At 42.7% G+C, this 121,505-nt stretch overlaps 2 protein-coding genes across 2 annotated transcripts in view; both read right to left on the bottom strand.

Annotated features, from left to right (window-relative positions):
* Positions 1-11,080: 11,080 nt before the first annotated feature.
* Positions 11,081-76,599, bottom strand: LOC115776625 (5-hydroxytryptamine receptor 3B-like). Its single transcript, XM_030724351.1, has 11 exons — positions 76,594-76,599; positions 75,889-75,991; positions 74,180-74,343; positions 44,898-44,942; positions 44,648-44,757; positions 17,815-17,984; positions 16,313-16,473; positions 11,956-12,166; positions 11,703-11,873; positions 11,523-11,611; positions 11,081-11,311 (listed from the first exon to the last, which is right to left on the bottom strand). The coding sequence occupies exons 1-11, from the start codon at positions 76,597-76,599 to the stop codon at positions 11,081-11,083; spliced, it is 1,461 nt and encodes a 486-aa protein (XP_030580211.1).
* A 31,025-nt stretch (positions 76,600-107,624) lies between these two features.
* LOC115776624 (polymeric immunoglobulin receptor-like) overlaps positions 107,625-121,505 on the bottom strand; it is a 100,743-nt gene continuing 86,862 nt past the window's right edge. The window contains exons 10-11 of the mRNA XM_030724350.1: positions 108,646-108,984; positions 107,625-107,776 (exon numbers count right to left, since the gene is read on the bottom strand). Of these exons, the coding sequence (XP_030580210.1) occupies positions 107,625-107,776; positions 108,646-108,984 (491 nt within the window). The remainder of the gene's footprint in view (positions 107,777-108,645; positions 108,985-121,505) is intronic.

The raw sequence follows: 121,505 nt of genomic DNA, 5'->3' as shown, positions 1-121,505 counted from the left end.
CAAATACATCTGAACACAAATCATGGATTCACATCTTTACTATCTGGATTCATCACAAATGCTCTAAAACATTGTATAGATTCTTGTAGCGCACACTAGTTGAACATGAATGACATTTTGTCTGTAGTCCATCCATTTTCTTCTGCTTATCGAGCTCGGTCAGCCGCCTGAGCAGAGAAATCCAGACCTCCTTCTCCCAAACCACCTCCTCCAGCTTATCCAGGAGAACACCAGGGTATAATCTCTCCAGTGTGTCCTGGGTTTGCCCCGGGGCCGCCTCCCTGTAGGATATGCATCAAACACCTCACCCAGGAGGCACCCAGGAGGTATCCTAATCAGATGCCCATACGACTTCAACTGGCTCCTGTGGACGTGGAGGAGTAGTGACTATACTCTGAGCCATTTCTGGATGGCTGCACTCCTCACCCTTCAGTGGAAGTTCATTTCTGCCACATGTATCTGCAGTCTTGGTTTTTTTGGTCACTGACCAGAGCTCACAACCATAGCTGCGGGTGGGAACACAGATTGACTGGTAAACTGACAGCTTCTCTTTTATCCTCAGCTCTCTCTTTACTACAATGAACTGGTACAGCTGCACTGCAGTTGCAGATCCAGTCCATCTGTCTATCTCCCGCTCCCTTCTCCCCTCACTCGTAAACAAGACCCAGAGATACTTAAACTCCTCGACTTGGGGCACCGACTTGTCCCTGTGGGGAGTGGGCACTCCACCCTTTTCTGACTGAGGACCATAGCCTCAGACTTAGAGGTGCTAATTCTCATACCTGCCACTTCACATTTATCTGTGAGCTGCTCCAGTGTAAGCTGGAGATCTGCATCATCTGCAAAAAGAAGAAATTCTGAAATGAGATTCTGAAGTTACCAAGGTGGAAGCCTTCTGCCACTTGGCTACACCTCCAAATTCTGTTAAAAAAAAATCTATGAACAGAATTGGTGTCAAAGGTCCAACACCTAAACAATAGTGAATACATTGAGAATGGCTGTCAGAGGCCCCAGTCTGTGAGATCATCAACTCCCATTTCCGGCAAAACTTCTGAGGCAGGTCTCCGGTGGGTGTTGGACACTACCAGAGCTGTCTTTTTAAAACAAGAAAAATACCAATTAAAGCCGCAATGAGTGTTTGAACTAGAGGAAGTTCCTTGTTCCACTAGGGGCCCTAGACTGACATTCAGTAATGTCATGTAGATGCCTTCAGGGGTGGGTCCTTATCACACTTGTGAAGTTTGAGGGCAGTCGGACAAAGTATATGACATGAGAGGTAATCAAAATGTCACGGCGAAGGATCGAAGCTCGCCATGGCGCCATGGCCACGCCCCTCTTCAATGTAACATTATGAAGTGCTTTAGTGGGAATGTTTGTGATCAATGCACAAAAGAGCTGAATAAAGTGTGCCATGCATAAATGTTAGGTTTTCCATTGAAAACCAATGCAGAATTGGGGGTGTGGTCACGGGGGTGGCGTGCAAAATGAGGCATGGGTCTGACTGCCTTTTTTGATCAGGGTGATGTGCAGAATGTGTAAACCAAATTTCATAATTGTAGGACTAATTAAAGTTTTTGAGCTCCATGTAAATTGTAGTTTGAGTATGTAGGGGGCGCTATTGCAGGAACTGCCATTGTTTGCCCATTTATGGATACAGGCGGTGTTTGTGACACTCTGCTTTCAGTGCAGACTGATGCTCTTCACCACAGAGCACACAGCAAACACGCTCTCACAGCATGAACACTATTGTTAGACAAACCAGGACACACTGCGGTGTCACATTCAGATACTGAGGTAGACTGGAAATAATGTTTATGTGTCATATAAAAATTGGCCTGGAGCCCTGGCTGGTTTCTCATCGCCTCGGGGGGTGTGCGGTTCTCTTTGGAATGAGTGGCCTCGGGCCTTCTTAGGTCTTCATGGGCTGCTGGTGGCCTGGGCTTCCTGGGGCTCTCTTTGCCTGCCTCTAGCTTCTGATGGGCGGAGCTGTGGCGTTCTGCCCTCATTGGTAAGTACATTTCATGACACAAACACATACACCCACATAACACAAAATGGTTGGTTTGTGTAACTATGCTTCTTCTTTTATTTTGTTTTCCCACACAATTTTTAATTTTGCAAATATTGTCAGTATCTTATGTTTAACAAGTGACGAACTATTTGGTTTACCTACTTGCACTCTTTCCTGTTTCTTTTTTCTATTTTTCTCTCTATTTTTTTTCTTCTTTTTTCTTCTTCCTCTTTCCTTTTCTCTTTTCTTTTTTCCTGAGCCTGTCATTTCTGGCACAATTTGTCACATAGCATGTTAAAAATAATACAAATAAAATAAAGGGTCACACAGTAACAAGGGGAGCCTATAAAGAACCTATAGAGCTCATCTTGAAATAGCAAATATGTTTGGCACAACAATGCATTCAGATCACAGTTGTGTTTGCAAGATCTGCCAGACATGACAGGCTTTAAAATAAATAAATAAATAAATATAAAATTGAACAGCTGTGGTGAAACAGCTGCAGCTGAAGTGTTTTTATCACAAACAGGATGCTGGACGACTGCAGAGCTGTTAGCTTCAGTTACACACAGACTCACAAACACACTCAGTGAACACAGTGTGAAACTTCACACATGCATGATCACAGCTGATCACAGTTACAAAAGTATGAACTTAAAAGTTGTGATTTTAGGTTTGAAGAAGTTCAGGAAAATGTTTGCTTCACTGTTGCAACATTTTTACACTTCTGATCATCCCTCATGAATAATCATAATGTGATGAGCATTTTTGGTTGAAACAATACGCAGCATATATTTTCCAAATTATGCTCATAATGCACTCTGTCCATAAATGTTCCCACCAAAGCTGAAACAAAGTTCTTCTCAGCATTAATTGTTCCACCCTGAACCCATCTCTGCTGATTGGCTCTTGATAATGATTTGGTGTTTTGACGACATAGTACGTGACTTGAGTGATGATGTCATCATCTCCAGCTACATCTTGATCTGCTGAAATGATCCAAAAAGAACAATAATAGATATTCAATATCTAAACAGAGATTACATTTAAGAAACTCAAACATGAAAGATCAGGAAGTCTCACCTTCAGGTTTCCTGAGAACACTCACCAGCAGAACCAGTAACACCAGTATAAATACACCACAGACTGATCCAACAGAGGAGATCACAGAGAGAAAAAATGTTGTAGGTGGAGGTGTGGATGTAGGTGGAGGTGTGGTGGTGGGTCTCTCTAAAATAAAGAAAACACAGTCATTAAGTTCTGGTCACATTGTGAATGTTGAAACCTGCAGAAACACAGACAGGTGAGTGTGTCACCTGTGACAGTGATCCAGCTGGATGGAGACTCTCCATGACCGCTGATGTCACACTTGTAGAGGCCTTCATCAGACCTGGAAACATGCTGGATGGTCATGTGACCTGCAGGCTGCTTCCTGATGAGGGAGCCATCTTTATAGAAAGCAGCTGGGAGGTTGGAGGGAGTGGTCTTTGTTTGACAGAGCAGAGTGACGTCATCTCCCTCCATCACAGGGAGGACAGGACTCTGCAGGATCACTGATCCACCTCAACACAGAGACAAACTACAGCATTTCATCCATTTACACACAGCTTCATCAACACTAACTCCACACACTCAGCTTACCAGAGACTGTGAGCTTAACCATGTTACTGATGGCACCCTCTCTGGACTCACACCAGTAAACTCCACTGTCCCATGGGAGGATGTAACTTAGGTTACAGGAAGAATTAGCTGGTTTTCCCCACTCAGCACACTGAGTCCTCTGTAGGTTGGTTGTGTTCCTCCTCAGAGTCCATCCAGCAGAGCTGTCGTCCTCCTCACAGCTCAGAGACACAAAGTCTAATTCAAAGAACTGAGAGCTGCTGGGACTCACAGTCAGACGAGCTGTGAGGGTTACAATGAAACATGAAGCCAAACAGGTCATATTAGTGAGCATTTATCAGGTTGAAGCTGTGACAGAAGAAGGTTACTGACCTTGGTTTGTTGTGCAGCTCAGCAGTGAGATCAGAACTAAAGAGAAATGACACTCAGGTTGGTTTGAGGTGAACACAAAGAACAACTCCACACAAACAGCTGACAGACCTACAAACTCGTCTCTCTCTGATAGATCTGCTCATTTTAGACTTGATGCAGCAAAAAGTTTGGACAACAGTCTCTCCTGTTAAGTGTCACTGTAAAGTCATGTGTCCTCTGTGCAGCTGTGTTCATGTAATCAGTGAATGATTTGAGCTTTTCACTGCCTGCTGTGTTTCCTGGACTCCTGAGCAAAGATAAAGAGTCAGTTCAGACCTGCAGTTGGTCCTCATGGTGTTTGAACTTGAATTCAGCCTGATTAGTTTTTCATGTCTTCTCCTCCATCATCAGTTATCAGGAGAGCAGACAGTCAAAGGTCAATAATTCAAACAAACACAGAGATTCTACTTACAGAGCAGACACAGCACAGATGTTTCCTTCATCGTCCTTCTCACTCATTTGAGCTTTTTTTCATTTCTCTCACTGACACCAAGTAAAGCCCCGCCCTCTTCCTCTGAGCACCAGCTTTACTATTGGTGCAGAGGTGTGTGTGTGTGTGTGTGTGCGGGGGGGGGGGGGTCTCTTTTTTCTTTGTTGCTACAAGTAAATAAGTTTAATAATAACTAAATTTATCTATGGATCACTGTTCACAGGTACAAATCACAAAGTGCTTTAGAATGTGCAAGTAAAATACAAGTATTACGTCACATAATCCATCCATCCTCTGGTGTCAGTGAGCTGTAGTTTGGTTCCTGATCAAATCCATTTCCATGTAGTGGACGTCCCCCTCAGTGAGAGAGGCAGATATGAGCTGAAACACAGGAATCAAACCAGGGACGCTGCTGTTATGGAGCTGAACTGGAACCATTCACACACTGAGGCCCTCTGAACACATTTTAATGACAGCTGTGCAGAGACACACTGATGACTGACTGGAACACTATGATTCACATTTTAGATTAACACCATCCTCCCACAGGCTTTAGATATGGACAATAGAGGGAGCTGCTGGACTGTCAGCAACATTATCAGTAACAGCCTGCACCAAAACAACTTTACTCATCTGGAATTCGGCCTCCTCTTCCTGGCCTTGAGACAGCTGGGAAGTTTCATTCTCCTTGGAGTTGTGTAAACAGATGCTCTTCCTCCATCTACCCCATCTCCTGTGACCTCTGTGGACTGGTATCCTAGCGACCTGGCTACTGATGAACATTATTCCACCTCTTGTCAAAAAGTGTTGAGTCGAGGACAGCCCAGTCATTGCATGATAACTAAAATCTTAACCTGCATGAGACCATCATGAAAAAGGGGGTTTTGTGCCCCTTGAGCAAAAAATGTTTTGAGTGGAGCTTACACTCTCTGATAATCATGAAAATGTAGAGATATTTTTGGGAAAACAGCTGATCTAATAAATATAAGCATTTTATTATGGGTTGGATTTAAAAACAGCTAACCAGCTGGAAGTACTGTGATAAATACTACATCAGTGCTAAAGCAAAAAAAACCTAGTATTGTACATTTATTATTTAACTTAATTTCTGAATCTGCCTTCAGCTGCAAGACTGATGCAATTCATACCAATACCTGGATAATTATTTATCTAGTTTTTTAACCTTTATATATACAAGTCGTCCCATTGAGACTCAGTGTCTCATTCGCCACAAAGACCTGTTTAATCATCCACAGCCTGTGGCTTGCTGAGCCTTGGCACCTGTGGGACATGGTTGAGGAGGGTGAGAGTCACCCCTCCCTATTGCTCCCTACCGCTTCCAGCTGCTTCTGCCGCCCCTGGGGTGTTGGGTGCCCGTGGGTCCCGGGGTTCATGGCCGGATGTTTTGGCGTGGCTCTTGGCCCCCTCCCTTGGCAGTTGTGGCCTGGGGGTGGCTCGGGCCTCTTTGGCGTGGGGGGGGTCTCTGCTGTGTGTCGGGTGGTTCTCGGGCCCCTGGGGCCTTGGGGCCGCATTCTCGGCTTGTGCGGGGGGTGCCGGCCTGCGGCGGGGTTGGCTGCTACCTGCCTCTGGCTCTCTGGACTCTTGCTGTTTGACTGGGGGGGGGGGGGGGGGGGGGGGGGGTCTTCTGAGGATCTAGTGGGCCGCGGTTTCCTGGGTCCTTCCCTGTTCGCCTCTGGATCACGGGGGGCGTGGTGTCAGTTTCTTGCCCCATTGGTGAGTATGTTCCATGACAGAGGCAGCAGGAGTTTGTGTGTGTGTGTGTATATGTATGTGCTTGTGTATAGATATGTGGATGTATGTATGTATGTATGTGTGTATATCATTCTTTGTTTATTGTTTTATCCCCTTTGTTTTGTTTTGTTTTGTTTTCTTCTTCTTTTTTTCCTTTCCTCTTTCTCACTCTTTTTTCCTGCCCTTTCCTTTCTACCTGTCAGGCCTGGTGTAAATGAATAAAATAAAATTCAAATAGAAACATTAACAAGAGTAGCCTACTGGAAAACTTACAGAGCTATTCTTGGAAAAGCAAATATGTTTGGTACACCAGAGCATTCGGATCATATTCCGATTGTGAAAACTGCCAGACATGACAGGCTTAAAAAAAAAAAAAATCATCCACAGCCTGCGATGGCGACCAAAAACAAAGAAATGTTGCTGGATTCATCATCCTGTCACATCTGCTTTGGCGTCAGTGACAGAAAACATGTTTCTAGTGTAATAATTAATAAAAATAAAATAAACCACTGATTATGTTGATTTAGTAAAAATCATGATGAAAGATAGTGTAAGTTTATTCATCCAAAACAAGAACGGATTAAGTGTGTGGAGCTGGATTTAAGTCAAACACAGGAGTGTTGGAGGAAACTACAGAAACGTCTCACTGAACAAAACGATCAATGAAATGAATGTGATAACTGCACAGCTGCACTCATCTTGTTAGTTCACTCTGCCTGTCTGTGCAGTTTAACCAAGCTTCCAGCAAAGGATTATAGAATATTAATTTGTGCCCTTTAAAGTCACAGCTTTTTTTATGAATCCAAAGAATAAAACAGTTTACAGTTAACAGGGCAAAGTAGCATCTATGTTTTTAGCTGATTGTTAGGGTGCACACGGGGTTGGAAATAATAATCTTAACCTGTGATGCTTCAAAACTTAACTGTTTCTTTGCTCGTTTTGAGACACCTCAGGACCACCCATCTGCTCCGGTCCTGCCGCCCCCACCAGGCTCCACCCCACTCACTGTCCAGGAGCATGAGGTACAGCGTGTGCTCCTGGCAGTGAACCCCAGGAAGGCTGTTGGACCAGACGGAGTACCTGGCAAGGTGATCAGAGCGTGTGCCCACCAGCTCACCCTGATTCTCACCAGGATCTTCAACCTCTCCCTGGCCCAAGCAGTCATCCCCCCCTGCCTAAAAACAGCCACAATCATCCCCGTGCCCAAAAGGTCATCTGTCACCAGCCTAAATGATTTCCGCCCTGTGGCCCTCACACCGGTAATCATGAAGTGCTTTGAGAGGCTGGTTCTCCAGCACATCAAGGACCCCCCCCCCCCCCCACACACACACACACACTAAAACACAAACACACACACACACACACACACACACTTTTGACACCCATCAGTTTGCATATCGTGCAAACAGATCCACAGAGGACGCCATCGCTGTAGCTCTCCACTCTGTGTTGAGCCACTTGGAGCAGCAGCCGAGCTACGCTCGCATGCTCTTTGTGGATTACAGCTCAGCGTTCAACACAATCATCCCGGATATTCTCACGACCAAATTGCACACCCTGGGCCTCCCCCCTCTCATATGTTCCTGGATCAAGGACTTCTTAACCAACCGGCCCCAGACTGTGAGACTTGGCCCCCATCTCTCCTCCACCCGTACACTGAGCACTGGCTCCCCACAGGGCTGTGTGCTGAGCCCCCTCCTGTACTGCCTCTACACCCATGACTGCAGTCCGGCCCACAATAACAACCTCATCGTCAAATTTGCTGACGACACCACAGTGGTCGGACTCATCTCAAGGGGAGATGAGGCAGCTTACAGAGAGGAGGTCTTGAAGTTGACAGCCTGGTGTTCAGAGAACAACCTGGTACTGAACACCATGAAAACCAAAGAGATCATCATCTACTTCAGGTAGCACAGGACTGACCCAGCTCCCCTCTACATCAACGGCGAGCGTGTGGAGAGGGTCCACACCTTCAGGTTTCTTGGTGTCCTCATCTCTGCTGATCTCTCTTGGTCAGATAACATCACAGCTGTTATCAAGAAGGCTCAGCAGCGACTTCACTTCCTGAGGGTCCTCAGGAAGAACAACTTGGACTCAAACCTGCTGCTGACCTTCTACCGCTCATCCATTGAGAGCCTGCTGACGTACTGTATCACAGTATGGTACGGCAGCTGCACTGAGGCAGACAGGGTCAGGCTTCAGAGGGTAGTCAAGACAGCACAAAGAATCGTTGGCTGCCCTCTCCCCTCCCTGATGGACATCTACACCTCCCGCTGCATCAGCAGAGCAGGAACATCATCAAGGACAGCTCACACCCTGGCTTTGACCTCTGACCTGCTGCCCTCTGGCAGGAGCTACAGGAGCATCAAAGCCAGAACAAACAGACTCCAGAACAGTTTCCTCTCCACAGCAATCACCACCCTGAACTCACACACTCACCCACTGTGACTGTGCAACACCCACATCTCTGTGCAATATTATATTATTCATACTGAACAATATCTAACATTCCTATATTGTGTAATATCCAATATTCACTCACCAAGTGCAATACTCACCATCTTCATTATTATATGTATACACTTGTTCTATTTTTTACAGTGTATATATTTTTATACATTCTCTTTTTTCTGTATTTTTAATACATTTTATTTTCTGTATATTTTATACCTACTGTTTTATTTTCTGTATATTTTTAGATCATATTAGATTATTATATTTTTATTTTAGAAAGTTTGACTTTCTATTGCATGGCACTGAACAGGAGTGGCCCTCCAATCTCATTGTACATCCTGTGTAATGAATATAAAGGCATTCTATTCTATTCTATGTAATGATATTTTATTACTATATTAATATAGCATGAGGTTCACTTAGAAAAATAGAAAGAGCTGCTTTTACTTCCTTACTTTGAGTACATTTCAGAGCCTGTACTTTTACACTTTTATTTGAGTAAAGAAGTTGACTCAGTACTTTAACTTCTACCAGGTTATATTTTAACACAAGTATTTGTATTTCTATTTCAGTAATGAATGTCTGCACTTTTGCCACCTTTGATAATAGTGAAACAGTCACTGAATTATGAGCTTTTTGAGGTTTTTAGGCTTAATAGAAAAGGACAGCTGTGAATCACCATCATAGTAATAGTAAGTAAGTACATTTTATTTATTTAGTGCTTTTCACAGACAGTAGTCACAAAGCACTGTACATGCAAAAACAACAACAGACAGTAATTAAACACTATAATATCTAAAAAACAATAATGTAAAGCTAAAATAATTAAACACCATAATATCTTTGAAGTATTCCTGATGAACAGTCAATCCCGTAGATTTCCACAGACGCTCTGATTTACGTCAGGAGCGCCGAAGGCCACGAGTTTGATTGTTTAACCAGGGTATGTAATAACTGACAGAGCAATGACTAGTTTTCAAAGGAGCAACCTGATGGAGAACGGTTAGGCAGTGTTCATTAAAAGAGTTAACAAGGAGCTCAACATTATCAGAATGAGCTGTAAAACTGAAAAGAGAAGAAAACTCAGATAAAACAGAATCATCAATAAAGCTTAATGCAAACTTGGGGAAAAGATTCTGTATTAAAAGAAACATTAAAAGAAATTGATTTATGGTCACTGAAGACAAAACAATAGCAAGAAAGACCACTGAAGGTGTCACATAGATGGCTCAAATGTTACATGTAGTATGTTAAATTTGGTCCAAGGTTTGACCCTAGACAAGCCCCTGTTGCAATTCTATTTCTCATCATGTAGGAGGGCACAGAAAATGGAAAGCTAACCTCCATGATCACTACCTTCACATGAGGAAGGGCACTTTACAATTCAGTGTGTTGGTTGTCCAATAATACACATAAGGACATACAAACAGAGAAGAAGAAAAACGTTTATTTTAGTGTTATAGTAGCATGCAGCTCTAAATGGCAATGACATGTAAATGAAGGATATACAGTACACACAAACTACATTTCTTTATATTCCCATGCATTTGCAGTTCATTGATCATTAAAAGACCTAAACTTTCAATACAATATACTCTGAATAATACACTGTAAACATTAACATTGTGTGCATTCCTTATCAAGTACATACAATAACTACTGAAACCTTTGTCATAATTAAGGAATATGTGATACGTGTATATTGGTGAGTAAAACATGCAATAACACTGCTCAAGGAATAGTTTGCTGAAACCGGTGTGAAAACACTCATGATTTGTTTTGACCCTTATGATATCACTGAAATGTAAAGCAAAACTTAATAAAACTGGGTTCTATTCCAGGAATCATGTTCAAACGCTTAGTTTAAAACTTAACTCTGAGCTGAATAACTTTGAGATTGGTGATGCTGAGGTTTGAGCTCGAGAAAGGCCGATCAGAGTGAGTTCAGTCAGCTGTAGGTATGCCAGCCCTGAGTTAAGCACAAGCATGAGAAAAAAAAGCCGTCATCAGTGGAGCTCCCACATCACGTTTTACTGTGATGACATGTTTTACCCTGGGAACTGGAAAATAATGAGAAGAGCGTCCAGGAATAGGAAGATGCATTAGTGTGGACTATGAAGCTTTTCTTTAAAAACAGCAGGGGAGAAACAGCAATAACCTCAGACAACTCTGTCATCATAGGTATAAAAGTTTTGAATTTTTTTATACTGTCTGTGGTCATTTACCCAACTTGGAATTTCATTAGAAGTTGGAATCCTAATTTCACATTTGATTTTTAAATCTAATTATTCAGCTGTAACCTGCCAAGGCCAAAATATGGGTGATAGAAACTGAAGCTAAAACTCTGGAAACGGAAGCTGATCAGAACAATTTACTGATGGACCTGTTTTTAAACTTTAGCCCTAATGGTCTTCAGCAAAGGTCCACAATGAAGCCATGACCGTTAAAAATACAATGATTGCTGTCAAATAACAAATGACAAAAATCTTGTTGATTTTTTTAACCATTGTGGTCCAGTAGCCGGGCTTCCTGCTGCTGCTGCTGAGCAGAGTCACTGTTTTCCGAGTCTCCCACAACTCATCTGAGACTTTCTCCAGAGCAGAGGACACTTCGGTCAGTTTACTGCTGCTATCCTGAAAAAGGATTCGCAGAAAGGTAATTAACAAGATTTTAGTGGGCCATATAAGGTTCACTGATTGCTGCTACATTGTTTCCACTTTGATTTAATACAAGTGTTTGCATTTGATATGCATGTTAAGATTGAGGATAATCTCTCTCATGCAAACACAATTCCTTTCGAAACAAAAAGAAAAAAAGAAAATCAACCTTAAAAGCGATTCCAACCTTTTGGGTCACAGATGACATACACACAGATGTTTCTTCATCAGCAGATACTTCACAGGAAGAGGCACAGGGATTACATCTCTTCATCTCTGGGATAAAGACACAAAGATGAGTGCAACAAAGCAGAAACTGCATACACAGGTGTCCACTTTGTGGAATGATTGCTATGATTAAGTTCACCTCTAAAACAGCTGTGGAAGTTGGGTCTGTCTCTAGAGTTCTCAGCCAAGCTCCGTTCTCCATCTGTCTCATCATCTTGGGCTGCAGAGTCTTTCTCAATCAGATGCATCACCAAAATCGTCTCCAGGAGGCTGAGCAGCATCAGAGCAAAAATCCCAACGCAGTAGCCAACTGAGGAGAGCAGGCAGCATTATTAATGTGGATGAATCACTATTGATTAAGTCACAATGTGCCATCAAATATGCTTCTTTACCTATTAGTGGAATACTGTCTGAAGAGCTGGGCAGAATATCATTGAGAAGAAGCTGCATCACTGTGACAGCGAGCAGGACAGTGACCTTGAAGCTGAGTTTCTCACCCCCACTGTCTGAGATCAGGAAGGAGGCCAAATCCAGAACCAAGAAAAATAGTATTGGAAGAATGAAATTGGCAAGGTAGTGGACAGACCTCCTCTTCATGTAAATCTGTGAAATGTTGTCCCAGGTGGTTAATTCTACTGTATGTGCAGCAGAGCCATATACTGCATCATTAAAACATCAAGCAAGGAAAAAAGCAACAGAAACAGATTTATGCTGAAAGAAGTAATGATGTGACTATGTATTCAAATACTACTAGGAAAGGAGTTTTATAACTTGTGGGTGGTGACAAATGTGCCAAACCATGGTGAATGGAATGAAAGGCTGTGAGCTACAGTTAGGTAGGTAGGATGTGAGAATTGATACAATTTCTGTAGTTTTGCCTCAGTATATCACCACAGTGCATTAAAGAAATTAAAAGATTCATTCCAGACTTTCAACTTTAAGTTTTTGTTGTTAATTTTACAAACATTTAGCATCAACCATTAGGAACTGCTGCCATTTATTGTGTATTCAGTTACTTTACTTCAGCACTAGGTGTTGCTGTAACTGTTCTCCTCACTGAGAAGAAGCACAGTAACCAAGTGGCATAGAGCTTATATCGGAGTTTGTTGTCTTTCTCTTTCTATGTGCCTGATTAATACATACACTGAACAGCATTTTATACACAGCCCCTGATCTTCAGATTCTCAAAAGTAAACAAGTGACTGACAAATAGTTCCTTGGTTATTTCATGGCAAAGTAAACAGTTGATTCCAAGTGTTGAACTTGTATTTGGTAGCTTGTCACTGGAACTCTCAATGAGGTTCAAAGAGATGTTGAAGGAAGTGAGCGAGGCCATCATTATGCTGAAAAATCTACATAAACCACAGACTGGAAAAACATTGGGGGGGCAAATCTATAATTTAGTTCATTCTTTAAAAAATAAATGCATTGGCCAACTCACCAACACCAAAAGGCTAGAAAGACCACAGAAAGCAGCTAAAATAAATGATTGCAAAGCTTTACAACATCTAACCAAGTCAAGAACTCTCTTGAGGTGGAAAGATTGAGGTTTTCAAAGTCAAGGGTTTACCAGAAGGTGCAAACCTCAGATTACACTGAGGAACAGGAAGACCAGATTAGACTAAGGTGTCATGTGTAAAAACCTCCACAGTCCTGGAAAAAAAAAAATCTTTGGACAGATGACCCCAAGATTAATTTGTAACAGAAGGATGGGAAGAGAAAAGTATGGAGACAAGAAAAGAGACAGAGCTTGTGATCGGACACATAATACCACATCATCTGGTTAGGGTTAGGGTTAGGGTACCCCTAACCCATGGTGGAGGAAATATTATGGCGTGGCTAAAATCCAGTCTGGTACTATACAAAGGAAAAGTTAAAAAAAAAAAAATGTGTCAGTGTCTAAAATATGTATTATGTAACTGTAGGCCAGAAAGAAAAGTATCAGTCTGTTTTATAACTTAAGATATTTAAACATTACAATACTCAACACTTTAGTCACTGTTTTTACATAGGTATGCTCTCAGACATAATTGTGGCTCCTTGAGTGTGTGGTTGCACAAGCTCTGCTGTATAATATTACATATGGCCACTCAGTTTTTTCTCTAATCATTTACAGTTTACATAGTATAAAATACATGCTTAGCCGCAAATGCACATTATACTGTGCTGGTGCATCTGCTATCACTCCCCCTTCTTCTCATCTCCTCAGTCTTTCTGTATGTGTGTGGTTTTATGTGGCCAGAATGCCAGGCTGTGTGTTACTGAGCATGTTTGTGCCTGTGTACCTCTGTTCATCTTTCTGTTGCAACAGGCTGATTGGTGAATTGAGTGTGTGAAAGTGCAATCACTGTTCTAAGCTATATATGTGTTGTTAATGGTGATTTCGGTGTCTGTGATACCAAAATTGTAGGAACACAGCAAAATTGTCCCAGGATGTGGTAGATAGCAGGACTCAGGAAAAGACTGGTTTACTGTTCATAAAACCTGAATACACAGAATCCTTTTCACCTCACATTAGCAAAGACAACTGATAATTAGCATTGGTTAACATTAAAGAAAACATCTGATTTCAGAACATAACATTACCCACTTTCAACAGTATACTGTGCATAAATAACACTGCATTGTCTTTAGTGCAGTAAGATGGCTGCACAGGCACCGCCAGATGATGAGGTGCACTAATCATTTTTTATATATATATATATATATATATATATATATATATATATAGATATATATATACACACACAGTACAAGTCAAAGTTTGGACACACCAAAGATTAATACCAAAGTCATCCATACTATGAAGAAATACACATGGAATTATTTAGTAAGCAAAAAAATGTTAAAATAAACCAAAAAATGTTTTATATTTTAGATTCTTCAAAGTAGGCACCTCTTGCTTAGATGACAACTTTACACATCTTCCCGTTTATCAGTTAGCTTTATGAGGTAGTCATCTGGAATGGCTTTCAGTTTACAGCTGTGCCTTGTCAGAAGTTAATTTCTTGCCCTCTTAATGTGTTTGAGACCATCAAATCTGTTGTGAAGAGGTAGAGCTGTATACAGTGAATATCCCTATTTTAGTAATGTTCAAATCCATATTATGGCAAGAACGACTCATCTAAGTAAAGAAAAATGACAGTTCATCATTACTTTAAAAATAAAGGTCTGTTGATCCAAAAACATTTCAAGAACAAGAGATGCAGTTGCAAAGACCATCAAACATTATGATGAACTGGTTCTCAATAGGACCACCCCAGGACAGGAAGACCAAGCGTTAGACCAAACATTACCAGCCTCAGAACAGCAAATTAACAGCACCCACCTAATGCTTCACAGACTTCAAGTAACACACGCATCTTACATCAACTGTTAGGAGAAGACTGCATGAATCTGGACTTGATGGTCAAACTGCTGCAATGAAGCCACTTTTAAGGACTAATGAAGAACAGAGGAAGAGAATGGTAATGGACTAGTTGTTATATAGTGCTTTTTCTACTCATTATGAGCACTCAAAGCACTTATACAACACATTTTTACATTTACCCATGCACTCCCATTCATACAAGCACTTCCATGTTTTACTAGCTAAGTGCTTTTTTTTAATTAACTAACATTCACACACATTCATACTCTGACAGACTTGGGGTTAAGTATCTTGCCCAAGGATACACTGGCATGTAGCCTGGAGTAGCCAGGAATCGAACCGCTGACCTTCCGATCAGTAGGTGACCTGCTCTACCTACTGAGCTACAGCCACCCCAATGTCTTGGGGCAAGGAACACAAGGAATGGACATTAGACCAGTGGAAATCTGTCCTTTGGTCTGAGTCCAAATTTGATGTTTTTGGTTCTGAAAAAGTATGGAGGAGGTGTGTGATGGTATGGGGGTGCTTTGCTGGTGTCACTGTTGGTGATCTATTCAAAATCCAAGGCACCCTTAACCAGCATGGCTACCACAGCTTTCTGCAGCGACATGCCATCCGTGTTGTGTCAGATGACCTGGCCTCCACGATCACCTTGGGATCTAAACCCAACTGAGATGGTTTGGGATGAGTTGGACCGCAGAGTGAAGGCAAAGCAGCTAACAAGTGCTCAGCACCTTTAGGAACTCCTTCAAGACTGTTGGAAAACCATTTCCAACAGTCTTGAGGCGACTGTTTGCTGTGATTTGGCGCTATATAAATAAAATTGAACTGAATTGGATTTCAGGTGATTACTTCATGAATCTGAATGAGAGATTGCCAAAAGTGAGCAAAGCTGTAATGAAAGCAAAAGGTGCCTACTTTGAAGAATTTAAACTGTAAGACATATTTTGGTTGTTTAACACTTGTAAGTTTACTACAGGATTCCTTATGTGTTCCTTCATAGTCTGGATGACTTCAGAATTAATTTACAATGTAGGACAAAATAAAAACATTGAATGAGAAGTTGTGTCCAAAAGTCTGACTGGTACTATATATACTCTAGATGATGCTCATTTTAATTAATACATACAATATTTATCTTATTAATAAATGTTCTTTTAAGTACATCATAGCTAATTCTCCATTGCAAACTTGGCAAAGCAAACATTGCCCTACAACTGACCTGAGCCTAACCATTGCAGCATGGGCCAGTACAATCATCATTTTTTGGAGGAAACTCACATTATCATGTCTTGACTTGGCACCGAGTGCTTATAGTAGACAAATACAGGCTAACAGAATGGTTTTCTTTTATGAGTTTTTGCTTACTAAATACTTACAGTGTAAATGACTCTAGTTTTGTTGGAGCCAAATTGACAGGCAGTATCAATTGTGATTGTCATGTTGATGTACACCCACTCGTACTGCGTATGCATCGAGCTATTAAACCACTCTTTCATTAAATCTTTGTCTTCGCTGGTCCTTAAGAATATATCTGAATCTGAAATAGAATATAAAAAGAAATGTGTTAAATGTGATCAGATCAACAAGGAATATTCTCTTCCAGACCCCCCCCCCCCCAAAAAAAACAAAAACAAAACAAAAACATAGTGAACACCTGGATTAACTAAGTAAATCAGCAAGAGCCTTCCATTGGATGGTGTCATATGTTCAACATGTATGTCCAAATGATGATGTCAGTTAACTACCTGGTTATATTGAATGATCAGGTCTTTCAATCAATAGATGGTTTTCCTCCCTCATAGTACAGACATGTTCCAAAATGATAATGCCAAGATTAACTGGGCTCAAATTGTGAAAAAAAAAAATTCTTATTTTAAATTATTATTAATTATTGTAGGGTCTTTACCCACAATACAAAGCACCTTGAGGAGACTGTTTGTTGTGATTTGGTGCTATATAAATAAAACTAAATAGAAAAAAATGGTTCAGGGAGCATGAGATCTTTGCAATGTGCTGGAAAAGACCTTTACTCTAGATCTGGGCACTGTAAGGCCAGCAGGCCACATCCAGCCCTTTGGTTGTCCTTGACAGGCCTATATGAGGTCAATGGAAAATTAGGAAACAAGTAAATATGTATATATCATGCTGTTTGACCCATTTCAGCCAAGAAAACAGTCGTTATTGAACTTAGAAACAGAGGATGGCTTATTGTTGCCATTCTCTCTGAATGGCTATTTTTGCATTGTATTATACACAGGTAACAGTGATAAAATTAACCATGTTATTTGCAGAAGAGATGCACTGCCTGGTGAAGACTTTCATAAGAAAGTTGCAGTTTCTTTTAAGCCAACTGAAGAGCAACTTTCTTGCCAGCACTGAAGATCTTGGTTCTCTTTGGATCTGTATAACAAATCCAGATACTGATCCTCTCAGTGATGATTACCTGTCCGCTGTTCTTTGCATTTCCACCTCAGATCTTGAACCTGAATTTACAGGTTCAAATCCAGAACAGACTAGATATCAGTTTTATTTATATAGTGCCAAACCACAACAAGCCACAAGGCACGTTGTGTGTTACTTTTTATTTCCTTTCCCTTTGGGGAAGGCTGCAAACAGGGAGGCGATGTAAAGGGGACAAAGGGAACACACACACACACACACACACACACAGACACACACACACACACACACACACACACACACACACACACACACACACACACACACACACACACACACTCAAAAAGTTGAAAAACTCAAAAAACACTGGGTCAAACCCAGGACCATGACACAGGCAGCATATACTGAGGTATCTAATATTGAGGTGTCTGCTTTTGAGAGCATAACACGCACTAAACAGAAGCTGTTATGGGCTCACCATCATGTAGGACAGACTTGAAGGTGAGGTTGCAGCTCTGGATGTCGAAAGGGAATTTGTAAACGTGCATCCTGCAGGTGCTTACCACCACCTGGTCATTCTTATAATAAACCCCGCCGTGTGAATTAATGAGGAGGTAAGGACTTGGTGCAGCTTTGTCTCTCTCTGTCCTGTATGAGAGCAAATGAAAACTGATTATCAAACTATGGCAAATAACTTACATTATGGCATAACTTACTATTTACTATTTTTGCAGTCATGTTTCATCTTTACTAAATAAAACCTGCTACTTCCATGGGTGCAGCAATACCACAGATAAAGCTAGTGTATTTATTGTGTTCATGTGGCATGTGTTGCAGTAGACAGAGCAAACAGTTTTGACTGTATTGTGTTATTTTATTATTGCTGTGGTGCACTGAATCATAATGAACTTTGTTGAATTATCTCCATATTTTTTAAAAGATGCTTGACCTGAATTTCTTTAAAAACAAGTATTAAATAAGTTTTTGGACATTTTATTTTTTTAGTGCACATCAAGACAAATATCCTGTTGCAACTATGACGACCTTTATTTTACAGTAAATTTGGTCATTGTGATAACTGCTCTGCCTGTATGGCAGTGGGTTATGGTTTCCTGACTGCCAGGAAATTATTTCCTAGGTGGCTCATTACAACCCCATGACTAACCATATGGAATATAACAAAACTCTTAAAGAATAGCATGATTTGTTTGCTGGATTTTGAGGGATATGTATAGAATTATAGAATTAGATTTTAATCACACAAGAAAAAAAAAACATCATCATGAGCATATAATTTCATTTTGCAGGCAAAGGTATTTACAAAGAAGTACTAGGGCCATATTGAGAAAAAAATTAAATCACGCATTCTGAGAATAAAGTCAAAATTTTGAGAAAAAAGTCGAAATGTGAAGATTAAGTTTCAAGTCAAACAACTGCCACGCTAGGGTTTAATCCTGGGATTCGGGATTCCTGGGAAATGCGATCAGAACCATTTCCTGTTTCCCGGGAAACGTTAAGACGGGAAACCGGGAAAAAGTCGCGCGCGTCGATTTGACTTTCAGAAAGAAAAGAAAGCTTCAGAATGTTAAATTTAAGGAAATATTGAGAGAAGGGTTCGTTTAATGCGAAAAGAATTACTCTTCATTTCAGGCACGTTCAGCCTCCGTTTAAGGCTTCAGCCTTCATCTCAGGCATTTTAATAGAGGATATTACACAGTTGTACTTTTTCCTCTTTAATTTGTTGAAATCGTAGGCAATGTGTTTAGCCTAAGGTATTTGTATTATATAATTTTTTTTTTTTTTTTTTCTTTTCGATTTTTGGCCACAGTGGCTTGTCCGTGACAGTGCAGAGACAGGAAATGGGGGAAAGATACAAGGGAAGACACGTGGGCAAATAGGCGACGGGCCGGGACGCGAACCCGCGCCGCCCACACCACAACGCGGCATATGTATGTGGTCGCCGGCTTTACCACTAAGCCACCCGGGCGCCCTGTATTATATAATTATATATTGTTATATTGTATTATATAGCCTATAAAATATGCCTGCCCCGAACAATAAATATCTGTTTAACTTCGAGTGTTTCTTTTCCTCGTTTGCAGCCGCTTATTAACAGTCATGAATTAGGATACGGGCCTAATGTGTGAAGAAAGTATCATGAAATAGATTACTTTAACATATTTCCCTTTTAAAATGGAGTTGAGTAAAATGTATATTTTTTAGGCTATAAGGATTGGCCAGTTTTTCAAAAGATGATTCACAACAAACCTACTTTAACCCTTAGACACAGCGTTATCAATTTGCTGTTGCCAGGATGGCAATGACCAAGTCGTAGTGCATTACTCAAGGCCCTGTGTTATGTCATATTATAGTGTAGTACGGTAGTTAACTTTTCAAAATTTCTTTTGATCATACTTTTCTGGTGCAGGCTTTTAACATAAATATAGTATTAAAAATAGTATTAAATATAGTATTGAATAATTTTTTGTTCATTTATTTTTTAGTGCACATCAAGACAAATATCCTGTTGCAACTATGATGACCTTTATTTTACAGTAAATTTGGTAATTGTGATAACTGCTCTGCCTGTATGGCAGTGGGTTATGGTTTCCTGACTGGCTCATTACAACCCCATGACTAACCATATGGAAGATAGCAAAACACTTAAATGATTTGTTTGATTTTGTTTGCTGGATTTTGAGGGATATGTGTAGAATTATAGAATTAGATTTTAATCACACAAGAAAAACATAATCATGAGCATATCATTTCATTTTGCAGGCAAAGGTATTAACAAAGGAGTATTAGGCCAACATTGAGAAAAAAATTTAAATATGCATTCTGAGAAAAAATTCAAAATGTGAAGATTAAGTTTAAGTCAAACAACTGCCAGGCCACATCTGTTATCCCTCCAGAATGTCTTGTATTATGAGTTAGTGAAACTATACTTTAGAATCAGTTACAGTAACAAGGAAATTATTTCCCTTTAATACAAAAACACGATGTAGTGATGAGACCATTAAAGAGATGGTGCAGAAGTTGCATCTGCTCAGTAGGAAAAAACAAACTGGTGAAGGTCAGATGCAAGGATATTGATGATTGCACCTTCATACAGTACAGAGGGGATATGTAGAATCACAAGACACAATAACACAGCTGATCAAGTTGTTTCATCAACCCAAAGCATTTTGTTGAGGGGTACAGCAGCCGTGACCATTTTTTGACTTGAATAGTGTTTCGGGTTTTCTCTCAAAATAGTATTGTTTTTTTTTTTTTTTTTTTTTTTTTTTTTTTTTTTTTTTTTTTTTTTTTTTTTTTTTTTTTTTTTTTTTAGCCTGTCATGTCTGGTAGATCTTGCAAGCAGAACTGTGATCTGAATGCGTTGTTGTGCCAAACATATTTGCTATTTCAAGATGAGCTCTATAGGTTCTTAATAGGCTCTTCTTGTTGTTGTTTTAACCCTTTATTTTATTTATCTGAGTTATTTTTCCACATACTATGTAACAGCCAGAGCTGACAGGCTGAAGAAGAGGAAAATAAAGAGAAGAAAAAGGGGAGAGAGAAAGGGAGCAAAAAAAAAAAGGGGAAAGAGCACAAGTCTATTAATCAGATACTTCATCACTTTAACATATAAAAAAAATACTATCAATACTTGCAAAAATAAATTTGTGTGTGAAAAACAAAACTAACAAAGCATGTTACGCACACCAACAATTTTGTTGAGTTGTGATTGAGTGGGCGTTTGTGTCTGTGTCATGTTTGTGTCTGTGTCATGGAACGTACTTACCAATGAGGGCAAAACGCTGCAGCTCCACCCATCAGAAGCCAGAGGCAGGTACGGAAAGCCCCAGGACCCAGGCCACCAGCAGCCCACCAAGGGCCAGGAAGACCCCCGGCCACTCAGTCCAAAGACAACCGCACACCTACCCCAGCAGACGGGAGAGGGTGGTCTCAGACGGAGCCCCCCCAGTCGAGGAGCGAGGGCTCCAGGGAACCCAAGGCGATGAGAAGCCAGCCCCCCCCCAGCGGCCAGCCCCCTGCACTGGCCGGCGGCAGGGCTCCCGGGCCCACGGCACCCAAGGACCGCCCGACCCTCCACAGAGCCCCCCCCACGCCGAAGAAGCCAACGCAGCCCCGCACCGCACCCCCAAGGGGGGCAGGCCAGCACCCACGCCAGAACACCCAGCCCCACCCAGGAACCCCGAGGCACCCCCATCCCAGGGGGGTAGGGGGGAGGAGGCAACCAGCAAGGAGCTGCCAGGAGGCAAGGCACAAGGCCCAGACCCAGGTCCAGCCATACATACAAACACACCCAGACACCCGTGTACACATTTATACACAGATACTCATACATGCCCATACATACTTACCCACACACAGATATGCCATACATACACATTCACTCACCCACCCATACTCACGGAGACGGTGACAAATACACAAAGACACACATTCATCCATAGCTACCCACCCTCTGAAGGCGGGGCAAGTGGAAACCACCCCAGGGCCAACAGCGACCCCAGGACGCCACCAGCCCGGTCCCCAAGGAACCACCCGACCCCTACCCCGGGCGAGACGCAAGAAATCGGGGTGTAAGATGGCCCATCCACCCCTCCTCCTCCCCAACTTGTAGGTCTATGTGTTAATGTTTGTGAGTGAATGAGGTGTATAGGGTGCAGTTAAAATTGAGGGGACAGTTATGCCACAAGCGCCAACTGTTGGTCGTCAGCGCTTGCCCACACTGCCCGCCCAAAACCCTCCATGTCTAAAGTGCAAATAAAATTTGGAGACAGACAGTGACGAGGATCCGAGTGGGGCCACCTCAGCGGCCCATCCTCATCAACCTCTGAGTAACATGCCTGCCCCAAAGGTCCTATGTGTATCAGGGTGTAAGTGTGTATGTGTTGTGAGTTATAATGACTAAAGTGCAATTAAAACGGAGAGGCAAGTGGTGGTGCAGCTCTCCACGTGGCCTCTCCATCCTACATCTGTGAGTGATGTGTATTCTGTGTGTGTGTGTGTGTGTGTGTTTGTGTATGGGGAGGGGGAGGGGGGGGGGGGGGGGGGCATATGACCAGGAAGAATCCTGGAAGAAGAGAGCCAGCTGGCCGCTGGCTCAATAGGCACCCCGACCTCCCACACCCCAGCACAGGGCAGGGGGAGGTGAGCCCGGGGCCGCGGTGACAGCATCCCGGAGCACTGCAGCACCCGAGGTTGGCGCCCTCACCCCCACCTGCAGAGGGCGGCCCGCTCCTCCTAGATGCCCATTCACTCACCAATAGACACAAACAGGCGACAGGACATACTGGCCTGGGCATGGAAATGCAGTGCCCAGTCCCCCCCCAACCACCCCACCGCGGCCCCATCCCCCACCCCACCCCCCTGCAATGCAGGCACCCCAGGGCCCAAAAGCGTAGACCGGACATCCCGACGTCAGGCCAACCCACCCCACCCGGCGGCGCGGCCGGGACAGCAGAGGCCCCCCCGCGCCAGGGGGGCCCACCGGGAGCCGGCGCGGCCCAGTGCCGGGGCCCCAGACCCCAGCCCCCAAGCCATACAGGGAAGACCAGCCAACCGACCGAGGGCCGGCACCACCCCCCCAAGCACCCCGCCCACACCCCAGGACCGAAGGCAGCACCATCCAAGCCCCCACCACCATCAACCAGGACAGGCACACAGACATCACCAGAAGGTCGCCCCAGGACCCAGCCCCAGGAGGCTACCAGCTACCAGGCCTCCGGAGTCCCCCCCACCCCCCCTACAAAGCACATCAGGAGCAGAGCCCGCAGCCCACCACCCCACTAAGTAATGGAGCTGAGCAGTGGGAACCAAAGAGAGTCAAATTCCTCCAATTTGTTTTTAGAAGAAGCAGACATTCTCTCTAAACTAACATGATCTACTAATAAATTTCTGTACTGAGTAATACATAGTTTATTTTTTGTCTTCCAGTTCATGAGGATCATCTTCTTAGCGATGCACAAGGCAGTAAGAACTATGTGTGATATATTTAACTCCATAATTAATTCACTGACATCACCTAAGATGCATAGTCTGGGGGAAGTTGGGATATGACAGCTAAACCATGTGGATAGATCTTCACAAATCCTCTGCCAAAATCTCTGAACTGGTACACAAGACCACAGAGCGTGTAGATGATTATCCTCTGAATTGCTTGTACAGTGGGTGCATATGTTTGAGTGTGTAAGGCCCATTTGGAACATCCTTTGTCCGTGTAGTATGTTCTATGGAGAATCTTATATTGTACAAGTTGTATTTGGGGTCTTTTAGTCATTTTGAAGATATTTAAACATATTTCTGTCCATAAATTTTGATCCAGGTTGACAGAAAGATCACGCTCCCATTTTGTAATTGGGAGGGAAACTGAATCATCAGTTTTTATTAATAATTTATATAATTTTGATAACAATTTTGGGGTACAGAGGTTAAGAAATTCTGTTACCCAAGTAGGCATTTCTAGATTCAATTGATTAAGGTTAAATCTTCCCTGTAGGACGGACTTAACTTGTTGATATTCCAGAAATCTACCGTTGTCAATTCTATATTTTGATATAAGTTCTTGGAACGTGATAAATTTCCATCTTGGATAATATGTTCTAAGTTATTTATACCCTTATCACGCCATAACGGAAAATTCAGCATTTTCTTTTTCTGACAAATATCTGGATTGTTCCAAATGGGTGTTAGTTTACAGGGGATGAGTGAAGACTTAGTTATTTTTAAAAATTCCCACCAGGCTGTCAGAGAGGTATTTATACTAAGGACTTTATAGCAGTTATGATGTTTAATACTGGAACTAATGAAAGGTAAATCTGAGATTTTTATTTTTCCACAAAACGCCTGTTCTAGATCCAGCCATGGGTTGTCTAATGAGTTGGATTTGATCCACTTTGAAATATACTGCAATCTACTGCTTAAGAAATAGTAATAAAAGTTTGGTAATTCTAGACCTCCACTGTGTTTTGGCTTTTGTAAAGTTTTTAAGCTTATTCTTGACGGTTTGTTTTTCCATAAAAATTTTGAGATGTTTGAATCTAGTGACTTGAAACCAAGGAATAGAAGGTTTATTAGGGATCAATGAAAATAGATAATTAATTTTTGGTAAAACCATCATTTTAATGGCAGCAACTCTCCCCATAAGTGATATAGGTAAACTGTTCCAACGTGTGAGATCATCCTCTATTGTTTTTAATAAGGGGATATGATTTAATCGTACCAAGTCTGAGAGCCTGGCGGAAAAATTTATGCCTAAATATCTAATATTTCCTGACTTTAGTGGGGTCCTAGAGGTTCTCTGGAAATTACAATTCAGAGGCAAAACTGTTGATTTACTCCAATTGATAGAGTAATCAGATATAGATGAGAACTTATCTATCAGTGTGATAGTCTTCAAAAGAGAGCCTTGTGAATCCCAAGGAAAAGTAATACATCATCAGCATAAAGGCTAAGTTTATGGTCCATATTTTCAGTTTGAATCCCTTTAATATTTACATTTTGACGGATTGCTGCTGCTAGCGGCTCAATGAAAATTACAAAAAGAGAGGGAGAGAGTGGGCAGCCCTGCCTAGTGCCCCTCTGCAGACTGAAACTTTGGGAAATGAGATCATTTGTCCTAACTCGCGCATTCGGAGAGCTGTGTAGTGTTCTGATCCAGTTTATAAAGGATGAACCGAATCCAAATTTTTGCAGAACTGCTAGTAAGAATTTCCAATTTACCCGATCAATGCCTTCTCTGCATCTAAAGACACGATTGTCGTCTCTAATTTGTTAATAGAACAATAGTCTATTATATTTATCAGTCGACGTGTATTATTGGCTGAGTGCCGACCCTTGATAAAGCCTGTTTGATCTGGATGTACAATAAATGGAGTAATACTTTCTAATCTTTTGGCAAGGGCTTTGCAAATTATTTTAAGATCTACATTAATGAGAGAGATTGGCCTGTAGCTGGATGGGAGTGTGGGGTCTTTGCCTGGTTTAAGAAGCAGGCTAATGTTAGCAGAGTTTAAGGTTGGAGATAAGATGTGGTCATTCTGAATCTGAGTTACCATTCTGAAAAAATGGGAGCTAGCTCAGACCAAAATTCTTTATAAAACTCGGCTGGAAAACCATCTGGGCCTGGGGCTTTATTATTTGGGAGATGCTGTAGGGCTTCACTAAGTTCAGACAATGAAAGAGGTAAATCCAGAGCTGCAGCCTGGCTGTCATTTAGTTTTGGTAGATTTATATTATTAAGAAATTCTTCAATTTCAGTATCAGATGGGTTAATCTGTGGTGAATATAAGGCTTCATAGAAGTCTCTGAAAGAGTTATTTATTTGTTGTGGGTCATGAGTAATAATACCAGTCGAGTCTTTAATAGAAAAAATAGCTGTTTTTTCTTTATTCAGTTTTAATTGCTTGGCCAGGAATTTTCCAGATTTATTTCCATGCTCAAAGTTTTCCAAACGCAGCCTCTGCAACATAAATTGTGTCCTTTTATCAATTATTTCATTTAGCTCCAGTTTCAGTTTCCTCAGGCTGATAATTGTATGTTCTTGTGGTGAAGCGGCATAAGGCAGTTTCTAAAGATTTAATTTTTTGTTCTAATTCTAACACAAGTGCTTTTTCTTTATTTTTCCTATGCGAGCAGTAAGATATTATTTTGCCCCGCATTACTGCCTTTCCTGCTTCCCAAAGAACACATGGTGATATTCCTGGAATATCATTATATTCTAAGTATGCTGACTACTCCTTTTTGAAATAATTAATAAAATCTTCTTCTTTAAGTAATGATGTATTAAATCTCCAGTTCCTGATTGGTGGTGTGACTCTTTTCTGTGTCAGAGACATAGACACCGGTGCATGATCGCTAATAGTGATAGGGTGAATCTGAGTGTCTGTGATATCCATCATTATGGAGCTGCTAACTAAAAAGTAATCTAAGCGGGAATGAGATTTGTGTACTGGTGAGAAATAAACTATAATCTCTCAGAGTAGGGTGATGTGAACGCCAAGCATCGCAAAGTACCAAAATCCTTCATGTACTGTTTAAGAATGTCTGCAGACTGCCAGTTCCTCTGACTCCTGCTGTACTGAGCCTGTCAATATCTGCATTAAGTACCAGGTTGAAGTCTCCTCCTATTACAAGTGGTGGTGTCAGAGTGATCTGAGAGTGAAGTGAACAAAGCATGAAGAAGGAGGGGTCATCAACATTTGGTCCATATATACTAGCAATACATAAATCTGTATTCTGTATAGATAAATTAAGTATTATAAATCTACCTTCAGGGTCTATTGTACTGTTGCTAATGTTAAAGTTTATCTTCTTGTTAATCAATATAGCTACACCTCTTTGTTTGGAGTTATAGCAGGCTGAGTACGTGTGAGGGAACTGTGGAGAGGAAAGAGTGAGCACAGATGTTTTGGACACATGTGTCTCCTGTAGAAAAACAACATCTGCTTTTAAGTCTTTTAACCGATTAAAAATTTTAGTCTCTTTTCCCTCGAACCAGCCCCGTGCACATTCCATGAGACAAATCTGAGTGTGCTCATATTTAAACTAACTGATGGACTGTTGTGTGCTCACTAAGGATGTGTGTGTGTGTGTACATATGTTCTGTATGTTGGCGTGTGCCCTTTATATTGATGTGTGCGTGTGTATGTGCGCTGTATGTTGGTGTGTGTGCATCTGCGCTGTATGTTAGTGTAGTAAACTGTAGCATTGTAAGTGACGTAAACATATTGCTGAGTGCAGAAAGAAAAAAGACGTGTAAAAAGTGAACTAAGTGACATAAGAATGAAATTAGATGAGGGGAAAACAAAACAGAACAAACAAACAAACAAACGATCACGGTACTATGCTGACTCGTCGGCGTTAATGGTACTACTTAGACAGATTTAGACTATTTAATGGTACTGTTTAGATAGTTGAAAAAAAAAACTCAGAAAAGAACGTTAATATGGACACAGATCACCTGATCGATCAGCTGAGCCATGGCGTGGTGTTTTTGTCTCGGTAAAGCTGTCCGTTTACATACAGTTTGTCCACGGCGATGACAGCCCGGGAGCCTTCCTGCATGAGCTTCTTCCGGATGGGGAATAGGGCCTTGCGTCGCTCCAGAATCTCCTTGGAAACTGGTCGTTGACGCTGAAGTCCGTCCCTCTCAGCTCCCGGCCGCGGCTCTTCACCAGCTCTTTTCTTTGAAGTGTTCGAATTTGGCCACGATCGGTCTGGGTCTGCGTGCTCCGGGTCGCTTCCCTCCCAGGCGGTGGACTCTATGGAAGGCGATGGTCTTCACGGCGTCCTCCGGGAGCTTCAGGTGAGTTTGGATAAATTCCTTCACTGTAGCCTCCGGGTCCTCCTCTGCCTTCTCCGGGATACCTGAAAACACAAGATTTTCTCTCATGCTGCGGGCCTGAAGCTCGATAATCGATTCTTTAATTTTCTTATTTTCTTCTGAGAGCCGGGTCGTTTCCTCGGTGAGGGAATTCACCGACTCTCTGAGGACAGCGTTTTCAGCAGCCAGTGTTTCCACCTGATGCTGGCTGAACTCGACTGACTCCCGCAGGGCCTGAAACTCCTTGTGAAGGATTTCAACCAGGGCCAAGCGGGCGTCAAAGCTGGACAATTTGTTATTAATGGACTCCAGAATGTCCACAATATTGGTGGTGGGTGGCGAAGTTGCCTCTGGGGAATCTTCTGGGCGGCTTCTTTTTGTGGACGGCGTTGCTTTGCTGGTGGAGGGAGTCGGCGTCTTGTCTGTTTTCCCCATGACGACTCGCTCAAAACACCCGTCGATGTACCGCAGCAAACTATCCAGGTCCTCTCCACCGTCCTCCAGATTGTTGAAAATAATTTAAGTTAGGCTAAGAAACTACCTATATTTTTTTTAGTTTAAGCCTGTCTAGTTATAAATTGGCGAGAAAAAAAAAGGCTAATCACGCAAATGTTTGCTGATAGAGTCACGCCGCCATTAACGATACTGCCGAGATTCACAAAGTCTCGCGTGACTACAGCATAGTCTCCGTCTCCCTCAAAATAGTATTTGGACTTTTTTCTTGAAAGTTTGACTTTATTCTTAAAATGCACAATTTTATTTTCCTCAATGTGGCCCTAATACTCCTTCGTAGGTATTCATTTCCACTCGCACAATTTAATTCCTCGTGTGTAAAGTCAACAACCCACCTGTGTAGAACTCAGCAACCATGCTCATGTAAGATAATTAAAAAGGTTCAGGTTAAACCCTACTGAATGGGACAATAGCAGCACCTACACTCTGAAATGTCACTGCGCTGACTAATAATGGCAAAGGATTATGGGTCAGAGTCCTCAGAGTAATGAAGGATTCATGTGGAGGTAACACATCTGTGAATGTTGTGGGCAAAACTTTTGTTACTGACTCTAACCAGACGTGGGAAGTAACAAAGTACAAATATTTTGTTACTGTACTTAAGTAGATTTTTCAGGTATCTGTACTTTCCTTGGGTATTTCAATTTCTGACGATTTTTTTTATTTTACTCCCTACATTTTTACACAAGTATCTGTACTTTCGACTTCTTACATTTTCAAAAACAGACTCGTTACTTTAGGTTCAACACATCTGAGAGAAGTCTTTATTTCCAGTCGCTGCACTGTCAATCAAATGGTCTGAGCTTAAAAGCAGAACAATAACACATAAGAGACAATCATACTGGAGTGTCCTCCATCACCGGGGCTTATTGCATACAAACAGGTTAAAGAGGTAAAACCATATAATTTATGTATCATTTATAGCGCTATAATCAGGACTAACACGAGGGCTGAACCAAATCCATAAGTTGTGCTTGGGGGACAAACAGCTTAGCTAGCACTGCTGAAGAAGAGCAAACATAAAGGGAGTAACATGTGGCAGGTAATTTTAAAGGCAATGTATTTGCAAACAGAAAAAGTGTTTGCAGTTTGTTACACAGTGTCTGCTAGCTAAAAGAAGAGCTGCTGTATTCAAAGGGAGAGAAAAGAAAGAGAGAGAAGGTCACTCAGAGGAGAAAGATGTAAGAAAAAGGACAAGAAGGAAGAAGAGAGGTTAGATTTAAAGGTAAGAAATGCCTGTAATGAGCTTGAAAGTGTAGCTAGCTAGCTTTGATGCAATGCCGATCAATTATTTAAAGAGCTGAGAAGACATCATACACAGGTCGCACTTACAGAGAAGCTATCATGCACGTAAACATGTCTTTTTTGTGAGCGGTGCAGCAGATTCACTCTTGTGTCTAATGAAGCTCGAAGCTCAATTCTGCTCACTTGAATCAACTGACTTCTGACAGTTTGAAGGGGAGAACCCAAAGGAACCCAGACTGGGAGCTGGTTCCACAGCAGAGGAGCCTGAAAGCTATTCTACTTTTAAATACCCCAGGTGTCGTGGTTCTGTGTGTTTACTACACTTTTGTGTAGTTTTGTTTTGTTTACTTTTCAAGTTGTGTTTCTTAGTTCATCTTATGGTTTAGTTTCTCAGGTTGTTGTTTGGGTGTTCTGTTTATTTAGTTATTTGTAGTTAGTTTTTATCTATGTACCACCAAGGTCACTTGGTGTTGGCTCTCACTGCGGTATTGTATCACTTCCTGTTTCGGAGCACAGTTGTGTTTGCTGTCTGTTAGCTGTTTAGCTCGATCTATCTGTATAACAACATATTTTAGTGTAATCTTCACCTACATTAAATAGCATACTCTTTGCTGAATCATCTGTATTCACATTATTCACTTTATTTCTTTTAGAAATTCGCTAGCTTAGCTCAGCTAGTAGCTTAGCCCTTAGCCGACTCACTACCAGCATGGCTTCTTCTCCTGTCTCTCCTGCACTTTCCTGCTCTGGGTGTCACATGTTTAGTTACTCTCGGCCTCCTTTAGCAGTAACGGTACTTGTAATAAATGTAGTCTGTTTGTAGCTCTGGAGGCCAGGCTTTCTGAACTGGAGACTTGGCTCCGCACTCTGGAAAATCCTACATCTAGCCAGGCCCCTGTAGCAGGTGCGGACCATGGTAGCTTAGCCGCCGTTAGCTCCCCCCAGCAGATCCCGAGCAGCAGGTAAAACAGGCCAGCTGGGTGACTGTGAGGAGGAAGCGTAGTCCTAAGCAGAAGCCCGGGTACACCACCAACCTGTTCACGTCTCTAACCGTTTTTTCTCCACTCGGCGACACACCCGCCGAGGAACAAACTCTGGTTACTGGCGACTCTGTTTTGAGAAACGTGAAGCTAGAGACACCGGCGACCATAGTCAAATGTCTTCCAGGGGCCAGAGCAGGCGACATTCATGGAAATCTGAACTGCTGGCTAAGGCTAATCGTAGATTTGGTAAGATTGTTATTCACGTCGGCAGTAATGACACCCGGTTAGCCAATTGGAGGTCACTAAAATTAATATTGACTCGGTGTTAACTTTGCAAAACAATGTCGAACTCTGTAGTTTTCTCTGGGCCCCTCCCCAATCAGACCAGGAGCGACATGTTTAGCTGCCTGTTCTCCCTGAATCGCTGGCTGTCTGAGTGGTGTCCAAAAAATGACGTGGGCTTCATAGATAATTGGCAAAGTTTCTGGGGAAAACCTGATCTTGTTAGGAGAGACGGCATCCATCCCACTTGGATGGAGCAGCTCTCATTCTAGAAATCTGGCCAAATTTATAACCTCCTAAAACCTGACTACCCAGGGTTGAGACCAGGAAGCAGAGTTGCAGTCTTACACGCCTCTCTGCAGCTTTCTCTCCTCCTGCCATCCCCCCAAAACCCCATCCCATAGAGTCGGTGCTTGCTCCCAGACCACCAAAAAACAAAGCTAAAATCAGCAAAAAGCTATTTAAGCATAAAAATTCAAAAACAATAAATAATATAGCTTCATCAACTGCACCAAAAAATAAAACAATTAAATGTGGATTATTAAACATTAGGTCTCTCTCTTCCAAGTCCCTATTAGTAAATGATTTAATAATTGATCAACATATTGATTTATTCTGCCTTACAGAAACCTGGTTACAGCAGGATGAATATGTTAGTTTAAATGAATCAACACCCCGAGTCACAGTAACTGTCAGAATGCTCGAAGCACAGGTCGAGGAGGAGGAGTAGCTGCAATCTTCAATTCCAGCTTACTAATTAATCACAGACCCAGACAAAGTTTTAATTCTTTTGAAAGCCTGACTCTTAGTCTTGTCCACCCTAATTGGGAAATTCAAAAACCTGTTTTATTGTTATTATCTATCATCCACCTGGTCCTTACTCAGAGTTGCTGTCTGATTCTCAGACTTTTATCTGATTATTGCTCAGTTCAGATAAAATCATTATAGTGGGTGATTTTAACATCCATGTAGATGCTGAGAATGACAGCCTCAGCACTGCATTTAATCTATTGTTAGATTCAATTGGCTTCTCTCAAATGTAAAGGAGCCCACCCACCACTTTAATCATACTCTGGATCTTGTCCTGACATATGGCATAGAAACTGAAGACTTAACAGTATTCCCTGAAAGCCCCCTCCTGTCTGATCATTTCTTAGTAACATTTACATTTACTTTAATGGATTACACAGCAGTGGGGAATAAGTTTTATTACAGTAGAAGTCTTTCTGAAAGTGCTGTAACTAAGTTTAAGGATCTAATTCCTTCATCATTATGCTCTTCAGTGCCAACACAGTGCAGAGCAGCTACCTAAACTCTGCTCCCAGTGAGGTCGATTATCTCGTCAATAGTTTTACATCCTCACTGCGTACGACTTTGGATACTGTGGCTCCTCTGAAAAGGAAAGCTTCAAATCAGAAGTGCCTGACTCCGTGGTATAATTCGCAACGCACAGCTAAAGCAGATAACCCGAAAGCTGGAGAGGGAATGGTGTCTCACTAAATTAGAAGATGCTCATTTAGCCTGGAAAAAGAGTTTGTTGCTCTATAAAAAGCCCTCCGTAGGAAGGAAGGAAGGAAGAGTAGGGAAGGAAGGAGCAAGGAGGGACTATGCTGTAGTCACGCGAGACTTTGTGAATCTCGGCAGTATCGTCAATGGCGGAGTGACTATCTGCAAACATTTGCGTGATTAGCCTTTTTTTTTTTTCGCGCCATTATAACTAGACAGGCTTAAAACTAAAAAAATATAGGTAGTTTCTTAGCCTAACTTAAAATTATTTTCAACAATCTGGAGGACGGTGAAGAGGACCTGGATAGTTTGCTGCGGTACATCGACGGGTGTTTTGAGCGAGTCGTCATGGGGAAACCGCAAGACGCCGACTCCCTCCACCAGCAAAGGAACTCCGTCTACAAAAAGAAGCCGCCCCCGAAGATTCCACAGAGGCAACTTCGCCACCCACCACCAATATTGTGGGCATTCTGGAGTCCATTAATAACAAATTGTCCAGCTTTGACGCCCCCTTGGCCCTGGTTGAAATCCTCCACAAGGAGTTTTCAGGCCCTGCGGGAGTCAGTCGAGTTCAGCCAGCATCAGGTGGAAACGACCCGGCTCTCAGAAGAAAATAAGAAAATTAAAGAATCGATTATCGAGCTTCAGGCCCGCAGCATGAGAGAAAATCTTGTGTTTTCAGGTATCCCGGAGAAGCAGAGAGGACCCGGAGGCTACAGTGAAGGAATTTATCCAAACTCACCTGAAGCTCCCGGAGGACGCCGTGAAGACCATCGCCTTCCATAGAGTCCACCGCCTGGGACGGAAGCGACCCGGAGCACGCAGACCCAGACCGATGCGTGGCAAATTTCGAACACTTCAAAGAAAGGAGCTGGTGAAGAGCCGCGGCCGGAGCTGAGAGGGACGGACTTCAGCGTCAACGACCAGTTTCCAAAGGAGATCCTGGAGCGACACAAGGTCCTGTTCCCCATCCGGAAGAAGTTCATGCAGGGAGGCTCCCGGGCTGTCATCGCCGTGGACAAACTGTATGTAAACGGACAGCTTTACCGAGACAAAAAACAACCACGCCATGGCTCTACTAATCGTTCAGGTGATCTGTGTCCATATTAACGTTCTTTCGGAGTTTTTTTCAACTATCTAAATAGTACCATTAAATAGTCTAAATAGTCTAAATCTGTCTAAGTAGTACCATTAACGCCGACGAGTCAGCTAGTGCCGTGATCGTTTGTTTGTTTTGTTTTTGTTCTGTTTTGTTTTCCCCTCATCTAATTTCATTCTTATGTCACTTAGGTCACTTTTTACACGTCTTTTTTTTTTCTGCACTCAGCAATATGTTTACGTCACTTACAATGCTACAGTTTACTACACTAACATACAGCGCAGATGCACACACACCAACATACAGCGCACATACACACGCACACATCAATATAAAGCGCACACGCCAACATACAGAACATATTACACACACACACATCTTTAGTGAGCACACACAGTCCATCAGTTAGTTTAAATATGAGCACACCAGATTTGTCTCATGGAATGTGCACGGAGCTGGTTCGAGGGAAAAAGAGACTAAAATTTTTAATCGGTTAAAAGACTTAAAAGCAGATGTTGTTCTTTTTACAGGAGACACGTGTCCAAAACCTCTGTGCACACTCTCTCCTCTACCACAGTTCCCTCACACTTACTCAGCCTGCTACAACTCCAAACAAGAGGTGTAGCTATACTGAATTAACAGGAAGATAAATTTTAACATTAGCAACAGTACAATAACCCTGAAGGTAGATTTATAATACTTAATTTATCTATTCAGAATACAGATTTATGTATTGCTATATATATGGGCAAAATGTTGATGACCCCTCCTTCTTTCATGCTTTTGTTCACTTCACTCTCAGATCACTCTGACACCACACTTGTAATAGGAGGAGACTTCAACCTGGTACTTAATGCAGATATTGACAGGCTCAGTACAGCAGTGAGTCAGAGGAACTGGCAGTCTGCAGACATTCTTAAACAGTACATGAAGGATTTGGTCTTTGCGATGCTTGGCGTTCACATCACCCCACTCTGAGAGATTATAGTTTTTTCTCACCAGTACACAAGTCTCACTCCCGCTTAGATTACTTTTAGTTAGCAGCTCCATGATGATGGATATCACAGACACTCAGATTCACCCTATCACTATTATGAATCATGCACCGGTGTCTATGTCTCTGACACAGAAAAGAGTCACACCACCAATCAGGAACTGGAGATTTAATACATCATTACTTAAGAAGAAGATTTTATTAATTATTTCAAAAAGGAGTAGTCAGCATACTTAGAATATAATGATATTCCAGGAATATCACCATGTGTTCTTTGGAAGCAGGAAAGGCAGTAATGCGGGGCAAAATAATATCTTACTGCTTGCATAGGAAAAATAAAGAAAAGCACTTGTGTTAGAATTAGAACAAAAAATTAAATCTTTAGAAACTGCCTATGCCGCTTCACCACAAGAACATACATATATCAGCCTGAGGAAACTGAAACTGGAGCTAAATGAAATAATTGATAAAAGGACACAATTTATGTTGCAGAGGCTGCGTTTGAAAACTTGAGCATGGAAATAAATCTGGAAAATTCCTGGCCAACCAATTAAAACTGAATAAAGAAAAAACAGCTATTTTTTCTATTAAAGACTCAACTGGTATTATTACTCATGACCCACAACAAATAAATAACTCTTTCAAAGACTTCTATGAAGCCTTATATTCACCACAGATAACCATCTGATACTGAAATTGAAGAATTTCTTTATAATATAAATCTACCAAAACTAAATGACAGCCAGGCTGCAGCTCTGGATTTACCTCTTTCATTGTCTGAACTTAGTGAAGCCCTACAGCATCTCCCAAATAATAAAGCCCCAGGCCCAGATGGTTTTCCAGCCGAGTTTATAAAGAATTTTGTTCTGAGCTAGCTCCCATTTTTTTCAGAATGGTAACTCAGATTCAGAGTGATCACATCTTATCCTCCAACCTTAAACTCTGCTAACATTAGCCTGCTTCTTAAACCAGGCAAAGACCCCACACTCCCATCCAGCTACAGGCCAATCTCTCTTATTAATGTAGATCTTAAAATAATTTGCAAGCCCTTGCAAAGATTAGAAAGTATTACTCCATTTATTGTACATCCAGATCAAACAGGCTTTATCAAGGGTCGGCACTCAGCCAATAATACACGTCGACTAATATATAATAGACTATTGTTCTATTAACAAATTAGAGACGACAATCGTGTCTTTAGATGCAGAAAAGGCATTTGATCGGGTAAATTGGAAATTCTTACTAGCATGTTCTACAAAAAATTGGATTCGTGTCATCCTTTATAAACTGGATCAGAACACTACACAGCTCTCCGAATGCACTGTTAGGACAAATGATCTCATGTCCCAAATTTTCAGTCTGCAGAGGGGCACCAGGCCAGGGCTGCCCACTCTCTCCCTCTCTTTTTGTAATTTTCATTGAGCCACTAGCAGCAGCAATCCGTCAAAAGGCAATATTAAAGGGATTCAAACTGAAAATATGGACCATAAACTTAGCCTTTATGCTGATGATGTATTACTTTTCCTTGGGAATTCACAAGGCTCTCTTTGAAGACTATCACACTGATAGATAGTTCTCATCTATATCTGATTACTCTATCAATTGGAGTAAATCAACAGTTTTGCCTCTGAATTGTAACTTCCAGAGAACCTCTAGACCCCACTAAAGTCAGGAAATATTAGATATTTAGGCATAAATTTTTCCGCCAGGCTCTCAGACTGGTACGATTAAATCATATCCCCTTATTAAAAACAATAGAGATGATCTCACACGTTGGAACAGTTTACCTATATCACTCATGGGGAGAGTTGCTGCCATTAAAATGATGGTTTTACCAAAATTAATTATCTATTTTCATTGATCCCTAATAAACCTACTCTTCCTTGGTTAAGGTCACTAGATTCAAACATCTCAAAATTTTTATGGAAAAACAAACCGCCAAGAATAAGCTTAAAAACTTTACAAAAGCCAAACAAAGTGGAGGTCTGGAATTACCAAACTTTATTACTATTTCTTAAGCAGTAGATTGCAGTATATTTCAAAGTGGATCAAATCCAATTCATTAGACAACCATGGCTGGATCTAGAACAGTGTTTTGTGGAAAAATAAAAATCTCAGATCTACCTTTCATTAGTTCCAGTATTAAACATCATAACTGCTATAAGTCCTTAGTATAAATACCTCTCTGACAGCCTGGTGGAATTTTTAAAAAAAAAGACTAAGTCTTCACTTATCCCCTGTAAACTAACTAACACCCATTTTGGAACAATCCAGATATTTGTCAGAAAAAGAAAATTATGAATTTTCCGTTATGGCGTGATAAGGGTATAAATAACTTAGAACATATTATCCAGATGGAAATCTTATCACGTTCCAAGAACTTATATCAAAATATAGAATTGGCAACGGTAGATTTCTGGAATATCAACAACTTAAGTCCGTCCTACAGGGAGATTTAACCTTAATCAATTGAATCTAGAAATGCCTACGTGGGTAAGAGAATTTCTTAACCTCTGTACCCAAAATTGTTATCAAAATTATATAAATTATTAATAAAAACTGATGATTCAGTTTCCCTCCCAATTGCAAAATGGGAGCGTGATCTTTCTGTCAACCTGGATCAAAATTTATGGACGAAATATGTTTAAATATCTTCAAATGACTAAAAGACCCCCAAATACAACTTGTACAATATAAGATTCTCCATAGAACATACTACACTGGACAAAGGATGTTCCAAATGGCCTTACACACTCAAACATATGTACCCACTGTACAAGCAATTCAGAGGATAATCATCTACATGCTCTGTGGTCCTTGTGTACCAGTTCAGAGATTTGGCAGAGGATTTGTGAGATCTATCCACATGGTTTAGCTGTCGTATCCCAACTTCCCCCAGACTATGCATCTTAGGTGATGTCAGTGAATTAATTATGGAGTTAAATATATCACACATAGTTCTTACTTGCCTTGTGCATCGCTAAGAAGATGATCCTCATGAACTGGAAGACAAAAAATAAGTATTACTGAGTATTACTCAGTACAGAAATTTATTAGTAGATCATGTTAGTTTAGAGAGAATGTCTGCTTCTTCTAAAACAAATTGGAGGGAATTTGACTCTCTTTGGTTCCCACTGATCAGCTCCATTACTTAGTGGGGGTGGTGGGCTGCGGGCTCTGCTCCTGAGTTGCTTTGTAGGCGGGTGGGTGAGGACTTCCGGACGCCTATGTAGCTGGTAGCCTCCGGAGACTGGAGGTCCTGGGGCGACCTTCTGGTGATGTCTGTGTGCCTGTCCTGGTTGATGGTGGTTGGGGCTTGGATGATGCTGCCTTCGGTCCTGGGGTGGTGGGCGGGTGCTTGGGGGTGTGCCGGCCCTCGGTCGGTTGGCTGGTCTTTCCCTGTATGGCTTGGGGGCTGGGGTCTGGGGCCCCGACCTGGGGCCGTGCCGCTCCCGGTTGGGTCCCCCCTGGCGCGGGGGGGGCCTCTGCTGTCCCTGGGCCGCGCCACGGGGTGGGGTGGGTTGGCCTGCGTCGGAGATGTCCTGGTCCTACGCTTTTGGGGCCCTGGTGTGCCTGCATTGCAGGGGGGTGGGGTGGGGATGGGGCCACGGTGGGGTGGTTGGGGGGGACTGGGCACGGTTATTTCCATGCCCAGGCCAGTATGTCCTGTCCGCTTGTTTGTGTCTATTAGTGAGTGAATGGCATCTAGGGGGAGCAGGCCGCCCTCTGCAGTGGGGGCGGGGGCGCCAACCTCGGGTGCTGCAGTGCTCCGGGATGCTGTCACCACGGCCCCGGGCTCACCTCCCCTGCCCTGTGCTGGGGTTGGGGTGGTCGGGGGTGCCTATTGAGCCAGCGGACAGCTGGCTCTCTTCTTCCAGGATTCTTCCTGGTCATATGCCCCCCCCCCCCCCTCCCCCTCCCCATACCGAACACACACACACACACACACACACACACACAGAATACACATCACTCACAGATGTAGGATGGAGAGACAACGTGGAGAGCTGCACCACCACTTGCCTCTCCGTTTTAATTGCACTTTAGTCATTATAACTCACAACACATACACACTTATAACCTGATACACATAGGACCTTTGGGCAGGCATGTTACTCAGAGGTTGATGAGGTGGGGCCGCTGAGGTGGCCCCACTCGGATCCTCGTCACTGTCTGTCCCCAAATTTTATTTGCACTTTAGACATGGAGGGTTTTGGGGGGGCAGTGTGGGGCAGGCAATGACGACCAACAGTTGGTGCTTGTGGCATAACTGTCCCCTCAATTTTAACTGCACCCTATACACCTCATTCACTCACAAACATTAACACATAGACCTACAAGTTGGGGAGGAGGAGGGGTGGATGGGTCATCTTACACCCCGATTTCTTACGCCTCGCCCAGGGTAGGGGTCGGGTGGTTCCTTGGGGACCGGGCTGGTGGCGTCCTGGGGTCGTGTTGGCCCTGGGGTGGTTTCCACTTGCCCCGTCTTCAGAGGGTGGGTAGCTATGGATGAATGTGTGTCTTTGTGTATTTGTCACCGTCTCCGTGAGTATGGGTGGGTGAGTGAATGTGTATGTATGGCATATCTATGTGTGGGTAAGTATGTATGGGCATGTATGAGTATCTGTGCATAAATGTGTACACGGGTGTCTGGGTGTGTTTGTATGTATGGCTGGACCTGGGTCTGGGCCTTGTGCCTTGCCTCCTGGCCGCTCCTTGCTGGTTGCCTCCTCCCCCCTACCCCCCTGGGATGGGGGTGCCTCAGGGTTCCTGGGTGGGGCTGGATGTTCTGGCATGGGTGCTGGCCCGCTCCCCTTGGGGGTGCGGTGCGGGGCTGCGTTGGCTTCTTCGGCGTGGGGGGGGGCTCTGTGGAGGGTCGGGCGGTCCTTGGGTGCCGTGGGCCCTGGGGCCCTGCCGCCGGCCAGTGCAGGGGGCTGGCCGCTGGGGGGGGACTGGCTTCTCATCGCCTTGTGTTCCCTGGAGCCCTTGCTCCTCGACTGGGGGGTGCTTCGTCTGAGACCACCCTCTCCCGTCTGCTGGGGTGGGTGTTGCGGTTTGTCTTTGGACTGAGTGGCCATGGGTCTTCCTGGCTCTTGGTGGGCTGCTGGTGGCCTGGGGTTCCGGGGGCTTTCCATACCTGGCCTCGGCTTCTGATGGGTGGAGCTGCAGCGTTTTGCCCTCATTGGTAAGTACGTTCCATGACACAGACACAAACATGACACAGACACAAACGCCCACTTCAATCACAACTCAACAAAATTGTTGGTGTGCGTAACATGCTTTGTTAGTTTGTTTTTCACACACAAATTTATTTTTGCAAGTATTGATAGTATTTTTATGTTAAAGTGATGAACTATCTGATTAATAGACTTGGCTCTTCCCCTTTTTTTTTTTTTCTCTCCTTTTTTTGCTCCCCTTGCTCTCTCCCTTTTCTTTTCTTTATTTTCCTTTTCTTCAGCCTGTCAGCTCTGGCTGTTACATTGTATGTGAAAAAATACTCAGATAAATAAAATAAGGGTTAAACACATCAACAAGAAGAGCCTATTGAGAACCTTTAGAGCTCATCTTGAAATAGCAAATATGTTTGGCACAACAACGCATTCAGATCACAGTTCTGCTGCAAGATCTACCAGACATGACAGGCTTTAAAAAAAAAGAAAAAAAAACTCATCATTAACCTTTAACACCGAATGTGTCCCATGGACACGACATACTTCAAAATTGCGCCGTTCGCGGACTTCGCGACAAATACCGTAATACCCCTATATGGCTGGGAACGCGCAAATTTCTGGGCTGTTCAGGAACCGTTTGCATTTTTTTGATAGGACCAACGGTTGCGGAGTTACGGTAATACGCCAGCTGATCAACGTTCCTTTGATCAGCCGACTCCGAGCTGATACGCCACGTCTCGATCAGCTGTTCGCCGCTATTGAGGGCAAGAAACGGGCACTTCAGCAGCGATCGCCCGGCGTTAAAGGGTTAATTGAAGACAATAAGAACAACCCCAGGTTTGTTTTCAGCACTGTAGCCAGGCTGACAAAGAGTCAGAGCTCTGTAGAGCCGAGTATTCCTTTCACTTTAACTAGTAGTGACTTCATGGATTTCTTTACAAATAAAATTTTAGACATAACCATATATCATAACCATCTCAAAGATTTATCTTCATGTTTGGCTGCTTTCAGCACTGCTGGTATTTGTTTAGACTCTTTTGCTCCAGTTGATCTTTCAGAGTTAACTTCAATAGTTACTTCCTCCAAACCAGCAACATGTTTGTTAGATCCTATTCCTACTAGACTGTTCAAAGAAGTCTTTCCAATTATTGATGCCTCTATCTTAAAAATGATCAATCTGTCTTATTAGTTGGCTAGTACCACAGGAACCTTCAAGGTGGCTGTAATTAAACCTCTACTTAAAAAGCCATCACTTGACCCAGTTGTCTTAGCTAATTATAGGCCAATCTCCAACCTTCCTTTCTCTCAAAAGATTCTTGAAAGAGTAGTTGTAAAACAGCTAACTGATCCATCTGCAGAGGAACGGTTTATTTGAAGAGTTTCAGTCAGGTTTCAGAATTTCATCACAGTACAGAAACAGCATTAGTGAAGGTTACCATGATCTTCTTACAGCCTCTGACAGTGGACTCATCTCTGTTCTTGTCCTGTTGGACCTCAGTGCAGCTTTTGATACTGTTGACCATAACATTTTATTACAGAGATTAGAGCATACTATAGATATTAAGGTTACTGCACTGCAGTGGTTTGAATCATATTTATCTAATAGACTCCAATTTGTTCATGTAAATGGGGAGTCTACTTCAGACACTGTCAGATATTTTTATCATCTGATATTGGTATTTTAACTATATCGTTTATTAGTACCTATATTAATCTGAATTAATGGTCACAATATATATTATTTGTCACATATATTGTCACTCACACACTGGAACATTGCATGTCTTAGGTGAGTGGAGAGGACTGAGGCCTGCTCTGCCCAAGGCCTGGTTTTTTCCACTAGGGGCCACTGCACCCTGTCATTTTTAGAAGTTTACCTTTGTACACAGTGCACTTTTGACCCAGCCTTGCCAGAGGGGAGGTCAAGTAGCGGGGAGTGTGTGTCTTGGAAAGGGGGGCTGAAGGCGCACCTGGGCCGCTGTAATGATGTAAGGGAATAAACGTGTGAATCGAGATAAAACCGCCCCAAAAGTGTTCCAAGTAATGTGAAAATATGGATAGAAGGGCGGGCTAGTGCCCAGGTGGGAGGTAGTTTTCCCGTGGGAAAGTTATTTGTCTGATAACAGCGAGGGGAGGTGCGAGTTTGGGAGATAAAAGGCAGAGGCAAAGTTGGGAGGGAGCGCTCTTCTTTGCTCTTCCTCTCTCCCCCGTTTTGCAGCGGCTCCAAGGCACTTACTCCCGAGAGGGCTTCTTTGATTCTTATACTCTGTTAAAACTCTGGACTTCTACTTTTCTGCTCTTCCTCTACCCACCCTTGCAACGGCTCCAACGGCACCCACTTCTCGGAAGGCTTTTTGCTTGTTTGTACTTTGTTTAACTTTGTGCTTCAATAAATTCTGGAAACAGGTCCTGCTCATCTCCAGTGAGTTTTTTGTAAAGTGTGACGTTATTATCAAAGGTGGCATTTGTTTTCATTGGTCCACTTCCGCCTGGTAAGAGGGGCAGCGGGAGAAAGCCGAAACCAGAGACCCGACAACACTAAGGTTAATTATGGAGTTCCCCAGGGTTCTGTTGCTAGGACACAATTCTATTTACATTATACATGCTTCCCTTAGGCAGTATTATTAGAAGGCATTGCAATCAATTTTCATTGTTATGCAGATGATACTCAGCTTTATCTGTCAATGAAGCCAGATGACACACATCAATTAGTTAAACTGCAGGAATGTTCTTTAAAGACATTAAGGCCTGGATGACCTCTAATTTCCTGCTTCTAAATTCAGCTAAAACTGAAATTCTTGTTCTTGGCCCCACAAATCTTAGAAACATGGTGTCCAACCAGATACTTACTCTGGATGGCATTACTTTGGCCTCCAGTAACACTGTGAGGAAATCTTGGAGTCATTGTTGACCAGGATATGTCCTTCAATGCACATATTAAACAAATATGTAGGACCGCTTTTTTGCCTTTGCGCAATATTTCTAAAATTAGAAACATCCTTTCTCAGAGTGATGCTGAAAAGCTCATTCATGCATTATTACTTCTAGGCTGGACTATTGTAATTCATTATTATCAGGCTGTCCTAAAAGCTCCCTGAAAAGCCTTCAGCTGATCCAAAATACTGCAGCTAGAGTACTGACAGGGACTAGAAAGAGAGAGCATATTTCTCCCATATTGGCTTCTCTTCATTGGCTCCCTGTTAAATCTAGAATACAATTTAAAATCCTTCTCCTCACCTACAAGGTCTTGAATATCAGGCCCCATCTTATCTCAAAGACCTCATAGTAATCATATCACCCAACAGAGCACTTCTCTCTCAGCCTGCTGGCTTACTTGTGGTTCCTCGGATACTTAAGAGTAGAATGGGAGGCAGAGCCTTCAGCTTTCAGGCCCCTCTTCTGTGGAACCAGCTTCCAGCTTGGATTCGGAAGACAGACAACCCTCTCTATTTTTAAGATTAGGCTTAAAACTTTCCTTTATGATCAAGCTTATAGTTAGGGCTGGATCAGGTGACCCTGAACCACCCCTTAGTTATGCTGCTATAGGCCTAGTCTGCTGGGAGGTTCACATAATGCACTATTTCTTTTCATTCACCTTATTTACTTTGTTTATACCTACTCTGCATTTAATCATTAATTGATATTAATTTCTTTCCACAGCATGTCTTTTCTCTCCCCTCAACCCAACCGGTCGCAGCAGATGACCCCCCCCTCCCTAAGCCTGGTTCAGCTGGAGGTTTCTTCCTGTTAAAGGGAGTTTTTCCTTCCCACTGTCGCCAAGTGCTGCTCATAGGGGGTCGTTTTGACTGTTGGGTTTTCTCTGTATTATTGTATTGTAGGGTCTTTACCCACAATACAAAGCGCCTTGAGGCGACTGTTTGTTGTGATTTGGAGCTATATAAATAAAATTGAATTGAATTGAATTCATCTGAATTTGTATGTTATTCTGGTTTCCATTTGTCCCTGTGTCTGTTTTGTCCCTGTGTCTCTTTTGTTCCTGTGTCTTGGCCCATCTCTGTTTAGTTTCCCTCTCCCTTTGTTCTATTTTTGTTCTCCCTTAATGTCAAAAGCTGCTGGTGCACATCCTGTCCTGTGCTGAATGCCAGCTGATTAATCCAGCACCCATACTAAAGGCACTTTTCTGCCATTTACTGCTTGTGGATGTTCAGGTCATCTCCCATGTAAGAAAAGAGATCCTGAAAGACCAGGACACATTCTTCATATCAGGCAAGGTACAAGAAGCTCAGGAATTACTAGGTATTAAGTCTTTTTGGAGGAGTGTCAACCACCCACAGTGACACATCTGAATAAGTTGGACCATCTGCTGTCCACCCAGCCTCCCAAAGTAACCCACTGTGAGCTGGATTGTCACTTTGGGCTTGCTGTTTTATCACTGATTGGAGATCTCCTCTTTAGAAATATTTAGTATAATACAGTAATATACAGTAAAAAGTAAATGCTGTTTCTGTTAACTTTTTTGTGTCTGCTGTAGTCTCATTTTTGATTTTCTGGTTTATTAAAATGTTCAAATCAATTTGTTATGCTGCTTTCTTGTCAGTAATGAGTCTGGTCTTTTGTGATCAATTGATAATATAATTAAGGTTCATGAGGGAATTAATTATTGCAGATTTAAGGAATGTAAGGCTTATTGGGGAGCACACTGTGTTTTATCTTAAGAAGTTGGAGAGGTGCAGACAGGAGAGTAAGAGTGGGGGGGTCGCATAACTGAGCAAGCAGAGCTGGCCTGAGAGGTAACATATATCCTTATATGGGTTTTATGGCCCCGAACCATAAAGAACGGGGGCGCGCACAGACAGTCAGATTGCAGGGCGCTTAGGGGGAGACAACAGCAGGAATGCGGTAAGGGATATTATATTTTGCAATCTCCAAGCATGCTTGTTTTAAAATCTGCATTATTTTGCCCTCATGTATTATGTGTGGTGATTAATAAATTGTTAAAAATGAAACTGAAAGTCCGATCTCTGCTCTTTCATCACGAACCCGGGAGGGGGAAAAGACGCTGTAAGATTAATTTCCCAACATTCATTCGAGTAATATTTTCCAGGGTGCAATTCCCTGTATGGTACTGTCCACACACACACACACACACACACACACACACACACAAAAAGTGAAGATATGTGATTTTTGAATGTACTGTATGTGCATATATGTTACTTACATCTCTTCAATAACTATATCTGGCATCCACATATATTTAGTAGGAAGTGATATATATATAATTCCACAGAATTTAGCTGGATCCCAGTGAATGAGCTCATTGTCCCACATCTGCATAGAGGGATGCAAAAAGGAAGGAAGGGATAGAAGCAGAGACAAATACAGAGAGAAAGGATGAAACAATGATCATGATTAGTTTGAATTTTAACAATACAGTTAAAAAAATTATGTGCATACAAGAGGAAACTCACCAAACTAACCCAAAGGTAAGAAACGAAGGTCTGGTCCATTTCTCTCTGTAAATAAAGAATTTTAACACAGTGTTTATTCAAGTAGACACAAGTCAAGCTCAACTACAGTTCAGAATGAAGGTACTGTACTGTAAGGTAAACACCCTACAAACCCCAAAATTAAGACACTGAGCAGCACTTGGCAACAGTGGGAAGTAAAAGCTCAAAACCTCCATCAAAACAGAGCTGATGGAGGAACTCACATATTTACAGGTTAAAGACACAAATACAGATTTGAAACCCAGGCAAAGATAACAGAAAAGAGAAAAGGAAAGCATGACCGAACACAGACTATGGAAGAGAGAAGACAAAACTTAATGTCATTAAACAGTAAATAAACACATGGAGAGTAGTGTTGTAGTCAAGACCACCTAACCCGAGACCGAGACAAGACCAAGACCAGAGGGTATCGAGACCGAGACAAGACCAAGACTTTTAGGGTCCGAGACCAGTCGAGACCAAGACCGAGGGGGGGCGAGACCGAGACAAGACCAAGACCAGTGCCTGACACTACATGACACAATAAAATGTGAAAAATGATCAAAATCACTTCTCAAATTCATCTGAAAGACCCGCATTCCCATAAAATTACCCTGATATTAAAAACTCACAGCTCAAATAAATATAACCATCTTTATTTAATACTCCTGGGTATTAAATAAAGATCATTTATCACAGAATGTAAAACAATTATTCATAGTTCATCACAATAGTCTTAACTATTCTCTGCCTTTCATAAACTATGCATAAAGTTGTGTTGTTTTTAAACCAACAACCTTTGTAAAAATGGGTGTTTTTTCAAAACCACATAGCTAAATGTGTAAAACTGAAAAAATGGCAAACACTCATCAACAGTAAGAACTAAAGCCTTTAATCTTATACAGATTAAAGCTGCAGGATGTAACTTTTATAAAAAATCTGGTTTTTACATATTTGTTAAAACTGTCACCATGTCAGACAGTATGAGACCGATAATCTGCGAAAAAAATGGAGCTCCTCCACCTCCTCCCTGAACCGCTCCCAGTCAAAAACAACCAGTCAGAGCCAGGAGGAGGGTCTTAGCACTGTCAATCACTCCTGGTGTATGCTGCTCAATGTAGTTGTGTGCAACACTTCATAATTTGGTATCGATCCTATGCCACAGGGCCATTATCACCGATACTGATACCAATACTTTTTAATAATTATGAAGAATTTCCATGAAGTTTAACTGGTTTGAGATTTTTTCCTTTGGATCATTAATTAGTTAAAACCCAGGATAGAATTGGGCAAAGTTTATATGTAAGTAGAAAATACTTTATCAAAATAAAAGTTATTGTTCTGAAACAATAGAATAAAACAATTTTCCCCATACATTGATGTCTGGATTTTTTTTTCATAAATTAAGTGTACAAAATCATCACTCAAGAACAAATGCAAACTTTTTTCCAGGTAGATTTTTCAGAAAGTATAATAAAAAAATTTAATAAAAAATGTCCCTTCATTCACTAATTTTCTACAAATTTACATTTAAATTTGATTTAAATGTTTCATAGCAAAATCCTTTTTTTCCCCAAATAAAATATGTTATGCATCACATGACAGTATAACAAAACACTGTGGGGAGGGGAGGAGCAAAGTGCTCTGTGCTGTGACAGGAGCCACACTTAGACAGTCAGCTCGCATCTTTGATGAAACCGCAGCACTGCATACAGGAGAGAAACTGAAGCCAAAGTATCGATCTCATTACACTGATATTGATCAATACCAATACAACGTTGGCATCCATATTATCGATATTAGGATCGATCTGACCACCACTAGCTCAATGTACTGATGGCGGAGAAACAACTTACTTACTTCTCTGCTGTTACCATTGGTGGTGGCCATGGTAACTTCCGGGTTCTAGCAAGAAATATTTCTCACTCCAGCACTAACGCTAATGCTAATTAGTAAGCTAATACTAACCACTAAATGCCGCTCCCACTTGTTAATTGAGTGATGGGGCCTAAGACATAACCAGAAAGCAGTAATCAGTTTTTTTGGACGTGTAGTTACATTTCTCAAGGTGCATGTCAGGTTTGCTTCAGAGAGGATTTTCAGTTATACACAAAGGATCAATGCAGAACTCTAAATCAGGCCTTATTAGATTGATAGAATGATCATTTTTACATATAATCCAGAAAAGTTACATTTATACATCACGCATTTAATGTGTCCCAGAGTGCCGTTTCCTTCCACTGTGTTTGCAGAAATCACATAAAAAAATACACAACAAAAACATAATCCAGATTCCTCGGCTGCTAATAGCATTTCCTACATTTGAATATCAGCCACCATATTGTGAGCATAAACTATCATGTTTTTAATGCAACAATAGGAAGTGACATCATCTTGCTGGGAACTGTAGTATTTTATTCTTGAAGGCCTCTCATAGCTCTACTGGTGCTGAAAACTAATGTTTGACTATGGCTTTCTGAATACAAGTAGGGCTGCAACTATCAATTATTTTAGTAATCAAGTATTTAATTGATTATTCCGTCAATTAATCAAGTAATTGGATAAGAAATAATTTTTCATTTTAACAATTCATCAGCATATTTTAACTTCCGTACTGCAGATGTTTCTCTGTGTGAAACAAACAGGGTGGATGGAGCAGCTACAAAGTTCTCTGTTCTTCATGTTGCTGATCAGGTGGTTGATAAAAACATTTTGACGGATCCCCTCTGTACTGAAGGGGGTGGGGGCGGGGGGGGGGGGGGGGGGGGGGGGGGGCACCGAACGATTGCTAGTGCTAATGGCAGCCCCCCTTTCCCCAGTACACTGTGGTTATAGATCTGTTCTGGTGGCTACAGCTGACGTAAAGAAAAAAATAACAGCTGACATCCTCTGCACAACAGGTGCGCACATTCAAACATGCGCACTCACAGCACAGAGAAGTGGGGGCGTGAAAAAACATCTCAGCGATCCACTCGTGTTAAAGGCTCGTTTTTGTTTTTTTTGGAAATGCTCCGCTTACACAGAGACACCTGAGCTGCAGAGCTGAAACCAAACATCAAAGCAACAAATTTGTGTCGAGGATTTTTAATAATCGAATTGCGTTATTCCAAGAATCGTTGCAGCCCTAAAACTTGCATTAAATTTTTAGTTTGTGTATCAAAATACATGAAGGTTGGTATTTACCTTTCATGCTGGGATTTTTTTGTTGAATCGGAAGCCTGAAATTTTCCTTTGATCTTCATTTTCCCTCTTACTTCTCTTGGTGTTCATGCGGTTATTTCGATTTATGCAGCACACGCGTGACCATAGTGAGATCAAACGTACACACTGTGAATGAAACTGTCCGTGCTCTGTGGTAGATTGCAAACTGCGGTGAAATGATACAGGCGTAAGCAGCGATAATAGCAGCGACCTAGCCGGGGCGGAGTCTGTGAGGTGCGCTCCTTTGAGAGGCAGAGGAGCGCAATATTTGTGGGATTTGAATCAGTACGTTTTGCATCCAATAAAAGCAAAGATGTTAACAAATAAATTGGACAGTATTCTGGCAATTTAGTGATATTTCCACAGCTGTGGTCTTGACTGGTCTTGAAATAAAATCCCGAGTCCTCAAGGTCCGAGTCCATGACAAGACCGAGACCAAATGCGGTCGAGTCCATGACAAGACCGAGACCATCAAAAAGCGGTCTCGAGACCGGTCTCGAGACCAAGACCGATCTCGAGTACTACAACACTAATGGAGAGAGAAAAGATGGGAGTGAAGAAGGAACAGTCACTGCATCAAGGGAAGTCCCGTAGCAGCCCGATCACATTGCAGAATAATTAAAGGAAGGATCGAGGTCAGCTGATGCAGCCCTAGGTTTGAGGAAAAGCAAGGTTTGAAGCCTAATCTTAAAAATATAAACACTGTTCTCTATGCAGATGATATTTTGGTACTGTGTCAGGACCTGGCTAGTTCAGTGCCAGCTTTATTACAAAGCATCAAAGAATATTCTAAAATTTCTGGTTATTGTATTAACTGGCCAAAAGCCATGTCAGTATCACAAAACTGTACACACAACCAACTGGCTGCATTCAATTTTAAATGGCTGCCAAAAGGAATGAAATACTTAGGGATAGAGTTGGGCCCAGATGTAAGAGAAACTATGAAAATATTAGGTAAAATCCAGGTTAACTTGGATAATTGGAGTAAACTACATGACATTTATGGGGTCAAGTAAACACAATAAGAATGGTTGTGGCACCACAAATAAATAACCTTACTGGGATAATAATTATGTCAGTTCCTACACTGTAAAAAAAAAAATGTTGACTCAACTTGACTTTGTCACATAAACTTGTTATTTTGACTGAGTTAAGTTTTGAATATGTAAATTTCCAAGTTAACTCCACTTAAAGTAGTTGGTCTAACATGCAGTTTGTTGACTTAACTTCTTGCATGATTTGGATTTAAAAGGATTAGTTAGAAGAACTGAAAACATGTAATTTGAACTGTTTATCAAGTTTGACCAAATGGCTCCACATAAAACATTTATTTTTTTAAACTTATATTACAAAGCAGTAGCTTAGTTCATACCCTCCAAAACTTACTGACAAGAAAATACCCACAAAGCTACTATACCATGACAATGACCAAGTCATTCTAAACTTAAACGCAAGACACAAAAAATACTTGAAGATGCATTTCAAGAAAGCATTTTATTGTATCAATGTTGTATAAGTGACTTGTTCAGAGTTCATAAAATCAAGTGTCCCAAAGACACAGTGTTAAAAAGCCCATCCTGCAGACCATGCATTAACAGCATGGAGGGAGCATGATTCATCCAGTGACCAATAGGCATACAGCTATCAGTTAATCACAGCTCGCAGCTGCTCTCCCCCTCCCCCTGTTGACAGCCCCTCTGTTACCACTTTTGCACCGCCGGGGTTCCGGTGCCAGTGCTGTTCCCAAAAAGAACCAGCGAAACGCTTAAGAACGGGCCCGAGTTTCCACCGCGCTTGCGAACGCTCCTTTACGTATGAGTGTGGGCGGGTCCTCGACACGGTCCTGGACACGGAAACTGAAGCGCACAAACGTGGGAGAACACGCTCCCCTTTCTTGTGCTGCAAATACGTTTTATGGTCCAAACCAAACTACTGCAGCATCTGTGTGCTGCACAGAGGGAAACACAGACAGCGATTAGAGCAAGACGACAAGTACGCACTTTGTGTCCTTTTATCTGTGATATGAAGTGATACAAAGCAGCAAATTTAGCCTTAGAGCCCAACCTAATTCACAGCTGTGAAAATCGCTTTGTTTTTCTCATGTAATACACATGTAATATGGTAGAAAACTTGATGTTGAGACGGCAGAGTCACGCCCTTCTGCCGCTTTCGTCACACGCTCTTGGTTCCAGACCAGCTACCTTGGAGGGCCCAAGTTGAACCCGTTTTTCGGCCGAGCACCGAGTGCGTTCGTGGTGGAAAAACCGCTGAATGATTCCAATACTGGCACCGACACCGGAATCCCATCAGTGGAAAAGCAGCCTGTGTTAAACCGTATGTCAGCGCGGCACTGGAGTGAAATATTCTGTCCAGTAGAGGGTAGTGTTGGCCCTAAAATGAGAGTTTCTCCAGTCGATGCTTCTGTGCTGTTTCACCTTACTTCTCCTTACTCTTTATAAGATAATTTGTTTGATAATTTGTAACCAATTTCATTCATTTACACGAAACTATCTCTTTTGCTCTCTATATATACCCAATGCAATATTTGGAGGGTCGTCACGGCGCCAGCGTGCAAAATTGAGCATGGGTCTCATTGACTATTTTGATTGTGATAGTGTATAGAATGTCTGTAACCCAATGCAGTATTTGGGGTGTGGTCACAGCTGTGGCATGCAAAATAGAGTATGGGTCTCACTGACTTTTTTTGATCAGGATGATGTCAGGAATGTTGAAACAAATTTTCATGCATTTCAGAGAAAATAATTTTGTGGACACTATACAAATTTTCATTTGCTTCTGTAGGGGGCACTATTGCACCTATAGCCTTGCATCCATAGTTATGGGTTCAGCCTGAGTTTGTACACAAGTGAGAGAAAAACAAAGGCAAAATTTAACGGCCTGGTGTGACAAGGCCGTTGAATATTCTACAAAACCATGAATAATTTTTGATGGGCTACTTGTCTAGATGATCTGGAGCCATTTTGGTCTCACTGGGTGAACTGCCCTAAGAGGAGATGATTTAAATAGCAGGCCTGAAAATGGCAACAATTGACACTTTCAGTTGAAAATGGCCAACTTCCTGTAGGGTTTCGGGTATAGGTCCAAGAGACTTTTTTGTATGTCTTAGGATGTTACATGACCCTGCACAATTTGAGATATGTAGATAAAATGTAGCTCTGGGGCTACGCAAAAAACATGGTATTTCATGATATTTCCAGGTCCCACTAGGTGGCGCTCTAACGTTTAGGGACTTTATGCATATTATTGTGTTCAGGGCGGGAGGCTTATCAAACCTCTAAAGTTTTATGTAGATTGCGCAATGTGACTTTGAGTTACTGCCATTTTTGTCTTCATGGTGAAACACCGAAAGTTGCCATCCTGTCAGGGTCACACCTTTTGATGAAAACTCACAGATTTGAAAACTCCTAAGGCCAACTCCTTAAGGCTTTCCAGGGCAAATTTGAGATGGTTCTGCTCAACTACCTTGGAGCTGTACCTCAAAGTGTAAAACATAACATTTCCTGTACCCACTAGGTGGCACTGCGACATATGATACATATTATCATATGTATGGGTTCAGGGGTGGACCGTCATCCTACTGAAGTTTGATCCAGATTGGATAATGTAGGTTTTTTTCCTGGTGAATGACTGAAATTCACTGTGCTGTCACGGCCATGCCCTCTGGCGAAAACTCACCATTTTTGAAATTTATATTCCCCCTGGTGTGTAGATAAGACAAAACAAATATGAAGTTGATAACATCCAAAACCTCTGAGATACTAGAGAAAGTATGAGGGCAGGAAATCACCCTTCTCCAGGAGACTGGTTCCAGATCCCATGCCATACATTGAGGTGAGCCCAACTATAGCTATATCTATGACTATATCTAGCTGGTATCTCTCAACCTCATGCACTAGCGCAGGCTCCTTCCCCACCAGAGAGGTGACATTCCATGTCCCAGTAGCCAGTCTTGATAGCCAGGGATCGGTCCAGCAGGTCCTTCCCCCTCGGCCACCGCCCGACACACACTGCACCCAACCACCTCCTGCGGGTGGTGGGCCTACAGGAGGGCGGGCCCGTGTAACGTGTTCGGGCTGCACTCAGCCGAGCACCACGGGCTAATGCCCGGCCGCCAGACGCTCTCCCTCGAGCTCCCTCCCCAGGCCTGGCTCCAGGGTGGGGCCCCGGTAACCCTATCCCGGGCAGGGTAAACTGTTCCCTTGCTGTTACAAACATAGGGGTCTTCTGAACTGCTCTTTGTCTGGACCCTCACCCGGGACCAGGTTTCCATGGGAGACCCTACCAGGAGGGAGAAGCCCCCGGGCAACATAGCTCCTGGGATCACTGCACTCAAAAAAATAACTCTTTGAATTAACATAAAAAAATCATGGAAAAGATTTCCACATGATTACTTTACTTTATTTCAGCATTATGTAATTCTGTTGCTCCAATTTAAAGCACCTGTGTTGGTTCAACTTAATTTATTAAGGTTGATTCAACCTATTTACTATAGTTGGGCCCAATTTAATTTAATAGAGCCAGCCCAACTAATTTGTAATGTTTTGGACCAACTAAATGAATTTACTTGTTTCAGATGAATTCAAATTTAGTTGAATTCAACTTATTTTACAGTGGTATAACTACACTACTTAATTAAGTTGATCCAATTCATGGAAATTAAGTTAGCCTAACAAATTTGCTTTATGCTGAAAGAAAGCAATTTAATCTTGTGGAAATACTTTCCATGATTGAATTACGTTACCTTAAAGAATAGTTTTTTAGTGTTAATAAATTAAGTGTTTTAACAGTACTGGTTGAAAGGGTGGAAAGAATACACAACAAATTAGAAAAAATACAATAGAATTGTATTTCCAAAAATGTATTTCCAAAAATGTAATGCATTTACTTTTACATGGGCAGTGCAGATGCTTGCTGACTACTAAACAAGGAATAAACTCTCTTGCCTCTCTTAGCACATAGACAAGACCCAGCAACTTCTCTACAGCAAAAGGTACACTGTCCAAGTTACTCATCACTTCCACTCCCAACATCCATGGGGTCATCACCAGGCTCTGCACCTTCTGCTTGAAGGACAAAGATTTCAAACGCAGTCTCTGCTATGGCCGTTTGAGCACCTTCATTGACATCCTGCAAAAAAGAATAAAGATTTCTTAAATTGATTTGCACTGCATTCATATTTACAGTACACAATCTTTACAGTATGTAAAACAGCTTTCACTACCCTAATCCATATTCATAACAAAACACATGTAATCAAATAACCAATTAACATAAAAATTTGACTGAGTCATGGTGAAATACTTCCAACAACTAAGCTCCACCATAGGCCTGTCTGTGGTAATCGTGAGTCCAGCGTTAGATTTTCCAATTTGGAAAAGGTATATTGTCTCATTACAGGAAAAACTAGGAGCTAAAGTAGGGTATGTGTGTTTGTTATTGTCAGAAAGACAAGGACAGAGGGTGAATCCCAAACAGGCCCAGTATTCCATGGCCAGTCACCCTCAATTTGCAAGTTTGCTTGGAGTGTCTGCCACATTGCCTGTCATTCCAAACCAGTCATACTTATGGGCGAGTACAAAGCCCTCCATAGCAACTCTGTATACAAACCAAACATTTTCCATGTGCAGAACCTGTCTTGTTCCCATGATGGAGTAAATGCCATGACAATGCATGCACACAAAAAAGACCCACCTCTGCTATTAAGGTCACATGACTTACAGTACAAACCAAATTATGCTATCTAGTTGTGGTATGGCCAGGGACTCTTGGGGGTCCAGGCAATGCCAAAGCATATAAACGGACACAGTATGAAGGCTGTATGTACACAAAACACAGCGACAGCGGAGGATTTCAGGTTTCCAAAACTCTCCAAAAATCAGCGACATCACCGGGAAAAGTCGCTACATTGGTCGCGAGTTGCTTTTTGGTTAAAAAAAAAAAGTCACCAGCGGGGTCTGAAAAGCCACTGAATCTAGTGACAAATTCGCTAAGTTGGCAACACTGCCATGCTGTCGCTTCCTGCATTATTTATGGGTGAAGCGGTGAGGGAGAAAGGCGAGGCAGTGTGAAGTTTTTCAGAGACAAACAAGTATGACTGTAACATGACTATATCGATATAAATGATATTGTCTCATCTTATATCGCATATAAAAATATATATCGAGATTTCTTAAAAACTCGATATACCACCCAGCCCTAGTAAAGACGTCCCACAAGTCAGTGCTTATACCTTCCCCCTTCTTCAAGTGACCCTCAACGACAGCAAGTGATTCAATTTAGAGTAACAATGGGTTGTAAATGTCTAGTAGGTAAGGGCGGTTTGTGATTGTGCCAAAGTATGGTGCATGTTTGTAGCCCCTTAACTGGCAAGGGCCCGGTGACGGGCCGTTTGTAGTCCCTTTTATATGGCAGGTTAGACCCTCCCATTTTTATTGACACGTCATTCGGCCAATCATGTAACTGGCTGCACCAAATCACCTGACAAAGCTACGTGACGCCCTCTGAGTATTATTGGCTCTGGGAAACCCATTTCTTAACATGATTGGCCGAATGAGGTGTCAGTCAAAATGGGCGGGTCTAGCCTGCCATATAAATGCACTTCATTCGGCCCGCGGACCAGACGCAGCCGATTAATAGGTTATGAAATGGGTTGTTCAGAGCCAATAATAACCAGAGGGTGTTATGTAGTTGTTTCAGGTGATTTTATTTGCTGCCAGTTAAGGGGTTAAATGTCTGGTCAAATTTTTGTTATTTTAAATGTGCATTATAAATAAATTGGAAACTGGAAATTTAACCAAGAGAAAGAAGAAAAAGAAGAGTTTTAATGACCTTCTCTTAACATAATTTTAAATCTAATAGGAATACACAGGAAGCCCAATTAACTCCAACTCTGATCATCCCTATCATAAACACATAGGTAAATTAACATACCAGGTATTCCTTCACCAGCTTCTCTGGGTCTTCATTCAGGTACATGCAGAGACCTTTGAGGATGTATTCTCTTCTGACTTCAATAGTTTCATTCTTAATATGCAGATCAGAAAAAGAAGAAAGCAGTGAAAACACAATTTCAACAATCCAGCAGTGTAGGTTCACACACTTGGAAACTTAACTAAATTCAAAGGAAGTCATAATATAAAAGTGATCAGTGGCTAACATTTTATACAGCTTAGATTGTTTGATCAGGGATAGTCTGTTTAAAAGATCTTTAAGAATCTATTACTTAACTATTTTTACTACTTTGTGTTTTCCTTTCATCACGCCATGATTAAAATGAATTATTTTAACATTTTATTTTACCACCTAGTTGAAGATGTCATCTAAGAAATATTTATGCCTGAAATATGTGAAAAGTAGACCACTCCAAAACAGTTTACATCCTTCTAGTTTAACAAAGGATGTGGTGTTCAGTCATTTCTACAATAGACAAGTTTTCAGTAATGTCACTTTTACACTGGTATCATACCTGGGTTATGGGTGCCAGGATGGTCTTGATTTTTCTCCCTTGAACGCCTCCTTTCTTGGCATACGCCTTCATTAGGTTTGCAGATTGAACATCAAGCCTGGAGAAGAATGTTGACTGCAAATGGATTGTTGTGATTCTCTCGAACTCTGCACTCACCTACAAAAAAAACCAAAAAAGTAGACAAAACTTAGTTTGGCACTGTACCGTCACCTTTGGTAAACGTTTGAGATAGCAGTTCTGTTTAAGAAATGTAAATGCATAATACATGTATTCATCTGTACATGAACTTTCTTTGTCAGAAGGCCAACTAAAGCTACATTCACAGTGCAGGCCTTAATGCTCAATTCCGATTTTTTTGTGAAATCCAATGTTGTTCAGACTGACATGAAAAGATCAGATACAGGTCACATAAGGGCAAAAAAAAAAGAAAAAAGATTTGGGTCACTTCAGGCTGCAGTGTGAATGTAGCCTTAGGCTACAGTTGCTGGCCTTCAGTAAATCCACATCAGTATGAGTAACTTCTCGGAGTCTGCCAATATGTATTGTGACACATTGCATGCAGTGGGGCTTGTTCTTTTATGCATTCATCCACTTATGTCACAAACATGGAAGAGAGCTCGCCACCTTGTTGCTATCATGGGGGCCTCTCCAAATACATTCTTGCCTTCTGAGTGCAAAGGTCTTGTCCATCATTTCTGCCAACTTCTGATGATTGTTTCTCTTTTTTACTTCTGAGAGGAGCGTCACTCTCAACTCTTCCAGTGTCTCTGCTGTTTCACCGGCTGGATAGCTGGGGCAGTAATTTACTTCTGCTTTTTTTGGCTTCTTCACATGCAGGTTTAGCTTTATAAGCACTCCAACATTAGAATCAGTCACTTCAGATCTGGTAAAACTTACTATTAACCACTGAAATCAAAAACTTGATGGCCGATGACCCCCTTCACTGGTACTCATGCAGATGAACAACAGACAAGTGATGTTCTGAAAGAGATCAGATAAATTTTCAACCATTAAAATATTTAATTCATCCTGAGCAGAGGTGCATCTATACATGTATTCAAACTTTTGGTATAGGTCTCTGGAATGCAACATGATAATAACAACTGGAAATATAGGGCACGTTAGGGGTGGTAGGGAAGGTTGTACATAAATCACTGGGGAAAATACCAAATGAGGTTTGCTGAAGACAGTTCGATCCACCTCTCTGGCTGCAGTGCGTGCTCCCGACACAGGGGGAACAGATTTTCACACGGGAACAGAATTTCGCACAAGACCAACACTGAACGATGGCTGCTAACGGTGGCTTCAGCTGACGTAAAGAAAAAATAACAGCTGACCTCTGCACAGCGAGCACAACACACGCATGCACGCTCACAGCACAGAGCTGTGGAGGCGTGGAAAAACTTGTACGCGATGATCCACTCGTGTTAAAGGGTCGTTTTGTCCAAATGATGGAAATCCGTCGCTCCCTCTCCATTCATTTCCTATGGAACTTGTGTGAAGCCACGGTGGCCTCATCACACAAGTTCTATAGGAAAAAATGAATGGAGCGCGAGCGACATCGCTCCAGGAGCTGCAGAGTTAAAACGAAGCATTGTTTGTGCCTAAAATTAACCTATTTAATCCACACAACATAAAATAATGTGCCACATACAAGCATGGAACAGGCAAAACATTGGCGCAAATGGTAGAGAAGCACGAATAATTGCCAGCTAACTATCGTCACTTTAGCTAACAAACATGTTACGCGACCAAATATTACGGAAAATGATTAAAAGTCTGCTGATGATTTGATTCACATATTATCATTTGCATTTAGACGGACGAGAAAAAAAAAAGACTGAATCTTACCTTTTATGATGCACGCCAGCCAACTTCCTTCTTCGCTTGATAACTGCCATTCGAAATTTCCCGGGCACACCAAATGGTATGTCATCTCGCGTGATCTCGCGTGATCTCCCGTGATCTCGCTGCTCCGTCTTCGGCGCAAGATCATTCTGACTCCATTGAATCATGTTATCTCAACATGACTGAATTTCATGAACGTTAGGTTGTTAAATTTCATGCTTATCTGACATGATTTTATCACGTTTGCCTTTGAAACATGAAATTATTTTGTTAAAAGAACATGTTACTATTTTTTTAATGTAATGACAACCTAAATTCCTTTTTTTGAGTGTGGGACACACAAACCCCTCCACCATGAAAAGGTGGCGATTCACGGAGGCGATTATTAGATGTTTTCTATATTTTCCCCACCTACTGGAGCTCATTCTTATCCTTCTTCCTCACTCTGGGCTGTTATGACTGTTTGTTTAGGTGTGCAGCCGGTCAACATGGGCGGGAACGATAAACAGGAAACGGGGGCTTGGAAAGGACAAACTACCTACCACTCATCTTTTGCTCTATTATGGGGTGCCGAGAGATAATCAAGGAGTTTCACTCGGAAAGAAAGTCAAGCCCAAATAAGCAACTTGACGTTCAAAAACAAGCCCAAAAAACCGCAACCCGCGACTCACGAGATTTGCAAGTGACTTCAGAAAAAAACAAGCCCAAAGTCGCTTATAATAAGCAGACTTGGCAACACTGCTTTTAACTGGCTGCGTCCTGACCGGTAGGTAGTGCATTTTATATGGAAGGGTCGACGCTCCCATTTTGATTGACACCTCATTCGGCCAATCATATTAAGAAATGGGTTTTCCAGAGCCAATAAAAACCAGGGGAAGTCACGTAGCTTTTCAGCTGATTTTGGTGCAGCCAGTTACATGATTGGCCAAAAGAGGTGTCAATCAAAATAGGAGGGTCTAGCCTGCCATATGCAATCTACTACATCCGTCCTGCTTACTGGCTGTCAGTTGACGAAATCCTCGATCTCTGAGGGGAGAGAAGCTAGAGAATTGAGGCTCCAGCAGAGTACAAACAGTCAAGAAACAATTTGAAATTTAAAAAAAAGCTATTTATTAACTGCTTAAATCGTGTTTTAGACTGCTTATTGCTAGCAGATCTATTCTGACCCAAAGTTCACCGGTGACCGGTTCTGAATGGTGGCTTTACAGCAGGCAGCCACTCCAACTCTTGCCGGTACTGCGTACCGGCACAGAATCTTTTAGTGGTACACAGTACTGGACTGTACCGGCTTGCTTTCACCCCTGCACATATGTAACACGTCCATATGAACAAAAAAGACCACAGGATCCAATGCCGTAAACACAACAGGAAGTCCACCATTTTGAATTAAATGGGTGATTTTAGGCTGGAGTTGCCCTCGGTGACAGGCGGTGAGCTGGGGTGGGTATACTTGTATCCCCCGGCTTGCTGCCTGTACGTCGGAGTTTTCACCAGTGGACGAGAGGGTAGTTTCCCTGCGCCTTCGGGCTGGGGAACAGATCCTGACTGTTGTTTGCGCTTACGCGTCGAATGACAGTTCAGAGTACCCACCCTTTTTGGAGTCGCTGGGCGGGGTGCTGGAGAGTGCTCCATCTGGTGACTCCATAGTCTTGCTGGGAGACTTCAACGCTCATGTGGGCAATGACAGTGAGACCTGGAGGGGCATGACTGGGAGGAACGGCCTGTCTGATCTGAACCCAAATGGTGTTTTGTTATTGGACTTCTGTGCAAACCAGTTTGTCCATAACGAACACCATGTTCGAACACAAGAATGTCCATAAGTGGACATGGCACCAGGACACCCTAGGACGCAGGTCGATGATCGATTTTGTAATCATATCATCAGATCTGCAGCCATATGTTCTGGACACTCGGATGAAGAGAGGAGCTGAGCTGTCAACTGATCACCACCTGGTGGCGAGTTGGATCAGGTGGCGGGGGAAGATGCTGGACAGACCCGGTACACCTAAACGTATTGTGAGGGTGCGCTGGGAATGCCTGGCAGAAGCCCCAGTCCGGGAGATCTTCTTCAACTCCCACCTCCGGCAGAACTTCGACAGCATTCCGAGGGAGGTTGAGGACATTGAGTCAGAATGGACCATGTTCCGCACCTCCATTGTTGAGGCTGCTGCTCAGAGCTGTGGCTGCAAGGTGGTTGGTGCCTGTCGTGGTGGTAACCCCTGAACCAGATGGTGGACACCTGAGGTGAAGGGAGCCATCAAGCTGAAGAAAGAGTCCTATCGGGCTTGGTTAGCCTGTGGGACTCTGGAGGCAGCAGACAGGTATCGGCAGGCCAAGCGGAATGCAGGTCGGGCAGTGGTCGAAGCAAAAACTTGGGTGTGGGAGGAGTTCGGTGAGGTGATGGAAAAAGACTTTCGGATGGCATCCAAGCGATTCTGGAAAACCATCAGGCGACTCAGGAGGGGAAAGCAGTGCTCCACTCAACCGGTTTATAGTGCGGGTGGGGTGCTGCCGACTTCAACTGAGGCTACAGTCGGACGGTGGAAGGAATACTTATAGGACGTCCTGAATCCCACTGACACGCCTTCTGTAGTGGAAGCAGAGTCTGAGGACGGGGGAGATGACTTGACCATCACTGGGGGTGAGGTCACTGAGGCAGTTAAACAACTCCTTGGTGGCTCGGTCGCTGGGGTGGACGAGATTCGCCCTGAGTTCCTGAAGGCTCTGGATGTTGTAGGGCTGTCTTGGTTGACATGCCTTTGCAACATTGCGCAGTGCCATTGGATTGGCAGACAGGGGTGGTGGTCCCCATCTTTAAGAAGGGAGACCAGAGGGTGTGCTCCAACTTTGGGGGGAATCACACTCCTCAGCCTCCCCGGTAAGGTCTATGCCAGGGTGTTGGAAAGGAGGGTCCGTCTGTTAGTCGAACCTCGGAATCAGGAGGAACAATGCGGTTTTCGTCCTGGTCGCAGAACGCTGGACCAGCTCTTTATCCTCTCAAGGATATTCGAGGGTGCGTGGGAGTTTGCCCAACCAGTCTACATGTGCTTTGTGGACTTGGAGAAGGCATTCGACCGTGTCCCTCAGGGTATCCTTTGGGAGATCCTGCAGGAGTATGGGGTGTCTGGCCCATTGTTGTGGGCCATTCAGTCTTTGTACAACTGCAGTGAGATTTTGTACAACTGCAGTGAGATCTTGGTCCGTATAGCCGGGAATAAGTCGGATTCGTTTCCTGTGGGTGTTGGACTCTGTCAGGGCTGCCCTTTGTGACTGATTCTGTTCATAATTTTTACGGACAGAATTTCTAGGCATAGCCAGGTGGCGGAAGGCTTCTTCCTTGGTGGCCTCAGAGTCTCATCTCTGCTCTTTGCAGATGATGGGATCTTGTTGGCTTCATCAGGGGGTGGCCTCCAGCTCGCAGTGGAATGGTTCACAGCCGAGTGTGAAGCGGCTGGCATGAGAATCAGCACCTCTAAGTCTGAGGCCATGGTCCTCAGCCGGAAAAGGGTGGAGCTTTGGGTAGTGGCCGAAAGAATAAAGTCGCGAATACAAGCGGCAGAAATGAGTTTCCTTCGAAGGGTGGCTGGCCTCTCCCTTAGAGATAAGGTGAGGAGCGCGGCCATCCGGGAGGGGCTCAGAGTAGAGCCGCAGCTCCTCCACATCGAAAGGAGCCAGTTGAGGTGGCTCGGGCATCTGATTAGGATGCCTCCTGGCCGCCTCTTGGGTGAGGTGTTCCGGGTATGTCCCACTGGGAGGAGGCCACGTGGTAGACCCAGGACACGCTGGAGAGATTATATGTCTCGGCTGGCCTGGGAACACCTTGGGGTCCCCCTGGATGAGCTGGAGGAGGTGGCTTGGGAGAGGGAAGCCTGGGCTTCTCTGCTTAGGCTGCTGCCCCCCCCCCGACCTGGCCCCGGATAAGCGGAAGAGAATGGATGGATGGATATAATAAAGAGTGGGAGAAAGAGAGCGCACTTAAACAATGGATCAGAGCTCGGATGGGAGACAGTGGCGCAAAAAGTGGGTGCACGCTATATGCAATCCATTGGGGCGCCTCACAAGAGGGGGTTGCCAAAATGATGCAGCAGTAATTTCTCTAGTTGGCATTTTCTGTATTTAACAGCTGTGCATGTGAGATGATCGATAACAGAGGCACGGCACTGATTAGGCACCCCTGTGCTCCTTCACCTCCCCTCCTGTGCCCCCCCCCCCCCCCCCCCCCATTTTTTGGGGGGGGAATAAAAGCCTTTAATAGAAGTCTTGCATTTTATAAGTCCATAAATAAGTGAGATCTGCTCGCATGAACACAGTAAACCTTGAGCGAGTGTGTGGTTTTTTGTGTGTGTGTGTGTGTGTGTGTGTGTGGTGGTGGTGGGGGTCCTCATACACCTCAGAAAGTAGCTGTGGTCCTGGTGGGAGATGTATCAAAGGCAATCTGCAGATTTTGCAAGATATGTGCTCACCATGCTGATTTAATGCAACATGCTAATACAGAGAAACAAAGAAAACTGCACCCTTCTCTTCTATGAGGCCAAGAAACATTGGTTTCACTGCTCCAAAACACAATGAGACAAAACAAAGAAATGAGCTATACTGCTGTTTAAAAGCAGCATCAGTCTACACAATGCTGTGGATTGGCAGTTGGGCATATTTTGGACTTGTTTTCATAGAGGTGGTTGCACGTTTCTATCGTGAGATCTGGCAACAGTGGTTATAAGGCAACGACACGGTTTTTCCAGAGCCAACAATAACCAGAGGGCGTAGTTTTTTCAGGTGATTTTGGTTCGGCCAGTTAAAATGTTCACCGCTACGTTTAATGTTGGTCTACTTGTTACAAAATATCTCAATTAAAAGCAGAGAGGGATTAACTAATTGTGTTTCATATTATTCTGCTTAGTTTCAGCAACACAGCACAGCTCGAAAACACTGCTTATGACCAGAGGTTTCATTTATGCTACATGAGAGCGCATTCACCTCCAAAACAAGGGGATTGAGGTTTGCGAAAGTTTGGTGGTTATTTCTTTCCAGAAGTTTTCTATTGGTGGACAGTAGCAGAATGCATGGAGGTGGTCATCGGTTGTGTGTGCAAACATCTCACTTCCTTAACAACAAAAATATATTCCACATTGTCAAGAGATTCTAATTTTTTTGTCATAGTACCAGCAAGAATTTAAAACTACTTTCACCCCTGCATATGTGTACCAAATTTCATACATGTACGTGAAACACAGCAGTGGAAATTGAACTAAAGGTGGTGCTGTAGAACCATTTTGAGAGGCCCATGCCTGAAACTGTCAAAATACTTAAATTTTCACCAGACCTGACATCTGTGCAAAATTTCATGAGTGTTTGAGCATGTCTAGGCCCTCAAAAAATGTCCAAATGCCTAAATGTCCAAAGCAATTACAATAGGGCCTGAGCACAGGTTGTGCTCTGGCCCTAAAAACATAAAATCAAGTGTCCCAAAGACACAGAGGCTCCAGAGATCACAAACATCATCAGAACATAAATCAACAGGTACAAACATCATGAAAGACCTTTTCTATCACAACCTCATATTCCAAACAAAATCCCGAGCACAATCCCTCTTCCTTGGCCATCCTTCGAACTCAGCAATTTGTCCTTCAGAGCGTGGACTCTGGTGGTACACGAATCAACACCCACTCCCATGAACAGGTGCTGTATTACCTCAAAGGTATACCTCAAGTATTTGGGTAGTTCAGCTTAAGAATGTACATCAGACCCATCAGGTTTCCAAAAGCATTGGGTACATCATGTAGATGTGACGTATGATGACCTTTTCCTCAATTACAATCCCAACGTCACTGTCAGAAACTGGAAGAGATTCCCCCACATCTTCAGCCACCAAAAGCTTCACCATGATCATTCCCTTGGTAGTGTCCTCCTCAGAATCTATAGACTTCATAAAAAAAAAAGTTTGCTCTTCTGTAATTGTTTTCCATATCATTCATATATTCAGAGAGCACAAGTGTAACCCTGTTAAACCTCTTACCTCACATATCTTCAGGAATGCAGCAGAATTCTCTTTGATGTACCATGATAGGCCCCGCAATGCTGCTGCACTCTTTCTTTGATTTGATGCCTGCCAACATAGAATATGGTTACTACCAGAATTATATAACCCCTAAACCCCATTTTACAAGACAATACTTATTTTATAAAAAAGGTATTTTTATATAAAATAAATGTATACCCCCCACCCCCCCAAGACAAGGAAGTCAGGACGGAGGAGGGACATGACAGCAACATTTTATCCGCCTTTTAAATATAAGGACCAGCAAGCTGTGGGAGAGCGCGTGGCAACCCTCGCCCGAATACATGGGCACTACCACAACGCCCAGGAGGATGGACAGCGCCTAATCCACAGGCCGCACCCAATCACCAGTTTGCACCAGGAGTGCCGTACCAGGCTCCAGGGGGCCAGTACCCCCTGTGGGAGGACACCTGGGGTCCGGATCCAGGACAGTATTGACACACCCCACAGGGAGGCCACGGAGAAGAGGGAATGGCAGAACCACTTCTCCCAGTGACTGTGGCAGGCAAGACGATGCCATTCCTGGTTGACACAGGAGCAACTCATTCCACAATAAGACAATTATCCGGACAGACACCATTATCGGACAAGACAGTCGACGTGGTCGGCTTCTCTGGGGGTGCCACAAACTCTGCCCATAACGAAACCACTTAACACGATGGTAGCTAAACAAACAGTGCATCACTCATTTGTAGCTGCCAAACATGTACCAGTGAATCTCCTGGGGAGAGATTTATAGATGAAGTTGGGAGCATCGATTCTGTGTAATACAGATGGACTGACAATTACCCTACCTGATGGGCAAACAAGGACGTGTGATTATCAGCCCTCCAGTTGGAAGCACCAACTATTGATGCAACCCCTGGCCACGCAGACACTCACTGCTGACATTTACTGGGCTTTGCTGAAACCAGAAACGCCAGCACAGACAGGCATATTGACTTTGTTCTGCAGGTGGGAACCCTGGATCGCTGGATTGGGACCATATGTCTCTCTGCCTGACCCTCCGCATGTCATGTTGTTCTATGACTGAGATGACACAGATTGGAGCTGGAGGGTCAACAATGGGAGGTAGCAGTTTCCGATTTATATGTGGCTCCCGAGGGAGTCGCAGCGGCGGTTATTCTCACCTCCGATCAACAACATTGGTATATGATGGCGGAGACATCCGTTCCACATGTCTCGCTGGCATTACATTCAGGACACCTGGCCAAAGAAAAAGGGCCCATGATGAAACGCGCAGGGGGCCTGACAGATTGGGTCCCGACACAGATCTCCGGACTCACGTACTCTCCAAGTACCAAAATGTATCGAATTTATGCGCGCGCAAATAATCAGGCTAATTTGGAACACATCACGCTCGACCGAGAACACGGCAGAGAACACGCTGATCACGAGCAGGCTGAAGTCATAATTGCTCGGCTACCTCATACTCTGTGGTTAACAGGACCAGCCGATGCGGGACATTGTCAGTGGTTACCTCATATTACATTCCAAGTTCAAAAGGTGGGGAATCCAAATGGGGTGGCATTTGGATTCCCCAGTACCCTCACAAACCTGCGGCTGAAGTTGGTATCACAGATACCATTCAAGGACTCCTGAAGACGGGAGTCCTTGAACCTTCACAGTCCAATTGGAACACCCCGATTTTCCCTGTGGAGATGGCGGGGACTGGTAAGTACCGAATGGCTCATGATTTGCGGGCTATAAATAAAATTGTGGTAACTCCCACCCTACCGGTGCCAAATCCCTATACCGCTCTCTCATCGCTTCTTCCCACACAAAAATGGTTTTCCTGCATAGACCTGGCAAATGCATTCTTCTGCCTTCCTCTGGCAGAGAGTTGTAGAGACATGTTCTCCTTTACTTTCCAGGGGCGACAACTCCGGTACACACGGGTCCCGCAGGGATTCATTTTGTCACGGGGACACTTCAATCAGGCCCTGAAAGAAGCCTTATCGGGCTGCGAACTTCCACCCGACTGTACACTAATTCAGTACGTGGATGATATTCTCATCGCAGCCACAACAGCGGCAGATTGCCTCCAGGCCACACACGATGTGCTCTGGCGGTTACATGCCCGCGGCTTCAAGGCCAGGATAGACAAACTACAGATAGCTCGTTCCACTGTCGAATTTTTGGGGCATCTCATCAACAGACAGGGAGCCGGCATGTCCCCGAATCACAGGCAAACCATTTTGCAACATCCAAAACCCGCCACAGTAAAACAAATGTTATCATTTTTGGGTCTTGCAGGGTTCAGCAGAAGTTACGTACCAGACTTTGTGAACCTGACCAATCACCTCCGAGAAATGGTGCGAGAAAAGGGCATGAGAAATCTTACAGCCCCACTCCAGTGGACAGTCCCAGCAGAAGAGGCATTCACAAAACTGAAACAATCCTTAGCGGGAGCAGCGGATCTGGCTCGGCCAGATTACGCACTTCCCTTTTTCTTGGATGTTTCTGTACAGGACAACGTGGTCAACGGTGTCCTGTATCAGAAACAAAGGGGGAGAAGGTGTATTCTAATGTATCTAAGCGTGATGCTGGACCGATTAGAAAGAAGTCACCCGGTGTGCACACAACACGCAGCAGGAATAGCAAAACTCATTCAAAAAACAGCACACATAGTGATGGGACACCAGCTGGTGGTCCTAACAACACACAGCGTAGTAGCATTTCTGAACTCACAGATTTTCACACTGGCTCCGCTGAGACAAGGGAGATTGAGTAAGATCTTGGAAGCCCCGAACCTGGTGTTCACACACCAAGGGATCAATATGGCTGACTAGATCTCGGGTGGGGAACCACACGATTGCCAAGAGAAGGTCCTGGAAGACCTAAAAATCAGACCAGACCTAGCCAGCAAACCGATAGAGGGCGCTAAAAACTGGTACACAGATGGATGCTGCTATAAAGACAAACAGGGAGACCTCCAAGCAGGGTATGCGGTAGTTAGGGAGACAGAGACGGGGTACCAGGTCGTGAGAGCAGAGAAGTTAACCCCTTAACTGGCAAGGGCCCGGTGACGGGCCGTTTGTAGTCCCTTTTATATGGCAGGCTAGACCCTCCCATTTTTATTGACACGTCATTCGGCCAATCATGTAACTGGCTGCACCAAATCACCTGACAAAGCTACGTGACGCCCTCTGAGTATTATTGGCTCTGGGAAACCCATTTCTTAACATGATTGGCCGAATGAGGTGTCAGTCAAAATGGGCGGGTCTAGCCTGCCATATAAATGCACTTCATTCGGCCCGCGGACCAGACGCAGCCGATTAATAGGCTATGAAATGGGTTGTTCAGAGCCAATAATAACCAGAGGGTGTTATGTAGTTGTTTCAGGTGATTTTATTTGCTGCCAGTTAAGGGGTTAACAGAAAGACCATCAGCTCAGACAGCAGAGCTCCTTGCAATGATTACAGCACTGCAACATGCAAAGGACAGAGAAGTGAACATCTACACCGACTCGGCCTACGTGGCAGGAGCCGTGCATGTGGAACTTAAATGGGAAAGAGCGGGATATCGAACAGCCAGTAGGACCCCTGTAAAACATGCAGAAGAAATGGCGACCTTGGCCCACGCCATTCAGGGACCAACTAGGGTGGCAGTCATAAAATGTAAAGGACATGACAGAGACGGGAGCAGAGTGGCAAAAGGAAATGAGGAGGCTGATCAGCGAGCCAAAGAAGCAGCAGGATACACCCCTAGACATCAAATGATGCTGAGCCACCCACGGGTAAATGATCTACTCCCTAGGATCGATCTGTACACAGACTTAACTCTCTTGGCACTATTACTTCAAGAAGATCATGCATGACATCAGGAGGGAAGCCCTGGATTGTTTGGAAATGTGAAAATCTGTTGAGAACTGTCTCTTTTTACACTATTTAGGGAATCTAACTGTTGTCTGTTCAATTCCAGAAGGTCATTCATGTGAGTTTCAACTGTCCATAGTGGAAACGCTCCTTCCTTCACCTCATGAATGTCAATATGTTCCCGACTGGCAAACAAAATCTGCAAAATTTGTCAACATTGAAGCTCTCTTGAAATCCAGCGAGAGAATGAGCCCTCAGATTATCAGAAATTATTAAACATACAGCACTTAACCTCTAACTGCTTTTCCCAGTTTCTGTACATACAATCCTTGCTCCTCAAGTACTTCAAGATCTTTCAGTAGTGGTCCAAGAATGGCTTTGTAGCCATATTTCTTAACATCATTGCTATGACACAGACGTGCGAGATAGACCGATTGTACACATGATCTATAGCATATTGGTAAATCTGAAAGGACCCAATAAACGGCACAGACTTTGTGGGTTTTTGTTTTTTTGATGTACCTAATGGATTATAAGATTCAAAGTCATCTATATAAAGTCCTAGAGCAATGCTTAGATCTTTTGACGAGAGCAAAATATTCTGTTTGCAGTACAAACCATCTCTGTATGTTCTATAGTGTCCAACAGTTTCCCTGTCTTCTGTCTCCAAGACTTTTTGTAACCCATCATTATGATTTAACAGCTCTGTCAAAACTTTCAAAACTGGAACATAAACACGTCCATCTGGATAATCCACCTAAAACATGTTCAACTGGTTCAACCAGTTTAAAGTGACTCTTATAAAAAGCTCTTCTTTTATACTCAGAAACAAAAGGTCCATCTTTTGAAAGGAAACTTAGGGGGTTAACTTTTTAGATTATCTCTGTGACAGCAGCAGTGACCGCAGTGTTAACTGAACAACTGTACACTTTCAATTAGTTTTGGTGTACATTCATTAACAACTGAGCTAATCCTACACAACTCATTTATAATTTCCTGAGTTGTTGTCTTAGACACATGCAAAACTGTTTGCATTCGCAGTAAAAGAGATGCAACATTGTATTTAAGCAACTCATGCAGGTCTTGACAGTTTATATAATCCTCTGTTGTTAAGTCTAGATGGTCTGAATATGTCTCAAAATATGAGCTTTCAAAATATGAAGTGTCTGGAGTAGAACTTTGATACAAGTGTGTAGGAAAATTTTCAACAGTACAGAGCTGATGTTTCTTACTCTTATGTGCACAAAAAGTACTGTATACACTAGACTGAAAGCTACAGTCTTTAAAAGAACATTTCACAATTTCTTTGTTCTGTATGTGTGTTTTTAGATGTGCAAAATACTGTTTATAACTGCAAGTCTCTGAGAAACTGCACAGCTCACAATTTAACTTTGATGTGACTTGTTTTGTACAGGCTTGACTATGGTCTCTAATTAAATGTTTCTTCAGAGATGATTCAGTCCTGAAACAGCACACACAGTGTGCATAGACACAGGGAAGAGGATAGTCCCTTGCCTGATTACAGTGCTTCAGTTTGCAATGGACAATTAGAGTGCGTTGGTTGGGTGAGGAGTAAATACACTTTTGCAGGACCACCTCATTCATTTCACCACATAGTCTGCATTGCAGACTATGCATCCTGTGAAGAAAGAAGAAACATTAAATTTCTGTTTATCATCAGCACAATAATAGTAAAACAAACTGCAAAATAATAGAAAATTACTTTTTACTATGCAAAAAGATGTTAGCTTTCCAGATTTTAATGTATTCAGACATGGGAACACTTATTAACAGGTGTGTTCATGTGTGCGCATTCTCGTCAAATATCACCACTAGGGCTCGACACACGGGGAGCGACGTCAATCCCTCTCCATTCATTTCCTATGGAACTTTTCTTACTCCAGCCTCTGACGGAGACGGTCGCATTCGATCTCTCTCCCTGCCCTCCCTATCTCTCCTGCTTGCTGCTTGCTGTAAGAGCGTCTTTTACACACCGTCCGAATAAGAATAAGATTAAGAGCATCATGGATCTGGCAAACTGGGCCCTAAACACCACTGATCGAATTTTCTCCACTATGAGATCGGGGAAAGGGGAGCCTGTGTGTCCGAGTGGAACAGATCCCGTTGGATACGTCATCGATTCTTGGAACTCGTGGAGACCTGTGTGCTTCTCAGCTCTGGAGGTCGAGGACGTGGAGGACGTCTACATATTCGGCTATTTGGAAGCGATATCTCTTCTGTTTGGGCTCAGAGGATACCTGATTTACGGGGAAATTAAGAAAACCTGGGCAGCAGTTCGACATCAGCCGAGGCTGCAGACCCAGGTGGATGGGCTGAGCAGAGCCGTATAGACACAGACTCAAAGCCTGTTGGACCTGAGCCATAAAGTGGACGAATAATCCAGCTGTTAACGTGCTCGCAGGCGAGAGGGTTTAGATCTGGAGATAAGGTTCGGTTCTGCACGGTGAGGATGGTAACAAGTGAATTTGGATTATTGGATTTATTGAATGGTTCCCCAGTGAAACTGAAGGCTGTTGGAAAAAACAAGCAGCCTGTTCCAAGACAACATCTGCATTATCAGGAATTCAGCTCCCTCGCCGGCCTTGGTCTGGTAATCATTTCTCTCCAAGACAATGTGTGATGGTCGCTCTTCCCCTCAGCCCTCTCTGTGATCTGTGAAGCTGGATCTGGTGTACCACGGCCACTGATGAACTTCCATCACTATCAGCGAACTGTTTTGGCTAGGAGCTGGCATCTGGCTCCACAATGCCCCCACCCTCTCGCCTCCGTCTGCATCCCCTCCTGACCCTGACCTTACCCACCATATTGCTATCCAGGCTTTAAATGTGCAAATATGCTTTTGCTGAGGTGGTTTTTGGAACCTCGTAAGGTGTTCATAATGAATACAGTACGAGATGATTTTTTTTAACCTACCTATCCCAGTGTATCTCTTTCTGTTCTTCTGCTAAAGGTAGCACCGGTAAATCGGCTGCATGACCTCAGAAGTCTGACAGACTGATATATATTAAAAAGGAAAAATAATATATAATAAACACCGTATCCACTCACCCCGACTAACCCTTGGTTGATCAAATGTGGACTGACATTAGCTAAGTCAACAGGATTTGCAACTCAAAGCTGGCTAACCAGCGCGCCAACATGTACTGCCAATAACCACAACAAACTAAACATGAAATATACTCTAAAAATTGCAAAAATTGCAAAGAACAGATTTAAAAAACTTAGAAATACTTACTTGATTAAAACCTGCAGCTCGTCTTCTGAAGAAAAATGTCGGCCACGTTCTTAGCTAACTTTCAGATACAAGGGAACATCATATGACCATGAGGTTATATTAAGTGTGTATGCATGGTCCATGAAGTATGACCGCTGACCGCATTTTCTGCTGTTACTTGAATGTATTATAATGAGTTTTAAAGTATTTTTTCAAGTTGAAATTGCTGTAATTCATCTTAGTTAGTGGAAATGGGCAATGAGTTCACCCAGCATAATTACTTGAGTCCATCTGACTAAAGCCCCAAATCCCTTTTTACAGTGTAAGCAATAAGATCTGATAAAAATTCGTTGGAATGGGAAAAAACCTAGAATCCATATAGATAAATCACACCAGTCAAAGAAGAGAGGGGGTCTATTATTGCCAAACATGAAATATTACCATATTTCCTTTAAGGTTGCTTGACTTACAAGACATTGGGACAAAGCTGGTGCTGGACTAGTCAATTGAAGCACTCACACAAACAGAAACAAATAATGAGAAATAAAAGCAATCAACCCTATCTTAGAACATTAGAAAATGGTCTGGCAAGAGGTAAATAAAGACAGAGAAACAGACCATCTGTTGGTCTCTGTGGTTCAGAAAATGTGTCAGAATAATAAAAGCGACTTATTTGAAAATGGTAACTTTCTTTCATGTAACGAACTTCTGAAAAAAAATCCATTTAGAGAAAAGGGACCATTTTTGGAAGTATTTACAGATCAGACACTATATAAAAGCTACTGTTCCCACTGGCAGGGACAGAAGTGTAGTGGAGAGATACTGTACCTAAAGCTACCCAAAGCACAGCTTAAAGCATCAAAATGGAATGAAATGTGTCCTCGGACAAACAGTCATGGCTGTAACAATCTCGAGCTGATATAGAAAAAGGATTTGTCCTCTATAACAGATGAAAAGACGTGGGAGGGGATCCTTTCCAACACTGAAGAATGCATTAGCAAAGCCAAAGGCAAATTTACACAGTATAAAATAATTCACAGGTTTTACCCCAACAAGGCTTAGCTGACTTAACAATGATTGGAAATGTGGAAAAAAGAGTGGCAGCTTTATTCCTGCACTGTGGGAATGTTCAAAGGTTCTTCCTTTGAGAGAAAATTTTATAGATCCTAAAGGTAAATGGCTGAATTATGAACTTCCCAGAGCACCAAGATTATGTTTCACTGGAGACATAACTATGGTACCACATATAAACAAATCTAAGTTTTTCATTTTACAGACTGGTTCAGACTGTATCTCTCCAAAACACTGCTTCCTGAAGCCAGATCATCATCTTGCTGGAACTCAAGAGGAGATGACATGAGTGCTGAGCAAGAGTGAAAATCAGAGCAAGGATAGGAAATGTACACCATCTGTTACGTTGGCTATTGTGACGAATGTGAGGTCTCTGGTTAATGAGATGGACAAGTTGTGGGCACTGGTAAGACATCAGAGAGAGTACTGGGAGTACAGCGTGTTATATTTCATGGAGACATGGCTGCACAATGTCATAATGTATGACTGTTAAGGCCAACAGAGATGCCATGCTGAGCAGTTAGAAGGAAGGAGAAGGAACTGCAGGAATGTTTCTGTTATCTCCAGAAATTAAAGTTTTAGCTGTAAGCATGCATCCATATCCACAGTATTCCTGACTTTGTGCCATTACCCATAATTCATAGCAGAAGCCGATAGTTTACTTCTGTTTGCAGTGTTGTTTACAGTTGTGGGCTTACACACTTGCCGTTCATTGAAATATTTTGACACTGCAGTTTCTTTTACCTGGTGTAAATGGTAGCACATCGGAGGTGGATACATTGCTGGGATGTTTTAAAAAGCAGAGAGGTAACAGTGCCTCACCCATCACTTCTCACTGACTGGGTAGATGACATTATCAATTACCTTGTTTTTTCTGAAGGTGTTGATGGCGAAGAATCACGTAATTATAAGAGCACCAGATTACCTTCAAAGCAATAAAATCAATAAAGTAATGCTGAACAAACAAGGCAACGTTATTTTCTTTAAATCAGCTGTAGAGCCGAGCCAGAGCATCGGTCAAGCTAAGCACTTAGCATGGGTCATGCTAAGTGTCTTAATAAGGAACTTCATTGTTCACATGGACATTAACAATGAGATGTGGAGGGGTGTGACTGGGAGAAACATCCTGCCCAATCTGAACCAGTGTGGTGTTCTGCTATTGGACTGTGCTTGACAGTTTGACAGTCCAAAAATAAAAACAAATGTCATGTTGAAGGGTGTTCATAAGTGCATGTTGCACCAGGACACCCTAGATTACAGGTCAAAAATAGATTTTGTAGTTGTATCTTCTGATCTGTGCCCAAATGATTTAGACACTTGGATGAAAGCTCCATGGAGCCTGCACTGGTTCAGCTTGCCTATTTAGGAGCTGACGTCTCCTTTCCATCATCACAGCTTTCCTTGCAGAATTTTGTTTACTTGATGATGCTACCTTTGTTGACATAGAAAGCACAGACACTAACTGATCTCAGAGCAGCGAAAGTAGAGCCAGAAACAGACTGACTAGCATGCTAGTCTCCCGTCAGCCTCCCATCAAAATTAGATCAGAGGTCTATTCATAATACCCACATGCAAAGAACCAGAAAAAAGATATGCTGGGTTATGGAACAGATTTCTGCCAGAAATACTGTGCAAAAAAAACCTCAAAAAACATAACTGCCGTGGAATTAAACTCCTTATGTAAAAATTCAGCAACCCATGTGTACAGATCTCAGCAGCAAGTAGGCAAAGCAGGCTGCGAGAGTGTGTGCGTGGCAGATGGTGCACCGTGTTCTCACAGGTATGTCTGCTCTTAATGCTGAATCAGCTGAATCAGGCTGAAAGGAAATATTGTGATTGGTCACTTTTACACCAGAACCTCTGTAACTGACAGGCTCAGTTTACTGCGTTACACAATGACAGCAACATGTGGGTTTTTAAAACTGCACTTGGTTAGAGTTTGAAAAATGAAGTGAGCCAAATTAACTATTTTTTGTTTGTGTGTGTGTGTGTGTGTGTGTGTGTGTGTGTGTGTGTGTGTGTGTGTGTGTGTGTGTGTGTGTGTGTGTGTGTCTGTGTAGCAGTGGAATTACTGACAAGTATCAGTGGATTACTTTAACACCGAAGAAATCTTTAAAAAAAAACAAAAAAAACTCAGATTTGAAGGCAAGTTCTAATCTTGTACATTAAGATAAGAAATCCCTTTATCAAGCCCTACCTGGACTCTACCAATTATAACTTTAGGATTAGAGCTATAATAAAGATTTATATGGGGAGACCAGAGAGACTTGGAACAGAAATGAAACTAATTACGAAATGAGTTTGTGTGGAACCCTGTCTCACAACAACACAAACTTTTTATGCTAGTTATAATCAATTCACAAGTTTTTAGGGAGCAGAACATTTTTAAAAATAATGTCCATTTTGATTAGATATGGGCAATTAAAATGTACTTATATGTATACTGGGAGATATGGGACACAGGACATAGACATCAGTCACCTAATGTATTTTCTTAAGAAATAATAAGCAATTTTTTAACTATTATAAAAAATTGTCAAAAGAAATTACCATATCTAGGATGGCATAGAGTTTCAACATAATTACTACTTCTGTACTTCTTTTGTAGTGTTTAACAGGCCGGCTCAGGGTGTAAATGATCCTGTTTTTTTCCAGTTTCAGGTGGTGTGCAATAGCTTGAAAATTACAGTTGTCCTCCTCTTTCTCTTCTTTATCTGAAATGATATCAAGATACATTCTCTGTCAAAAATTATTTAATTACACAACAATAAAGCAACTTCCTTACTTTCATTCCTGATTTTCAATTAAAAAAAAACAAACCTTCAGAACTTTGGTGCTCACATTCAAAAAAAAAAAAAAAAAAGGGAAAAAAAAGATGTACATACATATTCCTTTTTTTTGTTTTAATGAGGATTAGCTTAATATATACAGGACTGTTTGTTGACTAAGAGATCAGGGCTGCAAGGTGTAAAATATTTAAAACGTGATGATCTCTTAAGATATATAAATCTTACACACACACACACACATATATATATATATATATATATATACACATATATACACATAAAGCAGCTGGAATGGCGTAGTGGTAACATTACGGTCCAGGGCGAACTTCCAGTAAGGGTCCCCAGGCTAGACCCCCCATGCTAACCAAGCCTACCTCGGAATATGAGCGAGAGATATATGAATGAAGCCATACCGGCTCGGACGTTGCCCGGATTAACAAGGTCCGTGTCAGGTGTTGAGGAACCAGGGCACTCTGACGATAAGTGGGCTACTGGAACTAGAAGGTTACGGCATAAGTGGACACGAGATGAGAACCGGGAACTGTTGGAATGCTACTACACATGTAACCCCAGCGAGAGGGAACAGGATTTGGGACCTATGGATTCTTCGAAACCCAACATCCACACTGACAGCGAAACAACTTGTGGCTCAGTGTTCCAACATACGAAGGTTGATGAGGTACAACACAAATGCTACGGCAAGGGGGAGCCAGGACGATAGGTCAGGGTGGAGATATCATCATCCCCACACTCTGAGATTGGGTACCAAGCCCCAATAATAACAAGAACACTGAATACCAGAGCAGCTGACCTGAAAGATAAGATCATGGCTAAGAAGGCACACTGGACCCCTCGTCACCGACTACCAAGGTGTGAAGTACTCTCTGAAGATCTACTGGAAGATGCGAATGCAGCACTACGGACAATCCCTACCAGTACCATCACTGAAACCAATCAGTTGATGTATATCACGGCAGCAGTGATCCTTGAGATGCTTGGCTATAAGACGAACAGCACTAAGGAGCAGTACTGAGGGAATTAATTATTGCAGATTTAAGGAATGTAAGGCTTACTGGGGAGCACACTGTCTTTGTTAGTTTAGGAAGTTGGAGAGGTGCAGTTAGGAGACTAAGAGTGGGGGTCGCATAACTGAGAGAGGAGAGCTGGCCTGAGAGGTAAACATATATCCTTATATGGGTTTTATGGCCCCAAACCATAAAGAACGGGGGCGCGCACAGACAGTCAGATTGCAGGGCGCTTAGGGGGAGACAACAGCATGAATGCGGTAAGGGAAGATTAATCTGCAATCTCCAAGCATGCTTGTGTTAAAATCTGCATTATTTTGGATCTCATGTATTATGTGTGGTGATTAATAAATTGTTAAAAATGAAACGGAAAGTCCGATCTCTGCTCTTTCATCACAAACCCGGGAGGGGAAAAGACGGTGTAAGATTAATTTCCCAACAGTACCCTCCATGGAAATGCAGAAACGTGGGATGAAGAAGAAAGCCGTGCCTAAGAAGTACAACGGGCTGTCAATACCTGAGGCCTTAGAGACTGTCAAGCAAACCGCCTGAAGAGGTATACCAGAGAGATAGAAGCCAGGAAAATAAACCGGATGTTCTCCACCGAACCATCCAAGGTATACTCTCAATGGCAGGAGAACAATATATTCACCTAGGCTGGAGACAGAGCAATACTGGAAGAGCATATGGGAGAAGGATGCGTCACACAACACCAATGCTCAGTGGCTAGTGGATCTAAGAGCAGATCTGAAACGAACAGGCCCCAGTAACCATCACAGTGGCAAACATCCAAGAAAGAGTCTCACACATGAAGAGCTGGACAGCACCAGGCCCTGATATGATTCACACCTACTGGCTAAAGAAGCTAACTCCACAAGCGCCTGGCAGCACAAATGAACCAGCTGCTAGAGGCTAAGACACACCCAGAATGGCTGACTGAGGGCCGGATGGTCCTGATCCCCAAGGACCCCCAGAAGGGACCAGTCCCATCCAACTACCAGATCATCAGCAAGACTGACTTTGGATACCGACTATGGAATGGAGCAAATATAAGCCACCTCCTGTACATGGATGACATCAAGCTGTATGCTAAGAGTGAACGAGATATCGATTCACTGATCCGCACCACCAGGATCTACAGCAATGATACCGGCATGTCGTTCGGACTGGAGAAGTGTAGTCGGATGCTAACTGAGAGAAGAAAAGTAGTCAGAACTGAGGGGATTACAATACCAGAAGGCAGCATTGCAGACATTGAGGACAGCTACAGGTACCTTGGAATTCCACAAGCAAATGGGAACCATGAAGAGGCCGCTAGGAAAGCTGCAACCTCCAAGTACCTGCAGAGAGTAAGGCAAGTCCTGAAGAGTCAGCTGAATGGGAAGAACAAGATTCGGGCTATCAACACCTATGCCCTGCCAGTTGTCAGATACCCTGCTGGGATAATAAGCTGCCCAAAGGAGGAGATGGAAGCCACCGATGTTAAGACGAGAAAGCTCCTTACCAAGTATGGAGGGTTTCACCCCAAATCCAGCACCCTGAGACTGTACGCTAAGCAGAAGGAAGGTAGCAGAGGACTAATGAGTGTCAGAACCACTGTTCTACATGAAACAATGAAGATCCACGAATACATCAGGAAGATGGCCACAAAGGATCGTGTGCTTAATGAGTACCTCAGGCAGCAGAAACCTGAGAAAGAAGAGGGCGAAGAACAGGAACCATCATGGAAGGACAGGCCTCTGCACGGCATGTACCACCGGCAGATAGAAGAAGTGGCTGACGCAGAGAAATCCTACCAATGGCTGGACTGACAGAAAGCACAGAGGCACTAATCATGGCCGCACAAGAGCAAGCTCTAAGTACGAGATCAATAGAGGCTGGGGTCTAGCACACAAGGCAAGACCCCAGGTGTAGGCTGTGCAGAGATGCCCCTGAGACAATCCAGCACATAGCAGCAGGGTGCAAGATGCTAGCAGGCAGGGCATACATGGAACGCCATAACCAAGTGGCCGGCATAGTATATAGAAACATCTGTGCCGAGTATGACCTGGAAGTCCCGAGGTCAAAATGGGACACGCCCCCAAGGGTGGTTGAGAACAACAGAGCTAAGATCCTGTGGGACTTCCAGATACAGACAGACAAACTTGTGGTGGCTAACCAACCGGACATCGTTGTGGTGGACAAACAAAGGAAGAAAGTCATAGTGATAGACGTTGCAATACCAAGTGATGGGAACATCAAGAAGCAGGAACACGAGAAGCTCGACAAATACCAAGGGCTCAGAGAGCAGCTGGAAAGGATGAGGAAGATGAAGGTAACAGTGGTAATCGGAACACTCGGGGCAGTGACTCCCAAACTGGGAGAATGGCTCCAGCAGATTCCTGGAACAACATCTGAGATCTCTGTCCAGAAGAGCGCAATACTGGGAACAGCTAAGATACTGCGCAGGACCCTCAAGCTCCCAGGCCTCTGGTAGAGGACCCGAGCTTGGAGGGCAAAAATAGACCGCCCGTAGGGGCGAGCTGGGATTTTTTTTTTTTTTTTTATATATATAGTTTTTTTTGCAGTAAAATGTAAAAAAAAATCAGCTCAGGAAGGTTAGATATGTATTATGACATAAAGACAGTAAAGCATTGCTAATGAGTACATATTGATGTTAATATTCTCATTAACTTTGTTGGGTCAGGATGACTTTGTATAATTTCTGAGAAAACTGTGAAAATGTTTGCAAGTCGTTACCTGTGGTAGTGGTTTCATTTGGAAGCTCTTGGTCAGTCTGAGGCTCTACACTGGAGGCATTTTCACCTGACAGGAAAGAATACACTAATTTCTATACAAGCATATGTATACACATCTCTTGCTTTGCATATTTTATCATAATATCATGATGCAACAATATACATAATTAATGTACAATTTCAGTTCTGAAAATGTCAGAATGTTGCATAAAATGTAAATGATAACAAAATGCAATGATTTTCAAATTTATAAACCCATACTTTATTAACATAATCTCAAAAGAGTCTCAAAATAATTGGGAAAATGGCGGACAAGATGGCGGCTGCGTGCTGAGACTCTCCCAAAAAGCTCAAATAAACCTTGGTATGTGTGAAAGACTGTTTGTAAAGAAGGACAATTTCAGTTTAATCCTATTTTTTGTCAATGCAAGAAACAAGGCAGTCGTTAGCAGCCAAACAATGACTGAAGTAAACAAGCAGCTTGGTGAAAACAACGCGGCCCTGACTAAAGCCATTGATGAATTAATGGCCAAATATTTTTAAGAGGCCGACGAGAAAGCTGAAACGTGTATCAACAGGCTTGAGAAGCGCATTGAAAGCCTGCTTTCAACATTATCTAAGCACATGGAAGAAATACAGACTATACGCTCAGGCACGACTCAGCTGAAAGAGCGTATGGCTGAGGCTGAACAAGCTGTCTCTCAGTGTGGGGAAACAATGCACAAATACCAGGCAAAACTTACACAAATGGAGGACGCGCAAGAAGAGACAACTTACTTATATTCAACTTAAAAGAAGGGGTTGAAGGTGCAAACACTCTGGATTACTTCCAATCCAACTTTATTTATAGAGCGCTTTAAAAGACAACAAAATTGAACAAAGCACTTTCCAGATAAAAGACAGCAATACAATACAGCACAAAAACAATACATAAAACATAATAATAATTTAAAAGGATAAACCATAAAAAGGAGTACTAAATAAAAATATAAATACAGTTCCCAAAATGACTCAAACTAACTAGAGACTGATATTTTGAAATGCCTCAGAGAAAAGGTGTGTTTTTAAACGTGATTTAAAGACCTCTAGTGTTGGGGACAGCCTAACATAGAGGGGAAACCCATTCCATACTTTAGGCGCCACCACAGAAAAAGCTCGCTCACCTCGGTGTTTCAGTCTCGACTTGGGGACAGCAAGAAGTAGCTGGTCAGCCGACCTGAGGGACCTTTGTGGGGTGTATGTATGTATGTAAGAGGTCTGTTAGGTATGTGGGGGCCACGCCACTTAAAACTTTAAAAGCAAACAATAACATTTTAAAATTAATTGTAAAATAGACAGGCAGCCAGTGTAGAGAAGCAAGAACAAGGGTGATGTGCTCGCATTTACGTGTCCCTGTCAATAGACGAGCAGCAGCATTTTGGACCATTTGTAAGCGTGACAGTGAAGCCTGGTCAATACCGACATAAAGTGCATTACAATAATCAAGACGGATGGTCACAAATGCATGCAATACCCTCTCTAAGTCCCGAAAAGATATAAACGACTTAATTTTGAAAAGCTGTCTCAGCTGAAAAAAGCCATTTCTCACCACTGCGTTTATCTGTTTGTCCATTTTAAAAGCTGTGTCAATTTTTACCCCAAGATTGGTCACAACTGTTTTTACACAGGATGTAAGCGGACCCAGGTCAGATGGAGGAACACCTGGGCCACTTGGCCCAATTATAATGACCTCTGTTTTCTTTTCATTACAGTCCAAGAAGTTCAGAGCCAGCCACGCTCTGATATCTTTAAGACATTCTAACAAAGGTCTAAAAGAGTTAGGGTCTTTACGCTTGAGTGGTAAGTAGATCTGACAATCATCTGCATAAAAATGAAATGACACATTATGTTTTCTGATAATGGAGCCAAGGGGAAGTAAATAAATACTAAAAAGAAGGGGTCCAAGGATGGAACCTTGGGGAACACCACATGACGGAGCAGCAGATGTTGAACAAAATTTACCGACAGCGACCGAGAAACTTCTGTCAGTCAGATAAGACTTGAACCACTCCAGGGCAGTATCCCTAATGCCAACGTAATGTTTGATCCAAGAAATTAAAATATCATGAGCTACTGTGTCAAAAGCCGCTGTTAGATCTAGAAGCACAAGTATGACTGAGTCTCCTGAGTCAGCAGTTATTAAAATATCATTAAAAACTCTCAAGAGTGCAGATTCTGTGCTATGAAATGCTTTAAATCCTGACTGAAATGTTTCAAAAATAGTGTGAGTATTTAAGAAAGATTGCAACTGTGAGGCCACTACTTTTTCCAAGATTTTTGACACAACAGGAAGCTTTGAAATCGGTCTAAAATTGGATAACAAAGAAGCATCCAGGCCAGGTCGTTTCAGTAAAGGCTGTGCCACTGCCTGTTTAAAGGATAACGGTACTTCACCCAAGGTCAAACTGCTGTTTATAAACCTTTGAATATAAGGTCCAATAGTGTCCCAAACCTCTTTAAAAAACTGAGGGGGGAGAATATCATTAGGAGAGCCTGATTTAATTTGTGTAACAATTTTCCCCAGATATGAATGAGACACAGGTTCAAAATGGCTAAAAACTGCAGGTGGAGTGGTGACAATGGAAGGGTCATAGGAAGGGGGTGAAATACGTGCTCTGATAGTCAAAATCTTGTCAATGAAAAAGTTTAGAAAAGCTTCACACTTTTCATCAGAAGCTTCCAAGCAGCTAGACTGTGGAGGGTTAAGGACAGAGTTTAAAATGCTAAATAAGACACGGGGCTCGTGACTGTTGTTATTGATTGCACTTGCAAAATATGCCGATTTCTGGTTCCTAACAGTTTTCTGATATTTACACCAGCTATGCTTTAAAATATCATAAGACACCTGAAGCTTGTCTTTTTTCCATTTCCGTTCTGCTTTTCTGCAATCTCTCCGAGCAGCACAAGTGACGTCATTAAGCCAAGGCTCAGACTTGACTTTTGGCCGCCTGACCTTCAGGGGAGCAACAGTATCCAAAATGTTTTGACAAATAGAAAAAAATTCAGCAGTCAGCTCCTCAGTGCTGGTGCAAGCGAGCCGCTCTGAATCAACCTCAAATATCTTATTAAAAGCAAGAGAAAACTGAGCCGCAGTTGAGGGTTTGAACACATGAGATACTGTAGGAGGCCCGTGCACAGCAATGGGACGAGGAAACGAGGTTTCAAATAAAACCGGCATATGATCAGAAAAGACAGCATCATACATTTTAACATTAAAAACAGGTAAACCATGAGACAAAACCAGATCAAGTGTGTGTCCATGTTCCTGTGTGGGACCTGTGACAGACTGTAAAAGGTCGAAAGCATCCAGAAGGTTTAAAAAGTCCCTTGCTAGTGGTTTAGTAGGACAACACACATGAATGTTTAAATTGCCAAGAATTAAAATCCTGGCATATTTTGGCCCTATTTCAGCCAGGAACTCAGAAAAGTCATTGATAAAGTTCTTGTGATATTTGGGTGGACGATAAATAACAGCGCATAGGACAGAATGACTTTTCCCAGTCTCAAACAAGTTCAGTTCAAAGCTGGAACAGCAGACAGACGACAGCTGACGACAATGGAAAGCATTTTTATAAATACTGGCCACTCCTCCACCGCAACCAGTTGTCCTCGGTGAGTTAAAATATGAACAGTCTGGTGGTAAAAGATCTGAAAATGGACTTAACTCACCAACACTTAGCCAGGTTTCAGTCAGACAGAGGAAATCCAGCTTATGACAGACGAAGAAATCGTTCAATATGAATGTCTTATTTGCTACCGATCTAGCGTTAACCAGGGCAATCCTAATAGGGTCCCCCGGGCCAGGGTCGGCCGTCCAAGGAACCTGTTTCAGTGTCCGGAGGCTCCGTGGGTTCACTCCACCGCTGCGAAGGCGAGGTGGAACAAAATGGGGCAAGTGGTTCACCTCAGCCGTTCCGACGACAGGTATCAGCCAGCTGCCAACGGGTTCCAAGGAGCGATGGGAGACAGCACGGCGGTGCAAGAATTTGAGTTCCGCCAAGATGCTGTGGGAGATTGTTTTGCCATTTCCAGATGACAGCATCAGGCATCTTTTTAATTTCACCAACAGAGCGCTGCGTTTACCCCATCGTTCGCAACACTTCCTCTTATGAGATGAGGCAGGAGTGCGATGCAGGTAAGCCGGTGTTCCAGGTAAAAGTAGAGGTCGGACAAAGGCCTGTCGGCCAGCGTTTTTCCTTCCCAATTCCTCTGTGACAAGTCGAATATTTAAGAGAGCTTGGCGATCATAAGTCAGTAGAGAGTCAATGTGGTTCACTAAAAGTGTCAATAGCGAGAACAACTTCCTGGATGGTTCCCCACATTGTCCGAGGCCTGTCCAGTGCTGATGGGATGTCACCGGCTTGGACGCTTGCCCGAACCTGGCACTGGGAGTAAGCCGCGGAGACCACGTCCGCTGATCGTCAGATGTCTCCGGTACACCGACAGGGATCGTATTCTTAAAGAATTCAGGAAAAATCCCCCTGAAGTAGCTAATATCCAACTACGGTTTGCTGCGGACTAGAGTGAGGACACTTCAAAGCGTCGGAAATCCTGTTATAAGGTGATGCACGAAGCTCGTACAAAGGGGTTTCAGGCTTTTCTCCTGTACCCCGCGACAATAAAGTTAACCAAAGGGAATGACAATCATCTATTTCAAGATGCAAGTAAGGCTGAGCTCTTCATCTCAGCTGTGGAGGACTAAAGTGCCTTCAGCGCAGTGACCTGTAGGGCTGCTAAGAGAGGCAACTTTACTTTGACTTGCTTCTTGCACTCATGAACTTATGGATTTTCAGTTTGTCAACACGATCAAAATTATGGGAGAGTGGTACTATTATGGTACTATTATGAGCGCAAACTTATTTTATGAATGGGAGGGTGGGGGGTGGGTGGAGCGGGGTGAGAGAGGGAAGGGAAAGTCGTATCACCAAGCTCTTGTTTCTAACCTGCCTTTTGAATAGTTTTTGTTTGGTATCTCATTCTGTGTTTAGTTGTAGCTTAAATGATTTAATTAAATTTTTTTAAAAATATAACACTGAATAGATCTGACATTAGAGAATATGGTATGTTTGATTTTGATAAAGACCTGGACCCTGATAGGCATTGGTTGAATTATATTTGTGACACCTGTAAATATTATACAGACTATGAATTTAATTTAAAGGTTAATTTAAGGGATATGCTGTCATTCGTTCATTTCAACATTAGAAGTCTTTATGCAAATTTCAACAAAATGAAAGATTATATTAGTACATTCACTAATCAATTCAAAATAATAGCACTTTCTGAAACATGGCTTAGTAATGAAAAGGATGTAGACTTTGAAATATTATATAATATATTTCAAATATATTATATAAATAAACCAGAAAAAGAGGAGGTGTGGCGCTGTATGTTGATAGTCATCTGAAATACAAACTTGTTGAGCAAATATCTGTCGCAGTTGAGGGAATCACGGAATATGTAGCTTTTGAAATAGACATGGAAAAAAAACAGGAATGTGATTGCTGCTTGCATTTACTGAGCTCAAGGTTCCAAAATAGATATCTTTCAGGAAAAATTTGAAATATACTTGATGCACTGAGTAATCACAAAATATTTTTAATAGGAGGTGACTTCAATATTGACTTTCTCAATCAGTCTAAATGTAAATTTACATCTGATTTTTTTTAGATGTACTAAATGCAAGGTCTCTTTTTCCTCTAATCACACAGCCCAGCAGAATCACTAGCTCTTGTGCCGCATTAATTGATAATATCGTTACAAATCAGGTTAATAAAATTGTTCAAAGTGGATTATTGGTAAATGATATAAGTGATCACTTGCCTGTTTTTACCATATATGACATGCAATCTGAGATATATAAGAGTTCCCATCAGCCCTCATATTTTACAGTGAGAATTGATAAAACAATAAATGATTTTAAGAGCAAGCTTTTACACCAGGACTGGTCACGTGTTTATGTGGCTGATGTGATTGTAGCATATGAAACTTTTTTAAACTGTTATATATCCAGTTATAATAAATGTTGCCCATTAAAGTTATCAAAGAAACCCTCTAAAAGTGATAAATCTTGGATGACATCAGGACTAATTAAAACATGCAAAAGGAAAAATAAATTGTATAAAGAGTTTATAAAAAATAAGACACCCAACTGTGTCGTATTCTATTCTATTCAGAACCAAGAAGTTATTTGCAATATGGAAAGCAGAATAATACAGTCCATGTTTCTGGGGGAGGTTCAGGAAAATGAAATTTTGTCTATCGTTAGGAAAAGTGAAAATAAAACATCTACTGACAGTGACGGACTCGTTATGACCATTGTAAAAAGGACAATTGACTGTATTATTAAACCACTAACTTTTATTTGTAATTTATCCATACAATCAGGTGTTAAAGTTGTACCACTTTTTAAAAACAGAGATATAGATCAGTTCTACAACTATAGACCAGTGTCATTGCTTTCTCAGTTTTCTAAAATTATTGAAAAGTGGTTTGCTCAAAAATGAAATATATTTTTAGAAAATTATAAATTAATTAGTAAAAATCAATATGGCTTTACACCAAAAAGATCAACAGCTTTAGCATTATTTGAATTAATACAAAAGATTACATCTGCAACTGAGAGTAAGCTATACACAGTGGGCGTCTTCATCGACTTGAGGAAAGCATTCGATACCATAAATCAAAGTCTGTTACTGTCTAAATTATACAACTATGGAATCATGGGTCCAGCTCACCAATGGCTTGGTTATCTTAACAACCGACAGCATCAATCCATTCTCTTCCGCTTATCCGGGGCCAGGTCACGGGGCAGCAGCCTAAGCAGAGAAGCCCAGGCTTCCCTCTCCCAAGCCACCTCCTCCAGCTCATCCGGAGGGACCCCAAGGTGTTCCCAGGCCAGCCGAGAGATATAATCTCTCCAGCGTGTCCTGGGTCTACCACAGGGCCTCCTCCCGGTGGGACATGCCCGGAACACCTCACCCAAGAGGCGGCCAGGAGGCATCCTAGTCAGATGCCCGAGCCACCTCAACTGGCTCCTTTCGATGTGGAGGAGCAGCGGCTCTACTCCGAGCCCCTCCCGGATGGCCGCACTCCTCACCTTATCTCTAAGGGAGAGGCCAGCCACCCTTCGAAGGAAACTCATTTCTGCCGCTTGTATTCGCGACCTTGTTCTTTCGGTCACTACCCAAAGCTCGTGACCATAGGTGAGGGTAGGAACGTAGATCGACCGGTAAATCGAGAGCTTTGCTTTTACACTCAGCTCCCTCTTCACCGCGACACACCGGTGCAGCGTCCGCATCACTGCAGATGCAGCCCTGATCCGTCTGTCAATCTCCCGCTCCCTTCTCCCGTCACTCGTGAACAAGACCCCGAGATATTTGAACTCCTCCACTTCGAGCAAGAGCTCGTTCCTGAGCCAGAGAGGGCACTCCACCCTTTTCTGGCTGAGGACCATGGCCTCAGACTTAGAGGTGCTGATTCTCATCCCGGCTGCTTCACACTCGGCTGCGAACCGTTCCACTGCGAGCTGGAGGCCACCACCTGATGAAGCCAACAGAACCGCATCATCCGCAACAAGCAGAGATGAGACTCTGAGGCCACCAAGGAAGAAGCCTTCCGCCACCTGGCTACGCCTAGAAATTCTGTCCATAAAAATTATGAACAGAATCGGTGACAAAGGGCAGCCCTGACGGAGTCCAACACCCACAGGAAACGAATCCGACTTATTACCGGCTATACGGACCAAGCTCTCACTGCGGTTGTACAGAGACTGAATGGCCCACAACAACGGGCCAGACACCCCATACTCCCGCAGAACCCCCCAAAGGACACCCCGAGGGACACGGTCGAATGCCTTCTCCAAGTCCACAAAGCACATGTTGACTGGTTGGGCAAACTCCCACGCACACTCGAATATCCTTGAGAGGATAAAGAGCTGGTCCAGCATTCCACGACCAGGACAAAAACCGTATTGTTCCTCCTGGATCCGAGGTTCAACTAACGGACGCACCCTCCTTTCCAGCACCCTGGCATAGACCTTACCGGGGAGGCTGAGGAGTGTGATCCCCCGAATGTTGGAGCACACCCTCCGGTCTCCCTTTTTAAAGATGGGGACCGCCACCCCGGTCTGCCAATCCAATGGCACTGCCCCAGATCTCCACGCGATGTTGCAGAGGCATGTCAACCAAGACAGCACTACAACATCCAGAGCCTTCAGGAACTCAGGGCGAATCTCGTCCACCCCAGGGGCCTTGACACCAAGGAGTTGTTAAACTGCCTCAGTGACCTCACCCCCAAGTGATGGTCAAGTCATCTCCCTTGTCCCCAGACTCTGCTTCCACTACAGAAGGCGTGTCAGTGGGATTCAGGAGGTCCTCGAAGTATTCCTTCCACCGTCCGACTATAGCCTCAGTTGAAGTCAGCAGCACCCCACCCGCACTATAAACTGTGTGAGTGGAGCACTGCTTTCCCCTCCTGAGTCGCCTGACTTTTTGCCAAAATCGCTTCAATGCCGTCCGAAAGTCTTTTTCCATAGCCTCACCGAACTCCTCCCACACCCGAGTTTTTGCTTCGGCCACTGCCTGAGCTGCATTCCGCTTGGCCTTGCAGCTCTGACAACCGACAACAGTTTGTTCAAATTAATATTCAAAAATCTGAGTTAAAAATGTAATATGTGGAGTTCCTCAAGAATCCGTTTTAGGCCCATTACTTTTCATTTTGTTTATTAATGACCTCTGTGAAGTATCCCAAATAGTATCCAAAATGGAAATAATTTGTCAGACATTTGCGTAACCATAAGTTCAGAAATGGTAAAAATTAAGAAGTGGTTTGATGAAAATAAATTATGTTTAAATTGGGAAAAAACAAAATCTATGATTTTTGGTAATTGTAAAAAGAATGAAAAGTTAAGAATAATTATTGAAGGTACTGATATTGAAAAAGTAAAATAAAATAAAATAAAATTTTTAGGTGTTATTTTAAACAAATTAAACTGGAAAGCTCAGCTGGGAACCAGGTGAACCAAATTATACTGAGGAGACAACGGGAAGCAAAACTGAACGCAACACCCAGGGACCAGATGACTATCAAAATAAAACAGGAAGTGAGACGAAGGAACAAAGACGCAGACCTGACACAGAACACCCAGAAACACAAGGAACTAGAAAATCAAAACATGACCAAACCCCACAACAAAAGAAACCCAGAACAGACAAAATAAAACAAAAATAAAAACACAATTGTGCCAATTGAAAATGTTTACAACAAAGACATGGGACTGCTGAGCAGCTAGAATCCCATATCGGACACGGTAAAACACGCAGTAACAGATATGACCGTGATATGTAAAACCCTTGAACTGAGAGATGTTGTGCTTTCTTTGCCATGTTTGTGTGTTGATACCATTTGTTAAAAAAATACAGTATGTAAACTCAGGGATTTAGACATAATACAAAAATACCTTTCTCATGTACATAATGTGTGCGTGTTCAAGTTGATTTTGACAACATTTAGTAAAATAATAGTACCTCTGATAATGGTCTCATTGGTTATTTGTTGATCACCATCTTGTAGCGCTAAACTGGAGCCACCTGACAAAAAAAAAAGAGTAAAAAATCTTCAACATAGTTCAAACAGACATTTGCAGAGTGCGTCACATTTGGAAAAATCCAAATGTCATATACAAAGAAATTATGATATAATTATACATACCTACAAACATAGATACATAAGTCTAAATTTCACTGGAAGCCAATGAAGGGAGGCAAGAGTAATGTTAATGTTTTCTTTTATGCAGGTAATTTAAACAAGAACAGCCTGTGAAAAATGCTTCTTCATTACAAAGATTGGAATTTTAAAGAAAAAGGGACATTTATGTCTCACCATTTCTGTTACCTACACACACTGCACATTAAACACTTGATTCGATTTTGCCATGGGGTTTCTTTCAGCTAGAATCTTTTTTGTAATGCACTAGCGTTTGTTTCAGCAGCACGGTGGCGCGGTGGTTAGCACTGCTGCCTCACAGCTACAATAACATCTGGAAGGTCTGGGTTTGACTCCACTGTGTCCCAGCCCTCCCTCTCTCTCTGTGGAGTTTGCCTGTTCTCCTGCGTGGGTTTCCTCCCACAGTCCAAAGACATGCATAGGTGTGGATGGTTGTCTGTCTCTCTGTGTTGGCCCTGTGACAGGCTGGAGACCTGTACAGGTGTACCCTGCCTCTTGCCCTATGTTAGCTGGGAACCTTTTGGCTTGCAAATACCAACCAAAACTCCCAGCATCCTATTTTACAAACCAATCCTCTTTTTCCTTTCACCAATCCAGTTGATTCTCCTGTTAAGTTGCTTATACAAATGAACAGTTAACAATGATTTTTATTTTATTTATTCATTTTTGGCACAGTACCTGCAGGTTTTTCAACATTTTTTAAGTATAAATCTCTAAAATGCACATTAGGACTGTGAAACATTGTGAGCGGTTCAGTCAGTAGATACAAGTATATTGTATATTTCCAGATATTATCTTAAAGGCTGATTTAGTAAACTACACAGTGATATAAAATATTGTATTAATTTAATTTATTAACTTATTTATTGATGCCAATGTCTCATATTTACTGTCTAGTTTGAGTAGCAAGCAGTCCTTAAACTGATTTTTTTATCTATTAGAATAAAAAACAAAGTGTTCCTGAATTTAAATAATTAATAATAATAATAAAAATAGCAGAAATGATCACCTGTGTTAAATCAGACAGAATAATCTTAGCTTACCTATGAGTAAGAGCAGGAAGAAGAAATCTGTGATCATTTTTGCTGTCAGAGCTCTGTAAACACGTCCGTCCTCTGTGATGTCTGCAGATGCTTCCTGCTCTATTTATGTCTGTTAAAGGACTTTGCCTTACTGTAGAAGAGGGTGGGGTAAATGAAATGACCAATGGGCCAGATGGTGGGCAGGCATGTTTGAAGATTATTCAGCTTAATAAGTCTCGCCCCTAATTTAGACACAGAAAATGCATTTGATAAAGTAAACTGCTCATTTCTATGCAGTACCCTGCACAGATGTGATTTTTGAGAGCTGATCATCCACTGGATAAAAACACTTCACCCAGGGCCACAATAACCACAAACGGGGTCACATCACAGACATCTGACACTTCCCAGGGGAACCACACAATGATGCCTTCTCTGTCCATCTTTAACTCCCATATTCACTGAACCACTTGATGCAGCATCAGAAAAAATAAAAGAAATAAACGACAAGAATACACACAACAAAGCCTTTATATGCCAATGATTTATTATTATTATTATTATTATTATTATTATTATTATTATTATTATTATTATTATTATTATTATTATATCTAGAGATCCACATATCTGATTACAAGAAACTTTCAGTATAACCCGGGATTATAAAATCTCTACATACATAATCAGGTGGAATAAATTAACAATCCTGCCACTCTCTGAGCTCAGGACCCTTCCCCCCCGCTTCACACTGGCAACAGAGATTTTAACTTCAATTACAGCCTCTTTTAAAAATGCTGAAAAATATTACAAATGCTGGATCAGCCTTGCATTATCTTTGTCTGAACTGCAACAAATGAAAATCCTGCCTCAAACTAATTATTTACTCTTAGTGCTCCTGATAACACTAACAGACAAATAGCTCAATAATTTAATTCTTCTGGGAAATAGAAGACATCACAAACCCCTGAAACCACCCGCTTCAAATGTTATTAGTCCATTAAATGAACATTATTAGCAGCTAATAACGTTCATTTAATGGACTAATACCATTTGAAGCGGGTGGCTGCAACAATGGCAAAGAGGTCATTTCTTGAGAAAGTTGTTTATCTTAATCTAATTTTTATAATTATAGTAAGACTTAGTAAGAAAATAAGTATTAAAGATCAAGTTTTAGGGTTTAATTAGCTTTACGATGATGTAGATTATTTTATTGCACATCATAAAAGTAAAATATATTTTAGAAGAAGAAACAAAAGTTACAAAAAACAAAACAAGACAAAAAAAAGCAATATCTAACACGTAAATAATTACGTTCTTGTAGAAGAGGAATATTATGGAAAAACTCAAACTCATATCAGTTTGAAAAATTTCTCTAATATTGAAGGAGAGCGTCCGGTGGCCGGGCCTTATCCCATGGTACCCAGCCAGTAACAACCCAAAGAGACATGGCCCTCCTGTAAGCCCACCTCCTGTAGGAGGGGTCGTAGGGGTCGGGTGCAATGCTTTATGGTTTCTTTCTCTGACACCATTATCCAAGTCTCTTCAGCCAGTTTCCTGTCTTGGTGGTACACGGTTCTGTCTTACGTTGCCACCTCTTTATCCGCTCTACCTCCTCACACAGAGGGGGCATAAGGGGGTGTGAAGGTGTTGAGATAGTATGCAGATTGTAGACAGGGAGCAGAAACCTGAGGATTTGGAATATCTCTGAGTCACTGGCACAGCCGTAAGAACAGAACTGGCCAGTATAGACGTCCCGTGAATCTGATGGTGATTTTGTATGCAAACTTTCCTTTTTTAAAGAAACTTTCCATAAACATGTTCCAGAGGCTGTGCATGGATTTCCAAGCTTGAATCACATCCGTTTTTAATGCAGGGCCACCTGAGGGCCCAGAGATCACAAGCATCCACTGCTGATTTTCAGTTCTCCATATTCTCTCAATCCTTTGCTATTATATACTGTAGATGATGACACTGAAGAAATTGTTCCTCAATTTGTTGATGCAGATTTTTACAAATTAAACCTCTGCACATCTTTATTAAGAAATTTACCAAATGCTCTTTTTTATAACCATTTCTAACCGTTTTCATTGGACTTTTCCAGCCTTTTGTTACCACAGCCCAGCTTTGGAGACATGCTGCTGCCATCAGATTCAAAATGAACTGATCTTTTTCTTAAAGTGGTACTTTTTTTCTGTTTATTCATTTGATGATTTCTATATTCTGTGTATGTTTGTATGTATACAAAGTATGGGATGAATTTTTCCCTCACTCATCCCTATATGTTTTCACTATGTTTCTGTCTTTTTAATGGCAGCGCCTCCAGAAGGGGGGCAGCATGGCCACAGTTCACCTGTCTCCCCATGTTTGTTCTGGTTGTCTTCTTGGATGGTGTTCTGTTAACTGTAATTTCCCCATTGTGGGATCAATAAAGTATAATCATATTGTATTGTGAATAAAAAGAGTTGGCTCTGAGATGTACAAATCATTGCATTCTGTTATTCACATTTTTTACAGCATCCCAACTCTCTTGGATTTGCTTGTCAATGCTGATGGTAAACAGTCAGTAAGTAATTGCTATATATAGAACCTCAATCTGTTTAACAGCACATAAAATCAGTACATTTCCTCAGTGGCTCTGCTAAAATCAGGATGTGGGTAAAAGCTTTCAAAAGTTTGCCAGAAGATGTAAGAAGCAGGGAGGTGGAGAGACCACAGTTTAGTGCTCCATCAGGAGAAATCATAGATTGAAATGATTAAAAAGTAACTGTTTTTTTTTTCCTGTTGTAATCAGATCTAAACAAGCAGAGATTGTTTCCTAATAACAATTTTTAAGTTCACTTTACTCTGGCACTTACTTTCACCTGGACAATTGCACGCACTTTAGTCAGTTTCTGACATTAACAGTTTTACCTAGCTTGCTGGGTAAATATCCATCCACCCATCCACCCAAAGCAGAGAAGCCCAGACCTCCCTCACCCCAGACACCTCCTCCAGATCATCCTGGGGGACTCCAGGACGTTCCCAGGCCAGCCGAAAGATATAATCTCTCCAGTGTGTTCTGGGTCTGCGCCACGGCTTCCTTCTGGTAGGACATGTCTGGAACACTTCACCCAAGAGGTGCCCAGGAAGCATCCTAGCCAGATGCCTGAACCACCTCAGCTGGCCCCCTTCAATGTGGAGGAGCAGCGGCTCTACTCTGAATGGCTGCACTCCTCAGCCTCTCTCTAAGGGAGAGGCCAGCCACCCTGTGGAGGAAGCTCATTTCTGTTTCTTGTATTCGCAATCCCGGTCTCTCCGTCACCACCCAAAGCTCATGACCATATGTGAGGGTAGGGATGTAGATTGACCAATAAATCGAAAGCTTCTCTTTCACACTCAGCTCCCTCTTCACCTCGACAGACAGGTGCAACATCAGCATCACTGCAGATGCAGCCTCGATCTGTCCGTCAATGTCCAGCTCCCTTCTCCCACCACTTGTGAACAAGACCCCGAGATACTCCTTCACCTGGGGCAGCAACTCGTCCCTGAGCAGGAATGGGCACTCCACCCTTTTCCAGCTGAGGCCTCAGACTCAGAGGTGCTGATTCTCATGCCAGCTGCTTCACACTCAGCTTAAAAAGATAATGAAATATAATACTTTTCATTACATCTACATATAAGGTTGGTAACAAAAGATTCTTTCAAGATTCCTTCTAACAAGTCCTCTAATCTGAATACTGATGTTATTTTTTCCAGCAACTCAAATGACCCATATTCAATTTCAGTTCTATTTTATTTACTTATAATAAAAATAACAAAAAACATTCACCTCAAGCTGCTTTATATTATAAGGTAAAGACTCTACAATAATTACAGAGAAAACCCAACAGTCAAAACGACCCCCTATGAGCAACTGGAGGTAATGCCATCCAGAGTAAATATCTGATTAGACACCATGTTTCTAAGATTTTTAGGGCTGAGTACAATAACTTCAGTTTAATCTAAATTTGAAAGCAGGAAATTAGAGGTCATCCAGGTCTTTAAGACATTCCTGCAGTTTAACTAATTGGTGTTTGTCATCTGGCACTGGAATAAATTCTCTAAAATACAGTACTGAGGTAATAATATATTTGCATTTGACACAGATACAAAGAATATCCTGAAGAATGCACAAATGATCTGTAGCGTTTTGGAGAATTCTACATAATAAGACTGGACCCTGAAAAAAATTCTTATTCCAGATTACAGCCGGTTAATTTCTGGATTATATCCGAACTCTTTGCATAGCTCTGTAAATGAGCAAGACGTGGCTATGAAAAATCCCAACTTTGGATATCCATCTGTGAAATATACATGAAATAGCCCAATATTTTTATCTGCTGATGATCTTGTCTTTGCATATTAACTTTATCTTGTGTTACATATGCACACAGCATGTATTTAACGACATTTACAACATTACTGTGATGCATGATAAGAAATGTTCATAAAATTTTCATTTTATGTTACATCATATTTTACAATATCAGGGAAAAAAATACCAAATTTACATCTGCATGTCTCTTATGCTGACAAGAGGACCAAGAAGAAAAAACCCTTTTGGACAGACATTTAATTCACATCTAGAAAATACAGATTTAACGTGGGCCACACGCAGTACTGTTACTAAACAAAAAATAAATAAAAACAAAAACTTAAAATCCATATAAATTTTACTTCCACAACCATGCATACACAATAACAGAAAAAACAAACTGTTTCTAAAAAATGAAGCAAGTTTTCATTAACTAAACTGATCATACTGATCTGTGTTTGTGTGTGGAAATGTGTAGAAGTTGTTACAAGTCTTGCTTACATACAGGTAAGTTAGGATATGTGTGCATATACTGGATGAAAAATAGATCTGCCTCAAAACAGGTCACATGAACATGAAAACACATTAAATCATTTTTTTTTTGCCAATAACTAGTTTGAAATGCATTAACTGACAGTTGCCGCACTACAGTTCACACATTTATGATTGACAGAAAATTAATCTGAAACTATTTTGAACATTTAAAGATTTCAGTGATTTTATTTTCAGAAAAGAAACAACAACACGACTGGTTTCAGCTCCAGAGTGAAAATGCGTTACTTTGGTGTCTTAACTGAACAATAAAGTCAATTATCTTCATTTTGGGACAAAACTGAGCATTTAAGGACATTTCTTTATTTATGTACCAAACAACTAAATTAATCAAGGAAATGATCGAGACAATTTGATCATTAATTGATGAGAAAAAAATATATATTCAATTTCAGCCAAAACAAACTGCATAAACTAGAAGCAGCAGTGACAAGAAGAGCAACACTAATTTAGGACTTGATTAAACTCTCTCTGGGAGGCTGCCTCTTGGTGGGCACCCTGCTGTGTCCCATCCTGCACGAGTTGGTTTCTCCTGGCAAATGTGTAACATTTGATTGAGTCTGGTGGTCCTCCACTCAAGCTGGCTGACCATCTCCTGGTCACTCATCAGGTATCAGGATGTCTTTAAAATATCTGCTGTACTCCTCATTGAGCACGTGCCATGCTACAGCCTTGCATGCACTCAGAAGCAGAAACATTTTAGGCAGTACTGCTCGTACCTCTTTGGGATTTCCAGAGGTTTGCAGTATTTGTTGGGAGCATTAGATTATTACCCAAATTTCCCCTCTGTGGGACAATAAAGGCTGTTGTTTCTTCTTCTACTTCTTCTAAGTTGTGGCTAAAAGAAACTGTGAGAGGGGAAGTATTTTTTTTTTTTTAGTAGTATTGGTTAAGTGGCAGTGGTTCTAACAGAATAAGGCAGCACACACTAAGAAATAGAGGGACAAGAATGGACCTAAAAAGGTACAAAGGCTGTGTCGCTCCAGCTGTGCCCTAGTGGAGTACAACATTGTACCTCTGAACCTTGGAATAATTTTGTACTTTATTGTCTGTACCTTTAAAAGAACATTTCTGTACCTGTAGTGACAAATATGTACTTTTATATACAAGTACAAAACTGTACCCATTAAAAAGGTACAAATTATGTACCTGATAAAGTACAGCTGGAGTGACGAAGCCTTTGTACCTTTTTTAGATCCATTCCTGTCCCTCTATTTCATAGTGTGTGCTAGTAAGAGATGTTAAACAGTGGAAGTCTAATTTTATTTTCTCCCATACAAAACAACTTTCAAGAACTAAGAAAACACATAAGAAAACACATTCTCAGTGGTGGAGAAAGTAATCAGGACCCTGGTCCAGAAAGCAACAAGCTCAGATTAACAGCTGTGAGGTGGCCAACTCGGATTTCATTTCCAGAACAGCTGATCAGTTAGTTCAATCAGCTCTGGGTATGTTGACTGTGAGTTAAGCACATGCAGAAGTATTGATTAATGGAGCATGATTCCCCGAAGCTTTAATACGGAGAGTGGTGAAACCAAACTGATTTCTGGTGATTTATTGAGGGATCAATACAGCACGAACAGTCTCTGTACTGGCATTGACCACAGAACAAAACAATAGCAGCTCCTTTACGCTCATTGTGTGGATACAATCTCGTTCTCTTAGCTGTGTGGAGTTCCCACCACCTTTTAGGCACCAGCAAGATAATAACCAGCATCATGAGCTTGGACACGGCTGACATTTCACACACTCTTTGTACAAGAACAGTTACATACCCAAGAGGTTCACAGAGGCTTTTAGAGTTGAAACACAAATTTCCATCACATTGGTGACCTGTACAGGGTGAACTCTTCCTCTTGCCCTATGACAGCTGGGATGGGCTCCATTTGGTGTGAGATATTTATCAGTGGGTCTAACGGTCAGACCTCTAACACAGAGGATGGCACAGCATCCACACAGTGTTAAGACAGTTAAAGCTCCAATGACTCCTGTCATGAGTGACAATAACAAATCTTCCCATTCACTAATATCAGAAAAATATGCAGATGTTAAATCAAACAAACAAGCAAACAAACAAAAAACAACAACTTCACTTCAAGTGCACTGAGGTCTGAGGGGTCTTCCAGGAATAATGTTGCTATTTTCCCTTTGTGACTGTTTGTCACAGCTGTGATTGACAGTGATGTGAGGCAGACAATCTGAGTTAGCAGATATTTTGGTACCTAAAGAGCTATGAAAAAATTCTAATTGCTAATGAACAAGAAATGTTTTTTTGGCGGGTGGAGGAGTAGTGGGTGTTAATAAATTTGGCCAGATTTCTAGAAATGAGAGCTTCTCCATCCAAAGTAGGCTGAATGCTGTCTCTCCTAACAGTACGAAGTTTTCCCCAGAAACCTTTCCAGTTATCTATAAAGCCCACATCATTTTTTGGACACCACTTAGACAGCCAGCAATTCAAGAACATGCAGCTAACCATGTCGCTCCTCATCCAACGGGGGAGAAAACTACAGTCTGAGATTGCTTTGGCAAAGTTAAACACCTATTTGATATTAACTTTAGTGACCTCAGGCTGGTGTAACAAGGTGTTATTCCTGCAGACGGGGGGGAGCTACCAGCTCAGGTATTACTTTAAATAGCCAATTTTTTTCTTAATATATGTATTCCCATATATTAATATTTTATTATTATATTAATATAGCACAAGGTTCACTTAGCTTTGCACAAAAGTAGAAAGAGCTGCTTTTACTTCCTTACTTTGAATACATTTCATACCCTGTACATTTTTTACTTTTATTTGAGTAAAGCAGTTGACTCAGTACTTCAGCTTTTCCCGGGTTTTAGTATTTGTACTTCTATCTAAATGAAAAATGCCAGCTTTGATAATAGTGAAACAGTCACTGAATTATGAGCTTTTTGTGGTTGTTAGGCTTAAAGATCCCAACTTTTCTTTCTCAACAAAGTGGCGTTTACAGCTGATTCGACTAAAGAACCCAGAATTCATACAGTATAGTGGAACAAAAATAGACATGTATTTTGAATTAAATACACACGAAGCCTCTGCAACTGTGAGATGGGAGGCCTTTAAGGCAGTGGTCCCCAGCCTTTTTTGAGCCGCTGAGGCCCCGGGGCAGACCCAGGACGCAGTGGAGAAATTATATCTCTCAGCTGGCTTGGAAATCCTTTGGGGTCCCCTTGGGTAAGCCGGAGCAGGTGACTTGGGAGAGGGGGGTCTGGGCTTCTCTGCTCAGGCTGTTTCCCCTGCGACCTGGCCCTGGATAGAAGATGGATGGATGGATGGATGGATGGATGGATGGATGGATGGATGGATGCTGGAATAAGTAACTGGGTGGGAATGTTTTAAAAAAAAAGGTTACAGAAAGCAGGTTTAATTAACAGAGTCTAAATCACAATGCAATCTCACATGAAAGAACTTGTATTTGAATACATTTTCACATACTACTTGTCCCTTAAAAACTCAAACTTTTGGTTTAACATTTTTTCTGTAATTGTCTTTTTAAGTTTGCCAATAGTATGTAAACAACAGTATTGTTCAACATATGATTAAAATGAAGAGGAGGGCTGCCCTGTACACTGATGATTTTATTCTGTCTGTCCCCTCCTCCTCGTTCTGGACTTGTCCTCCTTACAGATCTCAAACACACACATGAGTAATGCTGTCATGGATGAGTTTGTGTATCTGCTTTATAAAGGCAGTATATTCAATGAACTTGAAAATGATCCGTATAAAATAACTGGTGATCAGTGACATCTCTAATTGCAGCAACAACAAAATGTGTATTATAACAGCATCGGTTTCTCCTAATGGAGCACTTAACTGGCTGTGTTTTTCTTGTTGTTCTCCTCACACTCATATCACTCATGTGTGGTTGATGAATGTGTGAATGTCTAAGAGTGTTTGAACCCACATCCTCGTTGATAAGGAAATGTGCAGTTGTCCAGATATATTTCAAAGTTCTGTGTGTTGCAGTGACTTATGACCTGCTGTGTGCAACTTTGTTTGGATCTAAACAAATACATCTGAACACAAAATGTGGATCCACATCTTTACTATCTGGATTCATCACAAATGCTCTAAAACATTGTATAGATTCTTGTAGCGCACACTAGTTGAACATGAATGACATTTTGTCTGTAGTCCATCCATTCATTTTCTTCTGCTTATCCAGAGCTCGGTCAGCCGCCTGAGCAGAGAAATCCAGACCTCCTTCTCCCAAACCACCTCCTCCAGCTTATCCAGGAGAACACCAGGGTATAATCTCTCCAGTGTGTCCTGGGTCTGCCCCGGGGCCGCCTCCCAGTAGGAAGTGCATCAAACACCTCACCCAAGAGGCACCCAGGAGGCATCCTAATCAGATGCCCGTACGACCTCAACAGGCTCCTTTAGATGCGGAGGAGCCATTGAGCCATTTCTGGATGGCTGCACTCCTCACCCTAGGCCCCTTCAGTGGAAGTTCATTTCTGCCACATGTATCTGCAGTCTTGGTTTCTTTGGTCGCTGACCAGAGCTCACAACAGTACCTGCGGGTGGGAACATAGATTGACTGCTAAACTGACAGCTTCTCTTTTATCCTCAGCTCTCTGTTTACCCCAATGAACTGGTACAGCTGCACTGCAGTTGCAGCCCCGATCCATCTGTCGATCCCCCGCTCCCTTCTCCCCTCACTCGTAAACAAGACCCAGAGATACTGCGGGGAGTGGGCACTCCCCACTCCCCACTTAAGTCTGAGTGGCCTCAGACTTAAGCCTCTTTCCCACCAACAGGGTTCTGGAGCCGGTGCCAGTATTGGAACCGTTAGGTGGGTTTTCCACTGCAGAAGCACTCGGTGCTCGGCTGAAAAACGGGTTCAACTCGGGCCCCACAAACTAGCTGGTCTGGAACCAAGAACGTGTGAGGAAAGCAGCAGAAGGGCGTGACTCTGCCGTCTCAACATCAAGTTTTCTACCATATTACATGTGTATTACATTAGAAAAGTGAAGCGATTTTCACAGCTGTGAATTAGGTTGGGCTCTAAGGCTGAACTTGCTGCTTTGTATCAGTTCATATCACAGATAAAAGGACACAAACTTGTCGTCTTGCTCTAATCTCTGTCTGTGTTTCCCTCTGTGCTGCACACAGATGCTGCAGTAGTTTGGTTTGGACTCTCAAACGTATTTACAGCACAAGAAAGGGGAGCGTGTTGGAACACGTGATGGAAGTGATGGAAGTGAGGAAATGATGTGAAAACTTTTATGAACCACAGCAGCTTTTTACAGTTTTGTTATTTTAACGGCTCTGCTGCGAAACAATGACTGACCACGTGAAATGGGGGTGGGGGGGCTGTTTGTGTGACACAGAAAAGAAGAGGACCACAAAGCTGCCCTCTGCTTTCAGTGCAGACTGATGCTCTTCACCACAGAGCACACAGCAAACACGCTCTCACAGCATGAACACTATTGTTAGACAAACCAGGACACACTGCGGTGTCACATTCAGATACTGAGGTAGACTGGAAATAATATTTATGTGTCATATAAAAATTGAACAGCTCTGTGGTGAAACAGCTGCAGCTGAAGTGTTTTTATCACAAACAGGATGCTGAACGACTGCAGAGCTGTTAGCTTCAGTTACACACAGACTCACAAACACACAGTCAACACTCAGTGAACACAGTGTGAAACTTCACACATGCATGATCACAGCTGATCACAGTTACACAAGTATGAACTTAAAAGTTGTGATTTTAGGTTTGAATCAGTTCAGGAAAATGTTTCACTGTTGCAACAATCCACATTTTTACACTTCTGATCATCCCTCACATGAATAATCATAATGTCCTCATAACCCATTATATATTACAGTAATACACAAATTTACAAAGTGACGAGTGGATAAGAGAACAACAGTAGTACAATTTTAGCAAGAGAAATTTTTAATGTATGAATATTTTTCTTTTGGTTACAACAACAATTAGCCCACATAATCCAGCTATGCTCATAATGCACTCTGTCAATAAATGTTACCACTAAAGCTTCAGCAATGTTCTTCTTAAAGCAAATGTAACCACTCAGCATTAATTGTGCCACCCTGAACCCACACAACACTACCTCTGCTGATTGGCTCTTGATGATTTGATGTTTTGACGACATTGTACATGACGTGAGTGATGATGTCATCAGCTCCAGCTACATCTTGATCTGCTGAAATGATCCAAAAAGAACAATAATAGAAATTAAGTATCTATACAGTGATCACATTTAAGAAAGTTTTTTACTGATATCATAATGAATGTAAACTTTATTCTACTAAAGAAACTCATCCATGACGGATCAGGAAGTCTGAGTCTCACCTTCAAAATTCCTGTGAACACATCGTCTCACCAACAGAACCACAAAACAAACTGATCCAACAGAGGAGATCACAGAGAGAAAAAGGGATGTAGGTGGAGGTGTGGATGTAGGTGGAGGTGTGGTGGTGTGTCTCTCTAAAATAAAGCAAACACAGTCATTAAGTTCTGGTCACATTGTGAATGTTGAAACCTGCAGAAACACAGACAGGTGAGTGTGTCACCTGTGACAGTGATCCAGCTGGATGGAGACTCTCCATGACCGCTGATGTCACACTTGTAGAGGCCTTCATCAGACCTGGAAACATGCTGGATGGTCATGTGACCTGTAGGCTGCTTCCTGATGAGGGAGCCATCTTTATAGAAAGCAGCTGGGAGGTTGGAGGGAGTGGTCTTTGTTTGACAGAGCAGAGTGACGTCATCTCCCTCCATCACAGGGAGGACAGGACTCTGCAGGATCACTGATCCACCTCAACACAGAGACAAACTACAGCATTTCATCCATTTACACACAGCTTCATCAACACTAACTCCACACACTCAGCTTACCAGAGACTGTGAGCTTAACCATGTTACTGATGGCACCCTCTCTGGACTCACACCAGTAAACTCCACTGTCCCATGACAACATTTGAATGTTGACACAGGATTTCTTTGGCTTTGCCATCTGATCTTGACACTGAGTCCTCTGTCGTTTGCTTGTGTTTCTCCTCAGAGTCCATCCAGCAGAGCTGTCGTCCTCCTCACAGCTCAGAGACACAAAGTCTCCGTTAAAGACCTGAGAGCTGCTGGGACTCACAGTCAGAGGAGCTGTGAGGGTTACAATGAAACATGAAGCCAAACAGGTCATATTAGTGAGCATTTATCAGGTTGAAGCTGTGACAGAAGAAGGTTACTGACCTTGGTTTGTTGTGCAGCTCAGCAGTGAGATCAGAACTAAAGAGAAATGACACTCAGGTTGGTTTGAGGTGAACACAAAGAATAACTCCACACAAACAGCTGACAGACCCACAAACTCGTCTCTCTCTGATAGATCTGCTCATTTGCAGTCATACCTCAGATGAAATCTGTCTCTGGAGCTTGAAAAAAGGCGACTGGACTGCTTTTTTTTTTTCTTGAAGATGTTTCACCTCTCATCTGAACTGATCTTGTGTTTGGACGTGTGTCCTTAGAGAGCAAGAGGAGAAAGAGGAGTAGATACTGTATGCACTTTTGTTGTTGTAAAGTTTGTAAAGTATTAATGTAGTGTAAGCTGTCCAGTGCAGTGAAGAGTGCTCGGACCCCTACATTGGAGAAACCAAACAGCTTCTTTACAAACAAATGCTACAACATAAAAGAGCCACCTCGACAGGACAAGACTCAGCTGTACATCTGCATCTGAAGGTCAAAGGTCACTCTTTGAGGATGCCAGTGTTCACATTTTGGACAGGGAAGACAGATGGTTTGAAAGAGGAGTGAAAGAAGCCATCTATGTCCACTGTGAACAACCATCATTGAACAGAGGAGGTGGATTACGTCACCAACTTTCCCCCGCTTACAGTGCTGTCCTGAGCTCCCTTCCCAGACGTCTCAACCCCCATTCACACCTTTGTTCCAGTGACCTCAATAGGCCACAGGAAACAATGGAGCAAAGTCCTATATTGGTTTCACCTGAAACCACTGATTGTAATGACCCACACCTCCCTTCACACCTGGGCACATGTGATTATGCACATTCACAACAGAGGGTCATAACCACCTCCAGGCGACTACGCCCACAGGGGTTTAAATACCTGGGTATCTCCACCATTTTGTGGGGAACTGAAGAAGCCTTTGGGATGAGAGGTGAAACGTCTTCAAGAAACAAAAAGAAGTCCAGTCGCCTTTTTTTCAAGCTCCAGAGATACTCTGACCTGGAGGACTGAGAACCTGCACACATATCTGCAAAGTCATGTTGGAGCAACAACTGTAGCATTAAGTAGCTTCTGGCTTCTTCACTATTCAAAAAGGGTCACCACAGCAGGGAGCTCCACATGTTTGATTTTTCTGATTTTTGTACACCTGACGTGTCTTCAAAGGGATTTTTGTCTCTTTCCAGGATCAAACTGCGGCTCATTCACTTAACTAAATGTGTAAACCACTACACAAAAACCATTATCTGTACTATTAAATATAATTCAAAATAAATCAATATTCAATAATTAAAAAAAAAAACTTCTTGGCGGGGACAACATCTAATCAGAAATTTATCTATTCCCAACTGGGGAATAGATAAAGAAAAGAGTCAAAGGAGGAAAACCACAAGGTTTCAAAGACAGGTTGATCATCATGGTACTGACAATAAATATCTGGCAGAGAACAGAGCACCACCCAGCCCTTAATGAGACCTACCATGAGCCTGATGGGTTATCTAGGAGCAGATGTGGGAAGGAAAGCCAAGAAAGACAAACTCCGCCCTCAGGTGGGGCAGAGAGCAACACCAGTCCGCAACTCCACCTGAAGGGGGGACAAAACCCCAAATCTGCCAGGATCATAACAGGCCAGAGTTTACTGCTAGAACCAGTGAGCTCATGTGTTAGAAGGTCATATGATGGCACAGGCCCGGGAAGAAAAAAGGACAACCTGGAAGAAGGCACCCCAATTTCCCACACCCCCACACAGGGCAGGGAGTCAGGTATCAGCTCTTTAAGACTGCACCTCTGAACAGTTTCTATAGTAAGCACTAGGCTGCCATGTTGCACATCTGATGTTTGAAGTTTAGTCCTGAGGGGAACTCGATCTCTTCGTCTGTCTTCTTCCTCATGTGTTTGCAGTGTGAGTGTCTTGAAGTGATCCTGAAGCACTCTCAGGCTGGAACAATAAAAACAGATTGTTCAAAGTGCAGAGATGCACACCTCTCGACAGCTTTAACAGCTGCTACAACAAAACACAGTTACGGTGGCAACTTATATATTAGAGACTCTCATTCCAAAAGCACCAAGAGTCCAGTGTTCAGAGGGTGCATCACTGCAGCAAAATTCAATATACAACAATGTCTTCATTTCACTTTTCAATTCAATTCTGGGTTGTTACAATGAATTAAATAAAACAGCCATGCTTTTCATCTGAAAATATAAAATTTAGTAAAAAGCATTTATCAAAAAAGCCGTTACAGATGCTGTTTAATGCTCTTTTTCCACCTGACACGGTGCACAAGGCTGGAAATATTAACAACTTTACTGTTTAACCAAACAGTTAACAGCAGATTGAAGCCTTTAAATAATGACATTTGCTGCGTCTGTTCCAGAGATTTGATGCTCACACGTTAAAGTCACAATTCTTGCTTAATGATAAAACGTTAATGTCGTAATCTGTAGAGGCACAAAAAACAAATAATAATAATAGTGGTTCAGCCTGTTACTAAAACAATTACTGATTGAGACATGAAGTATATTTTGTTCTCTCTCTGTCTGACTTCTGGAGGAGTCGTTTGTTTGCTCATCAGTGGCAAAGATGACTTTGTATCTGCTGGGATACTTAAGCAAAAAAAACAGGTGGATGTTACAAAGTGTCAAATCAAATCTATAAATTCTTTGATTTGACAGGGTGATCTGAGGCTCAGGTCTTATGCCCTGTTCTCTTCACCTATTTAAATGACTCACACCATGAGAATAAGGATGCATGTTTAATATTTCAGTTTGAACTACAACTGTCAAAAATATGCACATTCAGAACGAGCTGAAAGGTCTGCACACCAACAAAAATACCGACACAGTGTAGTAGTGTAGTGTAGTGTTGAGTGTACGTGTGTTGAACAAAAAACTAAAACTAAAAAAGTCTTTTGGTTGGAGCTCCAAATTTCTGTTAAATAATAATTTAGGCATAAAACATACTTCTACTCTTTTTCATTTCCATTATTGATTTCCAAACAAAAGGTTTTTATTAAGGTAAAAAAAGGCCATGAAGAAGAAGGGCCAGTTTTCCTGTGGACCATGAAACACTATTTTAACCTGTGATGTTCCAAACGGGTTCTTCTGCTCTGAGTCGTACTTTGGGAATCACACTGTTCCAGTACTGGGCAGAAAAAGGAAAAAAAAAAAAGGGGGGGGGGGGGGGGGGGGGGGGGGGGGCAGCAGATCTAATAAACATAAACCCTTTATTATAAGTTGGATTTAAAAACAGCTGACCAGTTGGAACTATTGTTATAAATACTGCATCAGTACTAGAACAAAAAACTAGTGTTGTTTACCTGGATAATTATTTAATTAATTTATTTTTTAACCTTTATTTATACAGGTAGTCCCATTGAGACTCAGTGTCTTTTGCAACAGAGACCTGTTTATGATGCTGAATTCACACCTGCTTTGGCTTCAGTAAGAAGAAACATATTTCTAGTGTTATAACATGTAAAAAAAAATAAAATAAAAAATAAGCGATTATGCTAATTTAGTAAAAACCATGATGGGAAGATAGTGTAAATTTGTTCATCCAAAACAAGGAAGGATTAACTGTGTGGAGCTGGATTTAAACCAAAGAGTTGGAGGAAATGACAGAAACGTCTCCTTCACGGTACAAAAATAAAGCTTTAAATATTTAAGTATCTTAACAAGCTTATTCATTTCTATGGCAGCCTGCAGGGTGCACCCTGCTTCATGCCTTCTGACAGCTGGGATAGGCTCCACCCCCACCCCCATGAGTCTGGCCTGAGTTTTTGCAGTAAAACAGCTTCAAGTTATGTGTTCACAGCATTGCAGGCCTGCAGTGTTGGCCAATGAGACTCACTGCTGAAGTTAGTGAGGAGCCAAGGCATTCTCCTGTGTGTGTGTGTATGTGTGTGTGTGTGTGTATGTATAGAGAGATTATTGTCAATGTCCTATTTAATTGTTTTTTTAAACTTGCACATTGGAGACTGGTCAAACGCAATTTCGAACTTCTGTGCTAACCCTGTTACATAGATTTTTGACAATAAAGTACACTTGAACTTGAACTTGAACTTGAAGCCTGTTTCATACATTTGCATTTTTCTCTAAATTTGCTTTTTGCAGCACCTGCAACCTTTGCTAAATCCTTCTGGGGGGTTTTAAGATGCTCCCAGAACAGATGAGATCCTTCAGTTTTCAGATTGCCATTGAACTGTTTAGGTTTAGGGACAGCTTCTCATCAGTAAGGAGCCCTGGGTCTGCTGCTGTGATGAGTTTATGATGCTCGTGATTATGCATAAGCATGTTGTTTAGCCTGCAAAGGCCCACTGTAGGTTTATCATTTCTGTGTGATTGCCTGTTAGAGTACTGCTCCTCCTTTCTCACTGTTTAATCTTTTTAAATAGTAATGAAACAGAAAAGTGAGGCTTTATGTTTAAGATAAACAAAAGGTTTATTTATAACAATGACACTTTAAAGTAACTGTCATGTTGTCGTGTATTTTTATCTTTTTGACATCAGTATTTCTATCAATATTTTTATATCATGTATTGTTACATATATTAATCACACACTCCAAATTAATGCTCACAATATACATTATCCATCCATCCATTCGCTTCCGCACATCCTGTTAAGGGTCGCGGGGGGGCTGGAGCCTATCCCAGCTGTCACAGGGCGAGAGGCAGGGTACACCCTGAACAGGTCGCCAGCCTGTTGCAGGGCCAATATACATTATATGTCACCTATATTGTCACTCACACACTGGAACACTGCATGCTTTAGGTGAGTGGAAAAGGCCTGAGGTCTGCTCTGCCGCGGCCTGGGATTTTTCCACTGGAGTAATGCTAGCCCCCACCTTTTTGAGGAGCTTCACCTTTTACACAGTGCACTTTTGACCCAGCTTCTCCCGAGGGGAGGGCGAGTAGCGAGGAGTGTGTCCTGGAAGGGAGGGGTAGAGGCGCACCTGGACTTCGGGAGGTGTTTTTGCGTGGGAAAGTCAGGGTGTCTTGCTAGCCCCCGTGATCGATTCATAGAACTGTAGCCTAAGGAGCATCTTAATATGTCCCCTACTCCTGATAACAGCAAGGGGAGGTGTGAGAGTGGGCTATAAAAACCGCAGCAAAGTTGGGAGGAGAGCGCTCTTCTTTGCTCTTCCTCTCCTGTGTTTGCAGCGGCTGCAGGCTCTCACTCCCGAGAGGGCTTCTGTTTTTTATACTCTGTTAAACTCTGGACGTCTGCTTCTTTGCTTTTCTACCACCCTTGAAACAGCACCAAGGCACTCACTCTCGGGAGAGCTTTTTGCTTTCTTGCATTTTGTTTAACTTTTTGCTATCTTGTACTTTGTTTAACTTTGTGCTTCAATAAATCCTGGAAACGAAACCTGCTCATCTCCAGTGAGTTTTTGTAAGGAGTGAAGTTACTACAGGGGGAGAGAGCCGCAAATAAAACCCGACAATGTACTGCTGTGGCAGGCAAGGCAGAGGACCTCAAAGCAGGACCTCAAAGCAGGACCCCAGAGGCAAAAGCTTCACTTAGAATTTAAGCTTTATTAGCTGCAGTATAACAAAGGACGGGAGGCAGCAGCGCAAACAAGGAGCTAACAAGAACACAGACAATATATACACACTAGGTAATGAGGGGAGCGACAACAGGTGGGATCGATGCTGAACATAATTACACTGATGACCAGGGAAGCAAAACAAAACACAAGCATGCAGGACAGAGGAACAGGGCACAGTGGGCCAACAGGATCATGTCAGTAGCACAGAAGCTAGAATAGGCAGACAAGTGTGTTATTGTTTTATATATATTTTAGCAGTCTGTGTTAGTGTATCCACAAATCACAGTGCTAAAGCAGAACTGCATGTTAACAGTTTTCATTAGTATCCATCAGTGCATCAAACATTATCAGACAGTCTTGATTACCTGAAATCATCTACACTCAGACTCTGCAGTGTGTGTGTGTTGTCAGTGTGTTCAGTCTGTGTGTGTAATTACACTGTAACAGCTGATCTCTCCATGAGGATCAGTTTGTGTGGTTCAGGTTTGAGCTCTGTTATTGGCTTCTGTGTTCTGCATTGTTTTAATATACACAGAAGTAGCAGATCCATTAAAAACACTGAAGGTGAGTAAACACTGTAGTTCACACTGACAGTCTGAACAGGTCTGATGGTGATGTAATGTAAGCATCTGGGAGCTTTCTGCTCTGTGATTGGCCGAGGAGACCTGAAAGTTAGGTGTGAAGGCTGGTGCCAGTGTACCTGATTATGGGAGTGGGTGTGCTCTGTGGTGGTGGGTTTTAAGGCTGGGCCATTTACTGACGCAGGTGCTTCTTTTCAGTTTTTTTTTAATGATTGAGTGAGATGAGATCTAGAACTACTGCAGGTTCAGTGCTTCCACATTTTGTTAACTGAAATGTGTTTTTATTATATGTTTGAAATGTTTTTGTAAGTGATGGTTGTGCTTGTGTTTGCAGTGATGACTGAAATGACTCTGTTATGTTTGCAGGTTGGGCTCCTCTGTGTTTCTACCTGCCCAAAGACACTAAAGGGAAGAATCACTCTGAAGCTGCTGCTGTGCATCAGGCAGGCAGCCTCTGACACTCTGTTGTTGTTTCCATCTTCTGTGGATGAACAAAGCAGCTCCAAGAAGAAGCAGAGCAGCAACGATCAGACCCACGATCAGACCAGCGGATCCTCCATCCTCTGTGGTTCCTCCAGGCTGACCTGCAGGTAGAAACAGGTGTGAGGTGTCAGGTAAATTGTGAGTGAAGAACAGAACATTAATTTTAACAGTTATCAGGTTCTTAATGGCAGAGGATCCCTCTGTTTGCTCACACAGCCTTCCTTTATTAATACAGCAGAGTGATTTTCCTCTCACACATTCACACGGATGCTTTGCAGCAGCTGAGCTGCTTTCTGTCATGTCTTTAACTCTTTTCAAATATGAAAGAGGTAGCCCCTTAACTGGCAAGGGCCCGGTGACGGGCCGTTTGTAGTCTCTTTTATATGGCAGGCTAGACCCGCCCATTTTTATTGACACTACATTCGGCCAATAATGTAACTGGCTGCACCAATCACCTGACAAAGCTACGTGACGCCCTCTGAGTAATATTGGCTCTGGGAAACCCATTTCTTAACATTATTGGCCGAATGAGGTGTCAGTCAAAATGGGCGGGTCTAGCCTGCCATATAAATGCACTTCATTCGGCCCGCGGACCAGACGCAGCCGATTAATAGGCTATGAAATGGGTTGTTCAGAGCCAATAATAACCAGAGGGTGTTATGTAGTTGTTTCAGGTGATTTTATTTGCTGCCAGTTAAGGGGTTAAAGATGACGATTGGTCAGATACTGATATTATGATCCGATAGAGCGGATATCAGCCTAATGGCATAAGTGCAGCCAGATAACAGAACATTACTCTGGGTTTGCTGAGCTTACTTAATAGTGCAGGGCACAGTTGCTTTCTACAAAGTCTCATCAACAACATCTTTAGAAACAAACATCAACAACCAGGAAGCAGCTTCACCTCTGATCACAGACACACTGAACTCTGCTCACTCACCTGGAGGAGGAACTACTCTCAGGTAGATGATGCTGATGAGTCTCATAGGTTGTCTGACACCGTGGACGACGCGACACTCGTATGTTCCATTATCAGCAGTCGTCACATTTCTCAGAATCACAGACACGTCTCCATCCTTCATCTCTCTGTCCTGCAGATCCACCCGGTTCTTAAAGGACGGATGCTGGTGTTCTGGATCAAGCTGCTCATCTCGGTACATCAAGACATACTGTCCCTTCAGGTCGCGCCTCCTCCACTCTGCCACTATGATGTTGTTGTTTGGAGCTCGACATGTCAGAGTGACGTTCTGTCCAGACTCAGCTGTGATGGTTTTCTGGTCTTAAAAAGGAAACAGCACAGAGCAGAGAGGTTAAAGGTCAAAAAGAAACTGTTCACGTCTACAGCAGCCAATCAGACAGAGGGGAGTAAAAAAAAAGAAAGACCGCTGAGCTCTGCCAAAGTGGAACAGATGCCACATTTCCATCAGTCACTTTCCATTACTCGAGCCACTCAGCACGACTCGACTCCACTCAGCACGGTTTGTAGGCATTTCCATTAGTACCTGGTACTTTTTTAGTACTCACTCAGATGGGGTTCCAACTGATCCGAGGCGAGTGAGAACAGCATGCCACTGATTGGCGAGGGAGTGTCATCACTAGTTGAGTCATGAGAGCGACTCCTTCACCAGAATCAACCGCACCATTTTAAAACCCAACAGTACAAAACTGGAGACACGCAAACTGACACAGTGGTTGAAGGAGGAGGTGCAGATGTTTCAGTGCTGGGTGGGAGATGAGACGAGAACTGAGAACGTTTATCACGAGGTGTCCGAGCTAATGGCTGCTCACGGGTACCATCGCACAATTCAGCAGTGTAGACAAAAGCTAACACACTTTGAGTCGCCTACAGTTTATATCAAGAGACTACTGCCCACGTCGCTCCACCACACTGAGGTGGTCCTCAAATGTAATGGAAAGAAAACAAGACCGCGACGAGTCGAGTCATCAGTAGTTGAGTGCTGAGTAGGCAACTAATGGAGCCCAGCAAGACCCCCCCCCCCCCCCCCCCCCCCACACACACACACACACACAGCGATTAAGAAATGACATCAACAACAAAGTAAAATAAGCAATTTCAAAGATCCACTTTTCTCTCATGTCAGGATGTCCCGACCATGAGCTCTAAACTTTTATCATCAAGTAAGAACAGTGAAGGAACCGTACAGAGGATCCCATGAAGCCGTCATGGCTGCCTGAAACGACGTGACACTTCAGACAGGGACAAACCAATCGAAATAACTCTCAGATCAATAATGAAGATAATATATAAACGAGGCTGACACATCTTCTTTATCTGGAAAGGAAACAACATTCAGGTCTAACAGGTAAAGCTCACCTGCACTGACAAACACAAAATGTCGGACAACAGGAACATCAAGCTTAAAAATGCGGGCAGTTTTCTCCATGATTTCCGATCCTGCTGATCTGCTTTGAGTGAGTTTGTTGGATTTTCAGTGAATAACAGAGAACCTGGTTTATAATCTGACTAAATTACAGCACATTTGAAGTTTACATACACTGACTGAACCGAGCTCCTTCGAGACCTCCTCCTTTTTTTTTTTTTTTTTTTTTTTTTAGCCTGTCATGTCTGGCGGATCTCGCAAACAGAACTGTGATCTGAAAGCGTTGTTGTGCCAAACATATTTGCTATTTCAAGGTGAGCTCTATAGGTTCTCTATAGGCTTCTCTTGTTAGTGTGTGACCCTTTATTTTATTTGAATTATTTTTAGCATACTGTGTGATGAATTTTGCCAGAGCTGACAGGCTTAGGAAAAAGAAAAGAAGAAAGGAAAAAGGGAGAGAGAAAGAGAGAAGGGAAAGAAGAGAATAGAGAGAAAAAAAATAGGATGAATAAACCAAATAATTAGTCACTTGTTAAACATAAAAGATACTGACAATACTTGCAAAATAAAAAATTGTGCGGGGAAAACAAAAATTGCTTGATTACACAGACCAACCCTTTTGTATTATAATTATGTGAGTATTTGTGTTTGTGTCATGAAATGTACTTACCAATGAGGGCAGAACGCCGCAGCTCTGCCCATCAGAAGCTAGAGGCAGGCAAAGAGAATCCCAGGGAGCCCAGGCCACCAGCAGCCCACCAAGACCTACGAAGACCCGCGGCCACTCATTCCAAAGACAACCGCACACCCACCCCAGCAGACAGGGGAGGGAGGTTTTGTACGGAGCCCCCCCAGTCAAGGAGCAAGGGCACCAGAGAATCCGAGGCAACGAGAACCCAGCCCCCCCCAGCGGCCAGCCCCCCGCACGGGCCGGTAGCAGGGCCCCAGGGCCCTGGCACCCGAGGACTGCCCGAGCCCCCACAGAGCCCCCCCCCCACGCCGAAGAGGCCAATGCAGCCCTGCGCCGCAGCCCCCAGGGGAGCAGGTCACCACCCACGCCAGAACATCCAGCCCCACCCAGGAACCCGGAGGTACCCACACCCCAGGGGGGCAGGGGGGAAGAGGCAACCAGCAAGGAGCGGCCAGGAGGCAAGGCACAGGCCCAGACCCAGGTCCAGCCAAACATACAACCCCATGCACACCCACAAGCACACCCATGTACACATTTATGCACAAATACATATACATGCACATGCACATACACACTCACTCATACATATATAAACATAGATACACCATACATATACATCCACTCACCCACCCATACTCACGAAGACTATGACAAATACAAAGACACACATTCATTCATAGCTACCCACCCTCTGAAGATGGGGCGAGTGGAAACCACCCCAGGGCCAACAGTGACCTCCTCCTTTTTTTCCTGAGATGGTTGCCGTGATTGTGCGTCAGACGTAGACGAGAGTGGGATACATGTGTCTGCGTACATCATTTCTGTTTAAAATAATTAAAGAAATTCATAACTCGTGGGGCTTTATTCTGTAAAAAAAAAAAAAAAAATTTGAATACCTTGTTTAGTACAGTTAAATAGTTCATATTCTTGTATAATTGGATAGGTTGAGTGTAGGAGCGAGGAGAACCTAAAGCATCTCTGAGGGTTTAACAAACTGAAGGTCTCTCCAGTAACGTGAAGCTTTAATCTGCTTCAGTTGGATTAACTCGTTAATCCAGACTTCAGTCAGACATCCTAATAGTAAATAAGTGCATTTATTTGTAAAGCACATTTAAATCCAAAGTGTTTCACACTAATATAAAACAGAACAAACACATTCACGATGTTCACGTGAAATAGTGTGACAGCAACAATGCTGAAAAACATGATTTTGAAACACTTACTATTGTTTTGAAGGCATCTGTGAAACCCTCAAAGGCTCTTCTAATCATCGTAATGGAAGAAAAACAAATGATCCACAAAGGAAAATTATCCACAGAGATGCAAAAGTTCAAAGGTCACCATACACCTGTCTGCCTCCTTAAATTTGATTCCACTGAAGCAAAAATGGTTAAAAAGTAAAGTAGCTCAAAAATTTAAAATCAGAAGATAAATCTGAAGGTAAAGTGCCCTTCAGCACCTGAACTTTGAGCCACCAGTGAACAAATGCACCACTATACACTAGTTATAGTGTATAGTGTGAATTACTTTTTTTATTTTTATTCTTCTTATTTATATGTGTGTGTTTATTAGGTTGCAGGTACAAAATACATTTCACTGTGCATTGTACTGTGTATAACTGTGCATGTGACAAATAAACACTATCTTATCTTATCTTATCTAGTTTCCTGTCTGCCTCTTTTTCTTAATGACACAACAACCTGAACCTGTGTGACAGCAGCCCCACAGCAACACCGTCACAGTCTCATTGCTCTTCTCCACCTGCTGGCTTTAACCCTGTTCATGAAAATTACAAAGACAGATTTTCGTTTGTTCCCAGACCTGCTTGATTTGTTCATTTAGTTTTGTTTTCATCAGTTTCCTGTGAAAGTTAAAAAAAGAGAATCAGTTTGTTTGGTTCAGTCTAACCTGAATGACTGGTTCATCATGGCCACCGTTTGTTGCTGCTACAGGTAGAGAGTGTGCTCACTGATTGTCTGATTGTAAAGTGATTTCATGCCATTCTCAGAGCAGTCAAAGCAACTTTTAATGTGTGTGATGTTTTCCACATCTCTACAACACTTTGTGTCCACCAGGGAAACGGACCTCGAAGCAAACTTGGCTGTGGCTTCTCTTTGGTACCTCACAGAACAGTAAACAACCAAAACTTCTGCTTCTGCTTCTGCTTCTGCTCCCTTAATCAAGTGGAACTGATTATTAGGTCCTGGCTGCTGCTTCTGCCTTTCATTTCTGTTAAATAAATCATGACAGAATTTTAATGAGTTTGATGCTCCATCAACCTGATTTTGAGACTTTGAGTGATGTTTATTTTTTCCCCTGATGAGTAAAAGCTTAGCTGAAACAGCATGTCTTGTCTTTTGCACGTGACTGCAAAATGATACACACACATGTAAACATACACAGCATTCACACAAATGGAGGGTGAAAAAAGCTGGTAGTTGCGTCTGATCCATCCATGCAGCATGTGACCCCTCCTTGAATCCCCACCCGTTGTGGTGGAGGTGTTTGTGAGCTGAGTTTTCTGGAGCTTTCAATCTGCTGTAACAAACAGGTCTGAATTCACCTGCACTGCAGTGTTTATTATTCAGACTGCATCTTCTTTTTGAAAAAATCATTCACAGAACTCGTACAGCGCTGCTTCTGCTCGGCTGTGATTTAGTAACAAAGTAAAACTAAGATTGTGCAAACTCCTCCCACACAAAGAGCATTTTCCACACACAGCAAACAGACTGTGAGTCTGCATGACTGGATCTGAGTTTCACTGCCAAGAAGCTCCTGAGCTGACATGTTTGCATATTTCATAAACATGTTGAGACCGGTTAGCTTCAGCTTACTTCTACACATACGTGTGTAAAGACAGTTGTCATGATTTGTAGAGCCTCCTACATTATATTTAGCTTTTAAACCAGGAGAAACAGGATTAAACCCTTTCATGCATGAATAATGAGAGACTTCCCTTCCTCCTACTCAGTCAAACAGCACATCGCACGCAAGTAGGGTCTTTTTTGTTGGGGGGGGGGGGGGGGTCACAGCTCACTGCACTGCATCATCATCATCATCAAGCATTATTTATCAAGCACTTTAAAAAGCCACAGCAAATACAAAGTGATGCACACCAAATAAATAAAAATATTAAGAGAAGAAAGCAAACAATTAAAAATAAATAAACAAATACTGTAAACTGTAAAACATTAAATAGGTAAGATCAGTGTCTCATGCTGGGTTGAAGGCCAGAGAGTATAAATAAGTTTTAAGATGAATTTTATAAAATAGATAGTGAAGGTGATTGTCTAACGTGCCAAGGCAATTCATTCCACAACTTATTGGCAATAATGGAAAAAACTCGGTCCCCTCTGAGCTCCCGATTAGATCTCTGTATACGTAAGAGCATCTGATCAGATGACCTGAGATCTCAGACAGGAGTGTAGGGACAAAGCAGTTCAGAAGGTAAGGTGGAGCAAGGCCATTTAAGGATTTAAAAACAAATACAAGGACCTTAAAATGGATTCTGAAGTGCACAGGCAGCCAGTAGACCAGGACCAGTGTAATATGCTGTCCTTTACGTTTTCCAGTCAGGAGACGATGATGCATGATGTCCCACCCCTCCTTTTTTTTTAAAATTACATCATACGGCTCACAACACATCATAGTACAAATAGGGCCTTGGGGGGCAGGTATGTCAGACAGTGGTTAGTGGGTGGAGCTGCTGTTCACTGCTGCCTGCTCCTCAATTTTATTTACAGCTTAGACATTGAGGGCCTTGGGGGGGGTGGTGGTGTGGATGGGCGCTGTTGTTCAGTGCGCATGTTACATCTGCCCCCCCCCCCCAATTTTAATAGCACTGTAGCTTTCACACAGTGATACACATTTCTCCCACTAAATACACACACACATACACCTAACACATCACCCCAACCATTTTGAGTGGGAGGAGGGGGTGGGCGGGTCTTCCCACACCCAGGTTTCGTACACCCTGCTGGGGGTAGGGACTGGCTAGTAGTTCAGGGCTGGGTTGGCTGCTTCTTTGGGGTGCTGCTGGCTCGGTGCTGGTACCTGCTCGCCCACACTTAATGTCCATGTATGGTCTGTGTGTATAAGCATGGGTATGTGACTGGCATGTATGTGTGTGTATGATATGACATGTGTGTGTGTGCGCGCGGGTGTGTGTGTGTATGTGTGTGTCTGTGTGTGCGCGTGTGTGCGTGTGTATTCGTGTGTGCATGTGCATGTGTGGACAGCTGGGCCTGGGTCTATGGCTTGTTGGGCCTTGGCCCCTGTGGGACATGGTTGCTGAGGGCAGGAGTTACACCTGCCTACCGCTCCCCACTGATTGTCACTGCCGCCCCTGGGATGTGGGTGCCTGGGGGTCCTGGGGTGCGTGTCTTGGCTTATTGGCTTCTGGCCTGCTCACTTCGCGGCTGTGGCCTGGGGGTGGCTCGGGTCGTCTTTCCGTGTGCATGTGTGTGTGTAGGGGGGGGCTCTCTGCTGGGTGTCAGGCGGTTCCTGGACACTTGGGGGGGGCTGCTCATTGCCTCTGGCTCTCTAGGCTCTTGGACTTTGTTTGGCCGTGGGGGCTCTGTGTGGGGTCTTCCTCTGCTGGGGTGTGCGCACAGTTGCCATTGGGATGTGTGGCCTTGAGTCTTCTGAGCTCCTGGTGGGCTGTGAATGACCCGGGTCCCCTGGGTCTTTCCCTGTCTGCCTCTGGATCCCGAAGGAGGGGTGGTTGCGGCTTCTTGCCCTCATTATAGAGTACGTTCCATGACAGAGGAACACACATACATTATTACAAACTATAGTAAGAGTGTGTGTGTGTCTGTGTGTATGTGTATGTGTGTGTATGTATATATGTATATATCTGTGAAAGTGTACATTGTTAACACGGCAATTACGATATTATCGTAGACGATATATATCACACACTCCTAGCTGTTCCTCTGGGTCTGCTTGGCCTGACAGTAACTGGTGTCTTATGTTCTCTCTGATGCAGATGCAGAGAAGTTAAACAGCTCTGATGTAATACCCAGTGTTACCCGTAGATGGAAGCAGACTTCAAACTTGGCTCATGGTTGTTTGAAGCTGCTGGTTCAGGAAGTGAAGCCCAGTCTGAGACACAGCTCAGGAGTTTCTCGATAGCTGCTCGTTGGTTTCTGGGTATTTGAGGAAATAAAGAAATAAAGGCTCTCCCGTCTCAGACTCTCACATCCTGTGCTGAAGCATCTCAGTGCAGTTTGTGTTTGTTCTGTTTCTGCAGGAAGAGAAGCACATCGGTTAGCCACAAACCGGAAACCAAATTTTCCACCTCACCCCTCGGTGAAAGCCACAGAATGACGTGTGAAAAACATCTGAGATCAAAAGTTTATCTTTAATTAATCCTGCAGAGAAACTGAACCCAGCAAATATACATAAAGTATAATAACACTGAAGTTACTGAGGACGTAATAGTTTAATATTTAACTTAAAAAAAAAAGATTATATTTGGGTTTTTAAAGCTGTTTGAGTCTAATTCAGTGAGAAAAAGACATCAAACAAATAAAAATCTCTGTAACATGTGGATGGTCTCTGAGGTGCTGGGGGAGCAGTCAGAGAGCAGCAGCTGGACATCAGTGGTTGGACTGGTGGATACTTCAGTGAAGAGTAGACATTTGGCTCCAGCTCAGAAATAAATAAATATATAAAGCAATAAATAACTATGTTCTGTGTGAAACTACAATTAATGAAGTCAGAAGGATCAGAGGGGACATCGGAGGGACAGCAGCACGGGTTTGGAGACAAAGTTAGAGGCCGGGCTGAGATGGTGTGGACATGTGCAGAGGAGCACACAGGTTCAGGAGGACGTGCAGGAGAGTGGTGTGACAGAGGAGGATTCTGGGACAGGGAGAGATGGGGCAGATGATCCACTGTGGTGACCCCTAAAGAAGAAGAAGAAGAAGAATAGCATCGCATGCATTCACAACAATGTTCTGTGTACATTTCAACATGTGGCGCAGGAACTGATCTGGTAAGTTTTTATCTGGTTCTTTTGGACATCCTGCAGGTCAGCTGTCACTCACAAATCTCGGGCTTCTAGTGGTAGTTTGCATTAAAGCAGCCTCTCCTAAATGAACGCTTATAAACACACAGTCACCAATAATAATGGAAAAGTTCATTTTTGTTTCATTAACATATTGTTGTGATTTCCCTTCAGCCTTCTGTCATGTGTGTGTGCATAAACCTGTGCCTACACTGCAGTTTTTGTATTTGTGCTGCTCACTGTGAATCACAAAATTATCCAGACATGATCAAACAACAAATTTCCTCCATTTTTACAATAGGTTTATTAGATAAACTACAGGCATGTCTCAGAGACATAAAGACCTTGATGATCCGTGTCTCCTGGGTGATTGCATTATGGTTTCCTGCAGTGTTCCTGTGAAGAGCCATCCTCTTATCCCAAGTGGGGGTGCAGTGGCAGCAGGTTAATCAGAGGTAGCAGATGTCCCATTCCTCTGCAACATGTTCCAGGTTCTCCAGGGGCATCTTAAGGTTCAATGAGATGCTCTGAAAATCCACCAGATTTCCAATGAACTGTTTAGGTTCATATCTGAGTGTCTGAATAAAATGCAACCTGACCCTAAATTCTGGTTCATGGTCAACCAGCAGAAAAGGTTCAATTTGTAATTTAGCAGCCACTCAGGTGTAACACTCAGCTTTACCACTAGGTGGCAGCAGACTTTAAATGTGACTCGTGGGGATTTCAAGCCTCACTGAGGTGATCAGACAGGCCTCTGTGCTGTTAATGAGCCAGAGGGAGTCTTCAGTTTATCAGACACTAACCGTGCTGCTACCAGAACATTTAAACCATTTGTTCCACCTTTGCTTCTGCTGGTTGGTTTCTGGGTGTAACAGGAAAGTCTCAAACACACACACACACACACACACACACACACACACACACACACACACACACACACACACACACACAGTACTGATGTGTTTCTGTCAAGCTTACACCTACTGTGTGATGCTGTCTGTAGTCTGTAGTTGTGGTTTAATGTTCATTGTTTTCTGTGCTGAATGCAGACATGTGTCACTCAGCCACAACTGAGTCAATCTTTCCAAGTGACACCCACAGAACCAGGTGAGAAAAACAGGTGAGATCGAAAGTTTATTGATCTTCAGAAACTGAACATCAAGCATAAATTAATATAAATAACAGCACAGTTGCTGAGGACATAAATTACATGTATATAATTATGCTGTTGTTGCTGACTTTGCAGTAAAATACACTTTTGAAGCTCCAGTTTAGCTCAGTGAGAAAAGAAAAAGACATAAAATTTATAAATATATACAAAAATGTGGTCTGAGGTCTCAGGTGCTGTCGCTGAGGAGCAGCTGGACATCAACGGTTGGACTGGTGCTTGATGATGTCCATCCGAAGTAGTTTCCAACTTTGCATCACTTCACTGAAGCATAGACGACGTCTGCGTCTGGTTTAAGGTGTGAACACAAACGCACAAAGTTCAAACAACAGGAAACATAATTCGACACCTCTCTGCTTCACACACAGCCCCAAATGTGACTTTGCTGGAAACCACATCAGCTAAAAATCACAATAAAATCTGTGCCTCAAATCATCTTCTTGCATATTGAAGCTCACTATCGTGGGTGCACACGTGCATCGCTGCATGCAGTGCACTAAATATGTGGATGGGGTATCTGGACCGACAACATTCTGAAGGAGGCTGAGGTCGTTGAGTCCGAATAGACCGTGTTCAACACGGTCTATTCGTGCAAGGTGGTTGGTGCCCGTTGTGTAGGTAATCCCCAGACCAGATGGTGGTCCTCAGAGGTGAAGGGAACCATCAAGCTGAAAAAGGAGTCTATCAGGATTGGTTGGCCTATGGGACTCTGGGGGTAGCTGATGGGTACCGGCAGGCCAGGCGGAACGCACCTTGGGTGGTGTCTGGTGGCCTATAGGAGGGTGGACCCATGTCTCCTCTTCAGGAGTGTCCAGCTGGACCCCACTGGCTAAGGCCCAGACACCAGACACTCATCCTCAATCACCCAGCCCAGCTGGTTCCAGATTGGGGCCTCGGAAACCCTATCCTGAGCAGAGGAAACTGTTCCCTTGATCTTCTCTTCATAAGGGTCATTGGCTCCTTTTCTGGCTCCCCACCCAGGAGCAATTTGCATTGGAGACCCTATAAGGGAGCAAAAGCCCCCGGATAACATAACCTTTGGGATCACCTCCACCATAATGGGTGAGTAGACAAAACTATGTGAAACTGAGTGTTTACAGCACTCTGCTTCCTCAAGGATATGAAGGACAGTTAGCTTATTTTTTTTTAGCTTGGCTTACCTTGATATAAAGACAAGAAGCACCTAACTATGCTCTGTCTACAGCTGAAGCTAAAAAGCTGCTGTACCTGTGGTCTTTGGGCTGACGGGTGTTTGTCCGTGACTGCTGCCTTTTTTTCTCACTGTCGAGTAGACCAAAGCTGAATCAACCTCTGCAAATAAAGCACATAGAAATTACGCAGGTGCAACAATAGTACGACTACATTATGATTATGGTGAAGCATCTTTATTTTTATTTATGTAGCTATATAAAAAGATTACAGTAAGTGATAAGTGTTATAAATAGGTTTTAAGACCATTGCTGTGAGATAGCAGTTCATAAGAAAGAGCTGTGGGAGTGCGTGTGAAAAGTGAGCGTGGACGACCGCAACGCTTCCATATATTTAATGCAGGCTGGTGCAGCTTACCACAGGGCACAGGGTTTCTCACAACACCAAGACTATTGTGAGCTTAACAAGGCCATTCTGTGGTTAGAAGCTTCATCAGCATAAGACTGCAGTTAGCAACAGGAGGCAACAACAGGAAGCTGCTGCTGTGGTTTTCATGCAGAAGTTAAAGACTTCAGAGACGAAAAAAAGAAGTCACTGTGTGAAAGGACGTTTGCTCTGCTCACGTCATCTCCTCAGACGGCTCACAGCAGCAGTCAGTTCTGCCATCTTATCCTGCTACATGTGTCTGCTATCTGAGTAAAACTCAGATAGAGCTGGTTTTCATTAATTGCTCTGTTATAGCACTGCTGATGTTCTATGGGCACAAACTCTACCTCTGGCCCCTCTAAAGTGGACTCTTGACTGGATTTACAGTGTTTTACAGTGTGTGTATATATATATATATATATAAATACACACACACACACACACACACACACACATATTGGTCGCTTGCTATGTCACGGTTCACGTATTGCAGCTTAACTGTATCACAGGTTTTTAAAAAAAAATCTATGTCTAATTCTGTATTGGGGAGTTTCGCTACATAGCGGGCTTTTGCAGTGTATAGGTATTTATATAACACCCCATAACTATGTTCATCAGTAACGCCTACGCCTTTAGCAGAAATAGAAGTAAATGCCGAGGGTGAAGATACTGCAACACCTTCATCGTCATCATGTTGATTCATCATCTTCATCATTCAAGTTGTAATAAGAGAGTGGTAAAGGTTTATAAAGCCTTAAACTGGACAGACCCAGCACACCTAAATGTATCTTGAGGGTCCGCTGGGAACGCCTGGCAGAGGCCCCAGTCCGCGAAATCTCCAACTCCCACCAGAACTTTGACACTGAGTCTGAATGGACCATGTTCCGCACCTCCATTGTTGAGGCTGCTGCTCAGAGCTGTGGCTGTAAGGTGGTTGGTGGCTGTGTTGTAAGTAATCTCTGAACTACACGGTGGTCACTGGAGGTGAAGGGAGCCATCAAGCTGAAGTATTACTTCTATTGGTCTTGGTTAGCCTGTGGAACTCTGGAGGCAACTAGAACCGGCAGGCCAAGTGGAACACAGCTCGGGTGGTGGCTGAAGCAAAAACTCGGGTGTGAGTTGGGTGAGGCCACGGAAAAAGACTTTCAAAGGACTCAAAGGGATTCTGGCAAAACTTCAGGAGACTCAGGAGGGAAAGCAGTGCTCCACTCACATGGTTTATTACAGGGATCCTCACATCCAGGCCTCGAGGGCCGGTGTCCTGCAGGTTTTAGATGTGTCCCTGATCCCTGGTTTATAGTAAAGGTGGGGTGCTGCTGACTTCAACTAAGGCTATAGTCAGGTGGAAGAAAGAATACTTCGAGCACCTCCTTAATCCCAATGACACACCTTCTGTAGTGGAAGTAGAGTCTGGGGACAAGGGGGATGACCTCACCCCCAGACTCTGCTGAAGTGGTTAAACAGCCCCTTGGTGGCAGGGCCCCTGGGGTGGACGAGATTCCTCCTGAAGGCTCTCAGTGCTGTAGTGCTGTCTTGGTAAAGAGGGAGTGTGAAAGCAAAGCTGTCCATTTACTGGTCAATCTATGTCCCTACACTCACCTATGGCCACGAGTTTTTGGAAGTGATGGAAATCGCAAATACAAGCAGCTAAAATGAGCTTCCTCCGAGGGTGGTAAATGGACTAGTTCTTATATAGTTTCTACTCTGTCTGAGGACTCAAAGTGCTTATACAACATGTTTACCCATTCATACAAAAACTTCCATGAGCAACTAAGCTAAGTGCTTTTTTATTGTCTAACATTCACACACATTCATACTCCAGCGCATGCGTCAGAGAGCAACTTGGAGTTCAGTATCTTGCCAAAGGATATTTTGGCATGCAGCCTGGAGCAGCCAGGAATCGGGCTGTACCTCCCCATCCCTGATACAGCCTATCAGGGATGGGGAGAGGGAGGTCTGGGCTTCTCTGCTTAGGCCGAGACTCCACTCTTATCCAAATATGGCTAAAAACTAA

This window comes from Archocentrus centrarchus, unplaced genomic scaffold (genome assembly GCF_007364275.1).
Source record: "Archocentrus centrarchus isolate MPI-CPG fArcCen1 unplaced genomic scaffold, fArcCen1 scaffold_35_ctg1, whole genome shotgun sequence".
NCBI classification, from domain to species: Eukaryota; Metazoa; Chordata; class Actinopteri; order Cichliformes; family Cichlidae; genus Archocentrus; species Archocentrus centrarchus.
Note: the sequence above shows the minus strand (reverse complement) of the source record. Positions and strands in the feature narration are given on the sequence as shown.

Excerpts from the sequence above, each read along its gene's own strand:
- LOC115776625 (XM_030724351.1), bottom strand. Across the intron at positions 44,943-74,179 it reads TCTATGCCATCCTAGATATG|AGAGAAATGGACCAGACCTT; the intron begins GTAATTTCTTTT and ends CTTTATTTACAG. Across the intron at positions 11,612-11,702 it reads CTTCCACAGCTGTTTTAGAG|AGATGAAGAGATGTAATCCC; the intron begins GTGAACTTAATC and ends TCTTTATCCCAG.